The sequence below is a fragment of the Coloeus monedula genome, assembly GCF_965178545.1.
Source record: "Coloeus monedula genome assembly, chromosome: 5".
Lineage (NCBI taxonomy): Eukaryota > Metazoa > Chordata > Aves > Passeriformes > Corvidae > Coloeus > Coloeus monedula.
Window position 1 is genome coordinate 33,188,801 of NC_138785.1, and position 140,411 is coordinate 33,329,211.

General features: G+C 38.9%; 5 protein-coding genes across 5 annotated transcripts; 4 read left to right on the top strand and 1 right to left on the bottom strand.

Annotated features, from left to right (window-relative positions):
• Window positions 1-42,423: 42,423 nt before the first annotated feature.
• LOC309573183 (radial spoke head protein 4 homolog A-like) lies at window positions 42,424-48,871 on the top strand (the record flags this gene model as incomplete). Its single annotated transcript, XM_082281921.1, has 6 exons — window positions 42,424-42,641; window positions 43,110-43,344; window positions 44,983-45,735; window positions 46,933-47,077; window positions 47,903-48,020; window positions 48,649-48,871. The coding sequence occupies 6 exons, from the start codon at window positions 42,424-42,426 to the stop codon at window positions 48,869-48,871; spliced, it is 1,692 nt and encodes a 563-aa protein (XP_082138047.1).
• A 1,154-nt stretch (window positions 48,872-50,025) lies between these two features.
• Window positions 50,026-87,055, top strand: CENPE (centromere protein E; the record flags this gene model as incomplete). Its single annotated transcript, XM_082281314.1, has 45 exons — window positions 50,026-50,081; window positions 50,278-50,369; window positions 51,222-51,311; window positions 51,390-51,508; window positions 52,570-52,689; window positions 53,601-53,682; window positions 53,871-53,938; window positions 54,020-54,091; window positions 55,611-55,662; window positions 56,478-56,565; window positions 56,749-56,875; window positions 57,523-57,642; window positions 58,682-58,840; window positions 59,180-59,324; window positions 61,116-61,210; window positions 61,524-61,580; window positions 61,662-61,829; window positions 63,822-63,896; window positions 64,149-64,271; window positions 64,628-64,762; window positions 65,344-65,521; window positions 65,980-66,134; window positions 67,155-67,469; window positions 68,302-68,613; window positions 68,808-68,966; window positions 69,794-70,003; window positions 70,550-70,840; window positions 70,947-71,105; window positions 71,912-72,154; window positions 72,653-72,862; window positions 73,774-74,064; window positions 74,171-74,329; window positions 75,138-75,380; window positions 76,253-76,453; window positions 76,536-76,682; window positions 78,858-79,070; window positions 80,281-80,490; window positions 81,031-81,240; window positions 82,335-82,556; window positions 83,206-83,409; window positions 84,023-84,135; window positions 84,650-84,747; window positions 85,303-85,462; window positions 85,871-86,133; window positions 86,958-87,055. 45 exons carry the CDS (start codon window positions 50,026-50,028, stop codon window positions 87,053-87,055), a joined length of 7,107 nt encoding a protein of 2,368 aa, XP_082137440.1.
• A 2,687-nt stretch (window positions 87,056-89,742) lies between these two features.
• BDH2 (3-hydroxybutyrate dehydrogenase 2) lies at window positions 89,743-102,065 on the top strand. Its single transcript, XM_082281299.1, has 10 exons — window positions 89,743-89,799; window positions 91,271-91,351; window positions 92,864-92,942; window positions 94,914-95,010; window positions 95,549-95,657; window positions 96,802-96,862; window positions 97,502-97,615; window positions 98,114-98,172; window positions 99,387-99,479; window positions 100,743-102,065. Exons 2-10 carry the CDS (start codon window positions 91,280-91,282, stop codon window positions 100,794-100,796), a joined length of 738 nt encoding a protein of 245 aa, XP_082137425.1. The 5' UTR covers window positions 89,743-89,799; window positions 91,271-91,279; the 3' UTR covers window positions 100,797-102,065.
• Window positions 102,066-103,895: 1,830 nt separating this feature from the next.
• Window positions 103,896-120,982, top strand: LOC309573434 (sodium/hydrogen exchanger 9B2-like; the record flags this gene model as incomplete). Its single annotated transcript, XM_082282409.1, has 12 exons — window positions 103,896-103,940; window positions 106,479-106,578; window positions 107,776-107,959; window positions 109,234-109,404; window positions 112,108-112,250; window positions 113,997-114,124; window positions 115,029-115,204; window positions 115,738-115,844; window positions 116,919-117,068; window positions 119,377-119,485; window positions 119,642-119,778; window positions 120,743-120,982. The coding sequence occupies exons 2-12, from the start codon at window positions 106,489-106,491 to the stop codon at window positions 120,980-120,982; spliced, it is 1,635 nt and encodes a 544-aa protein (XP_082138535.1). The 5' UTR covers window positions 103,896-103,940; window positions 106,479-106,488.
• Window positions 120,983-127,233: 6,251 nt separating this feature from the next.
• Window positions 127,234-134,729, bottom strand: CISD2 (CDGSH iron sulfur domain 2). The gene is made up of 3 exons (XM_082282410.1): window positions 134,595-134,729; window positions 128,614-128,825; window positions 127,234-127,583 (listed from the first exon to the last, which is right to left on the bottom strand). Exons 1-3 carry the CDS (start codon window positions 134,695-134,697, stop codon window positions 127,494-127,496), a joined length of 405 nt encoding a protein of 134 aa, XP_082138536.1. The 5' UTR covers window positions 134,698-134,729; the 3' UTR covers window positions 127,234-127,493.
• Window positions 134,730-140,411: the final 5,682 nt, after the last annotated feature.

Consider the following 140,411-nt stretch of genomic DNA (forward strand, 5'->3'; position numbering starts at 1 on the left):
GAAAAAAGCACTTATAGTATCCAAACATTAAAGAGACCTTAGGTATTTCCACTAAGCTATTCAAATTATTTAATTTACTGAATGTAAGAGGAAACGCCTTTCCTGCTGTGCAACAGTGGGTGTTTGTAGAGAAATCTTACAATTATCAGAAATGTAAGAGCCAGAGTCTGTTCTCAGAACCCCATGACTTTTGAAAGCAAGATACACCGCAATGGTGAGATAAAATCCTTCCCTGTGGACACGGAGCACAGCCAACAGAGGCAACAAGTTGCACAGCAGTCTTTGGCTTCTGCTAGAAGAATTTTGTCTTTCATCCTAAGTCCCTTGGAACTACTAGCTTTTAATGATCTTGTTTACCTTATTGATAAAGAGTTTATGATCTGTCTCAAGTGACTTTTGCTCCACAACTGTCTGATATTTATCTTTCAGTTCTGAACTAATCCAACATGCATGGAAATCTTGACTGCAAGGCAACACAGCTACAGTCAATCTTTCAAAAGCACAAATCCTGCTTCCTAACTGCATAAAAGCAAGAACTTGTAATAGGCAAAATCACCTATAGAGACAAAATAATTTGAAAAGTTGAGTGTATTAAACAGCAAGAGTTGCTTTTCTATATATTCTAAAAGCTATTAATATGGGTTATTCTGCAATTGGTCTACCACATTCTGAGTTCAGGATGTCACTGATATCATCAAGAAAATACAGACCTTCCCAAAGTATCCATGGTACCACACCTGACATAGGAGGGCACTTTAGTGAGTTGAGTGATAGGGACTTACTACATCTGAATTTAATCAGAATTTCCCACTACTACAGTTGGAACTCATTATTCCCTCTTCAATTGAGAAGCCAAGGGCTGAAACAAAGGGTCTAAATCATCACACAGTGTTTCTTTTCTGTATTTGAGTCATTTAGTTCACTCCAAGCAAGGTCTTTTCACACTACAGAAGGGCATCTTTCTCTGAAGTCCTGACAAAGTCAAGGGAGATGCTTCTAAACTATTTCAGCATCTTGCCAAAGATGCTTGACACTGCACATACTAGATCTCTATGCTGTAAGTTGTGACATTATAAAGTGGAGATGAAAGAACACATTTCAGATCAATCTTTTTTGCAAATATGAAGCAAATGCACTGAAAACAAGCTATTACCTCAATGACAGCTATAGACTGGAAAGTCATAACTTAGTTGGTTTAGCCTCTGTGAAACAGGTTTCAGGTACATGTATCAAAAAATGGAATTCAGGGAACTGGTTGTCCTTTATTCTTATCCACACAATTGCTCCTCTGCAAAAGTATCTAAACAGAAATGGGCCTGACTGAAAGGTTCTTTTTAAATATTAAAGTATTAAAGTCTAAGAAGTGGCTTGCCTGAATTACTGTCATAAGTGGAACATTCTGTTCCAGGGGAAGAAAAAAACCTCCACAACACATGACAAAACCCCCAGCAGCACAGTAAGAAGCAAAGAGAAACAACTAATCTAATGCTACAAACTGATATATATATATATATATGTGTGTGTGTGTGCACGTGTATGTATTAAATTATGTGGGATGTAAGCATAGTGTAAACAATATAGAATAAAGGGTGGAGATTGTATTGGGCCTGAATATGATGGAGTTACTTTTCCCCACAGCTGCCCTCACAGTGCTATGATTTGAAATCATGGCTAGGAAGGTGTTGTTACCAGTGTGTGGGTACGAATTATGGAAACCATTATATCACATAAGACAAGGCAGAAAGCTACCATAATGTAAATATGAAACTTGTAAGCTGAACAGTGTAATGCACATTCTCTGAGCAACTCAGGTACTGAAATGGATTAATCACAGGCACAAAGGAAAAAAGCTAACAAAAGTTTCACTGAAAATTGTTCCTGGGCAGGTATCTTTAAAAATGCACACACCCCATCATTACAAGAATGTACAGCAATCACTCATGTCCCTTGAGTAGCAAGAACTATTAGTTGACACCTTCGTGTCTGGAACATACTTCTCTTTCTAGTAAGCATCACAGAAAACATATATTTAGCCTCAGCTATTCCCTTGCTACTGCTAGTGTTCACCATTGAAATCAGGGCATCATTTCACAACTAAATAAAAGCCAAAGAAGTCATCGTTAGAGAACATTATGGAGCAAAACACCTTACAACTACAATGCAGCTGAAAGAACATGAAAAAACCACAAGGATCAAATCACAAAACAGCTTAGAGGAGAAAAAAATATCTCCAAGGAATCAGAGACTTAAATTTTGTCATATTTTCAAGAGAGCTTCAACTCAACTACTAGCTAAATGTGTGTGCCTGTGTAGGTATTTGGGCACACAGCTGAGTTCCCTGAGACACAACCAAGTAGCTCAATACCTAACTAGAGTATCATTGTCCTTCTTCCCACTGCAACCAGAAGTTTTTAGTCTTGGTAAATTTGGAACAAATTTTAAGAATAATTTCTAGAAGTCAATCCCTTTCCCCTTAGAAATTAGTGAAACTTACTGAATCTTGAATTAAAATGACACACCTCAGGCATATGCAAAAGCTGCATAGACCTTCAGCCAGAAACTTCAGTGGCACCCATTAAAAGTTTTGTTTTAGCAAGTAAAGTACTTTCTCATAACATTTGATTAAAGCAGTACAGGGAACATCAAGCCTCAAAGTTTAAGTGTGCATTACTTTTACAGACATCTGAAAAGTTTAAGCATGCAAGATGAAAGACCAAAAAAATCTGACACCACAAAGCTTGTAGGTGAGATAGAATGCCATAAACCACTCTTCTCACCAACTTGTTCACTCTCTGCTCCTCATCAGTCCCCCTGCAAATTACTCTGTGGGAAAGACTACATTGGCAGGCTCCATAGGAAAAACAAGTACTGTAGTGTCATCTTCAATGCATTAAAGATGACCACCACTGGTTTTCTACCACAGAAATGTGCCTAAATTTTCCATCTGATAGCTTTCCTAGGGAAAAAAAAAGTTATTTCTTACAACTTGTGTTACAATATTTTTCCTACCATGCTTTAAAGAATTACAATTAACAGAAAAGAAACAGAAAAGACTGTTATTTGTTCTCTCATATGACACTTCTGAGGAAAGCACAGATCTTCCTTGGTTTTTGCAGTTGGTCTACTTCATTGCACCTCATATTTATATAGTCGCTTACAGGGGTTTACAGCAGTAGCCCTTTCTTCAAAAAAAGAAATCCAGTTTACAATAATGTATTATTTTCTCCTTCGTTAATGAACAGCTTTTCGTTTTCTTGGTTTTTAACTCCACTTTTTTCCTCATATTTGTAAAGATTCTTACTCTCTCTAGTTTCTTTGTCCATAGTAAATTATTATGTTTATGTTTGCTTGACTGTACCAAGTAAAAGAAAGTAGACAATAATGGAGCAGGAAGTAGTCTGTGCACTGATCTTCTGGGGCGTGACCTTCTGCTAGAGCTTAAGTCATAGCACAGTCTCTAAAACGCACTAGAATGGGTGACAAACACCATTGCAATAACATTGAGCAGTGCTCCTAAGACAGTGAGCCAAATGCTGCCCTCATGGTGCATTCAGTTTGCAGTGCTGTCAGTACAAAGTCTCATACACAAGTCTGTTGTTATACAGAGTCTTCTGGGTGAAATGAAGTTAAATGTTAAAGAACTTAAATGTTTAAGAACTTTTGTAGAATATAATGTAAGTTAGAATGTCCTGCAAACTTATTATACCAATTATTTAATTTTATTTCTAACAAATCTCTAAGTTTAATTTCAATTTCTTCAAAAAATGCACACACATGTGATTGGTTGTTTTCTAAAAGTAAAGAATGATGCTTCTGCAAATTGAGAAATAAACTGTGCCTACAGTGATGAGGCTGTCTTATAATCAAACGTGTCACAGATTATTAGATTTGTCATCAAGCAACAGGTGAAACAAACAGGAGTTAGATTTGGCAATGGTTTCCTCACTGGGATGTCTTTAATTGTTAAGGTGATAGATTTCAAACTCTCATTGATGGCTGCTAAAATATCATTCAGAAATCAGCACTGAACTTGGAAGTGCATTCTGCTGTTTAATTACCACTGTTGGAAAACTTCCCACCTTTAGATACCTACCTTAACATAAGCTCAACACAACTTGCAGCAACAGAAAGCTCTGCTTGAATCCCTAATCTCATTAATTCACAGGTTAAGGCTACAGCAAACACACACTATTGTAAAAAGCAGTAACAAAAATATCAGTGTCCAGGACAGTCACTTTATTGTGATAAAGAAACTTAGAATAAACAAACTGTTGGACCACACTGAGCAATGCAGAGGCCCAACTGTATCAAGCAGAGTGTGAAGCAAAAGAGTACTCCATGAGGATTCTAAAAGAAAATGGGAACACCCTTGAGAGTAAGAACTCTAGCTGAACTGTCCTTTCCCGTCAGTATGTATTCCCATTTTACTAGCAGTATTTGCTTTTCACCTAGTCAGTAGAGTGCCTCTCTTCAGACACTTGACAGATATAAAGAGACTGAACTTATCTTTACTATAAGCTAGACAGTGAAATAAGACATTTGGCACCCAAAGGCTTATTCAGAAGATCCCAGAAGGTATCTCATACAGTTCTCATCGATGGTGTGCACTTGCTCACTTCTTTAAAGCACCTTCCACTATCTACATTACTGAAGTCTACCCCATACTCACACCTGAGTGTCATAAAAAGACATTGATGGAAAGTTTACATGGTACTTGAGCTATGTGTAAAGTGGTATCTGTCCAGCAACTTCCATTGAATCCATATAGGAAGAATGCCACTTCTTCCTGCAGGAATTGAAATATTCTAAATGGGGAAAACACAATTAAGGCTTGTTGCCTATTTTTCATACCTAAGAGAGAAAGAGCAGTGTATGCTTTAAGTTTGCTTATCTTCCAGTTTTTCAAGAGGCTTTGTGTGTCACCCATTAAGCCTACCTAGACACATGAGAAAAAAAATGGTCAGGAAAAGGAAGAATAGGTAAAGATGTTGAAGCTAATGGTCTACGAGAGACAGGAAGGATTGGTGTGTACAGAAGGCAATTGTTCTTCTAAGTCAGATTTCTGAAGGCCATCACTCTGGTGTTTTCCATTAGCACTGTAAGTTGTCCTTATATTAACTTATTTAGGTAATGCGCTACAATCATCAAAGAACGAAACTAATACAATGTGAAGGTTCTTTAATGTTATTTTCATTATCCACTTCTGTTTCATGTGAACCAAAGCATACAAGAAAATTTATTTGAGTATAACAAGAAAATTCTTCCTTTCAAGTGAATTCAAGGTGTGTATATGTGAAGGAGAGCAGGAATTGAGTAGGAGTAGAATGACCAATTAGTTACAAACATAACAACATTGTAAAGAAGACAGAAGGGCAGGTCCCCGGTAGATACAGGAGCCAATTCTAGCTACTAATTCCACTACTAAGCTGATTCACTGTTGCAAAACAAGTTGCTCACTTCATAGGCAGTAAGAGAGATTTCAAGACAGCTTTGGTCAGATGCACTATAAAGGGAAAGAAATTGCACAGGTAAGGGCTCTTACCCCTACAAGGATCTGTCTGTATTTGCTCCTGCAGTCAAGCTACAAAAACTGTTCTTGTAGAAGCACACAATTCTGCTGAGTCAGGTGTTAAAGCACACCTTAACGTTACTCAATAAGGACACAAAAAATAAAGTGTTACATCTCACAGACTGAAACCGTCCTTTATGTCTACTCTCCAGGCTTACCCATGCCAATATTCAGCTTTGTGCTTAGTCATATATGCAACAAATGCACTTGGGAATCTTTCCACATGAAAATCATTGAACAGTTACATTGGAAAACAGGCAGATGTACATGAACATAAGCGCTACAGAAATCTTAGAAAAAATCAGCTACCTGCAGATTCCAAGACTACATTCTAATACTGAGGAAAATATCAGAAGCAGTTTTGGAGCAGAAATGAAAGAAGAAAGTCAAAATTTCTGACCTCATGTCAATGTTTTCTATGTATTAACTGGCTGCCTCTCTATTATAGAAATGTAATTCATTTATAAGAAAAAAGAAAGCTATTCATGTCTCATAGTTACTGGGGGTCGAAGTGGGGATATAAGTGGTCTTTCCAGCTACTGCAACAAATTCAATGCAGTTTACAGAGGATTTTTAGTATTTTTAAGGTTAATATGAAGATTTTCTGACCTTCTCCTTGCCTGGATGAATACAGAGCCCAGTTTGCAAAAGGAGATCAATTTTTTTCCCAAACAGGTTGTTAACAAGAACCTATTTACTCTTCCATATGCTTCTATTATCTAGCTTTCAGCTATTAGAACAAATGAAGAATATTTGTCAAATCATTCATTTAAAAATGGCAACTTATTATACTCTCAAAATCATAGAAAAAACAAGCATTAGCTAGTCCACAAAAATCTGAACACCAGAAAGTTCTAAACACAGGCAAAACACTAAGTTGTTTTGCATTTTTTTCTTCCCCTGCACTCACTGTTTTTGCTTAAATTTAAAGTGGATCTTGAGCCAGCAAGAAGATGATTCTTTCTCCACTGACTTTCTGTCAAAGCCACTAACCAACTAAAACATATTTTGGAAGTTTAATTTCATAAAGTTTCTTTTGCTATTCCAATCATATCAAGAAGCTCTATATGGCATTAAATGAAAAATACAAACAGAGCAGCTGTCTAGCATAATTTATATGACACATTCAATAGTAACAATAATTCTTTTACAAAACAAATTTATCATATTTCAAGTACTCTCTCTCACACTTTTGGAATTTTACTCAATTTTCCTCCCACATGTCAGAGATTCCATATCACTGCTCTAAAAGACCAAATTTTCTATCAGTTTCAACTTCTTGTTGATTCAAATACATGCCTATTGGCTTCTCTCCTTAGCTCTTTTACAGAGGGCACTGTCTACCTCATTATCAGGAAGTCAGAGTTCATCTTTCCTAGGAAAATGCTTTTCCGGAAAATGTTTTTCTTTTTTTCCAGTTCAAGAGGGGCCTTATGATTTCTTCCATGTTTCCCTTGTGCATCACAATGCTTTACATACATTTAATGCTCCAAACTATTCTTAAAATCTTCTTTGAACACCTCCCACTTCTGTCACAATGCCTACAAAGGGCAGGCAACTAAATATGTGATTACTTGTTTATACTCAATAAATATATCTGTACACCTTTCATACCTCACCTGCTCTTTTGTTTTCTTCAAAGTTCTGCAAATTCCTCCAGGTAGAATCTGCAGGGACAAGTGAATGCTCCCAAGCCAGGTTGAATGCACATGGGGTTTTTTTGCTTAGTTGATATAATTGCAGAGGGATATTCCACCCTGGCTTTAGGGCAGGACTTTACTAGAAATAGAAAAACACTCAAATTTCATGCAGCCAGGAGAGAGGTAACACATTTAGAGCTAAGTCAGCACATCTTCGCAAAGCAGTGGACTGCATTTTGTTGACATGTCTTCAGCTGTCTTTTATGCACTTCAGAGAGTGAAGTATTTATCTCTAGAACAAAACTTAACAGAGAAATCCGTTTTATTATTCTGCAATGCAAGCCTTTCCCAAGGAATCTGGGCTCATTAATCCCCATTCATTACCATCTCATCCCATTTTGTTAACAGACCTTCTCGTGACTATTCTTCCTTTATCTTTTCACTTGATTCTGGCCGACTTGCATCAAAAAAGCTTTACTGGACATCAAGGCAAGTCTGTCATTGCTACCATGTACCACCTTTAAATCTTTCCTATCAACTGTCTTGAATGTGACATCCTGCTACTGGTAAACAGATTGGTAGAACAGTAAGGAATTCAAAGTATCGCTGTGACAGTAGGAAAAGGTGAAAGGCTGATGTGAGAGCAGTATCTTGGCAGTTTTCACTCTGAATGTGGAGCAGATGTATGAAATGGGACCCAGAATAAATAATAACAGCAGTCACAACAGAGGAGAAATTCTGTAAAATCACAACTATGTTGAAGAGGGAGAAAACACCCTGACTTACAAAAAAGGAGGACCTGAGTCTTACTGAATGCATAGCATCCAAGATAAGAGAGGCTGTGAGGACACAAAGGAATTTCTATTTAATTCCTCAGCAGTGGAGCAATTTCACCATATATTTGTGGAAAAGTATTTCCCCATCTCCCCAGAGAATGTGTGTGCATGTGTCTCATCAAAACTTTACACAGTGGACAGTAATGATTCCTGGTTCCCATTTCCAGACCTGTGATACAGAATACTCTTATATGCTGACTGAAGATGATCCAAATGAAGAGGATGCAGTGGAATGTATCCTAGAAGATCTAGATAACGTTTTTCAAAGAAACCGAAAGAAAAGTATTGCCACAAAAATACTGCCACAGGAGTCACAGACAAACCTCTCTAGAAAGTAAATAAAAACACTTGAGAAGAGTTACAAGAAACCTACACAACAGTAGTAGCTACAGGACAGGAAATAAAAATGGTAACTCCCAATCAAGAAATAACTTATGTCATTCACACCATATGCTTGGCTTGCATTTAAGCTACCATATTGCCAAAAAAAAGGGGGTTCTGTCTCTAGATACTTTTGTTGCTGGCAGGAAGGTTTGTAAAGGTATCTTCCAAAACAGCAGTAGTGACACTTTACCGTGCCATAAATTGAGTCTCTCCTGATGGGAGAGAATTTGCTGAAAGTCCTTGCAAGGAGTTTAAAAGATAAAACGAGACATCTTCTGTAGTTTCAATGCTTCCAGATAGTTGTTTATTAAGTCTTATCAGAGGAACTGAGCCACTAGCGTGACCCAGGTACAGCATGGAAGGAGGAAAAGTAGGAGTGAGAGCAATTATCAATATTTACACAGCCTTTTAAAGATATTTTAACCAATAGTTACTAAAAATGTACATTATTTTCACTTTCCTACCAATTATTCAGTAACACGACTAGGAACTGCAGAATTTTCTATCCAATCATTCCATACTACTTTTACTGCAAAATATGGAGTGGTAGGAGAAGGAGAAGAAGGTTTAGAGAACAACAACAATCCTCCATTTTGGTATTTTTTACTCTTACCTATTTACTATGAAGAGAAGCCTAAAACCTCTAAATTTTTCACCCTGTGACAATCTTACATAGTAGTCTATAACCTAATTCACACCACTGTATTTTCTAGCTGTTGTCTGACTGTTGGTAATTTTTTTCCAAGGTTTAAAGCTATACCAGTGGTGTCCAGGGGGGTAAAAACCCTTAAAAATGGGCAGAGAAATATTCTTGGCACTCTGGATTCCTACAAGTATTAGAGAACTGATTATAATGGAAAATAACCAAAAAAGTAAAAAAACCCAAAAAACTAAAAACCCATAATCAATTCAGCAGGATTTATTCTCCAAAGAGAAGATTGAATCACCGTAGAAAGATTAGTTCCATTAATGAGCAGGTGAGGGAACAGAGATAAGAATAAAAGCCATGGAGCAGCACACACAGGTTTAAGACAGCTTAAGTAGCTCTGCTGTTCAAGGTCAAATTAACAGTTCCCAAGCCACTGTTCTTGTCAACCTGGAATAGCTGCTGTCTGAATCTTCTCATAGTTACATACTAAGTTCCATCAAATCCCAAGGATTTTCTTTCTCCAGACTTCTCCAAGTAAGAAACACATCTGTCAGATATGAGAGACAGAGAAAGTAATCTTTTATACCTAAATCTGATGTTTGCCATAGTCATTCAATTGAGTACACCTTTCTTTTCTGCAGGGTTATTAAAAATGTCCCCTCTGTGTATCTCTTGGAGCATCTTTAAACATGGATTTCTACTTCAGAGGTTACTTTCCTCTTGCTCAGTTTGGCAGGCTTTTATGCAATAACCAGTGAAAAAGACTACAAAGTAGAAAAGAATTCTGGTAAGTCACTTAGTTCACTGCATGAGTAGTAACCAGTGCTGTGTCATTCTCAGACTCACTGGCTACATGTTTATTCTTGATAACCTGATTGCTTTTGAAAACCAAAAGCTGGACTATTTTAAAAACCAGTTAATGTCTGCTAGAGAACCCTGTTGGCGTCAGCCCTGTTCATAACCCTGCATATGCACAGCCCCATCTGCTTTGTTCCTAGATCACTCAGGTCAGCATGTAGCCTCCATAGGGCTTACACCCCTCAAGAACATAGTATGAAGAAAAGATACCAGGTTTAGAGCACAGGCAGAACTACGGTGAGATCAAGAACTACCAACCAGGAGCTGGCAGTGCAGAAATGGGTAGAAGAGCTGGGGAAATGGGACTGGAATGGAGATCACTGGTGAATGGTACCAGTGAATGCACAGGCATATCAGAAATAACATCCTGGAAACTGCAGGAGGAGTCGGCAGAAACAGTTGGCAGTAGATGAGCACTGCCAGGACGCACAGGGCAAAAGTTCCTTGAGCTCTTGCTCATCAGTGCAAGATACAATTTGTGTTGCCAAGTACCGAGGCTTTGAAGTGCCTTGAGTTACTGTGGTAATCTGCTTCTGTCACCACGAACCACGCACGGAACACAGGTAGGGTTGCTCCCTTCTGGCATCAAACCAGGCTGGCACTGCAGCCCCCTATCAACACTGTGCTGATACTAGAGCGAAAAACAAAAACTGCAACTCACATGCTGCTTGGCTTCACAAATACTCCCCTGTTTACATTTCCTTGGAAAACAATTTGTAAGCTGGGGACACTCCTGTCTTCCTTTGAAGAAACCTGTTTTGATACATTTGAGCACTGAACTGGGCCTGTGCCCTTGTCTCAGGGCACCTTTTTCTCTACAAAATTTCGGTAACTACTTTACTAGGCCTGTTCCACATCATAGTACAATCTGCCTACATTTTTCTTGTCTGCTTCACATCTTAGTTTCTGGATTAGACTCCCTAGAGAACTAAACAAAAGTTCTCCTCCCTCCTGTGACCTGATAGAAATATTTACATTGCACACTTATGCATGCTCAAGGAATCTATATATTACCATTCTGAATGAATACAGACACTTATAGCAGAGACAGATGTTCAGCAACTTGTCTGGAAAAAGATTCTAAGAAAGAAAACCAGTAAAGAAATTACTTTATATATCGTCTGCATAATGCACAGGGAAAGGAATGTTATAAAGCATCTCCATGAAAATAAATAATTTCCATAACTTTTAAGTGACTTTTCAGGAAAAATACATTTTCATTGACAAAAAGAGTATCAAGTTCTGCTTTGCCCTTATTCCAGAAAGCCCCAGCACCAAAAAAATGGAACAAATGCATTACCTTGACAAAAATTACTCCAGGATATGCCATCTTCCGGCAGTAAAAAGGCAGAATTTAGTTGCAAAGCTTCTATAATTTAAATGATGAAGAAATCTGAACCTCCACTAGGCTGGTAAAAGAGATAAAGCTGGAAATATTTAAGTCAACATGAAATCAAAAATTAAGTCTGCTTTTAGGCTCATCAGAGCACAAGGGCTAAAGGATTGTCAAAAAATCTGCTGAGACAGAAACTGCACTAATAAAATTATTTTGTGTTTTCACCAGTTGCAAGTGTTTCAGACAAGGAAGCAGAGAGTAATTGCAAAAGTAAAAATCACAGAAACCTCTTCCTCTCAATGGACTACAGAAAAGATCCTGAATCTGATAAAATTTCACATGGAATTATTGAATATAGCAAAAACAATTTGTTGAAAATAAAGATGCATCTCATGTGAGGCGCCCCATAGTAGTATACTCCAGAGAGTGAGATTAGTTCCTGTCTGCATTCTGCAATATTAAAAAGTCCTTCTGTAAGTAATGCTCATCAAAATAGAAACCATCTTCAATTAACACAGACTCCTTGTTACTATAAAAATATCATAGCTTCACCCTCAGAAATAACAAAGCAGCTCTGTTTCACAGCTATTTCAGGATTCTGTGACTGTGCAATCTGGCTACAAAGAAAATGCACATGTCTAAAGTTTACAAGATGTTTGGTACAATAACAAACATAGTGCAACTTCTTATTTTTATACTGGACAATAGTGCACTATTCTCTAGCAAATTTCCACTTATAACCAAATCAATACAATGAAAATTCTCTTCTCACACACAGCAATGGATGGACTTCATGATCTTAGGGAACTTCTCCAACTTAAATTATTCTACAGTTCTATATCAATTTTTAATCAAAACCTCCTGATATTTCTATTCCATTGATTCTAAAGAGATGAAAAGTTTTCTATTTTACTATTTCCTACAAAATTATGTAATATAGTCTAAAATTAATAGATGCTTTGAAAACAGCCACTATCATCTCACTCTGTTATCCCTGGAAGCGAGTTCTGTGTAGACACAGTTTTATGTTAGCATTAAAGTGGGCAAGGAAAATTTGACTTAAATACATCATTGTTAAATAAAGAAGAAAACTACTGTGTCCTCTGGAGTATGAGCTCTTCTCCTTCTCAGGGGAGTTTTTAAGATTCCCACTAAATTAGATCAGTTGCTAACTGAGATACTTGAATTAAGATATTACCATTCTGCCTTCTTCCTGATTAATTCTGGTAAGATTTGAATTACTTTGTTTGAACAGCCATAATTTTCTTTGCACACATTGCCTTTGAAAATCATTCAGTACAGTTGCCTATGAACAATTTAATTCTAACCTCCAGTCTACTATTTTAATTTTATGATTTTAAGAAGTCTTACCATTAATCCTTATGATTGATTTACTGCTGAGTTTCATTATTCAAAAATATTTCTAGCTTTGATGAATTAGTGTCTAAATGCTAAATTGATATATTTATATTCAAAATATAAAAAAGCAGTCCAGAAAAAAACTTCTTATCCAACAACAGTAAAACTGTTGCTATTACACTATCCAAAATCTGTAGCCTGCCTCTTAGTTTTATGAAGTTTTTCTCTATTCCCACTTTTTTACTTGCTCAATCTTTCTTAGTTCTTACAGATGCAAATAGAAAAAAAAGCTGAAAATAAGAAGTGAACTCACTGCAATTTCTTGTGAAGGACTCCTTGCTGATGTTCATAAGGGTCTGCTGAGAAGTTACTGTGTTATCAGTGTACATTTCAACCAGTACACCATGTTCCCTTGTATGCTGAAGTAACCTGACAACTAAAATTAAAAGGCGAGGTGGGGATTAGAGCCAGTACTGCACACCTACAAGTGCAAGAACAGTTGAAGAAAAGGTTTTTTCTATTAAGCTACTTATTAACAAATAAATATTAATAATGATTAACACACAGTAAAAAAATTCTACTCAATGGATGTGAGCAGGCTCAGTATTTACTGTAAAAGTCTATAGACCATGTGCCTTCTGTTAGGACCCACATACAGGCACTAATCCAAACCTCTAGTTAAAAAGACAATTTATCTCCTAACCTCTCCTTGTATTTACACTCAGTTAAATGAATTCTTTTCACAGATTAAATTTATTGTCAGTGGGAAGCAATGCTGCCTGTACTACTAACAACTCTCCTGTTGCCCAGTTAGGCAACAACAATAAATCACATAACATAACCCTATACATAATTACTAAGCTTTACCAGGGAAAGTTCACAGACAAGGTAAAATTTGGTGCTGCTGTTGGTTTCAGCTAAGCCACCGTACTTTCTATGAGTCCGAGACCTGTCCTTACTCAGTGAAAAAGCTAGAAGAACAAGCAATAGCTCAGGGTGAAATCTGACAAACCAGCAAGTAGTCCTTAAGACAAAGCTTTATTTTAAATGGGCATTCATATTTCAGTACTAATGACCAGACTCCTGGCTTCTAAGGATTTGACTAACAGGGATGCAAACAATGGAACAATCATCAGCTTTTGTTTTCCAGCACCTGCTTCTTGTAGACCAGGTAACAAAAAAAAAAGGTCTATTCCTTCACAAGTATGTTGGACAAGGGTCAATTAGAAGATGACCCTGGATATCATCACCTGAACTGCCAAACTAAGAATGATTTACAATTGTACATTTGTCGTGAACTCAAGAATAGTGGAGTGTTCATAAGTCTCTCATTTAATGACTAACTTGAGCTCTTTTTTCATCATAAAAGGGATTCCCCTTGGCTTCATCTGGAGTGCTGCAAAGAAAGCACTCCTTAGGCATTTTGTAAACCTGCAATATGCTCAGTCCTGTACTGTCCTATAAGCTAGCAGTAACTAAGCAGTTCTACTGATACTAGAGGCTGACGTGCCACTGAGGCTGTAACTCAGCGCCTGCTATCTTGAAGCTGTTACTTAATAGTTGCAGATTCAGGCAGAGCATCACACCAGTGATTCACATCCTGAAGATTTATGCCTAATCACAAGGATCATACAGTTGTTTAAATAAAGACTACACTCATCACAAAATATCCACTTATGTACCATAAGATGTAATACTTCATTTAGCAATAATAATTTTGTCCTTTTTTTCCTTTCCCTAGAAAAATTTGCATTCAAGTACTCCATTACATCTTGAGTTGGAGTAGACAGTTGTTCCTCGTGCACAATAAAACTACGCTATTTTAAAAGTATGGCCATGATTTCAGCCCTCTTTCCAGCCTTCATGAAAGAAAAGCACCTCCATAGGCAGGCATGAAATTTTTCCGGAACACTATGTCACTCAAACTACCTAAAAGGAAAAAATGTATGCATACAATATCAATAACCATGAGAAGGAAAGAAACTTAACCTTTCTTAAGACAGCAGAAACAAAGAAAAAAGTTACTTGAGCATCATCCCTCACCCCACTCCCCAAACCCAAGTTCAGGGACTTCTAACCTCAATTACAAAAAAATGCACATTTCCCTTGCTTCCTTCAAAATAGTTCAAGTGCATTCTTTCAAGTTTTAATGCTGGGAGAATATAGTGCTAAAGCTTTTTCTTTAAGAGTAAAGACGAAATAATGGACAAAGATTCAGAAAGACAGACCAGCAGAGAACTAGCTGGCTATAATCAATGTCCTTACACATGATGCCATGCTGGGGCATTTAGTTAAGGATTTACATCAAGGCTGTCTTTATCCAGAACAAAGGAAAAATTCCAACCACGGAATGCTCAGGTGTGAGGAACTGTAGCATTTCTTTCATTTTAATTTTCTATTCTTCTAAATCACCCGCTTTTCATAAATGTTCTGCCTCAAACTGTCAGCAGCACATTGCAGCAATAATAAAGTGACTTACTGCTGACCTGTTATCTTCGAAGTTCCAGAATGTGAAAAAGGGCTGAAAAATGGATTTTATGACATCCATTTCCCTTCTGTGAGAACAGATCAGACTTCTGATTTTTTTTCTCTTTTTTCCTACCAACCAATCATCATCTAACTTACCTGTTCATAAATCAGTTCACAATTGTTTCACATTACTATCCATGCGTGAGAAAAGCCTATTAAGAGATAAGAAAAATAATTTAAAATGTGTATCACAGAAGTCACAAAACTGTTTAGCTGAAGTAAAGTAGAAATTGAGTAAGAATAGAATAACCTAAAGAAAAAGAACAACCCAGGACTTAGTTTATATATGCAAAACCCAGAAAAACAGATTTCAACTCCAAATCAAAATGACAAATCTGTGTTATTTCTATGTTGATATAAACTTTAGCTACTGAATCTTAGGTATTTAAATGGCAACTTTAACTTCAACCATAGCTTGTTGCTGCTGAGATTGAGCAGTTCCCTCTACACAGCAGCATAAGGAACAGCACACAGCTTGAGCTCACAAGGGTTTTTCAAGGTGACTAGTAACAATTTGTTGATCTTTTTGATAAGTAACCCTTTATAGGTTACATGTAGTACATTTGAGAAGTTAGATTATGTAGGTTCACATAGTTGAAAAACCTAGAGTTATAGAAGCAACAGGTCTAGCCTAAAACAATATTTTTTGTTTCAGTTTTCATATATACATTCATCTGATCAATTTTCCAAATGCTCCTTAAATAGCTCAAAGAAATTCCTCCTGTGCTTACTCTCAAAGTGTTTCAGGGCTTCAGTTGTGACAACCATTACTTTGCCAGCTTTGCATATAACAGCAAGGTTCCCTGCACGATCATATTTTCCAGGATTTTAGTTGCCTTCTTACCCAGATGGACCTTTTGGATAGTAGAATGTTACAGTTTGCCCAAAGTTTTAATTGCTCTGGTACTGTTAATTGAATTATTGAACCCCCAGGCATTCCACAAAGCCAGTCCATTTTCACCACTCCATTCTATCAATCTCTTTAACAATCTCCTCTATCTGGATTACTTTTTCCATTTTGCCATTTCCTCTGTTGTCTTACTTTACCCTCACATTACTGTAATTTTCACCCTATCATCAGTACTGGTAATACTACTGTCATTTATAAACATTACAGGAACAAAAACTGCTCCTCAGTCTCCCATTGAGGCTGCTGCTTATTTTCCAGTGTTAATCACCAAATCATGATATTTCAAAAAAATCTTATGAAGATGACAGTCATGATTAGGCCTTACCATATAAACAAGTTGTTTAGAAACTTATCACAACTTAATTTTACACTTTATAACCCCCTGAAATGGATAATTAGCTCATCATGCAAGGAAGCATGGTCAGCAGTGCTCAAGTGAAGGAAATGCCAAGAAAACAAACCTCAGCTGTCATCACAAACCATGAAACCTGACATTACACATTATGCTTTTAACTTTTCTAGTGCAGATTCCTTTTGTATACTATATACTATATATTGCCCTATTCCTAAACTAATGAATTTCTGCATTAATTGTCAGATTGCAATATCATGTTTCTGTCTTAAAACTAAAGCTCACACAGAGACACAGGTTTGAAGGAATGCTAAGTTTGCTGATGACACTAAATTGGGAAGAGCTGTTGACTGCCTTGAGGGAGGAGGGGCCCTACACAGAGACCCTTGACAAATTAGAGATATGGGCAATCAGCAAGTGTATGAAGTTTAAAATGGGCAAATGCTGGATTCTGCACCTGGGACAGGGCAACCCTGGTGGTGTGTATAGACTGAGGAACGAGAGGCTGGAAAGCAGCACTGTGAAAAGGGACCTGGGAGACCTGGTTGATGGCAAGGTGAACATGAGTCAGCAATGCCCTGGCAGCCAGGAGGGCCAAGCATATCCTGGGGGGCATCAGGCACAGCATCGCCAGCTGGGCAGGGGAGGGGATTGTCCTGCTCTGCTCTGCACTGGGGCAGCCTCACCTTGAGTGCTGGGGGCAGTTTTGAGCTCCAAGATATAATAAAAGATACTAAACTATTGGAGAGCCTCCAACAAAGGGCCACAAAGATGGTGAAGGGTCTGGAGGGGAAGCCTTATGTGGAGCAGCTGAGGTCACTTGGCTCGCTCAGCCTGGAGGAGACTGAGGGGAGATGACCTTGTGGTCTTCAACATCCTCACAAGGGGAAAAACAGGGACAGAAACTGACCTCTTCAGTTTTGTGAGCAGTGACAGGACCTGAGGGAATGGCCTGAAGCTGTGTCAGGGGAGTTTTATCAGGAAAAGGTCCTTCACCCAGAAGGTGGTCAGGGACTACAACAGGCTCCCCAGGGAAGTAGGCACAGCACAGCCTGTCCAAGTTTGGATAACACTCTCAGGGTCACGGTGTGACTCCTAGGGTGTCCTGTGCAGGACCAGGAGCTGGACTCAATGATCCTCATAGGTCCCTTCCAGTTTTGCATATTCTCTGTTTCTATGGTGATATGCATTGGAGTCGTCCACTTTCTTCTCCAGAGCAATGCTCATGCTAATTTTATATGCAAAAGCTATGTTCTGCCTTTTCTGCTAGAAAAAAAGCAATTGAAGAGAATGGCCTCTCCAGTAAGTAATATGCAATTAGCCCAAACACAGTCAATGTCTCTGTTAAAAGGATGGAGTAACATATGTCAGATATTGCTTCATTGCATTTCATTAGAACATTGCTTCCATCGAGGTATTTACTTATACTCAACATGTAGAAATAAACATAGGCCAAGCTTCTGGAACATATCATTGACAGAATGATTGCTTCAATCATTAGTTTAGTTCACAGACCCCATAGCTTCAGGCTAGAGTTCCTTCTCATTACACCTCTGTATTCATAATAATTCAGAAAACATTTACTGCTACACTTCCACAGGAAATATTAGTTTACACTACATAAACAAAATTTGTAGCATGTAAGTTTATTACCATAGACTCCAACTGGAATTAACAAATTGTCTTGCAACATTTCCCACAAAATAATATTCTACAATGCAGAAGAGAAGTGCTCTTTTGCCTTTAGTTCACGGAGTTGTTAACTGCTTTTTCTGTTGGCCTGTACAAGAAGCATAAACTATACACAGAAAGAATAGACAGAAAAGAAAATAAACCTCTTCGCTCAAAGTCACACAACATACCTGTCAGCATTCACAACACTGCAACACAGTTAGTGTGCAGCAGCAGCCCACCAAGCTTCAGAAGCTTTTCTGGTAACCACTTGACAATCTTTAAGGTACATAGACATGTTGGCAATCCAGAAATTGATGCATTTGAGCTTTCTCTCTATACACAGCTTTACATGGATTGACATCAATTACCTATTCCAGGAAATACAGGCTGAGACCACTGCAATGAATCTATCATCTGTCAGGTGTTTTTTCACACTGGCAAGCAACTGACAACACTTGGTATAAATCCAAGTTTATTATATACAGTGTGTTGGCCATTGAAGAAAAACCTGCACTGTGATTTAAGTTCCTCCTATACTTTCCAGCTGGACTCTTGACTATTCATCTTCAATTGCTGCTTCATATCCTGGCTGGTTTTCAACAGTTTTTCTCCTGGTATTTTGTGAGGCACATCTGTAGAGCTGGCAACACTAAATGCTGACGAAGCAGCAAGTCTTCCAGTCTAAGGCCAGACTCTGTGCTTTGTCTGTAGGATGATATATATGATTTTTAGCAAGAGAATTTGAAAAGTGACCATTGGCCTGCTACACAAAGGCTGGGGATAGATAGGGTTTCATTCCAAGACACAGGGCTTGTGGAAAACAATCTATCCCTTTATCTTTCCAACATATAGTCAAGAGGTTAAAGGGAAGTGGCAAAAAAGGATTAATTCTTCTTTTGCTTACTTAATGTCCTTCAGTCTACTGACTAGCTTTTTTATACTGTTCATGAAGAACTTGCATCTACTACAGGTTAAAAGAGACTAAAGACATATGAAGTGAGTACAAATCAGATCATTTCATTCAGAACTAACCAAACCAAGAGAAAAACAAAAAGTTTTAAAAGATTCTGATCATTACCTTAAACACTTTGCTTCAGTTTTCAGTAATTTGGTGGTCTCAGTATCAAGGCAGGCTGTGATGTACCCAGAAGCTAATGGGACCTTGAGAAAGAAAAGTGAATCCATTGGCTAGGTGGGACCCAAGTCCAAGCTTTAGACTTCTTCAGACTTCTTTTTTGCCTTTGAGCAAGTCATTTCAGATTTTACCCAGGATTCACTGAAATATTTAAAAGCAAAAATTCAAGCAGGAACTTGAAATGCTTCAGAGGACTAAAGAAAGCTGAGACTCTTCTCAGCCAGTGTCCAAAATGACAGTGTTCTATCTGCCATTTGTGAAGAGAGAAGCATTGAATTTGTCTACTCTGCAACTCAAGGTTTTTCCAGTAGCACATGGCTTGGTGCAACCTGTTCAGAGTACTGTTACTCTTATTTTCTGGTTAGATATGAGAAATTAATGACTGAGAAGTAAAAGACTCTGAATCTTATTCTGTGTTCCCTAATTGTACAGAAAGAAAGAACCTCATCCATAATTATTATAGGGAATATATATGTCTATATCCCCTGTACTTTATTACAAAATAATTTTTTCAAAAAAAAAAAGGGCAACAAAGTCAGCATTTCAGGAAAGAAGAGAAGTGACAGGTGCTATATATAAAATCATGACATCTTCCCTTCAAAGGTCTAAAATTCTACATTCATATATATGCAATTTGAGAAATGATGGTATTCAACATAACACATCAATCTAGGAAATGACCTCTTTAAATAAATGTTGCAGAAAAGGGATTGCTACAGCTATTTGGAGGAATAGCCATCTAAAGACCAAAATGTTCCTTTTGGACTCAGGAGATCTTGTTAGAACTCCCACATAAGTCAGAGACTCTCTGAAAACAGATACATAAAATTATTTAGATAATCAAAATTAATGGAATAAAGACATTTAAAAGAATCTCAGCTTCAGTGTCTCATTTTTTCAGCTCTTTGTCTGTAATCTAAGCATTCTGCTACCTCACCAGTGCTGGGAGGGAATAAATATATCAGGAAGTGAGAAGTATTCATATCATTGTGAATGCATTATTTTTATATATAATAATAGGCATTACATATAATTTGGAGTCTTATACATATTCCAGTGCAGAGGAAATAGCAATTAGAGCCTTACTAGGAAACACTAAGCAGACAAATAACAATACGGTTCTCTATTAAAGAATTCACAGTGCCAGATGCTGATCCTGCTATTATTTATGCACAGCCATAACTCTAAGAACATGAGTAGTCCATTGACTGATTTATGATTCCAAGGAGTGTTTCTGCAATCAAACCCAAACTATTTGATGACAAGCTATAAGTGCATTACCACCCAGACAGGGAAAAATAATTTCTGAATCATTCTGAGCTGAAGCACATTAATAAAATCCCCTTTAAAACATTTTCATTTTGATTTCCCAAGAGACTACAAAGTATCTATGCACCCAGACTTGGATTTAACAAGTTCCTACTAACTAGCAGTTTCCCAAATGCAATCATGGAATTCTCTAGCATAGAAACTAATTATCCAAAATACTGTTAATTGTGACTCTTATGCTATGCTAGTCAAAAAGAGTTCTAATTAATTCATATTTCCCTGGAACCTGTCTGCACACAAGCAATGAAGGAAGAAAGATGCCTTGTTGCACCAATGAGTATGAAAGGAGAACCACAGCATTCCCAGCTATTCATTCACAGACAAGCTCTACTCTTCAGGACACAATGCTTCATGTGGACTTGTCTGCTAACACTTTTTTGACACCAATATAACCTTTATGCTCCATAACTGATGTTCAGATGTCAAAGCCTATCAAAACCCATAATGAGGAAAGAGGCTAGGAGTTTCATTAATAAAACTATTGCTCTATTTATAGTCACCAAAAATTATGCAATCCCTAATTTTCAGAGCAAGCTTTTTCACTAAGACCATTTTAACACTAACATATGTTCGCATCATAAAAACTATGGTCAGTCATTTTTCATAACTTCTTAAATGCATAGATGCTTTAGCACTTATCTCAGGGAGCTGTATTAGGTATATTGGTTCTGTGTCTGATGATGTTTCAGAGACAACTCAAGAAATTCTACAATACACAGTTATCCAGCAGCATCCATGTGCAGATGCTTACTTCAGGTTAGTTTATGTCATCAAGCACAAGGTTTTGAATTTAAGTTAGTTCAAGTGGTCTTCCCCCAGGTTTTCATCATCAACCCCATACTCCTTACTTTCTCTACCTTTTCAAAATGCAGTTTACATGAAGCCCGAACTCAACCTGTCACATTCAGGCATTTCCTCGCTTTCCTTCCTGTCTTTCCAGTCAGCATTTTATCCTAATCCACTCAAAATACATTTTTTTTTTTTTTGTTCCAGTGAACACAAAAGAGCTACCCTAAAAATAAGGCTTCCAGACTTCCATCTTCCAGTGTGATACTTTTGAAATACAAGCTCAATCAACTTCTGTTGCAAGATGAAACCAGTTTGTGTATATGATGACCCACTGAAGATTTTTTTCATTTATATTTTTCATACTGTTGCTGCTTTTCATGTAGACCATTAGGCTGCTGTTTTTATAGAATTTACTTCCCAAATTACCTCTTTTCAATTAAAAAGTTGCTGAAATATAAGGAATCAGGGACAGAGAATCACCATACACCTGAATATACTATTTTAAGGGTGCATTTTTGGAAATAATGAGAGAATAGTTAAATGTAAACAGCTTACTTCAGAGTTGTTAAGTGCCTTGACAACACAAACACACCAGGTCTTCCTTTTCCTATGTTTTCCCTCTCCCTGTTTGGCAATTTTAATCTACAGACAGCTACAGAACCACATCAGTGTGCAGTGTGGTCACTGCAGTGGCTGCATAGGTCAGTAGAAATGACCCCAGAGCCAGGACTTCAGGACTCCGAGATGATTCAGGGCAAACCTCCCTGAAGTTCATTCTCGTGGCTTCTGCTGCACCATGATCTACAGCTCAGTGAATCCAGTCTATGCTTTACTGGGACACAATCCTGTGCTTACACAAACCTTGCTGGGATTGACATGTTTGCTCTCTTACTCACCTCAGACATAGGGCTGAGATCTTTGAGTGCCTGTGGCTAACAGCCCCCCAGATTCCTTAGCAGCATGCTTATGTGGAGGAAAACATTGCCATATGCAGAGCACTGAATTTTAGGGTGCTCAGCAGAGGAAATCTAGTTAGGAATTGGGTTCTACATCTCTAAAAGAAAGTTAGAGTGTGGAAAACTCTGCAGCTGAGTTAGGATCTGTTGATAAAAGACTAGAAAGTCATGAAGAGACCACTGCTTCTTCAACCTCAAGCTAAAAAAAAAAAAATCTTTTTGCATTTAAGTAGCAACAACTTATGCTATGTTGCTATGTTTTAATACGTTAAAATAATTACACCCCAAAGCATCAAAAGTATAGTCTCTTGATAAGACAGGAAGTTTACCACATCAAAAATATTCACAGTAGTTTTTTTCCAAAGAATATTCTTGAAAACATTATGAATTAAATATGTTTACAGATGAAAAGTGTCAGAAAGCAAAACAGAGCAGAAAGGTTATAAAATATTAGCAAAGTAAAGGTCTACCAAGTACAGCTAATGGAACATCATTATTTATCTCACAATTTTTATCAGATTTTTGAGCTTTCTAGTAGGGAAACAGAAACCACTATCAGATCTGGATGTTTCAGAGAGCTCCTTGTTTAGTTCAGAACGGATTTCTACTCCTTGCAATTATTCCATCCAAAAATCTCAATAACATGTACATTTTCTAGAAATACTGAGTTCTCAATATACCTCCCCCTCTTCCAGGCAGACAGAAAACCATGAGCTGCAGTAATTAGTTATCTGTAATGATCTTGCTGCATATAAAATTTACTCCTTGCAACTATCCCTACAATACCTTACATTCCAGTAAGATCAAACCATGCTCAGCTCCAGTGTGTCTGCTATCCAACCTCTCCCCTAGTGTGAACATCCAGAAACATTTAAAATTCCAACCTTTCTCAGAAACCAAGTGAGAAATAAATTATACAAGGCCACAAAAACTGTAGCTGAAAAGTAATCCGGTACTAACATTGCCAAATAATCACTTACAAAGACCAACACAACTTCCACCTTGGTTTATCCATGGACAAATACAAATAAACACACCAAATATACAGCATTCTAGCTGCCTGCTGGTACACCACCGTCGATAATATATCACTATGCACAACACTCAATACATACTCTGGAGCAATCAATGCCAAGTTCCACCCAAGTATTTGGCATAATCTGACTGCTGTGTTGATCAAGCTGAATTGAAGCTTAAAAATGTGACAGAAAAGCTTATCTGTTCGTTTTCAAACACTTCATTTTCCTTGCATATTTATTAAAGTCAAGATGTGTTAGGTAGTCACTCAAACGTGGAAATGAAATACACAAGAAAACCTGAGCAGCAGAGTAGGTGCACTCTGTTTTGACATGCCAAGAATCAAGTCACTGTCTTAGGAGGCATCTTAGGAGGAATACAGGTTGCTGTTATTTAGCTTGATAAGTCTTGATAAATAGGTGATGCAATTCCCATCTCTTACACAAAGTAAAACTACACTGGAAAAATCAGAAACCAAATTTGTGTATTAGCTTTATGTTCATGCTTCAAAGCATAATACAATCTGAAGCTGACAGTGCTTATCTGACATACCTTTAATGTGGCCAGAGGAGCACAGAAAAATACATCATCATATTCATTTTTCAAAATGTGTTTGACACCTGCTCACTTGGAATAACTTGGCTTCATGTGGCATTTTAGCTGCTGGGAAACAGTGTTCTGCTCTCCTCTCCCTTTGTACTGCAGGGAACTTCACAAAGACAACATGAAGGCAAAGGCTACTAACTTTTCATGAGCCAGGATCAAAGTTTATTAAACATTCACAATCTTCTGCTACAAACTCCATGGCAATATCTTTAGAAAGCCAAGAAACTGCAATAAAGCCATTTTCCCAAGTCAGTGTTAGTCAAGTACAACAGCAGTGGAGAAAAAGAAAACAGTAAATCACACTCTGTGTCTGAGAAGAAACCCCTGAGTTTAACACCACTTTAACACAACTACTGACATCTCTTATTCTTCGCTTTCAGTAGCATGCAACAAAGAACCAGAACCTGAGCCAGGGATGATGACAAAATGCTGTCATGCCTTGGCAGGAGATCTTCACACCTCTTTTCTTACCAACATAACCCAAATTCTTGGGACCCTTTCTCACAGGCTCTTTTATATTATACTTTTCAGTTTGCCCACTATTATTATAAAGAATGACCACAGCTATAAGCTCCAGTTAAAGGTCTCATTGAGATCTAGAGACTTTACACCACCCTTGGACATGAATTAATTAACAGCAGGGATGAGAAAGCAACTAGTATGTAATCACCAGTGCTAACTGTATCTCGCAACACTTCCATGTTCCAAGGCAAGATGACACCACTAATGACTTAGTAACACTTTTACCTTGTGTAGAGTCCAAAACCACACAGCTAGGAGAAAGCAGCAAAGCAACACAACATGGGGGTTTTTTTAAGCTACATGTATAGAGAAGAAAGTACTAACAAATTAAAAAGGCTCTAGTCTACAGGCAAAAAAAACAAAACCCTGTTGTGTCTGTATGTGTTCTTTTGATAAAAATGCATCTCTAAATTTGAAGATTTGATCAATTACCCTGACAGCTTTACACAAGATGATTTGGCAAGTACAGAGCCTGAAAGCTGACAGCAGATAAAAACATATCAGCATTATTTCCTATCTTACTGCTTTTCTGAGAAAATTCAGTTTGTATCTTCCTTGCCTGCAAACTACCAAAACCCATTAAATATCTTCAGGAGACTTTTCCTGGGAAACAAAACATGCTTTTACAGAGTACTAGGGTACTTTGAAGGTGGGGTAGGGAAGAAACTGGGTGATAGGTGTGTTATTATGAAGTTTTTTTATTCCTACGTAAGTTCTAGTCAAAATTAGGTTCCAATTTGCTAGCAATTAGGAAATTGAGGCTATCTTTTCCTTTCCTTCCTCCTTCCAAGGACACTATGTGGCTAGTTTTCTTCAAGCTTCCAAGTCCCCAGCTAGGTGGCTATGCTATGCCAGGTAAACTGCACACACACATTCTATGCAACTCAAAAGCAGTGAGGTGACCTATCTTCCCTATTCTGCAGTAAAAAAATTAAATACAATGTATACTGTATAGTGGATAACAAGTACAATTTCCCTCTCACTACAGCCTTTCCATCTCAACGTGAGAAACAAAAACAATGATCAAGGATGGAGCAAGACTCCTGGTAACATAGGAAATATGGGGCTTTATTTGGATAGGGAGACTAGCAACCAAGTATTGATTACATATTTACTTTCTCTGTCCTTTTGAAGGATAAGCTGTTTCAGCAAAAAGACTGGATTCTTAAAAAAGGGGAGGAAGGAGTAAAAGCTACACAAACAAAATGAGGCAGTCACTGGAGAACGACCTTATTGGGTCTAGTGTTCTTTATGACCACACTAGTGAAACACCCAAAACCTATATTCATGGTGGTACATTATCTGTTCATTGCAGCATGCTGCTTCAGTGGAATTATTTTCATGCCTAAATTTTAGTGAGGGGATGTCTGACTGATCTCTCACAAGCTGACATCCTACCTGCTCTCTGGACAGTTCTGCTTACATTCAGCCAATTGTGATATGTGCAGCTGTGTGGGTGCAGCTTTCAGCCACAGGCTGTGAATGAGGGTTGTTAGCTCAGGCTCAGAGCCACACTCATTGAAGGACAGTGTTTCGGAAAGCTTAAAGAGCTCATGGGGTGACATTTTATCTCCAGGCAAATGACACCATGGACAGAGTATTATGTTAGATTAAGACCAGAGATCCAATAGATCTAAATTCTAGTTTTCATGCATCTTGGCCCACAGGCAAAACTGTACATACATCCAGAGCTGATAGATGTAAAGCCTTCCTTAAAAACCTTGAACAGTTATCTGTCACTCCTAGGACAAAAGTCATGATGGTCTCAACTTTCTTACTGGAAGTACTAATTGTTGATTTGGCTGTAAATTGTATTTTTAAAATTGCATTATCCATCAATGTTTGTGGATGCTAAAAAGAAGGAGCAGAGGAATTTTCCAGCCGCTGAAGTATTTTGTGAAGTCTTCCTTTCTCATGCTTTAGCTGAGAAACAGTGAAAGACAGTTTTGTAAATTAACTCTCTATCTTGCACCTGCATGGTCTTGTTTTAGTTTACTGAAGAAAAGAAAATATTTTGAAATAGGCGTCGTAGCATTCAGCCAATCACTCTGGGAGGTGTTATCGTCAAGCAGCCAATAATGTCATTTCTCTATTGCAAACCAAGTTATATAAATGAGGTGATAATTAAATAATCCCATTTTATCCTGGGCTTGAATTCCGTGCGGTGATTATTGCTGTCCCTGGGGACAAGAGCAACAAATGTCCAGTGCTGCCCTGTACCATCAGAAACTGCTGCCATGCCTATGAGGAGCATTATAACAGAAATAGACATCAGTATGTATCTCATATTCAAGGACAGTAGCCAGAAGGGTGATAAGCTTATGAGCAGTTTGACTAAACAATCACCATGATCCAACACCACTAAAAAACTGCATATGTAGTTTAGGGCAAATTTGAACTTGGAAGGATCTATTACATCATTTTCTCTGAATTAAGAAGGAGACAACATAATGCATGCAAGCAAAGATTTGGGCATAAAAAGAAAAAAAGCACAATAAACAACAAGAGGTTTAATTTAGCAAACATTTTGAAATCATACAACAATTAATCTAAATAATTAAGGATCTGAAAGATTGCATTAGTGAATCTTGGGAAAATTTAAGAATTGGTTTCTTTCAGCTGGTATTCTAAGAAATCCAGTGTATTCACAAAGGAAGTCAGGATCCATAATATCAAAAGAACATATCTAAAAAAAGGGCTCAGAACTAGAATGTGCACAGAAAGAATTTAAACTATAGGTGAAAAAAGTCACAGCAGTCACCTAATGCTGCTAGTGCCATTTCTCAGTATGACTTTCAGGTTAAGGTCCCATACATGCAGAGAACTGAGCAAAGCAGTTCAAGATGTACCTTATACCAAGCCCAACCAATAACTGTGCTTTTTCCTGCCACTGAAGTCCTCTGTGAGGTCTCATGGGGAAAAGTATGAAAGAAAAAAGAAGATAAATTAAATAGGGGGTTTTTTTAATTATAGGGAGAGGGTGCTTTCTTCTATATTGATCTTCTGTCAGTGTTCTTTTATTCTACACCAATTTAGAATCAGTTCTTAGCCATGCCAGAGCTGACTGTAAAGGAAACATTAAATTCATTGCTGAGATTCATAGGCACAAATGGGGCCTGGCATTTTAAAAGCAAAACAAAAGTTAAGTGCCTTCAAGTGTAAAGGCTTCAGGACAAGCTTAGACTTCAGCCTACACGCCCCCAAACACCCACGGAAGAAAGATACAGCAAAACCTCCTCTCCTCCCTGGCAGAATTAGGGCTCTAAATTATGCTGAGAGACTATAACCAACATAGATAAGAACAGAAAATAACCACATCATTCAAACTCAAACCAATTGAAAATGTTAGAAGGCAGATATTACCTAACCAGAGGACAGCTGTGGACCAAAGAAAGGAAGACGAGGATGGAATCATCAAATGAATTTTCACATCATAATGGTACAAATAAATAACGTCTGGCCACCCACATCTCTTAATTTTTGTGGAAGAAAAACTTTGGAAAACATTTTCCTTCCCAATAGTCTCCCCAGAAAGAATACTGTTCATATCTCTTTTCATACTTCTTTTATGTTCTGGGACAGTATTCAGTATTTGTACAGACAAACTGAGGATCCTCAATATTGGATTAAGGGATTAAAAGCAGTGGGTTTTACAGCTTTTTTTCATTTTCTTGCTCCTATCATACCAGTATTTACTGAGCTGAAGTGGGCTGGAGGCAAGTTCAACTTCCATCTCTGCTCAGGGGAGTGATTAAATTTAGCTGATGCCGAGAAAAAGAAATTCTGTGGGATGAACATAGCAAGACTTAAGTGGTAAGCTTGTGAGACAGGATTAGTACCACAAGCAAAGTAGAGCTACCAAAACACCTGCAGAAAATAGGGGGCCTTACACTTACAAATGGGGGGGGGGGGGGGGGGGGAAGTGGAAGGAAATGAAAATTTCATCTCTCTCAAAAAATATCAGCCCAGAACTTAAGCACATTAAACTCAATTCTGTATTTCGATACCAAGGAGCATTCCAGTAAAATTTCATTTTCAAGAGAATTCCCCTTAATTTTGAGAGAGTTTGGAACATAATTTGAGATTTGCATTGTGTGGCTAATATGCATCTTTTAGCAGAACTGAAATGAAAACCTAAGCAAGTTCCACTAATGTTTGGAGCTGATTCAAATTTTACAGGATTTATTTATTCCTGGCAATAAGACATTAAGTGGCTGCCTCTGTTATGGAGAGCTATTCAAACATTTGCTTGCGGCAAACTGGAATAACTTTCCTATAAACTGAAACTTTCCCACCAACTGAAACAGCTTGCATCTCTTCCCTCAAGAAAATCAACGAACACTTCAAAATTAATCATTGCACAAAAAGAACAATTTGTACTCATACAGCCGATTGAACACCTTATTTTGGAGTTATGTATTAGTCCAATTCTTTTTTTTGTAATTTAATTAGATTCAACTGAGAGTACCACCTTGTCAAGGCTGGCAAAAAAAAAAAAATGTATTGATCCAGCACAATTTTGTATTCCAAAATTTTCACTATTTTTACTATTTAGAATGAGCATGGTGTCATCTCAAGAACATAATGTTATCCCTCTTGTCAGAATGAAGGACTAGAATGTGTTTTCCAAGACTGAATCAAACATATGAAAAGAAGGATTTTTTTTAAACCCTGTTTTTCCTCAAGAAAGAAAACACAAAGGTGTTTTGGGATTCTTTCGGCTTTTTTCTAAGAAAGCAAGCAGATCTTCTAGAATTAAGGCCTGTTAATGAGAGTAAAAGCTAAGGAATAAAACAGGTCCAAAATTATTTAATTCCATTTTCATTAACTGTTGATTTTGAAAGCCTTTTCGGTTTTGAATTAGGAAAAAATATAATGACAAAATAATAAATATTATATATACATAATTATATTTTCATCAAGCTGAACTATTCATAATTATGCCAGATCCAAGCATATCAATATCAACAAAATAACCCTGTTCATCACAAATTGCACAGAACCATTTCTATTTAAAAGCAGTTCAACTTGATAAATTACCATCCACAATATGTGTGGGTTCATGTGTGCTTTAAAGAATGCTCATGTCCACAACTCATTTACCAGTTTCCCAGTTTAAGTAATTTTACCAGTAAAACTATACTATTGCCTGGCCCACCTGCCTAAAGCAGTGTTATGTTCTGTCTTTTCATTTATTCTTTTTTGCAAATTCACTTGGTATGGGAAAAAAAAATTAGCAGAGAACAGAGTTCAGTTCAGCTGCCCCTCCCAGATGACTAATGTTAGTATCAGCACATTGATACCATCTCTTCTTCACATAAGACTCAAGAATTAGATTTGAAGATGCTTGAAACGTTAAGCATCAACTGATCATATATCAATTCTTGCTACCATTTTGAGAATCTTCCACTGCCAAGATTAAAGCCATTTCACCTGAAACTAACAGATGAGTGACAGACATATATAAAGTATCTTCTACAACAGACGCTCAGTTTATTAGACTATCTATGAGTCATATTAAAAGTCTTCCTGCCATAATTATACAGCCACAATGAAAGAAAATGCCCCTCAATAACACGAATGCCAGTTGTCACAGCAGCTGTTGCAAGAATGAATTCCTACCTTCTACAGGTAAGGTGTGGACTGGTGTTCCCATCTATGTGCACATTAGCACCAAAAAATAAAGCAAACACACCTGTAACCGCAAGACAAACTACTTAATGACAAAAGGATAAGAGCTCCTGGATTTTGCACACAGAGCCATCGGATAAATAATGTTTGTTCTTGTAGCTCTCCAAAAACTACAGAGTTTTCCTGACTGCCTTCTACATGAAGTTCAGAAGTACACCTCTAAAGAAATGTTTCTAATTTGTGCAATTCATCTTGTTGGAAAAGAATAAAATATTTAAATAGTGAATTCTTTAATTACAAACAGCATCACCACTCAGATATTTCTCTCCTAATTTTGTTTCTCAGCTGTGCCTCATCAGATGGCATATAGATTATATGCCATAAATATATGTCTCAAGTAATACAAGGAAATCTCTTCTACTTTTCCCAGGAGGCTGAGTGAACCGTCCACTGGTGAGGTTTTTTATAGCATAAACATTTGTGACATCAAACCAGACAGTGAGTAAATGCTGCCCTGGTATGCACTATTTACAAGTTGATGAAGGACAGAAAACATTCATTTAGTTTTAGATTTGCTTTCAAGTTACAAAACTCATTCAGCCACAGTAGAATCAGCCCACACTTTTAAATCTAGAACTATAGTTAATCCACTGCAGGGTTCACTCTGTTTAGGGATTCAAATCTCCCACGTAAATAAGGCACAAGATTTACTAATCCAGCTACTCCTTCACATTAAGCAAATGGGCAGTGCCCAATTTTAGAGAAATACAAACCAGTGATTACAATGAAGGCACAAGTAGACTGTAAGGGGCAAACATTCTAATTGGCTAAAAATCTAGACTAAATAAAAACAGTATATAAAAACTAAAATAAAGGCTCACATAAAATTCCTAAGAAGTGAACATTCTCACATATAGCTAATCCCTGTTATATTTACTCCTGTGTATATTAAATGAAGATTGGATACTTCCAAGAAGCTGACCTATGGGATTTGAGTTTTGGGAATCAAATAACTTATTTACTATGCATTTCTTAAAATATTTTCCACTCTTTCACTAAAAGGCATTAGCAGAAAAGTCTTTCAATATTTTCTTTTCAAAGGCCCTTCTTCATAGATGAGATGTAAAAGCTCCATCAGGACAAGTATTTGATACATAGAAACTAATGAACTATTATTTAACTTCATCCTAAGTGTCAGAAACCTAAAGCAACAATGCTTAATTAAGATGATGTGTGCCTCTAGTCTTCTCCCAGGAAACTGGTGAATCACAGCAGATTCCATCCATTGCCAAATATATTCACAGAATTATCTGAACACATCTGTCATAAATACATGTAATGGCATGAAGTCTCCTGCTGTTAATTCAGATTGATTACTTGTTAAACACATTTAATTGAGGCAGGAGGGAGCTTAACTGATGTTTACATAAATATACTTAAAATAATGGAGAAAAAGTAGTTGGGGCATTTAAAGAGAGATTGAAGGACTGTTTGAACATCAGATCTTGTATGTGTTCAGATGCAACACATAAAATAACCGTAAGAAAACGAATGTTTCCTTTTTATTTTTTACTCTTGTGTATCTACTGATTTAACATAATTCAAGGTTTGAATGATATAAGCCAGACACAGTAGACCGTTTATTGTTTCTGACAACAAGTAAATTATATTCCTCCTTCATTAAGCAAGGACTGCTTCTAAACCCTATTACTTCACTCTACTGGCTGTTTACAGAAACAAACAGATTACTAGACAAAACTCATGCTCCTGAAAGTACATTGCACTCAACGAGAGAAATGCTTCCTATAAATTTTCATTGTTCATTGTGAACATTGCCCTTCCACTGAATCTCGGAATCAGAAGGGATCTAGCCAGCTGAAACTGAAAAGACTCACTGAATGTTTGCAGAGTCAAAGCCAAACCAGGTCTTTTTCAATTTTTGTAAACTCACCCAGATTTTGCCTTGATCTTTCTGGGCTAGATCTTGGGAAACCTACCAGGAAAGTTTCAGCTTCTTCTCTGGTAGTTGTCGGTTATGCAGAAAGCTCTGATTCAAAAATCCATTTTAGGAATACAGCTATTGTCACTGCAACTCCAACCTCTTTCAAAAATGTCACCTCTACAAGTAAAATAACTATTACCCTTATTATCTGCTGAGTTTTAGGCATGGCATTTCAATGTCTTCTGGAATAGTATTAGTCAATTCTGCTTGCCTTTCCTGAGACTTAATCAACTTGTTGATAAGTAAAAAGGTCCATCGGCTTGACACTTTAATCTTATCTGCTCATCTCAGAACACTCTTGATCCTTCACTATGGAATTAAAATAGATGTAGAAAGTGGGAAGGGAGAAAGATAGCAAGGTACTATTAAGAACACCACAGATACCACAAGAGATTTTCACTTAACAAAGGGATGCAGTTTTATGGATTGCAATACAGCTGTTCTGATTCCAACTTGTTTAAAATAGCCTTATAGTTACAATTGTATCCACTTCGAAAGTATTATGACTACTTCTCTTCCTCTCACTATCTTTGTCCAAAATAAAATATAAAAATTAATTTCAATTTCAAATGGGGTTCATTTAATTACAATATCTTCAAAGAGTGGCACATTTAGTGCTTTTTTGCTAAAAAGTGCTCTTCTCTTTTCCCCATAATTCAGGCAGTAACTTCTGCAAAATTAAACTAGAATGAAAATGAGTAAGCTCTCTGAATGATTTTTCTGTTAACACTGGACCAAAAATCTCAAATCAGGGCAAAAGCTAATTTGTGACCTTACTGCACTTACTGCAAGAGGACATGAAAGAGAAGAAACTCCATAACCCAGTAACTGAGTTCTCCCTAGCAGGAAATTAAATAATAAACTTCCATTCCTCACCCCACACACCCCAGGTGAATGTGTTAATTCATACAGAGCTCATAGACCCTAAGTTATGAGCTCCCAGAGTCACTCAAGGGCAAGTTCCACAGTCAGGAGGAGGAGATGGAATGGAAGATGGTTGTAGCTAATTGAAATCTGTAGCAGGTGCTTAGAGCAAATGAACAGTGTATCAGCTGCAGATGGAAGATACACCTAGGTCAACAGAGGCAGATTTCAAAAAAATGCCTAGGACCACAACTGAAAAAGGGAGCAGGTAAGGCTTCCAAAGAAATACAGCTTCTGTAAGAGATCCAGAATTCCACAAATTACACTGTTTCCCAAAAATAAGATACATGGCAAGTTCTGCCATTACTGTGTCTTGATTCTTATTATATTTGGATTTCTATGTTTCTCATAATATAGCCAGAAAGCCTGTAGAAATGTTGAGGTTTAGAGATGTAGAATTCAAAGTACTAATACTTCTGTTTAGAAGTCTTCCCCCCCCCCCCCCTTTTTTTTTTTTACTTCAGTGTCAAGCAAATGAAGAGAAAGGCAATATGAACTATATAATTTAAAACTGGACCTGATTTTTTTTTGGAGAGCACAATGTCAAAATAACCCAGTTTTATTACTGCTTGACTATCAAAGGTTAGCTTTCTGATCACAAAATTATTTAATACAGAATGAAATGTTGATTAAGAATATGTGGCAAGAATTGCGCAATTAATAATTATACAGAGTTCAATACAAAATCTGTACCTCATTCAAATAAATTTCAAACTCTGGATTACATATTAAAAGAAGCTTTGAGTCTCTAAGATCTCAGACTGAAGAAGTGCCTCTTAAAACAGGTAGAGCATTCACAAACCAGGTAACAGAACCAACTGGATGCTATTTTAATCTCCATAGAAAGAAGAGTATTAATACACTGTGTTTTCAGGTGCTGGGTAAGCAAATTCAGAGTCAAACGGTGCATAATTAAACCTGTTAACTCAGAATTCCCCAGCCATAATATTCTTTTGAATACAAATAAACTGTCTCAACCTATTCACAAAGGTTTCAATGCTTGTTTCAAAGCAGCAGGTAAAGCAGTACCTCACAACACTCAGTAGTATTTATTAACAATAATCTCACCCTAAAGCACCAATTATCATGAGTTGTCAAGAAGAGTGGAAATGCAACACAGGTAGTAAGCATGTTAAGACGCTGAAAATTTTCCTGTTATGATTTATTCTCACCTGTAAATACACCACCTTATAAGTAGGAGGCTTGAGTTTTATTCTTTTAAACTTGAAGCATTATTCTTGTTGCTTCACACTTACTTATATCTCTGCAAAAAGTTGGGGTTTTTTTAATGCATGCACTTAGTACGTCCTCCTGTGAAACATCAAAAATGAAAAAAATGTAACGCAGATTCCTTTCAGATAAGGTTTTGAGACATAACTGTCTCAGTGAGGTAACTAATGAAATCATGGTCACTTCAGGAAGTAAACCATTATAGGACTAACAGATGGTGCTTGGACCTAAATTCCTTAAAGAGAATTATCAGCTCTATTATGAATTAATACCTGGACTTTTTGCTCCCCATGTTTTTTCCTTACAAGTATGACTGTATCCTGGAAAACTACAGTCAGCTGTAAAGTTTTAGCAATCATTGTTTTCATCTTTTTACTGACTGTACTGGAATCTCCTAAGAAATCACTCACGCCTGTGGTCCAAGGTCATGGTTTTGCTTTATCAAAGATGAAAAGAAAGACTTTGAATATTAAGCTATGAAAAGGATAGCAGAATTTTGTAGTTTACCCAAGCCCCTCAGACAGATTGTCATGGGGGGACTTTATGATGTGCTTCCCATATTGCTGCCCTATGCCCAGAAATTAATTCTTGTGCCTTTCTATGCCTTTAAACTGAGCCTGAGAGGAGGAAGGAAAAACTGAGCAAAACTTTTTCAAAACAGTTTGCAGCTTGTTCAAGGTCACACAGAGGTAGCAACTTTTTTTCCAGCCAGCTTTCAGCCAGTTTTTCAGTTCCTTTTTTCCAGAGAGAGACTGAGAGTTGAACTCTTTTTCTCCTTCCATGGAATTTCGGATTTTTTTCCCTTTTTCTGTGGATTGCTCCAATATCAGAACACATTGGGAGGACTTTCCACTCGGCACAGAGGGCCTGGCCCTGGGCCAAGCCCCAGCTCCGAGGAGACCAAAGGGAGGACTCGAACACTTTCCCAGTTTTCTTTCTTCACAGCAAAAGATTTTATTATTTAGCATTATTTTCCTTTCCTGTGTGTTTTTTTAATAAATAGTTTTTATCTCTTTCATTTTCCTTCAGGGAAAATTTATTTTTCCTGAACCTGGTGGGGGAGGGGTGGCTGTGCCTTCTCTCAGAGGATATATCTCTAAATTTGACCAAACCGGAACACAGATCCAGTTCCCTTATTCAGACAAAAGGAATATAGTTTGAGTCTTAGCCTGAAGGGAGTTAAATTCAGGTCTCTTCCCTAGCGAGATCTACCCAGGCAAGTATAAAGGGTGTGTCCTCCCAGCAGCTGTTCTTCAGAAAACAAGCCCTACTTATTTCTTTGGATAGTAAAAGGCAGGAAGTTGCCCTCTCCTTCAGTAGAGGATCAATAAACTTGGAGTCTGAAACAGATAATTGTGACCCCTTTCCATTAAAAGAAAGGTGACTAAAGCCTGAGGAGATGCATAATTGTAGCACATGATGGCAGAATTACGAGATGATTCACTTCAGCAATCCTTGCTCAATGCATGGATTATAATGTCTTTTTAAATTTCAAACATTCTACCTCATGCATATTAACTCTAAGAGTCAGAGTTCTCAATCTCACTCCAGACAGCTATAAGTGAAATGTTATAGCCCTGAAGTTTTACATACTTAAGGGCACCTTTCAAGATGCTCTTATACTTTCTTACATGGAAACAATATTTTTTCACATTTTCACAAAGGGATGCAAAAAATTTACAGTTTAATATGAATGCTTTGAACACTTATTAACACTGACAGCTAAAGTAGCTGTTTTCATCAACAAAGCATAGATGGAAGCAAGTTTCAAATGCAGGTGAGCAAGATACTGTTTAGAATGGTTCTATAAATATTTTGCAAGAAAACCACAGAATACTAGAATCTATTGTACTATCTAAATTCATAGCATATTTTCTACAGAAAGCTTATTTATATGTAAAACAGGATGGAAAGTCAAGATATTGCCAAGTTGTTGATCTAAAATAAGGAGAAACATATCTCTGAGACACTTCATAGGTACTCCTGTTTGCTTCCCCTAAATATAGTATTTTGAACACTGATGCAAATTTTTGCTTTGTTTATCTTGTGCTTTTCATAAAGGAGGAAAAAGGACATGACTAAACAACTAACTGAAAATAAAAGCTCTAGCCAACATAAAAAGAAGGAAAAGAAAGAAGAAAACAAAATCAGTTTTCAAGTGAGCATGTTTGTTACTAGGGAAAGATTGTTTACAGGAAGTTCTACATGTCTGGAAAAAAGAAAATGGGAAAATTGTCTGCAACAACTGATACTGAATATCAACATCAAATTTACAATGAAAGAGTGTTTGAACTTATAGAAATTATTTCCAGAGAAAATGATTGATCTAATGGCATTTCATGAAATCTCAAGGATAGAGATGGATTTTTCTTTATCGGAAATCAAAGTGAGCTTCATAGGCTTACTTCCCCATTACACTTCAAGTACAATTTCAAATTAAGAACACAGTTCCATTATTAACTCAGTGGATAAAATTTAAACACATTATTTTGAGTAGACTGCTATCCTCAAACATGTCCATTATTACATATTACACAGTCAAAGCACCATAATACAGGACAACTTGATTTGGTGTTGTTGAAAAAGAACACAGCCTGAGAAGTTGCATTTTTTTAAAGTCATATTCAGTAGCATGAATTTCCTGACAGGACTGCAATATAAAAAATGGATTTTTGAGTACAATTTCATATTCATGGAGTCTAACATAGCAAGCTCCTCCTGTACAGAATTAGGTTGAACTACTATGTATGACTAATGCTAGTGAAATACTTAAACCTCTTCTACATATCCTTAAGTTCCAGAAAGCCCCCCAGCCAATTCTAGTTTCTAATGGAAACAATTCCATCTACACTTCTGAAGGATTTTGGTTTTAGAATATTTATTATAAATATTTGATAAATAGCAAAGAATAGGCTTCTATCCTTCTCCTAACTACTTAAAAGGGGAAAGCGTCAGAACTGGTTCTCTATTTCCTTATGATTTAGATAGTTTTGGTAAAATACTGCTGAATCATTATACCCTGTTTTTCACCACTGCTGCAGACTAGAGAGCTTACCATAGTAGAGGGAAAAATGAAAGAATCCATTCTCTCTACAATGAAAGTGTTAGGACACACACAGCTAGAGAAAAGCAAAATAAGGACTGAAATTTTTAATCATCTTGAAGTAATTGCACTTGCTCAGCTTTGTGCAAGAACAAAACCTTTTCTAATAAATATAAAAGATCACTCTCAGAAATACAGCAAAAGTTCCAGATCTGCAAAGAAAAAAATGAACCTCCCTGTAATGACAATAAATCATTGCTCCATTTCAACTGTCATTTAATCGACTCTTCACTGAAACAAAATCCCCAAGAATTTCCACAATGAAAAAAACCTCCCCTCACCTAACCCAACCCGCACCCTCTTTGCCAGAAAATTCAGCTTTCTTCCCATAAGTATCAAAACCTACCACACTCTGATGGTACTGGCAGGTAAGAAATGGTATACCAACATCAGTGAAAATCATTATAAATTAGAGATACAGCACCCAGGAAGCACTAATTGTGCTGTCCAGTGTAATTTTTAGCCAGTGACCAAAGCCAAGGAAATACCATCACCTTCATTAATAGAAATCGCATACACAAAGACATTATATTCCAGAGTCAAAAAAATTATCAGCTCAAGTTTCCTGCACTTCTCCTAAGAAAAATCCTCACCATGTCACTATAATAACACAGTTTGAACAAAAGCTTAGTTTACAATAAAGCATTAGAACTCAGATTACCAGGTGATAAAAAAATTTTTACCCCCTTGAAACTTTACTGGTCTATGCCAATGCTGCTGCCACTGCACTATTACCTGTAAGTCATGGTGATTTTCTGAACTCAGGAAATGTAAAATACAGAATTCACACATCAGGATGCAAAGTCGCACTCGGCCTTAACCACAGAAACTCTCCACCATAAGTCAGAATTAAAATCAGTTTGTCTCCCAGCATATATCCTCACCTATGTCAAAACACGAAAACGAAATGACAAAGGACCTAATCTCACTCTCACAGAAGTCAGTAGCAAAGCTCCTGCTGACTTCAATACGAGCAAAAGCCAGCACTAGATTTCCAAAAATCATCATTACTTCCTTCAGAGCACCGTATGCATTTCCTATCAGCCCCCCACAGCAGGATGATGGTCTCTCAGCTTTCCAGTAATATTGCCTCATACAGAAAAGCATCACAGACTACCAGTGCTGATCTATTGTGTATGACCATCTGAGGAATACAGTTTGACTTCAGCATATAGCCCAAAGAAGAGGAAAGATTCAATCTCCCTATGGGAGAAGAAAGATGCATGCCTGCAGTATGACTCAGTGAAAACCTTGGCACCAACAGAAAAAAGACTGCCATATTTTAAGGAGAACTTGTATGAGTATCTATTCCTCTCTGCACAATAAACAGTTAAAATTCAGGGAATAATATTTACTTTTATATATACAAGAATTTCCATAGATATTTAGCAGGAAATTACTATCAAAAGTGACATACAAAGAAGAATTTTGATCAGAAGGAAAACTATATCCTGAAAGTGATGCAGAAATACATCTTGATCCTCTTTAGGTTAAAAAAAGGAATAAAAGAGGAAACTTTACACAATTAAACACACTTGCTGTACGTTTAACCAAGCATAGAAATTGCATGAGGGTTTTTTGGAACTGTGAGAGAAACAAATGTCACTAGCTTCTGAACTAAACATATTTACAAAAAAGAGATGGAAAAGTAGTTATGTAGTTAATAGTCTTTTAACAAGAATTAACAAAGGTAACAAGATAGAATCTGCACTTTCCAAGTACCTTTCCTCTTGAAATCATTTGAAAGTAGTCAGGGCAAGCGTAAATATTTAATCCATAAACATAGTGTAAAGGAAAACCTAGAGATCACCTTCTGACACTCAGGCACTTAAGTCTTGACCATGGCATGCAGTTTGAAACCTATGCCATAGGAAATCCAACAAGAACCTACTAACTATGCCCTCCTCTTAAGTGAGCTGCCAGCACACCTGCAACTACTTGATGGAACGAGCTCTGAACAGAAAGCAACAGCAGCTGCTTCCTATTGTATAGGCTGGAATTAAGTTAAATTTGCCTTGCCAGCTACACTGAATAGACCAGTTTCACCTCAGTAGTTACAGGTGCTACTTATTGGTCTCGACATGAAGGCTGTCTTCTAGGAAGACACACCTGGGGGGCCTGAATCTGGGCTTTCCAATTCAATACTTGTTTGCAAAGAAATCAACAGAGTATAGGATTATCAGCTGAAAAGAGAAGCTTTATTCACATTGCCTGTCACTCCCTTCCCAGTGCAAAATTCACATGCTCAAAATTTACTAATGAAACTCTATAGAAATGCAATAGATGTCCAGTTCTATGTGCAACATTTTGTATCATCTTTGGATCTCCATTTCAAAGTCAATAATAGGCAGGAGTTCAGTCTAAAAAAAAAGAAGGCTACTGAAAAGCAGAATTGATTCCACAGGACAAGAAACCATGGCTACCTGGCCACAGCAGAGACAATACAAACCATTAACGTACCTCCTTTGGAAGGGGAAAACATTAATATTTAATTTACTGTTCAGCTAATTAACCCATGCTACTGACAATGATCAGAGTATCATTATGCTGCAATATTGCACATATCCATTTCCTACTTTTCTGTATCAACAAAAGGCCATCATAGCGCCTTGCTGAAACCTCCTCCTGCACTGATGTATTCTCTGTCCTGAGCCCCTGCACATATTACATGTGTCCTAACTTAAACAACTGCAATATAAGTGCCCTTAGTTTTCTTTCTTTGCTGAATAAAATTGAAAAGACAAAGCACTTGCTCTTTCTTGAGCCGCTGCTTCACTCAACGCACAAACAGAAAGATAACTTAGTTCATACAGTTTTAATAGAAGTGAATTACTAAACAAGTTTTCCCTCCAAATATGAGCTATGGAAATCAAATAGAAAGGAATCCACACACAATTTGCAAGTACTGTATCGCCCTCTGCAGTCAATGTGTTAGTTCTGCAAAACGAACCTGAGCACGATCCTTGCAAAGATCAATAAAAAACTTCTACAAGTAGACACCCAGCAGAACTAACATTTTTTATGATAACGTCTTATTTGTTGGAATCATAGGAACACAATGCAGAAACTTTTTTATTCTTTATATAAATGCTCCACCTGTTAAGGATGTGGAGACATACATTTTGCTGCTCCCTCACAATGGGTCAGATTCCTCAATAATACTTCTAGAATTTACTCTCTTGGAACTTGACAGAAGTTTGCCATACCTATTTGATAATTTTTTTCTAGCTGCTTCTAATAAATATCCAAAATAAACTTTTTAAAACTTACATTAGCTGATCCATCAATGACAGAGAAGTATGTTTTACAGTTCAGGTATTGCACTATTTTATTTTAAAAAGCTTACAACTTTAATAAGGTATTTTGCTGAGATTTTTACAGCACTGTACTGGTTTCACCCTGGCTAGATGCCAGGTGCCTCCCAAAGTTGATTTTCTATCACTCCCTCTTTTAAACTGGAGGGGGGAGAAAAAACACAACAGGAAGATCATTCACCTATTACTGTCACAGGCAAAACAGACTCGACTTGGAGAAATAGACTGAATCCTTTACCAATGGAATCAGGGTAGGAGAATGGGAAATAACACCACATCTTTAAACAATTTAGTGTTTGAGTACTGTTGCAAAGGAAAGTTACTCACATTATGGCCACCTGTCTCCTTAATTCATCACTTTCTCGACCTGTGACAGGAATTGAGGAAAGAGCATGAAGTTGAGTCAGGGGAGGTTTAGGTCAGATATCAAGAAAAGGTTTTTCACCCAGAGGGTGGATGGGCACTGGAACAGGCTCTCCAGGACAGTGGTCACAGCACCAGCCTGTCTGAGTTCACAAAGCATTTGGATAATGCTCTCAGGCACAGGGTGTGACTCTTGGGGTGTTCTGTGCAGGGCCAAGAGTTGGACTTGATGATCCTCATGGGTCACTTCCAGCTCAGCAGATTCTGTAATTCTCTTATTAACACTGACAGCATTGCATGATAAAACTGCTTTCTACTCAAGCAGCTTCATTTCAACTTAACTTACATCTGCTTGGGTTTTTTTCCCCTTTCTGTTCTGTGAATAGAATATTTTTAAGCGAATTTCATATTGTACCGTATTTTTCTTCTCTTAAAAGAAAAAACTTTGTACTTTATGAACAGCCCCACTAAGATCAACATGAAAGCAATGAAGGCAAATTAAAGACCTTATAAAACATGATTAAACTTTTGAAGACCCACTCTTCTGCTCTCAGCAGATGTCTGAAAGACTCTCACACCACAAACGTTCAAGGAAAAGTATTAACAGCATTTCACGGTTTCACAGAACAGGACTGATTTGGGTTGGAAGGGACAGTAGACATCATCTACTTCTCACCTGGTGCCATGAGCAGGGACGCCCTTCGCGGGACCAGGCCGTTCAGGGCGCCGTCCAGTCCAGCCCCAAACACTTTCCTTTCACCGCCACCCCGTGGGTACCGCTGGAAATTGTAAAGAAGGGCTTAAAAGCCCCCCTGGCAAGGGGAGTGGCAGCTGGGGCGGGTCACTGGGGCTGCCGTGCCTCCCTGTCCGCGGCCGCGTTCCCCCGGCGACGCCCCGCCCGCCGCCGCCGTTGCTGCTGAGGGGCCTCGCGCTGACCCGGGCCGGGCCGGGCCGCACCCCGGGCACCGAGCGAGCCCCGCCGCAGGCCGGCCCGCGGGAAGGGCAGGAGCGAGCCCGCCTGTGGGCCGGACACAGGGCCCACGCTGCCCAGCGGGGCCCCGGGCAGCCGCCTTCGGAGACCCTCATCAGCCCCCGCCGTCGGAACCGGGACCGGCTCCTGGGAATACCAGGAGAGAAGGCGAGGGTCTGAGCACCCACGAGGACTGAGCAGAAGCATCTCTCAGCCGCACCCGGGCCCCCACCAAGCACAGGACCAAAGGGGAACTGTCGGCCAGACCGACCCGTGCAGCCGGACAAGCACCGTGTCAGGCACAGAGCCCAGTTCAACACCTCGGCCGCCCACGGCGAGCAGCGCAAGCCGCTGACCGGCTGCGGGTGCCGCAACTAAACATCAGCCAGAGACGCGCCGGGACAAGGCTCCCAAAGCACCTGGGGCAAGGCACAGCATGGACCAGTCACCGGGATTAGAGCCTTCACAGGAACCAAAAGATGCCTATGAACATGGGCATGGCCCTTATCAGCCACACGAACCAGGTTACGGTCTTGATCAGCCCGGATACAGCCCATATGAGGATCAGACACCCGACCCCCAAGCCCGGATGCTGGCAATCAAGAATGCAAAAGCCTATTTACTAAAGACTAGCACAAGATCTGGCCTGAATTTGTAAGTCTGAAAAAGGATCACAGTCAAAAAGGGTAGGAAATATGAGTGGAGGGAAAATTAGTAAAAGGACAAAGGGAAGTATAAATAGAATGGGATAATGTTATACATGCAATATTTCATCACTAGTGATACTTGCGTGTGTCCAACATCTTTCAGAACCAAAATTCCTAATGGAATTTTATAGAGAGTTCAAAAAGAAATTGATTTGATTAAGAGTAAGTTTAAATTCAGTTTCAGCTCATAGATAGATGGGGGTATATACTAGAAATGGAAGATGGGAATGCTACTAAGTATAATCAGACTAGTTTTAGCTCTAATTTCTCTTAATGCTCCATGGTCCCCTTTCTTCTAACTATTCCTATGATTTCTCCAAAGATACAGATGATTAGCCTTTACTTTTGTTACTAAAAGCATAATATTCTAAGACTTTTGTATAGTAAGCCAACAATATTTACATTTATATGACAGATATGATCATTTTGCTAACGTACTAACAAAGATCCTGGATGAACAGCCCGCAAATACAGTAGACATAATTGAGGATATCAGCAAGGATGTGAAGTGGGCTCAGTTTCGGAAAAAAATGGACACTCTTCGAGATGAACATCTGATTCTTCCAACATTTGAAGCTGCAGAAAAGTGTAAAGCTTTGTTCGTCAAGGAAGTTGGAGAAGAAGAGCATGAAGAACTAGACGAAGAGATAGTGAGTTATTATCGGAGTGAAACAGATACAAGATATACCAGGGAAGGGGTGGATGGATGGTGGGAAGGGAAAGGAGAAAGGGAGGAAGTTGTGGTCTCTTCTGTAGTGCTGCCTCTCTATGTTGTTATATAATTATATAAATAATTGCAGTCGCAGCACCGTGTACCCTCTTCACAGCTGAGCTGGTCCCATGTCTAGTTCTGAAGAAAAAACCCCATCTGGTTACTTAGTTGAGATTTTTTTCCTGTAGTAAATCTAATATCCTGAGCCTTTATTATCAGGGATGTTCTAGAGGTGATGAACAGAAAGTAAGGTTTATAACATCTCCCATATGACAGTTCAGCACGGAATATTGCATCCAAGTTTCTTTTCTTTATATAAAAGGGACATTTCTTTACCTAAAGTGACCATAGTTCCTGATACCAGTTAGACAATATTGTGCACAGCTGCTACTGTAAAATAGAGAATGCAGAATTTCGTGATCCTTTCTGCTCCAGCTGTGGTTCCAGTCTGTCCTTCTCCAACTGAAACAAAATATGGTTTTAATGAAGAACTAATACAATTGAAAAGCCACTTCTTAAAGCATGGGTTTTCATTATTCAGTTGCTTATATGCAGAAGCATTTGTACCCAAGGAAAAATTAGAATTCTTATAATGAGAATTATAATTTAAATGAGAATTATAATAACCAAGGGAAATCAATCAACAAGATGTTGATTTTCATATGAAGTTACCAGTATATATTCAAGTGTTACAATTGCAGAGTACAAATACCAACAACAGAAGAGATAATCCTTCATCTTTTCCACAGCCTATTATGCATCTTACAGTAACTGTATAGGATGGTGAAAATGGAAAATAAAGGTAGGGTATTTCAGAAAGGAATTACTAATTTTTCATACTCCTGTCAATCTTGCTTTGATACAAGAAACCTGTCAGATCCAAAGAAATTCCATATTAAACTAGTGCTAATTCTTCCAAATTCCCTACCCTGTCAAGTCCAACTTGTAATAACTCTGTCTGTGTTATATGATCACCTACTCCCCATTAAATGAGAGACGGGTGATAAAACAAATGGAAATACTTAATTATTGGCCTAGTTCTGCTTCCACTGAAGCCACATGGGGACTTACAATGGACTTCAGGAAGAGCAGGGGGCAGTATTTTAAAAACTGCAGGGAGTTGTATGCCAAGGTTTTCAAATGAACAGCATCCACCCTAGAGAAATGTTGCTGGTCTAGTGCCTAAGTATATAAAACCTGTATTATCTACAACAAGGCAATACAGTGTCACTGCAGGCATCAAGGCCTCTTAGCTGACATGCTCTAGCACTGAATCCTTTGTAGATCTTGTGTAAGAATGCTGACTTTCCTTATTTTGCAATAATTAGGAGTTTGAATTTTGAAATCCTGTGTTCTAAGAGCTGCAGTTCATCTGTGTTCTTTTCTTTCCTACTAAAAGACACTTAATTTTTCTAGACAACAGTAAGAAAAGTAGTGAATGAATGTCTGCAAAGCACTGAGATAATGAGTGGCACTACAGGAAAGTGAAGTATAATGTTCAGTAGATAACATGTTTAATTTTTGAAATAGATAATTATACTACTCTTTAGCTCTAACTCTGAATCTTCTTTCCTAGGGACAGCCCTCTCTACCAAATGTGATGGAAACAGCCTTTTATTTTGAGCAGGCTGGAATTGGCCTGGACAAAGACGAATCCTATTACATATTCCTTTCCCTTAAAAACCTAATTAATGTTCAGCCAATCCAGACCTGTCGCTTCTGGGGCAAAATTTTGGGCCTGGAAATGAACTATATTATAGCTGAAGTACAGTTACATGAAGGGGAAGGGGGAGAGGAGGAGAAAACTGGAGAGGAAGAAGAGGAAACTGTTGCGGAAGGAGAGAAAGAGATGGGTGAGGCTGAAGAAGAAGGTGAGGAGAAAGACAAGGAAGCTGAACCACCGAAGTCCACCTATAAACCCCCACCTGAGATCCCAAAAGAAGAAAATGGGACTGGGACTAATAAATATGTCTACTTTGTTTGTAATGAGCCAGGCAAACCCTGGGTGAAGTTGCCTCCAGTGACACCAGCCCAGATTGTCTGTGCCAGGAAAATCAAGAAGTTCTTCACTGGTCGGCTGGATGCTCCTGTTGTGAGCTTTCCTCCTTTTCCCGGAAATGAGGCCAATTACCTGCGTGCACAGATAGCTCGAATCTCAGCAGGAACCCATGTCTCTCCCACTGGATTTTACCAGTTTGCAAATGAGGATGAAGAAGAAGAAGAAGGAGATGAATATGAAGAAAACCCCGAGTTTGAGCCTCCCCCTGTGATTGAAATGGTGGAGTCCCTCGCCACGTGGGCACACCATGTAAAGGGCATTCTAAAGCAGGTGTGTGCCAGCATAGCTCACATGGGCCCTTGGAGAGCACTCCCGCTGCAGTGCTCGTAGGGTTACAGAATGTGAGTGGCACTCCTCACCTGCACATGCAAACTGCTCACCAGAAATGGTATTGCATTGGAAGATTTTTATACAGAAAATACGTCATATATAATACCCAAATATCTTACACATAAAACATACATTTTATATGGTATATAATATGTAAATACCTTGCACATATTTACGAATACCATGTATTTTTATGTGTGTGTGTATATATATAAATGTAAGTATATATATGTATAAATATGTATGCATGTATTTAGGAACCTTCTAGGTTTAGTACTTTTTCCAGTGATGTGTTCTTGAGATTGAAACCTATCTTTAAATAACAGTATGGAGTTAGGCCCTGATAGATAACAATCATTTTTTGCAGTCTTCTGTATTAGGTTTTCTGCTTTGAGATCCTGACTTGACAAAAATGTTTAAAATTCTCTTTTCTTGGGTAGGATGCTAAAAAGTAGATAGCTTATGGTTGTATGCTAAATGGAACTTACTTGGTGTTTTCTTCTGGGTAATTTTCTGTTATACACTTTCTGATATGAAATATGCAAATGAAAAAACTTTAAAACATGTTCTATCAGACTAGTGCTAGAAAGAGGTATTACTAGTTTGATTTTCATTGCTGGATGGTTTGATGGCCAGTCTACCAATTCAAGAATGCTAGTGTAAAATCACAGCAAATGGTAGGAAATTAAACTTACTACCAGCAAAACAATAGTTGTAAAAAATAAAATTTATATGCATTAGAATCTTAAGAACATTCTGTTATGTTCCTCTGACTGGTTAAATAACAAAGCAGATTTTAAAAGGAAGGGTAAAGTCCATAGTTTGCAGTAACTAGTAATCTAGCAAGGATATAAACCAAACTGGCCAGGAACTGAAGAATACAAAATGACAAAAAGCTGATGACAGAGGTATAAGGTTATTCTCAAATAGTAAGCAGGGATGAGGAAGGAATGAGGGGAACGTTCTGCCAAGAGGATACAATATTCTGTTAACAATATACTAGTTATGGAATATGTATTTTTCTTCTCCCTGTCCCTTAGCTGTGTGTGTGTCTGAGCCAATTGTTTTAACTAGTTTTAACTTGCATTCTTTCAATGATTGTTGCATGTATTTATTACTTTTCCACATCAATTATAGGGTCGCTGTGTTTGGATTAATCCTCAAAAATCAGAGGAAAATGAAGAAGAAGAAGATGAAGAGGAGGAAGAAAAAGAGGAGGAGGGAGAAGAGCAAGAGGAAGAAAGAGGACTACCCCTTCTTACTCTAATCTCTGAAGATGAAGGTATTCTTCATGGAATATGAAGTTTCTGATAGAGAGCCACTAGGAATGCTGCCATGTAGCAGTAAAAATTTGAAGTTGTAGAACTCTTGACACTTCCTGGAGCAATATAGTTTGCCTCTGTAGGGTAAACACATTATTTTACAAAATCATTCAAAAGCAAAATGGTTAACAGTATTGACATTAAAACTGAAATAATCAGGTTTATTAGGTAACCATCTTGTTGACATTAAAAGGAAAAAATAACTTAGACTTCTCAGGTTATTGCAAGTTCAGAACAGCTCACTACATGAAATACATTCAACTATTTTGTCTCGTCTTTTTAGGAAAAAAGAGAAGTGTGTAGGTGTAAATAAATGGAATAATTAATATGTAACACATGCACCGTTACACATTATTTTTATAAGAATTTAGATATTTTAGCATATCACTGCAGCAAATCATGGGAATAAGGGAGCCTGAATATTAGATTACATCAATATTAGATTATTTTCCTGCCCTCCATTCTTTAATCAAGGTGAAATATAGCTATACAATTTATCCATAAATAATAAAAAGTCCTTGAAAAAAGAACCAGGGCTCCTACTGAATTTTTTCTGTATGTGGGGAGTCTATCAGCATTCCTGTGCTACCTACCCACACATGCAAACCACCTGTTTGAAAACAGTGCCTACACTTACTGTTTCTGACTTCTGGCTCTTCTGTCACACAACTTAATATAAACCTTGCTTGAATTCTGTGCAACTCTTGTAGCTCAGTCTTAAAATATTTTGTAGAGGCTCGTTAAGTCCATTTATTCATAAATAGTGTGTGTTTGACTATCTCCAGGAATGAAAAACATCCCTGCTTGGACAGCTCAGGCTTCTACGAACCTGATCCCACAATATTCTGTTGCAATCCTGCAGTCTAACCGATGGCCTGGAGCTTATGCTTTTGCATCTGGCAGGTGAGAGTCCACCTGACATGGTTACAACACTGACTGTATGTGCTACACGCAGGTTCACTAATGCAGGCAGACTTGCTTTATTATTAATTCATTGACTGAATTCTAGCTATTCCAGAGACTGATGGAGAAGGCCACTTGAATGTGCACAGCAACAGTAAATATGTATTTAAGACTGAAAACAAACAATCATTGGAAAGGCTGGCATGAAGTTACTGGGTGTAAATGCCCAGTTAGTGTGTGAGCACGGTCCTTGATTTAAAATACATATTCTCATGTCTGTGGGACTTTTTACAAAACCAGCTACCTTCTGTGGTTCTGATGTTCGGTTTCCACTACACATGGTCATTTCCTCCACGTGCTTTTAGAAGGGCAGTGGCTGGCACATTGTTACCCTTGTGGAGTTGGAGTTGTATTGCAGTGCAGTGCAGTGACACTTCATCATTTTAAATAGAAGATGTGTTAATAACCATGAGAGCAGTTAAAAAGCGGTGCTGTCTTTAAAATTCTTCTGCTGTAGGGTATCTGCATCACAGTGACTTTTCGTGCAGCAGAGCAAGGATGCCCAACAGTGTCTCTGTTAATATTTTGTCAGGGGATGAATGTGTGATCTTTCACTTCTTGTTCTCAGGAAATTTGACAACATCTACTTTGGCTGGGGTCATAAATACAGTCCAGAAAGCCACACTCCCGCACTGCCCCCGCCAGCGCAAGCAGAGTACCCCAGCGGGCCAGGAATCACTGAGACAGTAGACCCCACTGTGGAAGAGGAAATTGCTTTCAGGGTTGCACAGGAAGAAGCATTAGCCGGAGAGGAAGAGGAAGAGGAAGAAGAGGAAGTGGAGGATGATTAAAATATGGAAGAAAACAGATTGTTTTAAAAGTTTGAATATGAACGGCATTTTCATAACATAGTCATTTATTTGCTGACCTCAAAAGAAATGCACTTGCAGCATGCCTTTGTTTTTTGATTTCTGAAGCCTTTTCTTTGCAGCTATCTTCCTCTCCTTCCCCACCCCTGAAACCTACTTGCACTGGCATGAAGCCTTTTTCTGTTTGTTTGAGTATGCAAACTGTCTGCTTCCTAAAATGATACTGCTTTGAACTAAGAACTACCATGCACCAGATGTTCACACTGTTTTTCTAGCCCTCACTTCAATACATTCATACATTTTACTTAAATAAATGGTTTTTAAACTCACAGGACAGTGTCCCTTGTATGTGTGAAAGCGTACTATTCAAATTCAGTCGGGAGCTTACTGAGGTACTGGCTGAGAGTACGGCAGTGATGCTGCTCGTCATTGGCACTAGGGGGCTGCACCTTCAATCCTGTGCTGTTTTGGGCCCCTCACTGCAAGAGACATGGAGATGCTGGAGCGCATCCAGAGAAGGACAATGGAGCTGGGGAAGGGTCTGGAGCTCAAGACGGAGCGGCTGAGGGAGCTGGGGGTGTTTAGCCTGGAGAAAAGGTGGCTCAGGGGGTCCTTATCGCTGTCTACAACTCCCTGACAAGAGGGTGTAGCCAGGTGGGAATTGGGTCTCTCCACAAGAGGAAACAGCCTCAAGTTGCACCAGGGGAGATTCACATTGGATATTAGGAAAAAAAATTTAATGGAAAGGGTTGTCAGCCTTGGAACGGCTGCCCGGGGAAGTGCTAGAGTCGCCATCCCTGGGGATGTTTAAAAGACCTGCAGATGCGGATGTGAGGACAGGGTTTAGCGGTTCCCTGGCCGGTGCCATCTGGGCGCTGCCGGCAGCCGTGGGGGGGAAAGGTGTCTCAGGAGAGCTCAGGGGCTGCTCAGCCATCCGTTCCAGACCATGCTTTCCTTGCCCACCTCCCCGCCAGCTCCTGCCGAGTGGTACGCTCCACGCACGGCGTGCGTCCCTCGCGGGCCAATAGGGAGCGGCTCCGCGCGCAGTTTAAACCAGCGGCGGTTGGGGCGAGTGTTCCGTGCTCCCGGCGCTCCCCGCTCCGCTCCCCGCTCCGCTCCCCCTGTCCCAGGGAGGCATGGCGGACGAGGGCGCCGTCACGGTGTGTGTGCGTGTGCGGCCGCTTATCGCCAGGTGAGCCGCCGGCCTGGCGGGAGAGGGAGGCTCCCTCCGCATCCCTGGGTGCCGCCGTGCCCCCGCACCTGGAGCAGGGAGGCGGACGGAGGGATGCGGAGCGAGTGGCCGGGGAAGAGGGGGTCGCGGTAAGGGGCCCGCGTTTTGGGAGCGGAGTCCTCGCTCAATAAAGATAACAGAGTGTCTCTTCTTTTAGAGAAAATGCCTCAGGAGATAAAGTGTCCCTGCACTGGAGAAGTGAGAATAATACTGTTTCCGACGTGAATGGTACCAAAATATTTAGTTACGGTAAGAATGTGAAAGCAATTGCTTTATTTTGATACTTATGCGGACCTTTGCTACTGAACTCTTGAACGTGTCGACTGTGGTGAATGCCCTGAGCTTCTTGCAATGTCCCCCAACCTCCCCAGTTAAGTAATTCCGAAGGAGTGCCATTGGGGCATACGGGATTTCTGGCTTAGGCAGTGCTGGGATGTGCTTTTGAAGTCAGCTTCCTGCTGGACGTTGCTTTCTCTGTTCAGATTCATCCTGTAGTGGCTTTGGAATATGTGACCTTTGGAACACATTTTTTTAATGTGAAATCCAGTTACAAATGGACTAAACAAGGGCTAGTCCAGAGCATTTAGGGGGAACCCAAACCCAAAAGTGACTAGCATGAATGTTAGATCCTCGTAACTCACTGGCTCCCTTTGAGTCCTTTCCTACTGATCAACTCTACTTGTTAATATGAATGTAGCTACTACCACGATTTCTCCCAAAATACAGATTCAGTAAAAGCATGCACTAGGCTAGGAGTTTAACAACTAACCTGTCAGATTTACAATCCTTGTAGATAAATTAGCCGTAACTTTTTAGGATTAAATGGGATGACTGTTTAACTATGTTCATTGTTCTTTCTACTTGCTATCATCACTGTGCATTGTGTCTTTCTTGATTTTGTGTTTAATGCTTATTTTAAAACAAAATTTTAAAAGCTTGCATTAGTAGCATTACAATGATATTTATCTTTGAACTACCCTACAAACAGTGATGCCCATTTATTGGATTTGAAGTCAGCAATACTGAATGACAGCTTGGTTTGGACTTGCAATAGAGTGGATTCACATGCTTTTTTTTTTTTTTTTTTTTTTTGGTTTTAAGATCGTGTTTTTCACTCAAGCGACAACACTCAGCAGTTGTATGATGGTGTAGCTGTTCCAATTATACAGTCAGCAGTGCAAGGCTATAATGGTAAGTTTTAAAACTGTGTTTAAATCCTTTTCATAATGTATTTCAGAGATAGTTGGTGAAATTTAACCATCTTTCTAGGCACAATTTTTGCTTACGGACAGACTGCTTCAGGGAAGACTTACACAATGATGGGAAATGAAGATTCCATGGGCATTATCCCTAAGGCAATTCAACATGTGTTCAAAATTATTTGTGAGGTGAGCACTTCTATTAAATTGAAATGACTGAAAGGACTAGTAGTATTTGTGATGGTTACATAAAAGTTAGTTTTAGTATCAAGGGGCTTATGAAGGAAATTCATTTATATTGGACTATATGTTGCAGTTTCTTTGCCAGCCTGGCAAAGATGAGGGTTTAAAATAAAAAGTTAATGGGACTCTATTAGTTGAAATCAAATCAGAACAAAAGTGAGGAGGGTTCTTAACCTTCCAAATATGTTAAACATTGATTACAAATATAAATAGGTACTCACTTGTTAGTGTGGTAGATAAGATAATGTGAACCTTTGTGTTTATTCTGCTATTTTAAAAGTCTAAAAAATTAACAACTAAAGACTTTTTTTTTAGTGGGAAGAATATGACAGTATATTTACTTATTTCAGGCTAACAAAAGAATTGCTAATTGCTCAATATTAATAAAAGTAAGGAGAAAGTGTATGTTAAAGCAGTGATTTCCAAAACATGATTTGCAGCGTGCTTGCTTCTGCCTTGAGGGTTTTGGGTAATTGTTACCAGTGAAGTGAAATAATCACTGCTCCTTTAAGGAGGTGCAGAGTACCCATATAGGTTTTATAGAAGTAACTAAAGGCAAGAAAACTTTCCTTGAGTCCATTGTGCAGCCTTTCCTCACCCCAACGTTCTCTACCAAGGAGGCAGGGGAATAAGCAGCAGCAAAGTAAATCCAAGCAAGCAAAGAGAGAAGACAAGGTATATAAGAGAGGAAAGAGCCTAAGCAAGAGGAAATGGGTTATGGAAACAGCATTTAAGTAGGAGAACTATTGTCATGCTTCTGTAGGGCAGTTATCTTAATTTTATAACCTATTAGAAGTGGTATACCATTAATGCAGCTGGAAAGAGGTGGGATAGAAGAAAAACTATTCTGTATCGGTAGATGCTAACGTACAGAAAGGATGAGGGGAAAGAAATCTGTGGAACAGTATCCAAACCTTTATCTCCAGTTTAAGAATACTTGCATTAAAAGATGTCCATGAGTTCGTCCGTTTTTGTTTGGTTGGTTTCTTGTTTCCTTTCAACACTAGATTCCGGATAGAGAATTCCTGCTAAGGGTTTCTTACATGGAAATCTACAATGAAACAATTACCGATTTGCTTTGCGATAGTAGGAAAAAGAAGCCTCTGGGAATTCGTGAGGATGTTAATGTAAGTGGATATTATGTGGTATAAGTATTGTATCAGCTTGGAGTAAAAGAAGTTGAAAAAAAAAAAAACACCTTCAGAAGGATCTAGTGGAAAACTTTTCTGGGACAAACTGTGTAATTGTATCTTCAGCATTAACAGAAGGACACTTGTAGTAGAATAAGACTGTGACTTTGGGCTTGCTATTGCTAGTTCATCTTTATAAAAGTAGACTTAATCTTCAAGTTTTCCAGGATGGTATAGTTTATCTAACTTTTGACAGTAAAGACTCAAGTTGTTTAGCTAATGACACTTGTACAAACATGATGTTAAGCTCCATGTGTTACAAGTTTCTGACATACACAGTTACTTTAACATCATCTTCATATCATCTCCCAAGTAGATACACTTTTCTTCTACTGTGATCAGAGAATAACCATGAGACTAGAACTATTCAGTAAGATGATCACTATAGAAGAACAAATCTATATTAACGCTATCCTCCGTTTGTTTATATTAAGTTTTGTAGCAAATAATAAAAATTGTTGGTTCGGTTTTTGGGATGTTTTTTCCCTTTGGTTGCCTTAAATAATCCTGGGTTTGGAACATAGGAAAAAGGGAAATCTACCAGTTGTATAACTCTCTCCTTATAAGATTTACTGAGAAATATATTCCTGGATTCCCTTAAAAAATGTCAAGAAGGATATTTCACTCAGCAGTTCTGTTTTTAGGAAACTTTCTAAATCTCTGTTGTTTGATTCTTGTACCCCTAGGCCACAATTTTGATCAAGGTCTAAACCTTACCCCATCCCTTGTGTTTGGAATAAAAAGACATTCAGCTGTTGAATAAATACCATAATAATTGCTGGTAATGTTAACTTTATGTATTGAAGTGGGTTTTGGAGTTCAGTAAAATTTATTACTTTATTCTATAGAGGAATACATATGTAGAAGACCTGATTGAAGAAGTGGTGGTTGCCCCAGAACAAGTTATGGAATGGATCAGGAAAGGAGAAAGTATGTATTTAAACAATGTCAGCTGATAGCTTAAAAAAATGTTGGTTAATCAGGTATATTTAGAATCCTTTTAGGTTTATATTCATAAACCAGAGGTTTTCAGAAAGTTTTAAAATTGTGGTCTTTGTCTGTTTAACTCCAGTTTATCAGATTATAAGCAGAAGTATTCTAATACTGTTTTTTGACAGGAAATCGCCATTATGGAGAAACAAAAATGAATGAACACAGCAGCCGTTCTCACACCATCTTCAGAATGGTAAAAACTGTTTCACTGCTGGGAGTGGTTTTATTGTTTTCAAAGTGACAAAAACTTTACTGCACTTTTTTGCATTTCTAGATCATTGAAAGTAGAGAACGAAGTGACCCTGCAAATGCAAACTGTGATGGAGCAGTCATGGTTTCCCACTTGGTAAATGTCTATTTAATACCTTCTTGGAGTACAGCTGAGGTAGAGAATTTACTGTTACTGCTTGTTTGAGAGAGTAATGGTACTTCATAATAACTTACAAAAATTCTTCATTGTTGATTCTGACAGATGTTTCTTAAGTATAGAGGGAGACTCCTGGGGCATTATCTAGAGCAGATCTTCCCACCAAAGGAAATTCTACATGAGAGTTATTCATGCCAGACTGGGGAGTGTTATGCCCTTCCAGGAGCATAAGAAACTATGTCAGAGTGCTCTTGCATTTTGTTAGGTGTATCTTCCCCTACAATTGTTTCTGACCACTGGCAAGCCCAGTGAAATAACTTGTAAAATGGGTAACCTTAAGACTTTGCTTATCATCAAATTTAGTTGTTAGTAAAAGAACATATACAGTGTTCTACATCTGCAATGGCCAAAAGATTCATTTTTTTCAGAAGTAACCCCACTTAGCATCTCTTCAATGGATTACTGGTATATGGAATACCATAATCTGGGGGGAATAGCACTGGACATCTCCAGGGAAATGTTACGGTTTCAGAAGCCTTCTCTACAGCCTTTTCTTGATTCTCAGAAAATGGTCTGAAACAACTGCGGGAATGGAAACAGTGTGAAACTATTTGAGCCTGCTGAAATCTGATGAGCATTCTTACTCAGAATTGGAAATAGCATCAGATTAATCACATGCATTGTGGAAAGAGCTTTCTGTTCTGGCTTCGTGTGAGAAAGCTCTGGTTCAAAACACTGCTCATGCAATATCTCGACAAACTAATACCTGCTTTTTGTGCTTACCACAACTTATGGTATCCACTCTTCCTACACCACCCCCTCTGCCCCATCTCTGTTCCAACTGACTTCAGAGTAACCATGAGTAACAGGGATGAGGGGAGAGGGATTTTGGCCCTCTTGGTCTGTTGCTGCTTGGTGGAGTTAGTACAGGATTTTACTCCTCTGAAGCAAAAACCAACTAAAGTGAGGGCTACTTGGTCAGGCAAATCATTATGGGATGCCATAATGTTCTAGCTGGCTTTGAACCAGATTCAGAGTGAGGCTTTTCCTCTGGTAGTTAATTTCTTTTCCTTATCTCCACAATGACAGGCAAGGAGAGACATACAGCCAGCTCAGGCCAGGACACTAGATAATCTCACCCAGGCTCTTTTCCATGAAAGATTCCTACAGCTGGAATTAGTAGTTAACACTTCTGTATTGAGAAACTGTGTTTATGTGACCAAGGGTAGAGGTTGTTGTGCTGAGAGTTTGAAACACTATTTGGGGTGGTATAACAGAGTTCCTACAAACTTACTCCATGTCCTTATGTTCCTTGGAAGTATTGGTTGTGTGTAGCAGCTGTGCATTACTTCCAGTAATGACAGACCCCTTGCTTTTTTTGTGCTTTTTTTTTTTTTTTAAGTTTAGTTTATGAAATTCTTAGCAGGTACTTAGAATTAGGAGGATTTAAAGTAAACTGCCTCAGAACTAATCTGTGAAATATTTAATGAATTTACAGAACCTGGTAGATCTGGCAGGCAGTGAAAGAGCTAGTCAAACAGGATCTGAAGGTGAGTGTTAAATGAGGCTTCTCTGACAACCACTTCTGTTAATTGACCCTTACGAGAAACTATGATAAAAATGAAATTGTTTGATCTATGTGCTATTGTTATTTATTGTTTATAAATAAGGCCCTTTCTGCTTGGTAGGGCATTATCTACTCAGGAAAATACTGTAAATGCTGTTAAGTGCAAACAATTAAGTAGTAATATGCCTTTTCTAGAATTGCAGGCCCAGCAACAGTCCTGCACTGAACTAACAGAATGGAGATGACTCCGTGAACATGTACCTGTAATAGCAAAATCATTAGAAGCTTTTTAGGGGCTTGTGTGTAAAGGTGAAGAGTGAATAGATGGCTCACTCTTTAGTTAAGAAGAAGCTTGTCTGTTAAGTGGCAGCATGAAGCTGCACAAAAGTGCCTTGATCAGAAAAAAGCGATCTGAGAAGGACACAAGTAATATTCTCTCTTACAAAGAATGCCTAACCTAAAACTTGTATCTAAGGCTGGTTTGTTGTATGTGTAAATGTGGGCATTTGCAAAATTTAAACAGGCAGCAAAATTGTAGTTCTTACGGGCCCAGCTGCTTACTATGTAAAGGTTCTAAATGTTTATTTTTGATTACTATTTTATTTCAATGCATTTTGGCTATCATAAAGGCTTGGGTACTGCCTGCTGGTGGGTCACAGCACATTGCGGCACTTGAGATTTAACTCTGGGACAATCCTTTTGAGCATAACATAGCACAAAAGCTTGACAGGTTGAAAATGCATCTAAATACTGTTTCAAATTTAAAATAATACTAATAATAGTATGTGTGGTACCTAGGTGTTCGACTGAAAGAAGGATGCAATATAAATCGGAGCTTGTTCATTCTGGGTCAAGTTATCAAAAAGCTTTGTGATGACCCCTCTGGGTAAGCAACTGTTTGTATGCCTGTTATAAGATAAGGCACTGCTAAACTAAGAAATTAAAGTCTCTTATTTATAATCTTATATAGGTAAATGTTTCAAATAACCTACTACCTCTAGAAAATATACTTACTGTATTTTTTCTGTGCAAAATATCTGAATTTTTTTTGTTGCTTCTTTTTTATTAGCTTCATAAATTACAGAGACAGCAAGCTGACTCGAATTCTGCAGAACTCCCTTGGAGGAAATGCTAAAACAGTTATTATTTGTACAATTACTCCTGTTTCTTTTGATGAGACACTCAGTACTCTTCAGGTAAAGCTTCTCACCTGTTCTCTAGTAACTCATTGTAGACAGGTTTGAGGAGTGGAAGATGTAATCTGCTGAATCTTTAATGACTTGGATCTTCTGAAGGGCTTCTGTAAACTCAGAACTTGAAATTTTTTTTTTGTACACAGCATCTTTTCCCAGTCATCTTGTGCTAGGTTGTCTAGCTAGAGCTTTTTGAAAGTTGGAACAAAGCTCCTTCTCTCATTTTGCAGGCAGGAGATAACTGCTCTTCTCTCATTTGCCTTTTCCAAACATAGTTAGAGAAGCCTTTGCTAGCACAAGATGTCAGGCACTACAGGAATTGAACTGTTAATGATCAGTATATATTCTTTAGGTAGGATTGTCTTCCTTTTTGATGATCTTTCAAGCTTTTTATTAAATAAAAAATAATATGGGATATTCTTACTTAAATGTTATGCTTCATGTTTTAGGTATTAGTGTCAAGCAAAGAAAACTTACCTTTTCAAAGCTTAGAATACATTTTAAAAACTAATTCAAATATTTGTGTCCTATTATATGCTGCTCTTTATCTAATAAACTCTCCCTTTAATTCTGTTGGGAAATATGGGACAGAGTAAGTCTTTTTGTATATTTGTTCTCGAACTATTGCCCATGAAAGAATGTTCTTCCAGTTTGCCAATACAGCCAAAGGAATGAAGAATACACCAAAAGTCAATGAAGTACTTGATGATGATGCCCTCCTGAAGAGATACCGCAAAGAAATTCTAGATTTGAAAAAGCAGCTGGAGGAAGTATGTAATAAAATAAATCTATCCTTAGTACTGATAGCTATTTGGAGACCACCTGTTTTAAACCAAAAGCAGTTAAATTTGGAGGGGTAGGTAAACTCTTTAAAGCAATATGTGCAATTTTTTTTAAGAGAATAGAAATTGAAAGGGTGATGTGTAGTCTGGAACAACTAGTGATAATCAACATCTGTGTGAAAGCTAAGACTGAATGATATCAACTAACAGAATTGTCAGTTGGTTACACCTAATCAGTAGGTTAACATCATTAAGAACAGAAATTTGTGATGCCTTACAGCACACTTTAACTGATCAAAAGAAACAATATAATTAAATAATGTAAGAAGTGATTGAATGTCTGTTAAAGACCCCAACTTCATATTATCTCCTCCCTTACTGATGTCTAACTTCAGTTTGAGTTGCAGGAAGTTGCAACTGCATGAATATCCCTGGAAAAACTTAGGTCATGTATAGGTGGAAGTTGCATTTAGAAAATGAACAATAGCAACTTCTCACCAAACAATGTAGTCTCTCATGTTTTCCTTGCTCTAAAAACCTGTGGAGCTGTGGAACAATCTTGCAAGTCTTGTTAGACCACAGATGATAAAACATAAAGCACAATTAAATAACAATGCTGAACATACTGTTCTAGTGCATTAAATAAAACTGTGCACACTTTTTTATTGCAAATTATAAGTATCCTTAGAGAGAACTTTTAGAAATTTTTTTTTTTTTAATGATAATGAATTTGCAGCATTCTGCAGGTAGTGAGTTACATTTGAAAGAATGCTTTTTTTTTTTTTTGTACCTAGAAAAATTTGAGGCTGTATTGTTTCTGGGAGTTTTGACCACTTTTAAATACGAAGTCTGCAGTAGAATTGTAGACTAAATTGTCAGTTTCATAATTAATGCTTAAAGATTGCTCTTCCAGACTTAAAAGAGTGTATGTGTAGAGTTGTTTTTAAATATCAGTAATTGTGTATCTTCTGTAGGAGTAGTTTCTGCTCTTAAAATGTCAGTTTGATTAATATTCTCTATATGGAAGGTGTCTTCAAAAACTCAGATTCATGCAATGGAAAAGGACCAATTGGCCCAACTGTTGGAAGAAAAAAATTCCCTTCAAAAAGTACAGGAAGACAGAATACGAAACTTAACTGAGATGCTGGTGACTTCTGCTTCCTTTGCCTCAAAACAGAATGTTAAAGTAAGCACCTGTTCTAGATTTTACTTGATAACTCTGAAATACTTTGCAAAAAGTAGTATTAAATACGTATGTTTATATTAATAATGAAAAGTAAGTATGATGGGCAATTTTCACATCTTTCATATTTTTAGAGGGCTAACTTTTAAATTAACTTCAGAGTATCAATTCAATGTTGCCTTGTGATAAACAGACTCCAGGGACTTTTTTGCTTTCCAAATAATTTTGGGGAAACTGCAAAATACTGTCTAGTTAACTGCTGATACAGAACTAGTCTGAGGCAACATTTACTCTTCCTGGTGGTTTGGTTTTATCACTTCTTCTGTAAATACTTTTTTAAAGGCCAAGAGAAGAAGAAGAGTTACTTGGGCTCCTGGTAAAATAAGCCAGGGAAATGTGGGCTTTATTGAAGACTTTGAAAATGCAATGCTGACTGAAACAAAAAAAATGAAGTTGTCTCTGCCAGCAGTACCAGATGTGGAGGATTGTAAGTAACTTTGGGGAAAAAATAAGGAAAGTCTGCAAATCACCTTTGAAATCACAAGTAATCCCTTTTTAATGAATCGAAGTTAAAAAGTAAATTAATTTGCTAACAATACAAAAACTAACTTTAGTTGGCACTATAATCAGATGATATTTCATGAACTCCGTTTTAAAAGCTGCCTGCAAGGAAGTCTCATTTGTCTGCCAGCAAAGAATGCTGCCTGGAAGGGAAGTGAGTTTAGCATGGTAATACCAGTAGTTCTTGTGCTGGAAATAAGGTTTTTCAAATAAAGAGGGAGAATAAGTCTTATTCTTCAGGTGAAATAATGTGTAGCATGGCCATCAGGTCAAGGGAGGTGATACTGCCCCTTTCTCTGCTCTGCTCTCCTGAGACCCCACCTGGAGTGCTGTGTCCAGCTCTGGAGTCCCCAGCACAGGAAGGACATGGACCTGTTGGAGCAAGTCCAGAGGAGGACCACAGAGACATCACTGGGCTGGGACACCTCTCCTATAGAAAAAGCTGAGAAAATGGGGATTGTTCAGCCTGAAGAACAAAAGGTTCTAGGGTGACTTAATTGCAGCCTTCCAGGACCTGAAAGGGGCATACTGGAAAGCTGGAAGGGACATGCAGAGATAGTGGGGGGAATGGTTTTAAACGGAGATAGTAGGTTTAGATTAGATATTGGGAAGAAATTCTTCACTGTGAGGGTGGTGAGGCACAGGTTGCCCAGAGCAGCTGTGGATGCCCCATCCCAGGAAGTGTTTAAGGCCAGGTTGGATGAGGCTTTGATGAACCTGGTCTGGTTGAAAGTGTCCCTGCCCATGGCAGAGGGGCTGGAACTAGATGGTCTTTGAGGTCCTTTCCAACCCAGACCATTCCATGATTCTGAAATTCCTGATAAATAACTTTGCCAGCATTGCATTACATTTCCCAAAGGGAATAAGTTGATTCTTTGATAGCACAAATTAACAAAACTCCAACTGTTCTTGTACATGCTTCTCAAGGAAATTGCTTCTACCACCCCACCTTCCCTGAATATTGAGCTTTTAATTTCTTAAAACCAAAGGTTAGAGTTGTGAGGTAAATGGCAGGGTCTACACAAACACTTCTTCTGTGCAGCCTACCCCAAGCCCCCAGTTTTTGTGGAAAGTGTTCTTTAACTCAGACTATCCATTCGACCCATGTTATCCCCACAACAAGGAGGAGAAAAAATGGAGAGGGGTCTGCGTGTAAAATTACAAAATCCTCAACAAGAAAAGGAAGTCATTACTCAAATATCAGATTGAGACAGAGAAATTCAAGGACTCATAAGAGGAGCAAACTGAAAATTGGAAAAAAATTTTCTAAGAAAATTGAACTGAAGACAAGAGGACAATTCAGCAATGTTGCTGCTGAATTACATCTTCTTGCATCCTTATTACCTACCCTTCAGTCAAACTTTTTTGCTTGTATGTGAATTTCCTGGGGCTTTTTTTCTTTGTCTTGCAGATTACTGTTGAGTGGTTCTTTCCTTGACAGTCAAACTTTTCCTAGTCTGTAGTTAAGTATATATTCTAGGTTTGGTTTAGACTTCATTAACTTGTGGTAAGATAGTTGGCATTAAGTATAGGGACTGGACTTCAGTGGTGGTCCCTTTCATAACAGAAAATTATGAGAGTCAGAAGTCCTACTCAGTGTGCTGTGTTTTTGCCATTGAACGATTGTTTCCAATGTGGTAGAACTATTTTATGAGAAAACTGTTGATGCTCTGTTTAAAACCTACTGGTACTTTTGTTAATACATCTTTCTTTTCAGCTACCTTAGAGAATTCGGAATATGACAGCCCTTCCCTGATGGTTCCTGATCAAATTTCAGAAGCAGAATGGATTGCTGGTCCTAGCATGAATTGGGTAACATCATAATCTGTTTTGACTTTCTAATACTATGCATATGCATAACATGCTTCTCAGTAAGATCAGCCTTACTCTTCTGTAGGACACCAGTATTCTGTGTCTGCAGAATTACTGAAACTGGTTAGAAAGTCTCTTGGACATGCCTGTGGAGCTGGGGTATGGTTCTGTGCTTCTGTGGGTTTGTGGCAGATGATCCAGTCAACTTTGGTCTTTAAACAGGACTAGCTGTGAAAAGACAAGCAACAAGGAACATAATGCTCAACTTGCTTGATCTTGTAGATCTGCTAACTGAGAGTGCTTCTTTTTCTAGACTCAGAAAGACTTTGAAGAATCTGTGCAACTCTGTGAAGCATTAGCACTAGAAAAGGTAGGTCTGTTCTGAATTTTCTAGAAATAAGGCTAACATTGCAGCAACAGCTTCTAAAAGTTTCTTGTGCTGCTTCTTCAGGATATTGCTGTAAATGAGGTCAACGTCCTGCAAGCTAACTTCAATAACCTTGTGCTGGAAAATGAGCAGTTGAAATCAGAAATAAATGAAATTAAAGAGAAACTGAAGGAAAAAACAGAAATAGATGAATTTGAAGCACTGGAAAAGCAAACACAAAAAGATCATGAGGTAAGGCATTGAAATAGAGATATGAATTGTCTATGCTCAAATACTTTCTAGAGTTTATTCAGTTTATTCAACATTCAGCCTTGGATGTTGATTCACAAACAGATGGTGTAATAAGCTCCATTCAGCAACAGAATAAATAAACCCAGGTCTTAAACTGGGTTTACTTGGAGTGTAGAATTCAGACAAATTTTTGGAGAGTTCCATACTGAAGCCTGGTTAAACATGTATTTGTGTGTATATATGTACCTATATGTTATTTTTATAAATGTGTGATCTAAATTTCAGTCTAGACTTCTGAGGCAGTTGGTTTGCTGCTTAAATACATTTTAGAACTGGTTTGAAGTTAAAATATGGTTGCTAAACCATATTTCCTATATTTCTTGTGTGAAATGTCTTGTCTTACAACCCAAGATAGTCCATGGATTACCAAAAGTCAGAGCTATGTGAGCATTAACTTTTAACATATTTTTTACCTTAGTCATAAAATTATTTTAAAATAATAGGAAAAACAGTAATGTCTGGAAAATCAAAACATTGTATTTTGTGCCAGGAAGTCACAAAAAAAAGTGAAGTTATCTACTGGATAACTTAGAATATAGGAAATGTTGACTTCTAGTTCTTTTCACCTCTTTGTGTGGTTACTGGAGATGTTCCTTGTTAGTCCAAATGCTTATGCTCCCATTCTGTAGTCTAAAATACTTACTACTTGTATTAGGTTCTACCTGCCTAAAGGCTAGACTGTGAAATAAATTATGGTTTAAAAAAACCCAAAAAAACAAAAGCAGCAACTTGAGGTATTGAAACATGGATGTATTATTCCATTTCTTTCCTGATACCTTTGCTGGACATTACTCGTGCACATTAGTCTGTGTAATATTCTCTGATCATGACACTAATGTTGAAGTTTGTTACATCCTTTTGCATTGCTATTTCAGGTTACAATTTAACAATATCACTGCTTGTTTGCATTGTGTTCCCTACAATGATTTATGGATCTTAAAGAAAATTGATCTATAAAATATTATCATTTAGCTTGTGTTTAAGATTCTTTTTGGAAGACGATTTGTATGCTAGACTGAATGTGCTATCTTCCATGTTTAACAAATCCTAAATTACAGTTTTCCCCTGCAAAGCTTTTGGGTATCTAATAACAGATGCAATGTCTGAAGTAGCTTCCATTGCAAGCATTGCTTTTTGAATTATTCGTTTTCAGATATCTGAAGACAGTCCATAAAATGTAAGCATTTATTGATATCCATGTAGCAGATTAATTACAGCAACACTGAAAGGTCACATACTTCACCAAATATTAGATGAAATATATCAGTTTACACAGGTAAACTACATTGGAATACTCACAGGAGAGTGCTTGTTTTAAAGCCTTTCACTGATCTTAAACTTGCAGATTGGATTTTCTTACCTTTGCTTGTGACTATACATAAGTACTTGTAGATGAGTGCTTATTGTAACACTTTTCTAACAAAGACCAAAAGAAAGAAATTGAAAAAGCTCCTATCTGGTCATCTACTTGTGACTTCTTTAAGAGAATGCCACTGAATGTGTTCATGGCTTGTTTCACTTCTCATTCCTGTTAGTGAATAGATTAAATCATAAATATCTGCACTGTGTCATAAAAAGCTGCTTAACATGACTAGAATTTGAAGTATCTTATCTGTACAATTTCTGCATTAATTGCTTTGATCACATTGCTCTTGCTTGTCAAACTATTGCAGATTAAATTGTACTTGAATCCTTTCTAATTACTGGGAAGCTAAACCAGAGCTTTGCATCTCATCTCTCCATTTTGAAAGGATACATAGCATCGTGCTTTGTAGCTGTTTAAGTAGATGTGTGAGTATGTACACGGTTTGCCCACTAATAAAAAAGAAAACAGAAGATAGACCTGGCTTGTTTTTATGGTGTTGGCAACTAAAACTACGGTGTGGGTGCTTTCTAACATCCTCTGCAATTTTGCTTTAATTTGCTCCACAGATTCAACTAATGCATGAAATTACCAACTTAAAGAATCTTGTTTCAAATGCTGAAGTGTACAATGAGGAACTTAAGGTGAGCCTCTCCGTGAATTTGCAGGTAGTAAGACTTGTATGAAATGTGCCTGGTCTGTTTAGCTCGAAATACCACATCTGCTGAGGACAAGCTGGACATCATTGGGCTCTGGTTAATCTGACCAGCTATAAGGAGGATATCTCTAAAAATCATGAATGCTTTCCATGTATGTTTTGATAAATTCTAACCTGAAAAACCAAACTGAGCACTAGAAGCTTCTTTCCCTGTTTTTTTTTCCTCCCCATCTTTTAGGCAGAAATAAATTCTAAACTGGAACAGCTGAAAGAGAAAGAGAACAAAATAAAAATACTACAGAATCGTGTAGAAGAATTACAAAAAGCAAGAGTGGAACAAAAGGAGACATCTTTCTCAGTGGTAAACTTGAGTTTTCTAGTGGATTGAGAGATCACTTTGGTTTTCCTGAGTTGAATTAAGTTTAGGTATAACCTGGGTATGATAAGCATCTGCTTCCCCAGAGATGTTAGGATATTTTGTTTCACAAAGCTTAAAATGCTAATTACTACATATCATACAGCAGTACTCTGGGGAAGTCAAGCTATGGGAAATGCTGCTCTTTATCCCATCTCTCAAACAGCCTGCTACTCTTCCTCTTAATGTAAACTTACTGAGTTTTCTAAGCCTGCATTTATGTTTTAACCACAGCAAAATGAACACGTTTGCTTTATGATAGCTATATAGTTTTTTACTTCTTTGAGTATTGTCTTTTTCAGGGAGATTCTGATAAACTAATTGAGGAAATTCAGCAGCTGAACAAATCCCTCTTAGACAGTGAAGCTGTAGCCTTGGATGCCAAAAAGGAATCTGCTTTTCTCAGAAGTGAAAATTTGGAGTTGAAGGAGAAGATGGCAAGTACTTGTTGAACTGCATTTATAGCTGTAGCAAATGCTTCCAGACTAGTGAAGAAGGCCACCAGTGTGGTGGAACACTAGTTAGTAGCTTTCTCCAAATACTTGAAGTAATAGTTTTATTATGCAATTTGTGGAAAATGGGTCTTCAGGAAAGAGATAAAAAGAAAGTAAAGGCTTTTTCCACAGGAGTGGGTGGTTAGTTTTAGGTTTGCCAGGAGAGAGAGCGAGCAAAAAAAGTCTTTAAGGCATTATTAGGACATAAGACTTCAGATCTAATTTTACCAGAGAACAAAGAAGAGTAAGAGAGGTGAACTCAGAAGTGGTATGGAGCTTACTTTGAGCTTTGAAAGAGTAAAGACAAAATACAGCAGCAGTTATGGCCCTGACCTCTAAGGTATGTTTTGTTACAGGATTCTGACAGGAATGCAGTTGTTAAATTCTGCCTTATTCTGCTATATTTATCAAGGTCAAAGCTGGTCAGAGTGACAACTGAAAATGTACCAGATGCATTATTTAAATGTCAAGCACAGAGACTTTTATTTTGTGTGTGACTTGCATGTTGTATTGTTTTCCTGAAGAATGAACTCTTAAATAACCACAATCAAATGCAAAAGGATGTTCAATTATACCAAAGCCAAATAGAAACGGGAAAAAGCAGTTACAGAAAAATGCAAGCTGACTTGCAGAGAGAGCTGCAGTCTTTATTTCAAGAAAACACAAGACTGACTTCGCTCATGGAGGGTAAAGTTCCAAAAGGTACTGTTCCATGTGGTGCCTTTTCCCTGGTCCCCCTCTCCTCCCTTTTCCCTGTAATGGTGGGAGGATAGGCAAGGCTTTGGCTCTTGTCTTCCTCAATACATGGAGGCTCTGTCAGTATAAATATACTGGGGTATCTGGTATTGTGGGCATGGAGTAACTACTTGAGCACTTCCTTGAACTTTTTGGAAGACTTCAGTTTACAGATGGGTTTGTATTTTGCACAGTCAGGTTAATGAAGGTTGTTGGAGAGAATCTAAAATAAACTGGATATCAACCAAACAAGTGCTGACAGAATTCAGACCAGGAGCTCAGTCTTTTAATTATTGGCCACAGTAAAATATACTTTTCTGGAATTATAACAGTATGACATCCATATGCATTATAAGTCTTCTGCTTAATTTAAAACATGCTTTTTTCTCTTGCATTTGCTAATTAGTCTAAACTTAATTCTCTAGATTTGCTCTCTCATGTGGAGCTGGAAAAAAAGGCTGCTGACTTAAAAGGAGAACTAGAAAATGCTTTGAAAGAGAATGCACTCCTACAAAAACAAGTAAATGAGCTATCAGAATTTCAGTCTCTACCAAATACTGTTGAGATGCAGAAGAAAGAGGTAAAACAAAATATAACCTTTTTTTTTGGTTTTGTATTGTACTTCACTGGTAATGTACTAATGGAGGCCTATTGGATATGAAGTTTTAAAGCCAGAAGTTGTCATAAGTCAACCTGAGATTTTACAGTTAAGTTTGTTAAATTGTTGCTTCTCAGATATTTCATATTTGTAGCTAGGAGTAAGTTTAAGATCATATTTTTAGTCACTGCCTACTATAATTGATCATGATTTTCTAGTCCAACCATTTGCATGTTTATTTGCTATGGTCACCATTGATACCTGAATGTATAGTCATAATGGTGTTTCATCCTGGGCACTATTCTAAAACTGGGGTTTTTTCTCTAATTGGGCAAAGAGAAAATGTCAAGATCTCTTAGCAAAAATTCTGCTTGAGAAGTGAGAGATTTACCTTGCAAATTCTGGAAAACTTGTTAGGAAACTTTTTTATTTCCTGGCAGGTAAGGGCTTAGTAGACTAAGTATGCTGTATATGTTTTAAAGGGCTTGTTTGCAAACACTTTCTAACTTTCTTTGTCCTAAGAATCCCTTGCTACTAAGCATGTGCAGGTGAAAATTATTCAGGGGAAGTAATCTACAAACTCATTAATGCTTTGCAAAAAGTTCCGAACCCTCAAGGGGTCTACTTCCACTAATCAGCAAAGCATAATTAGATGTTAACAACTTCATCTCTGTATCATGAAGAAAGTATTGATACATGTAAGTAATCTGTTTAGGAGTCCAATCTTAGCTCAAACATAGGAAATGGGAAGTATTGAAGAATATCTGAAGAGTTAGAAGAGACTTTTCAAGACTTGGGAAAGGGCTTGACTGTCTTCCTTGTCTTTCAAAGATCCTTTGCTAGACAGTTCCCTCCCAACAAAGTAAAACCCAATGTATTATTGTGTATGTTTGCTTGTACTTTATTTCCTGTATCTTCACATGTACCTGTTTTTTATTAGGTAGGTATGACAAATACTGATTTAGAAAACACTCTATATTAATATTGTCTTTCTGTTGGCAGATTCTTGAAAAATGTGAGGAGTTACGCTTATTAAAATTGGAAAATGAAAAGCTGCTTTCTGAAGTAGCTGATAATGAAATGAGACTTAAACACATGACTGAAGAAATTGAAAAATCAAAAGACAATCTAGCAGATGCACAACTGAAATATGTGAAGTCTGATCAGGAATATGTAGCACTTAAACAGCTCCATGAAGAAATAGAACAAAAATACATAGCTGCATCAGAAACTAATGAACAAATGAAGCTCCAAATAGAATGTCTGCTGACAGAAGCACAAGAGTCTAAAACAACTTTGGATGAAGTGAAATTAGAGGTCAGTGTCAGCTTGTTCCTTTTTACATATGGGACTTGAGGAATTAATTCATAGTGTTAAAAAAAACAAAAGAGGTTTTGGAGAATACTCTTAAAAGGTATAAATGACAATATCACTGACTTCCTCTGGCATGAGTGGATATTACTTATTCTGTGCCAGGGCTATAATGCTGAAGGATTATGCAGCTCTGTCCTCCACACAGTGCAATGGTCTCTTTTTGCAGGTAAAGAAATATATGTTGCTCCAGGTTCTCATTCTGTATTCAACCTTTTAATTCTTCTTTTCCTGTTCTTAAGAAATATCTTTATTACGTAATTTTTTTTTCCCCATCAATGCTGCTCACACCTACTCTATAAAGTCATAGAAACAAAGTTTCCTCATTAGGAACTGGAGACCTTTCAGAACAGAAGTTCATTCAAACTAAAGAGTATAGCCACAGAAATTTACCCTTAGAAAGGGAAAATAAATATTAAAATATTTAAGAAGAAAAGGAAGTTAAAGATACATATTTTTGACAAAGCTTTGGGCACTGCTATGGTTGTCATATTCCAGCTATGGTTTTGATAACTGCTAATCTATGCTACAGTTTCATGTTAATGCTGTGTTTTAGTAAGACTTTTGCTGCTAAGGAGCAATCACAGGACAGTTCCATAAACAAATGCTTATTTAATGTGGGCAAGAGTATAAGCAGTGACTTAAAGAGAAATTACAAACTTGCTAGCTAGCATCTCTTATCCTTTCTAAGCTCATAAAAGGATCTGTGAGAACACGTACACATAATGGGGTTCTGCATTACAATGAAGTGTCTGGTCTTTTCCTTTGCAACCTAAAGCTCTCCAGCAAAATGAAAGAACTGGAAGAAAAAACAGCAGAGCAAAAACAACTTCTTGAGCTAAGAGAAGATCTTATTCAAACTCAGCAGAAGTTAAATGAAATGGAGCAATTAAAAGAGCAAGAAAGGATTAGTGAATTGAGACTGGAGACCAAGGATTCAGAGGTCCAGGCAGTCTTGCAGCAGCTTGCTGAATGTCAGGAAGAAATAAAAACTCTAACCCAGCAAAGAGATGACCTGAAGCAAAAAGGGGAGTCTCTCCAAGCTGAGACAGAGCAACTCAGAGAGGATATAAAGGACACTGTTTCAATGGTAGGAATTTTGCATTTTTAGCAATAGATCATACATATTAAGAAGAAGCTTATTATTTTAATAAGGTATATTAAAATGTATAGGATTGGGAGTTTGTGTGGTTGTTTTTAATCAAGGAATGCTTACTAACATTACAAAATATTTGTTTTTTCTTTGTACATTTTCTTTGTACAATTTTCTCTCATATTCTTAAGAACATCTTGGCACAAGAAGATCTGAGAAATACACAAAATTCTCTGAAGGAATCTCAGAATACTGTCAAGAAGTTGGAAAAAAGTATTTCTGAAAAAGAATCTCAGATTCTGAGTGTTGAAGAGGCACGAGGGAAAACCATTAAAGAACTCCAAATACGGGTAAAACTTTATGCAATAATTACAAGAAGCCCAGTTAATCTTCTTGTAGTCTCTTCTGCATGTCTTTCTAGGCTCTTGGTAGCAAGTGGGCAAGAAAATAGTACTGCCTAATCCAAGTCTTTACCAGCTGCTGCTGTTTCTGGAGAGCTTCAAGATGTAATGTGCACTCTAATAAACCTCTGCTTAACCTAGTGTGCCCCATGGTTATGGATTTGAGTGGTGGCATTGGATGGGGAAATGGAAGAGGAGATAAGGGTTACTTAAGTGTAGAAATGAGGCTAATGATTTGTAACAGTCCTAATGAGAAGTGCAACACGTGATTGTCAATGGCAGCTCACATCCCAACATACAGAAGGCTGCTGAAATGGTTTCTGTGCCTATTTATTCAATAATTGGCAAAGAAGGGTGCTGAGAATATTGTCTGGTGCTCCCCTGGCACAGTTAATCTGGTGGGAGAATCCACAGTACAGGAGATGGGATTTTTGTTGAAGGGTGTTAGCTACCAGTAAGTCAATGGTGGTGGATTCAGAATTTGCATGCTTTGGAACAGACGTATAAAACATAATCCACTAGGTTGTTTCTTTGGCTTCTTCCTTTCAGACATTTTCTAGATAAAAATATGGCAAATATTACAGAAGATACTACCAAACAGAATTAAAAAAAAAACATGTAGCAAAGGCCTAAGACTTGGTTTTGGAGCTCTTCTACTTTGGTTAAAGTGGTTTGATGTTAAAAATACTGGAGGAGAGTGAATCAGACAAAGCTCTGGCATTTAATTTTGTTTTGAATTGATGGAAATGCTGTCCTTCATATATTTTTTTAAACAGATCTCAGAAATGACTGAAGAAATGAAAATCATCACATCAGAGAGAGATCAGCTTGCTGAGGAAAAATCACAAAGTAACAGCTGTAGAGAGAGCGATCAGCTTCAGGTGCAAAAGGAACAAATCATTTTCCTTACCCAAGAGAACTGTTCATTGCAGGAGAAGCTGGAGATTTTACTTTTGAAAAAAGAAGAGTTTGGGGAAGGAACTCTGGTAATGATGCAAAAGCTGTAATGGAAAGCTTGCTTATTTAAACTCTCACTTAAGTGAAATAATTGCAAAAGACACTGCAGGAAAGGGCATGATACTTGACTGTACCTCATTAAGTTTATTATGTACCTCCAATTTAATTGTGGTTTACCTGAGATACCCCAGCCATATTGGTTTATATATATATATAGACATCTAGTAGGAGAATGACTGACTGTAAATAGAATATTAACTTGATAGAGGATAGTAATGATCTGTACTGATCTGCACAAGAATGTTCTATAATTAAGTAGCTGAAGGTAAACATTACTCATCTAGAAAGGGTGGTTCTGCTTTTTTAAAGCATAGGAAGAATTGACTTTTTTCCTGGAAGTAAAAGGGACATCACAACCAACACTTCATGTAACTGGATGTGCTGATTACACCTCTGTGTGTGTGTTTACAGCAGTGCCCCCTTTTGTAGTACATAATCAACCTGTCAAAAGTGTCAGATAAGCTTCTCCTAAAGCTACTTCCTGAATGTGTTGACTTGCATCTCTTACAAAATAGATACCACAGATGCAAGGACAATCCATGGAGCAAGAGTTGTTTCTTCTGAGAGAAGAGCTGAGCCAGGCACAAAGGAAATTGCGTGAAATGGAGGAAGCAAAGGCCAATGACTATCAAGGAGAATCTGAAAAAATGGAGAGAACAGATGTTATTCCAAAACCACATGACTATGAGGAAGTGAGCACCCAGACAGAGGGAGATGATGTTGATGATGGTTTTAAAAAGCAACTGGAGAATCTCCAGAATGAGAGAGACCAGCTAAGAGAAACTATACAGGAGACAATTAGCAAGGTAATAAAAGCAGTCCTCTTCCTGGAGGAGGACAGCTTTAGTGGATTTCTGCCTTAGATTTTGGAAGTGTTGCTCAGGTGTTAATGTACTTTAATTGTGTCCAAAGAACTCACAGATGCAGGAGGAGTTGAGATGTACTCGTGAATCTCTTGGACAACACCAGGAGACTATTGTGGAGCTGAAAGGAAGCATTTCAGAGAAAGAAAATCAGCTCTCGAAGGCACAAGAGGCATTGAAGGAAAAAACTGATGAACTGCAGCAGAAGGTCAGAAGCAGTTTTGTCAAGGACAGCAGGCGTTCAGTCGGGTTTGGCAGCCCATGTCTTCTGCAAACTTCAGTTTGTAGGGCTCCAGTAAATGTGATAAAGAAACCTATGCTTTACAACTAAGTATGTCTTGTTGCTGAATGACTGAATGTTGTTTGGAATCAACAATGCACTTTGACCTCTGTGTGTTTTTCCAGTCTTGAACTTTTTTCCTTCTAATAATGTAACTGTAATGTAATAATGTAGCTGTGCCATTCTAAAGATCCTTGAGCAACTTTAAGCCAGCTTAGCTCATTTTTTAATTTGTTGCACTACTATAAATTTGTTCTCTACTTACTATTTTCATGTCTGAAGCCAGTGTGGATTTTAGGCTTCATTTTAGCAAACAGTAATGTCTCCTATCTACTGTGGATACAGCAATTGAGGCATTTTTATGGATTTAGAATGCCTTGCATGTTTTTCCACGTTTACTCTGACCTACCACTGAGGCAGAAGCACTGACATTTGATTGGTTTTTAGGCAAAGTCGTTACATCTCTTTTTAATTACTATACCAGGAAACCATTGGGGATGTCTTCCTCAAAACAATCCATTTACAACAACCCATGTGTACAGACAGTGCTTCTGAGTGATGATCCAATAACACTCTTCAACACAAATCTGATTGCTGGGACAAGAAAATTTAGGAACTCTAGAATGTTACTGGGTTTTTTCTCCAAAGCATCAAATTCTTTTTGCCCATGCAAGAGGTGATTACAAATATCAATACTGGTTTTGATTTGTTCTTTCCTTTGTTCTTTCCTTCAGCTCACTGAAGTCACTGAAAACCTGACTCGTGTCTCAGCTGAGTATGGCAAGCTACTGGCAGAAAAGGAACAAACTGAAAGAGCAGTGAATGAGCAAGTGTGTCAGCAGCTGGAGAGAATCACTTCACTTAACAAGGAGAAAGATGAGCTACAGCACATGGTAGAGACTTATAGAGAAAGGGAAGAACATTTGCTAAAGGTTCAGAGGCGGTCACAGATTTTGGAGGACAGCCTAACAAGCAAGGTGAGGGCTTTTGGTGTTTAGTCACTATTTTGTATTCTGATGTTTTATTCCCAATGTGCCAAACTTCTGCTCAACACAAATCTTACTTAATTTTTAATTCTCAGCACATCACTTCTATGGTTGGTAAATGAACACGGACGAAGGATTTTGTTTAAGTTTCTTTATTGATGTTTATTAATAGCACCCTCAAAGTGTCTCAGCTTTGTAATGAATGTCACTTTTTCAGATGAGTGCAGGTTTCATGTAATAATCAGTACTTGAACTTGGATTCCAGCTTTATATTAAGGCACTCTGTAGACAGCATGAACTTAACTGTGTTTTGAATCCTTGATGCTTTTCACACTTTCTGAATAACAGGTTTGGATTGGAAGCTTTTCTACTTTGGTTAAAGTAGTTGGATGTTAGAACACTGTAGGAGGGTGAATTAGACAAAACTTTGGCATTTAATTTTGTTTTGAATTGATGGAAATGCTGTCTTTCACATATTTTTTTAAACAGATCTCAGAAATGACTGAAGAAATGAAAATCATCACATCAGAGAGAGATCGGCTTGTTGAGGAAAAATTGGAAAGTAACAGCTGTAGAGAGAGCGATCAGCTTCAGGTGCAAAAGGAACAAATCATTTTCCTTACCCAAGAGAACCGTTCATTGCAGGAGAAGCTGGAGATTTTACTTTTGAAAAAAGAAGAGTTTGGGGAAGGAACTCTGGTAATGATGCAAAAGCTGTAATGGAAAGCTTGCTTATTTAAACTCTCACTTAAGTGAAATAATTGCAAAAGACACTGCAGGAAAGTTGTGTTACTTGACTGTTGACCATTAAACAGCAGATTTATTGTGTACTTGAGATATAGGCCACCCATATTGTTCCATAAGGATATCTAGTATCAGGATATGACAAATGTTCTTCTGTAAGGAAAACATTGATGTGATAGAGGATGGTGATGTTCTGCAGTGATCTGTACCTGAATGTGGTTTTTATAATTAAGTAGCTGAAGGTAAACATTGCTCATCTGGAAAGGGTAATTCTGCTTTTTTAAAGTATATAAAGAACTGACTTTTTTCCTGGCAGTGAAAGGGAAATTGCAAGCAACACCTTCTGTAAAAGCGTGTGCTGATTGCACTTGTGTGTGTGTGTGTGTATATATAAAGATATGTACATATACACTTCAAAAGAAAAGTAAAGCATGTGCATCTATTTTAATATTGAAGGGGCAGTAAAGAAATTTCAAGTAAATAACTGTCTCGGCCTACATAGCATTATGTACTGCTGATACTAGAAATACAGATAAGGTCTCTAGTTTTGAGATGGGAGGGGTTTGTTTTGTTGTTGGGCTTTTTTGTTGTTCTTGTTCCCCTCCATGCTTAAGCTATGACAGTGAAATTCCGGTTCTGTAACTTCTAAAAGAAGTTCTTGCTTCAAGTTTTATTTTTACACGTCTTTTATTTCAAGAAACTTGAATTGTATGTGGAATTTGGTCAAATTTTAATGGTCTAAAAGTTGCAAATTTCTCTAAAGCAGTGGCCTGTTTGTTGTACATAATAAGCCTATCAAAAGTGTCAGATAAACTTCTCCTAAAGCTACTTCCTGAATGTGTTGACTTGCATCTCTTACAAAATAGATACCACAGATGCAAGGACAATCCATGGAGCAAGAGTTGTTTCTTCTGAGAGAAGAGCTGAGCCAGGCACAAAGGAAATTGCGTGAAATGGAGGAAGCAAAGGCCAATGACTATCAAGGAGAATCTGAAAAAATGGAGAGAACAGATGTTATTCCAAAACCACATGACTATGAGGAAGTGAGCACCCAGACAGAGGGAGATGATGTTGATGATGGTTTTAAAAAGCAACTGGAGAATCTCCAGAATGAGAGAGACCAGCTAAGAGAAACTATACAGGAGACAATTAGCAAGGTAATAAAAGCAGTCCTCTTCCTGGAGGAGGACAGCTTTAGTGGATTTCTGCCTTAGATTTTGGAAGTGTTGCTCAGGTGTTAATGTACTTTAATTGTGTCCAAAGAACTCACAGATGCAGGAGGAGTTGAGATGTGCTCGTGAATCTCTTGGACAACACCAGGAGACTATTGTGGAGCTGAAAGGAAGCATTTCAGAGAAAGAAAATCAGCTCTTGAAGGCACAAGAGGCATTGAAGGAAAAAACTGATGAACTGCAGCAGAAGGTCAGAAGCAGTTTTGTCAAGGACAGCAGGCGTTCAGTCGGGTTTGGCAGCCCATGTCTTCTGCAAACTTCAGTTTGTAGGGCTCCAGTAAATGTGATAAAGAAACCTATGCTTTACAACTAAGTATGTCTTGTTGCTGAATGACTGAATGTTGTTTGGAATCAACAATGCACTTTGACCTCTGTGTGTTTTTTCCAGTCTTGAACTTTTTTCCTTCTAATAATGTAACTGTAATGTAATAATGTAGCTGTGCCATTCTAAAGATCCTTGAGCAACTTTAAGCCAGTTTAGCTCATTTTTTAATTTGTTGCACTACTATAAATTTGTTCTCTACTTACTATTTTCATGTCTGAAGCCAGTGTGGATTTTAGGCTTCATTTTAGCAAACAGTAATGTCTCCTATCTACTGTGGATACAGCAATTGAGGCATTTTTATGGATTTAGAATGCCTTGCATGTTTTTCCACGTTTACTCTGACCTACCACTGAGGCAGAAGCACTGACATTTGATTGGTTTTTAGGCAAAGTCGTTACATCTCTTTTTAATTACTATACCAGGAAACCATTGGGGATGTCTTCCTCAAAACAATCCATTTACAACAACCCATGTGTACAGACAGTGCTTCTGAGTGATGATCCAATAACACTCTTCAACACAAACCTGATTGCTGGGACAAGAAAACTTAGGAACTCTAGAATGTTACTGGTTTTTTTTCTCCAAAGCATCAAATTCTTTTTGCCCATGCAAGAGGTGATTACAAATATCAATACTGGTTTTGATTTGTTCTTTCCTTTGTTCTTTCCTTCAGCTCACTGAAGTCACTGAAAACCTGACTCGTGTCTCAGCTGAGTATGGCAAGCTACTGGCAGAAAAGGAACAAACTGAAAGAGCAGTGAATGAGCAAGTGTGTCAGCAGCTGGAGAGAATCACTTCACTTAACAAGGAGAAAGATGAGCTACAGCACATGGTAGAGACTTACAAAGAAAGGGAAGAACATTTGCTAAAGGTTCAGAGGCGGTCACAGATTTTGGAGGACAGCCTAACAAGCAAGGTGAGGGCTTTTGGTGTTTAGTCACTATTTTGTATTCTGATGTTTTATTCCTAATGTGCCAAACTTCTGCTCAACACAAATCTTACTTAATTTTTAATTCTCAGCACATCACTTCTATGGTTGGTAAATGAACACGGACGAAGGATTTTGTTTAAGTTTCTTTATTGATGTTTATTAATAGCACCCTCAAAGTGTCTCAGCTTTGTAATGAATGTCACTTTTTCAGATGAGTGCAGGTTTCATGTAATGTAATAATCAGCAACTGTACCTGTATTCTGACCTTAACTGGCACTGTGTAGACAGTGTGAATTGAAGTGGGTTTTGAATCCTTGGTGCTTTGCACACTCTCTGTATCATAGACGTTGTTAGGAAGTCTTAAGTCTTGCACTTAGCTCTTGCCAACTCATTATTTTTGTAGTCTTTGGTTTTGAGCTTTTCACCTGCCAAATTCTTGCTTTGTAGATCAACGAGTATAATTGTGGATTACTTCAGTTTAGCAGGTATTACTCTTCAGTAAAGGAAATATAAAGATCTTGTCCCTTTTTTATGCTCATCTTCTATTTATTTCAATTTTCTTGTGATACAGACAGAGGTTGATTGCCTTTTCCTTTGATTCCTCTTGCTTTACAGAAGACGAAAGCTGACTAAAGTAGACTTTTTTGGTTGTCATGCTATTCCTCTTCCTTGTAAATTCTTTTTCTGAGTTTCTAGAACACCAAAATTACTTTTAAACTTTTCTTGCTGGTAGCGTGAATTTTAGTATTAAAAATTATGATTTTTGTATTTGACACAACTGATTTGAGTACTTCATAGAGTATAAAGATCACAATCACCAAATTGTGATTTGTGTTTTTCTCCACTATTCTCTGTAGATTCAACAGTTAACTGAGACACTAAATAGCGTATCATGTGAGAAGGACCAGTTATTAGCTGAAAGAACTAGTCACTCTTTCCAACTTAAAGAACAAATCTCATCAGTTAATCAAGAAAAAGATGAGCTACAAAAACTTCTTCAGGATGTCAGGTCTGAGCGGGACCAGCTCAAGACAGAATTGCAAAGAAATGCTGAGATGGTGAGTATTGCAGTTTGCATACCTGAGTTCCTCATAACTTCTTGTCTTGAATGGCACTTAAATATGCATGCCTTTATTTTAGTGTACTGAAACAAAGGCAAAACTGGAACGTGCTTTAGAACAACTAAAGCAGAGAAACCTGAATAATATGTCTGTTCCGGGAAACCCGGTGGATATTGCAGAGCAGGTGGCTGATGATAGCTTGAAAGAAAAAACCTTGAAAATTAAGGTAAGTTTATTTTTCTCCTTGTTTTAAGGATCCATATAAGAACTTACTGAGACTTGCCATGGAGCATAAGTCTTTTATGCATTATGTATAAAATGGTTTGCATATCTTGATAAGATACTGCATACCCATGGGATCAGTTGATTTGCTGTTGCTGTTCAGTGATTGCACATCTTGTGTCAACTGCGTTCAGTTTAATGTTCACAGAACATCTCACTTGCTTTCATTACTGTCCAGCCACCCCAATGAAAATAACTAGTCGTGTAGGATCATAGAATCATTTAGGTTGGAAAAGACCTCTTAGGTTATAGATTTCAACCCTTAAACCAGCACTGCCATTATCACTGCTAAACCATGTCCCTAAGTGCCAGATGTACACATCTTTTAAGTAGCTCCAGGGATAGTGATTCCACCACTTCCCTGGTGGTCTCAGCCTATTCCAATACTTGACAGCCTTTTCAACTGAGAAATTTTTCCTAATAACCAGTCTAAACCTCACCCAATGCAGCTTATCACTTGTTACTGGAGAGAAGAGGCCAACCCCCACCTGGCTACACCCTCCCTTCAGGCAGTTGTAGAGAGCAATAAAGTCTTCTCACAGTCTCCCTTTCTCCAGGCTAAACAACCCCAGCACCCTCAGCCACTCCTCACAGGACCTGTGCTCCAGACCCTTCTCCAGCTCCATTTTCCCTCTCTGGACACTCCATCACCTCAATGTCTTGTAGTGAGGGGCCCAAAACTGAACACAGGATTTGAGGTGTGGCCTTGCTAGTGCCAATCCCTTTCCTAGTCCTGCTGGCTGCATTATTCCTGACACAAGCCAGGATGCCATTGTCCTTCTTGGTCACCCAGGCACATGCTGTCTCACGTTCTGCCAGCTGTTGACCAGCACCCCCAGGTTCTTTCCTGCTGGGAAGCTTTCCAGACGCTATTCCCTGAACCTGTAGCACGGCATGGGCAGTTGTGACCCAGCAGTTCACTTTGCTGAACCTCAAACAGAAGCACTTTGCCACTCTGGTTTTGTAAAATCTCCCCAAATCCTCCCTTCCATTATTCCCCATTAAATAATAAATTGGTGTCAAATAAATTAATTCCATTAAAGCGCTTCTGCCCTCAAAGCAGGAATTCCTCAGACCTTTTGCTAGTTAACTATCCTGAGTATATTTTCACAGAGATGAGAAGTGCTTTTGTAACCTACCGAAAACCAGAATAAACCAGGATTTATGAATGTGTACGACACGCTTTAAAGCTCACTATCATTGTACTGCAGTCTACAGATGAAATCTGCAGGTGCAGCAGATTTAGATATCACTCTACATGGGGCAAAGAAGCCCAGAGTGCTTCTTCAGTTAATACCAAAGTGGTAAAGAACCAAACTGCAAAAATCAGTCACTTGTAGCTTTCTCCATTCTTGCTGTATTTCTATCCTACATCAGCAGCAGGGAGATTATAATGAGGGAAGTTAACATCAGCTGATCCCTTTTAAGAGCACTCTCCCCTTCTGACTTCTGTAATAGGTGGGATCTTGTCTGCCTCTTCCCAATGTTCCAATGTTTTTACTGTGAGGTGAAGAGTTAAGAAAACTGGTGAATCTTGGTTCTTTCAACTAAGAACTAACAATGGAGGGAGTATGCCAAGGGAGTGTTATACTTAGATTAAAATGTGTAATATAGACATGACTAAAGGTAATACTGGGTCTTCAAGCCTGTAGCACTACTGAGCCTGCTCACTGCTTGTTCACACCTTCCTTTCCATGGCACAGTGCTAGGATCCACTTCATGAGCCCTTTCCTTCAAGAAAGGAAAAGTAGATAAACTTGGGAGTCCATCCTGAAGAAGGCTAGTTGGCAAACTTGTGAACAGGCAATAATTTATTTTAATGCCTGATCTACAAGTCTTGAGGTGGCCAGGCAATCTAAACCACAAAGACAATTTGAGCTTGTGAAATGACTTGCTGGAAAACTAAGAAAATACCTGGTTTTGTTCCTAGATTAGTGTTCTTGTCATATCCCTATGGCAAGTCAAAACTGAAGTCTTAATCCTAATACTTCCTGTTGTAAAACCAATACATACTGTAGGAGTTAGTCCTGGAGTCGGGTCATTTATTTTACATTTCTGTTTATAGCTAATCACACTTTTCCTTATTGTGATCAAATTTATTTGTTTCTCTTGTGTTTAGGAGCTTCTTGAGAAATTCCCAAATATGGGGAAGAGATATGAATGTCTCTCTACAATGTCTCTTAAGCTGAAGAGTGAACTGAATAGTCAGAAAGCACTGATGGATGTGATACTGCCTCAGCTTCCATTGGAGCAGAGAAAACAAGTCAAAACACTTCAAACTAGAAATGAGGAAGTGAACAGTCGTCTCCAGAAGTTATTGACCAAATTGAAGGTACCAACTTAAAATGCTGGATATGTGGATGCTTCATATCGCTTGGGTTTGGGTTTTGGGGGCTTTTTTAATAAGCTCTCAATGGTAACAGCTAGGATTTTATATATTCAAGCTTTGGTTATTAAGAATCCATACATTGGAGAAAATAAGTTGATAGTAATTGCTTTACAATCTTAGATAACTGGAACTACTTAGTTATGTAAATCAAACTTAGTTTTTAATTGTAGTTCAGCTGCTTTGCACAGTATTATTTCATTATTATTCCATTTTAATTGGGAAATAAAGTTTTCTTTCTGCACTCTATAAATCAAATTATAGATGACTAAGTATGTATTTCTTTGTGGGAGAAAGAGACATGCAAGCTTGCTTGGAGATGCATGCTTGCTCTGCAAGACTACCCAAGTAGTTTGATGATTCTACAGCCTTGCAGATCTTCCCCAATTTGGAATCAGTTTCTCCATTGGACTAAAATTATCAGCAAAAAGGTTAAGGGTAGTTGGGAAAGAATTCCTGTAAACACCATGCAGAAGTACAGTAAATGATAAAGTTTTTTTCTGTTTCTTTATTTACCATGAGCTATTAAGGGATGGGGTTTTTTTTTTGGTTGGAGCAGTGGGGGGAAACATGCACAGGCCTGGAGAGAGGCGGTGAGGTTCTTGAGAGTCAGTCATGTCTATAAATATCCATTAACTTACACATTGACCTAATATTCCAAAGAGCCTCATTTTATAACCTAACTTAGCCATGTTAGGTTTATTTTTTTCCATAGATGGCTTTTAACTTTCATGGTTAAAGATGTTCAAGATTCAACTAGTGATCTCTGCTAGAATAAAGTCTTAAATCTGCACAGTGATATTATTCTTGTAGATCATCTCCACCTTTCACAACTCATAAGAGAAAATAAATATAACAAAGAATACTTTGCTTTTCAAAGTCTAGATTTGTGGAAGGCTGTCTAGAGCCTTTTAGACTTTTTGGCTATTTTTGAAGCTTAAAAAAAATAAGTGTACTGGAAAAGTACTGTCTCAGCTAAAAGGCTTATATGCCATTGCTATAATGCACATGTGAAATTAATTTTCTTAGTCGTGTTAGTTATCTGGGACATTTATAATTCCATCTATTTACTCTGAGCCTGTAAAATACAGTTTTAGCTGGATGCAGGGCACCATTTAAAGCATGCACACTGATACATCCTGTGCTTCTGCAACAGGTTCTGTTCAGTGCTGTTTGCTCAAAGAAAAGAGAATATCACGCTACTGTTCACAAGTATGAAACGGATTTGCTTAAGGAAAAGAGAAAACAAGATCACCTACAATCCCAGATTCAATGTCTCAGGAAGATTTATTTGAAGCAGAATGAAGTGTCATCTCAAGAGTTAAACAGCAGTGAAGGGCTGCAGAGTTTTCACTTGGAGGCAGAGGTAATATTTGGGGGGAAAAAAAAAATCGACATGAAGACTCATTTCAAGGCATGGGGTCATGTGGTGGTGGGAATCTAATGGCATTTTAACAGATAATGGGCCTATCTGTTAAAACTTAAGGGGGTGAAGGAATAGAGCTATTTTTTATGCTACTAGCTCTATAATATGAGGATTTTGCTTTGTAAAGGGGCTGAAAGTAAAATTAATAGGTTAGAAAATAGTGGGAATGTTATTTACTTATTTGCCCTATAAAATACATACTTGCCAATACCAAGAGGACTTGTTCTAAAACAATGAAATAAATTTTTGCTAAAAATCACTTTTTTTTTTTCCCCTTCCAACCTGCTCCAGAGTGTAGATTGTCTTCTTGCTTTCCCAACAGGGTGTAATTTTAAGTATAGCAAATCTTCTTTTATATGATAATTAGATGCTAAAACAGACTTCTTGCTATACTGATAGCTGAGAGGACAGAAAGTATATTTAGACAATGTGATAATCAAACCAGTACTTAAATTTTAATTCCCTTTTTTTTTTTTTAAGAGCATTCTCAAAGATGTATCAGAAATGGAATGTGAACTTCTCTGCATAGAAGCTGAGTTGCAGCAGGAAGAAAGTGCTAGAAAAGAAACAATACAGTTCTGGGAAGCTTGTTCAGGAACTCACTGGGATGCAGAGGAACTGAAAGAAGAACTAGAGAAAGATAATGAAAGGCTTTTGCAAGTCTTTAAATTCTGGAGTCCTAAAGTAAAGGTAAAATTAAATGTTATAGAATCAGATATGTATTTTGTGTATGCACTCTGCAAATGCCTGTGATTGAAAACAAAACACAAAAAAGGCTCTTAAATGATCATTCATTTATTATCAGCACTTATTCATACTTCAACTGTAAGATGTAGGAATACTTAAAAGACTTTTAAAGATTCCTCGAGCATCTGAACTTGGAAACTTGCTTTCTGAAAGACTTTCTAGGTAATAAATGGGAGGGGATGTGGAACTGTTTATTTGGGGTTTTATTAGTCTGAATTCTGGAAAATGTTGCTTTTCTTGCTAAACTTTATCAAAACTACCTTAGCCAGTTTTAAAACTCAGCTGAAATTTATATTCACACGCCTTTCTTTTATCTGCTTATCTCTTGCCTCTTTTGGAAACCTGGGTAGCATTTTTCAGGGTTTAGTGAATCATGAACAGGATTTCACAAAATTTCATCTTTCTGATTAAATCTTAAGTTTACCCTATTTTAAGAAGTTTCTTTTATAGAGTCAATAGCCAGTCTTGACTACTTTGGGATTTTGCAGTGTTGGCAAGGTCTTTGGAGGAACTTCCTGACCCTAATATTATGTGGGTCAAAGCTTTTAGCAAACAAACCAAAATCTAGTAAACATGGTCATTTCCTGACGATTGTGAAGTTTTTATTTAACTGACATGTTAAACATGTGGGTTTCTAGAATAGCCCAATGTGTAGGTTTAGTTTCCTTTAGTCACTGAATACATTCTAGTTAAAAAATCTGTGAATAATTATGGTTTTCTGTTACTGACATTCAAGAAGTCTTTCCAATATACTTCCTTTGTTTCTCTAATATACTTGTTCATGCAGAAATACTGGTAAACCTGCAATACACTATCATCTTCTCTTGTGCCCCTTCCTGCCTCCCTCTCTCTCAGAAATGAAACAGTTCTTTTGAGTGTTACTGATACCATTTCTGACAGAAGGCATTTTCAAATGGGGCACTGAAACAAGAATGTGAAAATAATACAGAAAATACTTCCTGTTTCTTCACTTGCCTTATTTCTAGCAAATTAAAAAATTATTTTAAATTATTCTGTGTGATGCTACTGATTTTCAGATACTCCTTGAACTTGCTTCAGAGCTGGATGCCAGAACTGCAGATTATAGTAAAAATGCTGATGTTGAATTAAAACAGAGAAAAGAGAAAAATGAAGAGTTGCTTCAGGATCTAAACACTCTAAAAGAAAAACTGGCCCCCGGTGGCTCTGCCAGCCTGGCGTTAGAAGAAGAAAATTATAGGCTTCATAATAAATTAAAGGTTGCAGAACAAGATAAGAAGGTACCAATTCTTGTTTCTAAGGAATACTTCTTTGATGCTTGCTTTCTAAGTGAGATTAGTCCAAACTGAAAATAAGGATTGATAGCAACTGTAAATCTATGCCACCACAATACAAATAGCGTGCACTTTATTTTAGTAGCTCTTTTATTTCCAAAGTGGAACTTTGAGCTCTTGCCTGTAATGTGATTATTTTAATTGCCTGATTTCTGTACACAAAGAGATAGATGTTCAGTTTAGAAATTCATATGAAGTGTTTTCGTTTGCTTTTGAAGTATTGACTTTAATAGGGTGATACTCTTGATGCTTCCTGTAAGTATATGGTATTCACTCTGTCAGACATGAAGCTGGAGAAGAATTCTCTATTTAATCACAGGAATTGAGGACTTGTTTTCTCCCTCCTATTTTTTATGTCACAGTTACCCTTCTCCAAAGCACTTTTTCTTTTCTTAGACTTGAGTGTTCTAGACTATTAAAAGGTGACACAAAACGGTGACCTGGACATGAAGAATTGCCATAGAGCCTGTAGTGTTGGATTTTTTGTATGGTTTGGGTTTTTCCTTGTTTTTGCTAAGAATATGACCATGTGCTGTTACTGTTACTATCTGTTGACATAACTGCTCATAACTGATTGATTGATATATCTCAATAGGTTATGGAAGTAAAAATTCAGAAGTTAGAAAATGTAGTTAATGAAGTAGGAAAAAGTGTCAAAGAGAAAGATGACAGGATAAACAAGTTACAAGCACAGTTAAAAATAAGAACAGAGACGAGCGAGCTCACCCAACTGCAAGCCAAACTGAATGAGATGGATAATTGCCTCAGGACTGCCTTAACAGAGAAGCAGAGTCTTCAGGTATGAGCAAAATACTTCACTCTTCTCTCTCCCGCTGATGAAAGACACAAAGTATGCTTGACAACAGTTTTAGGTGAAATGTAGCTCTGTATAGTCAATGTATTTGTTGTGTATGGCATTCCCAGAGTAAAACACTCTGCCTGGCTGTTTAACATTCTACCTGTCAGTTTCACATTCCACCAGTGCAACCTTCAGTGACAACATTTAGAACCCATATTACAATACTAGAAACTAAATGTGTCACTTGTATGTGATGCATTTCTGAAACATGTTAAACATTTTAAAACATGTTAAATGGAAGCATGAACTGTTTATTCCATGTGATATATTTGCACGCTACTTTAAAATTTCCAGATTTTTATCTGCATGGAAGTCAGCAAAACTTGCTAAAATATGACTGCATGTATACACCAGAGTAAGATACCAACTGCTACTATAGTGCTAGTTGGTAAGGTGAGCCACCTTAGTGAAAAATAACTTCCCACTCCTAGTCTTGTCCTGCAAAATCTAGCAGTCTAGATCATAGTAAAGATACAAGGTAAACAACCCTTACTTTCATTGTTAAGTAACAAGCCCTTATTTGTACTTGTATTTGAAAATATTTTATTTTCAGGCAAAATTAGATAAAGGTGGTGAGCTGTACAAAGAAGAAATAGACCATCTCAAAACACAGTTGGTAAAATGTGATCTGGAAAGAATGAAACAATCCAACTCCTTTGAAGTGAAGTAAGTTCAAATTTTACCTGCTTACAATTCTCAACTACTTTATTCTTAGCTTCTACTTCCCTCTTTATTTTTCCCACATAATAAGAAGTAAGCATTCAGCTTGAGGTGCTGTAAGATTTTATTGTCATTAGAGAAAGTAAAATCTGTGTGCACCTTGGGTTGCTTCCAAAACTCCTTCCCTATACACCCACCAAAATTTCTCAGCTACCCATGTCCAGCCATAAATGAAATAACTGTTCTGACAAAAGTCAAGGGGAAAGCAATAATTGAAAGCACTCTCCACTGGAGAGAAGGGGTACACCAAAAATAATTAGTCCAACTTTTGGGTGCCCTTTACCTAAAATCTTTGTGCACTTTACATAAAATATAACTGACAATCAGGTTTATGTAGTTTTTCTTGTATAACTTGGGTGTGTCTTGTATTTGATAGCTCATTGGAATTCAACTGAAACTGTAATAACTATTAAACTAAGGTTTTCTGGATCTTTTTTTCCTCCCTTCCTGCCTCATATAGACTTGCTAATTATAAAGCCCTTGCAGAACACCAAGAACAACAGCTAACAAAGCTAAAAGAAGAACTGAGAAGAGCACACCAAGAGCAAGATGTTACTGGTAAATTCAAGATAAATATAAGGGACTCTTTCATGTTAAACCTTTGAGGTTAAATGGTTAAAGACCAGATCGAGATGCAGCCTTGTACCTCAAATGGTATGAGGAGAATTGGGTGTGTTGGAAGTTGAGATGGAAAGCAGACTACATTAGCTGCACATAAACTGCATTAGAATCACAGCAGTTCTTGAGTTTTTCTCAAGCCATGTTTGCCCTTGTGGAGGGATAAGCTTGCAGTGGTGGTAGCTCATGCTGCCACTTTTTCCTTGACATATGAATACCTAGTTCTAATCAAAGCTATGACATACCTGAAACAATAACTATTTCACCTCTAAGTGGCCCAGTGAAGAATCTTTTATGTTTCTTAGTATCACCCTGGCAGTGTGAGTACTTGCAGGTGTGTTTTGTGTAGAAAAAGAGCAACTGTTGTAATGACACTTGTAACCCAGTGAGGTTTCACATGTAAGACCAAAAGAAGGAATAGGCTAAAAAATGCATTGGTTAGTTTTAAGCACTCTCCAAATAATGCACACACATATGTATAAATCTGTTTTCTAGTGCTGAAAGAAGCAGATCCTCAGCAATCCCAAATACCCCTTACATGTGGTGGTGGCAGTGGTATTGTGCAGAGCACAAAAATACTTGTTCTAAAAGCTGAACAAGCTAAGCTACAGAAAGAGAACTTGCACCTGAAGAAACAAAATGACCTTCTACTAAAGTAAGTTGAAAGCTGACTAGCAACATGTCAAATCATTTGTTGTATTTAACTATGTACATCATTAGTGTTTCTTTCTGGGAGACCTATAGAAGTGAGTAACCATTAATTTTAGATTTCACATCATAAAGTTTTACTCAAAGCTAGTGTTTTATGGCTTATAAAGGCCTTTTGAACTTTAATTGATTACTTTCCTAAGAATCTGTTAGATGCTGGAAGATACACTTGAACTGTATGTTGGAAGAAATTTTAGCTTAAAAAAAATTCCCCTGAAACCAAGATACACAGCTACTGTATTGCCATGTCTGTGATGTGTCATCTGAAAATATAGAAATTGCCTGTTCTCCAGGAATTTTTCCTTAGAGTAAACTAACTTTTTCTTACTTAAATGCTGGCTTTTTTTCTTTGCAGTGGTGAACTTCAACTGAAAGAGGAACTTAAGAAATGGAAAGAGAGAGCAATAAAATGGAGAGAACGATCCTTAAGAGAAACTACTCGAGAGACAACACCAAAGTCTCCTAAGAAGACAGTGTCATATTTCTTTAAAGAGCAAATGCCTTCACCCTCCAAGGAAACTGTTTCTCAGGAAATAGTGACTCAGGACCTATCAAAGCCTCTGCCTCTGACTTGTCCAACAAATTTCTTCGATAATTCCAACTTGGGTATGCTAACAGGTAACACAGTGTCCTATAAAGTTCTGAAGATGCAAACTGTAGAGGATGGCCTGAGTTGAGAGTAAATGCTGTACTTACATATTAAGACCCAAAATGTGAATAAGTTTTCCTGCATGGTTTTTCATCTGACTGTTGAAAAACTGACCATCTGAGCTGTGAAGCTTCTGTATGCTCTACAGAATCAAAATACCAAAATGAATTCTTCAGCCCCTGAAGGATATGCAATTTTTTCCTTTTCTGCAGTGGAAGTGTTGATGAGTGACTTTTTAAAGTGAATCAGCAAAATATTGTTATTAGATAGATGGTGGTCTAAAATGTTCCGCTTTTTAACTGTACATCGGTTAAGCACAGACTTCTGGTAAAAGTATATAAAATTAACTGCTGGTTAACTTCTTTCTGAAGTTTTTCAATGGTAAGCTTTAGTCTTTGATGTTCCATCTGCTACTCTGCCTGGCTCCAGCTGCCATAATAGCTGTTTTGATGAGAACTCCTGTTTCTCAGCCCCACTTCAAATTTCTTATATCTGGCCTGCTGACTTTTGGTGACCTACTGCCCTCATGCTTCTCACAGCTCTCAGAAGGCCCCAGCAGACAAGCTGAAGAGTTAGCCAGTTTTTGAGGTATTAATAGCAGACTTCCAGAAAGAACATGACTCGTTGCTGGTTTTGTGATGGCCCACTTGGTAATAGGACAGCTTTCCTCAAAACACAAAGCTCCTCAGAGGGAAGCTTTGATAGCTAATATATAAAACACTAGTCTTGTATCACTGTATTCCTGCTGCTTGTCTAACTGAGAAAGGCTTCAATATTCTTGTCTTCTGTACAGATACACGACCTGCGGGCACAGAGTCCACAGAAGAACATCTTAAGCACTGGTTTGGGACTTCAGACAAAGATACAGCCCCTGATTGCAGCACCCAGTAAAGATGCTCTGTTTTAAGCTGCCTTTGCAGTGGCTACAGCCAGGATCTGCATATACAGAAGAAAACTGCTGCAGGTTAAAAGCCATCAGCCTCTTCCATCTTTGCTGTCTTGGGAGTTGCTACTTCCCACAACTGGGAAAGCTAGAATGTGAGGACAAAAATGGAAAACCAGACCTGTTGCCCCACAACCTGCTGCTCTGCTGATGTTCTACTTTCATGTTTTCATGTGGATTTTTTTTGTTGGCAAAGAGAAGCTAATGTATTGAAGAAAAAAATGGGAAAAGGAATGGATCACAAACTAATCTACTGTGAAACTCCTCAGTCTCACACTTGTCATTCTCTCATTCCTAAAACAGCCATTTTCTGGGGTGTTGATATTTGTATCTTCAGAGTGCTGTTGCTTGGTAAGAAATATTATTTTTGTTTCTTAGCATGTGGTTTTTGGCTTAAAAAAAGCATGGCACAACAGAAACTGCATTTTCACCACAATCTTGACCTCTTTAGACACTGCACCCGAAGTTACTGATCTTCTGTTTGTAGAGCAAACAATCAAGGGTTCCTCTTAAACTCCTTTAAAGTTTCTGCAGCTCAGGTGGTTATGGTACCATGAGTAACTTTGAATTTTGCATCATTTTTCAATATACCTGTCAGGAGTTGTGTATTGGAGTTTTTTAAATAATAAGTAGTGGACTTAACACTCTTCTGCTTCTCTAGTGAATGGAAAACAAACCAGAACATTGGGGCAAGATGGACTCCCTTATTAACCTACTTAGCTGTATTCTGAGACCTACATCTTGTATGTTTTATGTAAGAAATTTTAATTTGACAATAAATTCTTGTGTTAAATGTGTAAAAATGTTTTTGCTGTTCACTTGTGCTATGATCCAAGGATGTTGATTACAACATTCAGTGTCTAAATGTTACCAAATTACTATCTTTAATACTGATTTCATCACTTCCATCATTATTATGCTTCTTGTCTCTGTGCCCTATAACCTTCCACAGCAATTACTTGTGCAAAGTTTACTGTTACACAAGTCTGTTGTCAGAGTTTTACTTAATTTTTTGAGTCTGTCAGAAAATGGCTGAAGTGTAAAACATATATCCTCCTCCGTTTCCTCTCCCCCATGCCCTCCATTGATAACCAAACAGGAACTGGGCACTCGGAACCTGAAATCAACTCCATTAAGGATGAAATTGTCATCATGAGATGAGAAAGTCATACCTAAGAAAGTTACCTACATCAAAAGCATCATCCTAATTTTAGAGGAATAAAGCTTTCAGGGATGCTAGGTCCTGTTTGGGTCACCCAAAATGACAAGCAAATGGCTACACTGACATATTCCTGAGCATTCAGCAGTTACTGGAATTGGGAGTCACAGGAGGATTATTTACCTGATAGAGGTACTTCTTTAGTAAAAAAACCAACCTTCTATTTACCTTGAATAGCTGCAAACTGCCAACTACTCTACCTACTAAGAAGTTGCAAGCATTTATCTCAATCTCTGACCTGGAATGTGTTTTGGGAAGCTTTTAAAAGGCATGATGAGCCAAGAGCCAGAAATATACAAGTTTTAAATACTGTTACAGAGTTGAGCACTGTCTTCTTTCTGATCAGAGCCATAGGTATTTATTTTCTGACAGGGATAAATGCGAAGTGCTGGTGTATTTGTGGTGGCTTCTTTTTTGAGATTGGTTGGAAGATTTGTGGGTTTGTTTTGGGTTGGTTTTTGGTTTGGTTTGTTACTTTTTTAGTTTCCCACTATCATGAAAGGGATTTCCTTTGGCTACCAGCATTTTGGTGTTCTAATAAATTAATTAGACTGACTTTTCTTTCAGAAGGGGGGGAAAGGAGGTGTATATACAGATCTACCTCTTTCATATACAATATCCAGTGGTTTTTTTGTTAATTATTGCTGGCTTGGAACATTTCTAGATTTGGTGATTTTTCTGGTGGTTGAACTAAAAAAGCAAAAACTTACTGCAACAGGTCTGTATCTGAATTTGAGTGGCAAAAGCTTAGGGTCAGAAGGATAAATGCTTTTAGCAAATTAAGTCATTAAAGACTTTGTTAACTGGGGAGCTGATGTAGAAAGCCTTAAAGGCTATCACAGTTTAGCAGAATGACAGGATAAACTGAACTTTTGTGTATGTGTGTCCACAGAAGTGTTTTTTCTGAGGACAAACTAGCCGAAGTTTAGGACACCAAATTCCTTAATAATCCTATCAAGTAGCTTTCAGTCTAGTTTGAGCTTATAGCTAAATTCGTTTGTCCTAGAATTTTTCAGTCTCATGCTATTAATTCTGCTTTAAGCTATGCAAGTTAAACCACTAGAAACAAAAGATACATTGGTAAATCACCAGTTTAACAACAACAAAAAATAATCCTGTAAGTATTGTCCTGGTTTGGAATTTGATAGTTTATATTGCAAAAAGACATTGCTTGGAAAAGATGTTTGTGGCCTTTTTTTGGTGGGAATCCTACTGATGTCTTGAATTCCCATAGCTAATGCTAGTGATCCTTTTGTGTCCTTGCCTGTGCAGCAGAAAAATAACAATTTTTTAAAATCCCGAGTTTCACTAGATGGCAGCATCTCAGTGTTTTAACAGGAAATTACGTTCGTATAGAGAAACTCAGCATTTGGACTACAACTCCCAACAAGCATAGTAAAAAAAACCACAACCCTCTAGCACTTCCTTTGTACAAGGGTCAGTAAATATAACAAAGCTGTTTGAGATCTCTTGGTGAGTGACTGTATTAATAATTATTTGTAAATGCTTCATAGAATCGGTATGGCAAATGTTTATAAAACCTGATGGTTAGATTGAAAAATGTATTTATAATGCATTTTGCTTCCCACATGTTAAGGTGATTTGGGGAAGCACTTGAACTGATCCAGGTGGCTTTTGGAAAGGAAAGAATTTTTCCATTAACTGCTTCAGAAGTCTGATTTGTTGAATCTGTAACCTTCAGGAAAATAGTTTTGCTGCAATTTTTGTCAGGAAAAACACCTAACAAAACAGAATTTCTGATCAAAATAAGAGAAATTAGTAATTTATTCAAAATGTAGGGCACTAAATTCGATTTACTAATCTGAGTCACAGCATGGATTTGAGCATCTCCAGAGGACAGCATTGGCTGTTAACATAGGGAAGATTATGGCACCTTTATCTTAATTTCCCAGTGAAGTACTTGGTGTGTTGGACTTATGTGTATATTTAAAGTCTTTGTGTTCTTATGACACCTTTCCACATCCGTATCTACACAGATGAAGTTGCTCAGAGGATTGTGTAAATGCAGGAGTTCTGCTTATGGGGAACTTGGTTAACAAACTCCAGATACTGCACTGTGACTGGAACACAGTGACTTCACTTTTTAGGAAGCTCTTTGGAGCATCCTATTAAGTAATTTTCTCCTTAAATAACCAAAAATCTACAGGAGTGAGAGGATGGTGTTTGTTTTTACTTGTTTGCCTGCGTTTTTGTATGCTGTACTTCATTAAACCTAGCACAGCCCTTGAACTTGTGTGCTGGGGCAGAACAGGGCTGTATTTTGCCTTTCAGCTGCTCCATACAGACTCAGGTAGCAGCTCCTAAAGGTTCCCAACTGCCCTAGGTATGCTCAGTGTTCCCTGACAACAAGGAACAAGAGGCAAGACTGGCAGCTTCACCCCCCCACAGTCTCTTGCTTCATTAAGGCTGGGAATCTGCTGTGCTGGAAGATTCCTAAGACAACTGAGAGCAGATACCAAAGCCCAGGGTATTGTGTGGAATTTATTGACGTCCAGGAAGTTGAAGAGTTTGGAGTTCAAGAGAAACAGAAGACAGGCCTGCTTTCTAAGAACACCATGGAAACATCTACTGGAAACAGTAGAGCACGAATTATTGCTGTTTCATCCTGGCTTTTTCTTTTGCCTGTTTAAAAAAATATAAAATCCAGTTTCTGTTATAACGAAGCTTAACTTCTGAGCTCAAATGCCTTTTGATTTCTTGAGGTCCTTACATAGAACAACAAAAAAAAAGGTTGGGGCAGCCCTGCCCCTCAGAACCCTGGATCACTAAGGGTCACACTGTAGCCAAACAGGACAGTTGTGATGGCAGAGGTAGACCCTGGATTGATGATGTCTAGTTTTGGGAACGCGTTTGCATCTGATTCCTGAGGGTGGCGTTGGTTTATGTTTTTGTTAAATTTCTGTGCCATCCCGTGCCTACACAGGTGAGCACCATGGGGCGGCTGGATGGGAAGATCATCCTGTTGTCTGCAGCAGCACAGGGCATTGGCCGAGCAGCTGCTATTGTAAGTTGGAAAATGCTTGTTCTGCTGTGCCTTTGCAAGGTCTCTCATTCTAGCTTGTCCAATGACACCTGCACCAGTTCTTGAATGAATAAACCATAGATGAAGCCAGAACTATGCAGTGAAGAAATCAGGGAATAATGTAGCCACTCTGCTGTATCATGGAGGCTTCGTGCTGTTTGAATTTATGAAGATCTTCAACTCTGAGTGGAGATGTTAGATAATGATAAGAGCAAGATTTGAGGACAGCTGCAACTGCTTTTCTAACAATATATGGTTGGTACTGTCTCTACCTTTTATCCAATATCGCTGTTGCTTTGTTCTGGGAGAAAATAGAGATGACATAGAGGGAGTATTTCCTGCTCTAAGGCTGGATACTGTGAGGATCCCCTACAGTAAAGCCAAGATATTTTACCTATATTCATGATTGACATAACCAAGTCTACATGATACTAACAACACAGCATTGTTCACAATGAGCAACTGTAAGAAACCCTTTACAAAGTAAGTTTGACTACTGTTAAACAAAATTCAAGGTATGTATTAACTTTCCAGTTAGCCTGTAACTCCTTTTGACCAGTTCTTCTCCTGCTACTTCCCTTTTCCATGACAAATAAAAACCCCAGTAGAGTTATCTTGTTCTCTCTGTAATGTAATCAACAACTCAGGAAAAGCTCCTGTAGGATTTTTGCCAGACTAGTTGGTTTCTCACACATGTGGTTAAGAACACAGAAGACTGGTGATCTTTATGTAAGAGAAGACTCTTACATAAATCACTCAGTCTGAGGAGCAGATAATCTTCCTGATGGTTTCACTTTGTAAATACCCAGCAAGCCATGGAAGGCTGGTACATTTAATGTCACTGTCCTCTTAAGCTGCCCTTGAGACACTTATGCTGAAGATGAGGGGCTACAGTCCAAGATGTCAGAATACTTTTGAGAGAGTTCACTTTCTTAGCTGTTGATTTATCAGTAATTGCAATACAAAGAAAGAGGTTTTTGAGGAGACCATCAAGAATGAACCAATGTCTCTGGTTAAATATCAGAAGTCATGCTGCTTTTAACATTGTTCTATGCCAATGATTTGGATATAAAGGATTTTGTTAAAAATAAAAAATTCCTGGTTTATGACTTCTGCCTTTGCCTGTCAAATATCCTAACTTCATTTGAATCTAACAATACACACAATTCTAGCCCTATATTTATAATGTGCTTACTAGTGCAGCTAATAAGGACAATAATAATATCTATTATCTTAGTCTAGTTACTGTTCTTTATTTATGGATTTTACTTTAGGAAAAACACCTTAAATCTGTCTTATCATGCAAAGTTACATAGTTATAACTATATCACAGGATGTGTGCAACTCCCTGATATGCCCAGAATGAAAACAAGAGAGCAGCTGCCTTCAGCCACCTTCTATTTCAAGCCAAAAAGGACCTGAGAAGAAAACAGATTTTATTTCTGGTACGATCTGGAATATCTAAATATAAACTGCTTCTCTTGTATTGTCCAGGCTTTTGCTAAAGAAGGAGCCAAAGTCATTGCTACTGACATCAATGAGTCTAAACTGCAGGAACTGGGAGAATATCCAGGTAAATGGCCCTATAGCAGGCATTGGTTCAGCTCTTACAAGTTTTGTGTAAGCTGGCTGAGATACATATTGAGGACAGGAAACTTCAAAAAGCCAGAAAAAAGGAAAATATCCAGACTAATTCTTTAGATGTTGGCATGGCTTTATTCTGGTGTGAAGTAGCAGAGATTTAGCATGTAAAATATTGCAACATCAGTGTATCAGACAGACCACTATTCCAAGCATGTGGAATAACTGATTTTCTTGTGCCACAGAAGAAGTTGGTATTTGTTTGCCAGAACAGCACCCATTTCAGTTACCTTTTGGCATCACTAGGCTAATTGTCAAGTGCATAACTCTGGAAGGCATGGAATGCTTTTCTCTGATCAGGAGAACACCCCACATACAGGAAGGTAGACCTAGTGTCTTGTATTTCTATGGTCCATATTTAACTATCCTTCTACTACATTCCTTACTGACTTGTAGGATCATATATCTTCAGAAATTTAATTCTAGCAACACTGGATACACCTATTCTGTTTGTACAAATGTTCAGACGTGAAAGGTGCTTTTCTACTGGCACCACAGGAACATGCTTCAAGGAGCAGGTTTTGCACAGATGTTTCTAATTTTAAGTGACACAAGTGGGGCACTACATTTAAAAGTATTTTTTCAATATTGAAATAAAAAATAAGACTTGGATATATTTTACAGCTGAAAATGCTTCTAACTTGATTTGAGAGAAGAAAGTGGATTTAATGAATTCCTACTACAGGGTGACAGTAAAATACATAAAACCACAGCTGGCACAGCTTTTAGCCTGACTATCAGTCTTTGCCAACTGGAGTTCACCACAAGAAATCCCTTTGTAATTCTCTGGGAACTTCAGGGCTTTTCAGGTTCCTTCTGAGGGTGTTTGGGAACATGTTACATTTTTTCCCTCTGCTAGTACGATCACAAGGAAAGAAATAATTTTCCATATACTCAGCGCCATTTCCATCCTTTAGACGTAAGATTAGTCAACCTGTAGTTCATCAAGAATTGGCATGTTGTGGTCTTTGAATTTTATCCAGGAGAGGTAATTCCAATGTGATTTTAATCACTAGTCTTCAGTTTGATTGAATACACAAATCTCTTCTAAAGTGTCTGTATCATTTAACTAAGGCATAGAAAGCCTATTCATGGACTTGTCACTTTGGCTTCAAAAAAACCAGGTTTTTATCCATTTCAAATCAAATTCTCCTTTAATTTAGACAACACTCAGATGCTTTACAGACAGTTTTACAGTACTTCATAGAATCATATATTCTGGGTGAGACTTCTGGAGGCCATGTAGTCCCATCTACTGCTCAAAGTGGCACAGGTTAGAGCAGGTTGCTCAGGGCTGTGTTTAATCAAGTTCTGAACATCTCTAAGGACGGAATTTCCTCAATAACCTCTGCAGGATCCTGTTCCAGTGTGCCTGCCCTCATGATTTTAATAATTTATGCAAAATAATTTTTCCTCATGAATTAAGTTAGATAAAACTCATTGATGATATCATCAACCACACATGAGAATGTGGCATGTCATGTTACTGTAAGACACGTGCAACTAGTGTCTTACAGTAATTCCAAGTAATTGTTATTCTATGATAATGAGCATGAAAGTTTATCATGATTATATCAGTTCTGTAATTCTTCCATGTGAGAGTATAGTGGAATTCCAGTTTATTTGGAATGTTTTTATGGTGAATTACACTAGCTCATCTGCTTGTGTCACACTGTATAACAATTAAAAACAGTTGATCATTTTAATTCTCTCCTGAAATTTTAAATAGCATGACATGCTGTCCCAGTTTAACCACTGCACTAACTTAATGATTAAGTGTAGCTCTCACTGAATTGAATCCTCACTGAATAGCTCTCACTGAAGTGCAATCCTCAGCACATCAGAAAAATAATCAGCTTATTCTTAGTCAAATACATTGAAACAAATACCATGTGTTTTCCAGGCATTCAAATACGGGTTCTGGATGTCACCAAAAAGGAGCAGATAGAAAATCTGGCCAAGGAGATTGAAAAGATTGATGTCCTCTGTAACATTGCAGGGTAACCAGGCTCTCTTTGCTACTACTATTTTTCTGGTTTTCCCTGTCCTCCAGAGCTACTTTCTATTACTTCAATGCATTTTATTTCTTATGTTTTAATGTATTTTATACCCTTAATACAAAATTTCATGTGTTTTCATCAAAACTGACCTTTTGAGCACAGCCACATAACCCAGGCCAAGATAGAACAGCTCTGGAATTTATGTTTTCCCTACTCTGTGGGTACCCTGTACTGATGGCTTCAGCCCTCCTTAGCACAACAGTAAACAAAGATGACAGTCTGCTAGTGCTCCAGTTTGGTTTTTTTAATTCTTCTATTGCCAATCATTTTGTTGCACATATTGAGTCTGCATTGTGTCCTTGATACTTATCAGAAGAAATACACTGCTACTTGGCATTCTTCAAAAGAGCTGTTACCCCTCCCCCCTTTTCAAGGTTGGAAAAGTTAACCTCTACAAAATAGTAGTGGGGAAAGGGCCATAAAAAGCCATAGAAATGTAAATTACAGGCTGTAGTCCGCTTCATGCATTCATTTCTAGGTTTGTTCATCATGGAACCATTCTGGAGTGTGAGGAGCAAGACTGGGACTTCACGATGAACCTCAATGTTCGCAGCATGTATCTAATGATCAAGACGTTCCTTCCAAAGGCAAGGCTTGGCTGCCCAAGACTTTTAGTCTCTGCTCCATTGTTTAAAGTGTGAGAAATCAGAGTTGTTGCCCCTGTGACAGTATACAAAATACAAGTGTGGAGCTTTGGATAGGGGAGCCCTTAGATTAAAGTGGTCCCACTGTGAAACATTCTCTGCACTGCATAATATTTCGAGTAGACAATTTATCTAAAGGATATGGCAGAGAATATTTATCTGGGGAGTTGACCTATGTAAACTAGCTAAAATACTTCAGACTTTATGCAGAGCAGTGAGGGAGCCATTGCAATACAGTGCTAATGTATTATACTACAGCACACATCTGCACAATACTACTGCTACAAAATATTTTAAAATAATGTATATTAACATGAATTTTATACAGCTCTGGAGACTGCCATGTGAAGAAATTCAGGGACGCTGATGCTAACATGCTGATTAGAGCAGAACAATTCAATGACTGTAGCACCTCAAGGATGCTTCTTTGGTTTTTCATAATCACTAGGTTTGGGTCTGCAAAAACTGGTGGACTGAATAAGGTGTTTGCATTCCTGTAAATGCAAAGGCCAAGTTTGAAAGCTGTGACCATGACTGGATGACAACTACTCTATTCAGTATTGTTCCAGATCGTTTTGCTTGGTTGATTTGGTTTTTCATTTGTTTGGGGGTAGGTTTTTTTCTTAATTTTCAAAGTTTGGGGTTTTTTAACAACTTCAGGTGTATCCGGTTTTAGGATGCCTAAAAAGGTCATAACTTAAAAGAAAATTAGCTGCAATTCACAGAGTGTTGTGCTTTAGTCTTCTCCAAAACAAGAAGAGTTTGAGTGGGATCAATGAGTTGCTGCATTAGTAGATGGTATGAGCAGATGTCTGTGTAGGGTAACTTACTGTGGTGACAAGAGAGCAATGATGTAGAGGTGGTGACCTAAGAAAAAATCCTTTCCTGGCGTAGTTTTCAATCCTGACATGGCTCAGGGGAACTGAGTGAGAATTTCAGACTTTGCACCTACCCATGCCAATTAAGCTTTGTTACCCTGAGTATCAGGTGCATGTAGGGCTGCTCTGTGAATTGCTGTGGGCTATTTTGCTGAACCCGAAGATGACAAAATAGTTTGCATTCAAGTGACGTAAGTACTCTTTTGCAGATGCTTAAAGAGAAATCTGGAAATATTATAAATATGTCTTCTGTGGCATCCAGCATCAAAGGTCAGTAGCTTGCTAGAGGTCATTAAATAAATCTTTAAGATGATGGATATGCAAAATAAATATTGCACAACGATATTTCTAAATCCTGCGGAGGGATGCAGTAAGAAAAAGTGAACACATTCAACTCAAACATAAATGCAAGGACACAGATGGAAAATTGCAGAAACTCCAAGATCCTTACCTCCAAGCTTTTTCAATGTTTTGTTGCATCCTCTTTACCAGTTTTTATTAGCTAAAAAGGAATTCCTTCCAGTGGTATCTTGCTACATGTGTTCTTCAGAGACAAAATGAAGAAATGACAATTACGTAAGTGCTGTAACTATGTTTTCAAAGGAAGCCTGATCATGACTAACAGATGGGTTTCTGCTGTTCTTCAATCTTTGCTGCTTGCTACATTTTCTAGACTACTTCCCAGACTTACACTATTGAAAGATTGTGTGCTTTCCTCTGGTGTATACCTGAGTAGAATTCCAGCAGTCAGCATTCTAGCTAGCCTGCCTTTACAGAGAGGCTACAGTTGCTACAGGAAATGCTGGAGTCCAGAAGCAGGTGCATATTGAACAAAGTTGGCTCTTCCTTTTTTCTTTTTTTCCTTTTTAACTATGTTCCTGTGCTGCCTTAACACGGATCTTCTGTTAGGGGTTGTGAGCAGGTGTGTCTATAGTACTTCAAAGGCAGCAGTTATTGGGCTCACAAAGGCTGTGGCTGCTGATTTCATTGAACAAGGCATCAGATGCAACTGCATATGTCCTGGTAAGTGTTCTGACATTATTCTGTAAACTAGGAGCAGATGCTAGAGGGCCAGGTTTAGTTTGGCTTTTTTAACAAAGAATAGACTTGCAAGTGGCAACTGAAGTTAGCAGCAGTCTAAAAGAACAGAGCATGGTTGAAAGGCTTAATATAGAAAAGTTGTTATTCTGTATGTTTAGTCTGATTAACCTGGTTTTTGCACTTTATAGATACATTACACAGTATTTGAATGGTTGTTTTCAAAGATCCAGTCTAGGAAGTTAGAAGCGGGCAAGAGCTTGCTAACAGTCTGACCGTTGTTTAACCATCCAAAAAGTATTGAATCTAATTCTCCAAACTCTTGCCTTCTACTGAAATTTAAAATTCTGTGCTGTATTGGTAGCTTTGCAGTCTTTCTCCTGAATTATATTATGAAGTTACACCTAGAAATAGAACAAATAAACTTTTGTCATGATTGCTGTTGCAGTTGAGTTTTAACACTGAACTTAAAATTTTGCTTAGGAACTGTTGACACACCGTCTTTACAGGAAAGAATCCAAGCCCGGCCTAACCCAGAACAGGTGAGAAAGCAATTTATTAGCTTGGTCACGTGTGTATATATGTTTAACTCTCTTTTAAAAAAAAAAATTTAGCTGCACTTCTGTCTATATTCTAAAATGTCCTCAATTTCAGAGAACTGTGGATAACTTAACATTACTGTCTCCTTTGAAAGCGTGGTCAGCTTGTACTTGCAACAGAAGCCTTAAGGCCAGACAGAACTGAAGCCTCAGAAGGATAATATTGCTTAGTGAATGCAGAGGGTCTCTCGTCCATGAAAGCAACTCCAAGTGTAGGTTACAGTATCCAGTGCAAAACCAGAGGACTTTTTCTATTGTGGCATGTGTCAGCCACAAGGTAGTGCAAAAACATGACAGAGCATTCTGGCTTATGCATTTCAACATTATTTGGGATGCTTAGTAGGTAGTTGCAAGTTCTCATTTGAAGGACATGTATGGAAGAGGGTTTCGGTGGATCGGTGCCGCGTTTGGCCCTACTGGGTCCCTCGTGGAGACGCTCAGGCAGCGGCACTCTGCCAGCACCTACACGTGCACACAATCTCACCTTCGCAAGCAGCCGCGAGCAGCCGCTCACACCCACAGTTTATGCATGAACCAGAGATGAAGAGGCGAGAGGGGTTCTCTGCATGCGATTCCGAGGCGTTTAATCACAACACACCCGAAGGGGGCAGAGGCGAGAAGAACCCAGAACTGAAAGCCCGTGCAGGTTTTATCCCGAGAGCTCCCAAAGGTGGGCAGAGCATCCAAAACCAATAGTCTGAGGGCTAGGGGACAGAGGCAAGGTTGAGTGACATAACAGGGCCAATGGGAAAAGGGATGGGAGGGGGGAGAGGGCCAGTGACCAGCAGAATCTAGACAAAGAACCTTCTAGCACAGCGTTGTAGGGAGAGATCACTTTTAGGGTAACTTGGGGTGTGTAAAGTGGACTTAGCCACCGCAACAGACATGGGAATATCTACCACCAAAGGAAGGAGGATTTTTTGTTGGCTTTATTCTGGAACCAGAGATTTAGGTGCTGTCTAAAAGCCTCCTACTTTTTTTCAGCCTGAAATTAACACTGCTGTTGATTTTATATTTTTTCTAGCATTACATCCCTACTTGGTGCACTAAAGAAAGTTATGATTAGAGGCCTGTTTCCAATATTGCTTTGTATGTGTCAATAGATTAAAATAATTGCTTTTTTATTTTTGATATACCAAATGCTTTTGTACATCCAGGCACTGAAAGACTTTCTGGCTAGACAAAAGACTGGCAGGATGGCTACTGCTGAAGAAGTGGCCCATCTCTTTGTCTACTTGGCCTCTGATGAAGTAAGTACAGACAATAAAATGTCCTGTCACAGAATCCCATGCTACTTTGCTGCCTCACAATAGAGAGGGTATTTGTTTCAGGATGATTTATATTGTCTTTGAGCTGGATTTTCACAAAAATAAAAAATTATGTTCTTCTACTGAGTTCAACCTGCGATACAAAAAGTACTCTGAATGTTGATGTTGATTGCAAGGCATTGGGTGTTCGGTAGGGTAGCCTGGTGGTTTCATGTCACCTGAGGAAATTGACTGACCCCAATCATCCTGAATGGTAGGAGAAATGAGCTTGTCAACTTTACTAAGCTTGCACCATGGCTAGATCATGTTTTAAGGAGGTAGAATTAGAAGTCATCCCCTACCTTTGCTACTCAAGGGCAAGTAATTGTGTAGAGCTGCTGGAGATTTTAGCTAATGCTCAGGGTGAATCTGCCATTCCAGCATAAGGAAAACAACAGACCCACTGTGGTTGTCACACACGAGACTCTTGATGACCGCTGCAAACAGCACCAACACTAATGAGCACACACCAACGTTATTTCAGCTGCTATAAATTTATTGAGACTAAAAAACTGGACTGGATTTGTCTGGATGTGTCCAGCAGTCCTAATGTCCGTGTCAAAATACTTCAATGGATTTAGTTCAGTATTAATGTTGCTATCTATCAGTAATCTGTTTCTCAACTTCATCTTGGTTTTAGTATTTCCATAACACTAATAATTTTTTCCAGTCTGCTGCTTCCTGTCTGCTCACAGAGTTTTCAACCATGTGTAAAAAGAAGTCCATTTTTTCAATATATTCAGTGTGTTTCAGCACTAACATAGGGAAGAATCTCAACAGCTCAGTTGCTTACCCCACTACCTGTATAGTCCAAGTTTTCAATTAGGTCCCATTATAATTATTGGCTGACCTGGTCAGACACTGCTGAGCTGGACGGAGCTTATAATAGCATAGTGTGAGGTATTTTTTCCTGCAGGTAAGATACCTGAAGTCTAGCTTTTGTAAATTTCTATTCTCAGGATGCATTCTCATCTTAATGCCTCTAATACTATTTTTGCCACACTTCCTTGAATTAAATAAAAGGCTTCAATTTCCATGTTTGTTTATATTTAGATCTTATATTACTTATTCAGGTATTTCTGTAAAACAAAAAATAAGGTGTGTAAAAAGAAAGCAGATTTTTTAATTTAAAGAAAAAGTGTTTCCCTATAATTAATAGCCATGAAAAAATTACTTCAAATCATTGTTTATTTTATGTAATTTCAGTCTGCCTATGTGACTGGTAATGAACTAATCATCGATGGAGGATGGAGCTTGTGATTGACTCTACCTACAAATGGAAATTCATACTATGATGGGCAAAAAATGAGGACGGTGTTTCTTGCAAAGACTGAGATCATGCATGTGATGTCTTTCCAAACAAATTTGCTGCAAGCTCTTTCTAGATTGATCTTACTCATTAACTTTTCCTTAAATAGAGAAACACTGGAGTAAAATACACTTCATGTGGCTTCAATTTATGGCAACTCCAAAAACATGAAAGAACAGCAGTTTAATGTTTAAGAGTTCAGGGGGCTAAAAATATTATTCAAGGTACAAAATCTGAGTTGTGTTTTAAGCAAATCTGAGTGAAAGGAATTAAGTATTATCTTTATTCTCATCTTACAAGGTATTTGGAAATTAAATACTCACAATTAGATTTTCATGTACAGGAACCACTATGCAAGGCCATTATTCTAGCAGGCATGGATGGGGGGTATATGTGAGAAAAGTATTCTTAAATACATAGTTTGATCTTCATGAATATGCTTGACTTGCAGCACAAAAGCAAAAGGAGTGGATTTCACCATTCTAGAGAGTCAATATATTCCTCTCCAAAATGATGTACTGATAGTGGACAAATTCTGTAAAATCTGTTGCTAGGTGCTACACTTTGGTGCTCTATGCCTTAGTCTCAAGTACCAATACAGCTCACTCTAAAGCACAAGGCAAAATTTCTCTGAAAAGGGCTGTTTCTACAAGAGTATGTACTGACGTTTTTATTGTGATAGCACATGGTAGCTTTGATTCATGAAATAGAAACCTATTATTGTCAAGTTTCACACTCTGGGGAAAAACATAGGTCCTGACCCAGAGATCTAAGACAATGAATACCCTGAATTCATAAAGCATTTGTTCTGCTAACATACTGCTTAAAACCAACATGAATGAGATGGTCCAACTGCCTGTAAATATGGTCATCTTTAACAATTGCACATAGCTCCATTTATCTACTTCATAAATGAAACTCTGTGTAATTTCATACATATATTCATATAGATTATATATATGTGAGGCAGGAATTACAGAAGAAATGCTACTGAGTATGATTCATCAGTAATCAAAGCACAGGAAAAATGTACAATATTGTGTGTGTGTGTTTCTGTAACAACAGCTGCCATGTTTATAAAATTATTATTAAGCTTTTCAATATCAGCTGAAGCATTAATATAAATTGTTTTGTTTCAAAGATAATGAAGCATCTAGCTAAAATCTGGCCTCTTATTTTAAAATAACTGTATGTAAATGTAAATTTTACAAATGAGAAAAGTATTGTGGATGTTGACTTCCTTGGGCTCATTATGGGTTTAACGTTTACCTTTAATCATGGCTGGAGCATTCTGACCTTGTGTGGTTCGTTTATGGGGTTTTAGAGAATCTAGTATTTCAATCAAGTGACCCTGGCAGCCATGCAGGATCAAATTAGGGCACAAATCCAAAGTTATCCAAAATGGTTCCACAAATGTTCACTGACATAAATTCAAACATTGAAAGTTAAAGCTGGCAGGACACAGTTTCAATGGTTTCAGAGTTTAATACGAAGGCCAAAGTCCTTCTTTTGCAGCAGGTGCAGAAGGCTTACCTTGAAAAGGGAAAACATCCCCACTGCAGTAACACAGGGAGCTTGTACTGTGTATTCTGAAAATATAATTAAGAATCTGAGACAAAATTCATTATATGTACTGCATACTAGACATCATTACTTAACATTTCTAAGCTCACTTAGATGTGACTGTAGGTGATTGTAGTATACAGAGGCTGGTCCAAAATGGCTGCTGCTGTTGTTGTCAAAGCACTTGTGCAAGAGAATAAGTACCACCTGCCTTTAAATTGCACTAAAGGCACAAAGGGCTTTTTTAGTGGTAGGCCAAGAATCTGATGCACCAGAAGAATAAAAATCAGCAGAGCTTGCTGCCTCTGGCCTTATTAGCAGTGCTTTTCATGGAGGTGTTAACAGTTGCAACCCTAAAATGTATTCTAATGTCATGAGGTTTTTCAGCAGACTTGCTGGCATTATTAAAGGAAAATGCTTCTTAATGCTCTCATGACCTCATAATTCCCTGGTCTGTTTTCAATGGAACTGGTAATTCTCTTTGTTTTTCTTCCACCTCACTGATAATATAAAAAGGCTTTTTGACGTTTCAGATTCTAGGTCAAAATTTTCTCTTGGGGGGGGGGGAGGAATAGACTTCCCTGATTCAGAGTCCTTCTGGAAAATTTAATTTGATCAAAAAACCCTTTTGGATTTATAGGCAGGTTAGTTCTGTGCGATGATACCAGGAGCAAAGTAGCAACATGAAGCACTTGACTCTGCTTTCAGATGCACTCAGTGCAGCTTGCATATTTAGGGTTGAGAAAAAGAGAGGGTGTGTCTCATTCCCTCATGTGCACTTACAAATGAGGTAGATGAATTTGCTTTATCTTTAAGAAGTCGAAATGCCGTGATGGTAACAATATATATATGCAAGCTGGTTTTGTTTGGGGTGGTTTTGGGGGTTGGTTTGTTGGTTGGGGTTTTTTTTAATTCTCTTGCCTGCTCCTGAATTTCTTCTGCGTGCACGCAGAGCAGAATCAGCAAGAGCTCCTTACCATTTCCTTGCACCAAACCTCCAACTCCTCCAGTGCTGTAGTCTGGGTTAAAGGATAGCATGTAGCTTCCCCGTGCGTCTTCCACAGCCATGGGAAAGGCAGCACAGAAAGCCTTTTTCATGTGTACAGGATGCAGTGAATGTCATGGAGGACTGGCTATGAAGGATATAAAAAACTTCCTCTTGGGCGCCCCGATACGTATCCAAAGCCGTGGACGGGCTCACTCTGGCCCATCGCTCACACCGACCTGACAGCTCGGATCATGGCCAGTCTCCTGCCGCCTTTCCCGCGGTGCCTCATTCAACAAAGCATCCGAGAAGCCCTTTGGGGCATCCCCAGCTCCAGCTGCTGGCCCGGGGAAGCTGTGACTGTGGAGGAGGGCCTGTTGCAGCAGCAGCAGCGAGCGGCGGCGGGAGGAGCCGGAGCCGTTCCAGCGGCGCCGCTGCTGCGCGCGCCGGGAGCGGGTTGTCCCCTCCCGGTCCCCGCGCTCGGCGTCGCGCCGGGAGAGGCTGCGCAGGGAGCGGGTCCCTCGCTCTGGTCCCCGCTGTGCCCCAGGTGAGTTTTCTGTCCCTCTGTCTCGTTACATCCCCATCCCCTGCAGCAGGAGGGGTGACGGTGGGGAACCGATAGCAGGCTTGGCAGGCAGGAGGCTGCGCTCGGGTTTATTTAGCGCCTTTTTGTGGATAATGATGGTTTGGGTGCTTTAATTATTATTTATTCTGAGTGCCAGTTGCTCCGATGGTGTTTGTGGTATTTCATTTGCATTCCTTTCTGTACCTTCTCTGTGCAAAGCAGAATGCTGGGAGTCTCCGAGGCGGCAGAGCTCATGCCATAGGCACGCATGTGCTGTCCCTGTCAGTCAGCTCTCCCTCACTACCCATTAGAAATAACTAAAATGAGAGGATCTAATAAAAGCCTTTCTCCTTTCAAAACAAGGAAATTGTATTTTACAGGGATGTGCTAAAATAGGTCTGTTACTGGCTGGTTTCCATGGGACAGGCCTTAACCCTGAGGTATAAATTCCGCTCAGTGATTTCTCAGTCACTGATTTTGTTTGCATTGAAGGTGAAATTTAAAAACTAAAACAAGCCCCCCTCCCAAAAAAAAAACCCAAACCTGTTAACTTCCAGAAGACCCGCACTGACTTAAGTACACTAACTACTCACTTTGGTCCCATTGATCCAAAAGGATGGTTCTTGAAAGTAGATTCTCAATCCTGCTAACATGGTGAAGACCTGCCACAAAACAGATAAGGACAGCACTATTAGACTCCTCATTTACTCCTTGAAACCATTCCTGTTAAACAAAACATTCAATATCCCTGCTTAGTCAATCTTTCCTGTCCCACACACTGCCATGTACGGCGCTTTCAGGAGCTGAAACTGTGGCGAGGTGGACTTGCCTTTGTCAGAAGTCTTAATGTATTTTGTGTCAACAGCTACGTGACTCCCAAGATCTGGGATGGTGCCCATGCAAAGCTGGATGGAGAACAATATCCTTTTGTCCTTTACTCACACGCAAGCCAAGTGCAAAATTAAGTACATAAATCCACCCTGGGAAAGTGATCAGTGAAGGGAGGGAGGGAGGCACTGGTAGGTTGCTGATACTTTCTATTCCAGTTGGGAGGACTGGCATTTGTGGATTCCCAGCCCCAATGAAAGGATGAAAAAAACTGAACCAAAAGTATCACTGATGTCATTAAAAAAACCCCTAAGAACACAACTATTTGGTTCCGCAAGTACTAATTAAAAATACAGAAAAGTACTGGAATTTGAATAAATAGACACTTTACCTTTAAAAAGGAAAACTATTAACTTAGAACACACTGAAGGTGTTTGCCTATGGCTCTGTATTCTTCTTCTATGCCTTGGCCATGCCTCAGGCCAGTTTCGTATCAGAACAGCTCAAACATAACCTCATAGGTGTTAGAGCAGCCCTTGGCTTTGTTTATGGCACCAGTCATTCCCAAGTATCAAATACTTCATTTTAAACTTGAGGCTTGATAATTGTGAGAATTACCTCTGACTTAATTCCAACAATCTAGCAGGGAAGGAATTTCTTGGCTCAAAAGTTCTGGCTTAACTTCACTGGTGTTTTATATGGCCAGAGCAATGTAAAAGACTTGAAGAAACTGAGCTGATGTAGAATATATGCCAACCTCTGCTGTAACAGAGAACACTATCAAGCCTTGTCTCCAGCTCTCACACTTGTGAAACTACAGTAAGTAGGTGCACCAAGAAAATATCTGACATACAAAACAGTGCACTGCAATATCTTGTGTTAGAATCTACAGGACAAAATGTGGACTAGTTAAGAGTGAGCAAAACCAGTGATAATTACCCACAAATGACTTGGATCTTATTTCCCACTCTGAGAAGTATCTCCATGGGATATAATCAGTAAAAAAGAGCCATATTTAATCAGACTGCAAGCTGTGAAAAGTCTTAATCTTTATTCAAACAGGCATCTTCACTTCCTTAGATACTCCGTCAATGTGTTTGTAGCTAGTGGCATCTAACAGAAACAAGTTCTTAAAATTCCTCTGCAAATCAACCTGGATCAGTCAGGCTTAAGTTAGGAGAAAAATGTCCCCTCCTGAAGCTTTAGAAACCTAAAAATTAGAGGTTTAGAAACTACAATTGTTCTAACTTTATTAAATGGTTGCTTTCACTGCCATGTACACAGGGCCTTGTGACACTTTCAGAACTAATGGTCCTGCTAAGTGGTGCTGACAGCAGATAACCTTTATTATGTGCTAAAAGAAGGCACAAATAGATAAAGATGTATTACAACTATACTTTAAAGGAGGAATGAAGAAGTTAGCACAGATTATTGTGATTCTAAAACTCAGATTTTTTTAAAAATTATTTTAGTGCTTGAATTCGTAAGCTTAATACTCTTCTTCTGTTAGTTTCTGTCTCTTGTTCTTATGTACAGCATAGGCACACAAAACCCATTAAATTTGTAATTGGGCTGTGAGGATATTTTCACCTGATCAGTGGGGAAAAGACAACATCATTGAGAAGTCATCCATTTGGAAAACTGTGATTATTTTCTTCTCTTTAACTTTTCCACTTTTATTTCTTTCTTTAGGTTTGCAGCAATGATAAAGGAAGATGTAAATGACCATGAAGATTCTGAACCATCAGTATGTGAGAGAAATGGCATGATTCCCATGCATGAGCTAAGTGAGGTAATTAAGTAGAATCTCAAAGAATTGTTCTAGTCAGAGAGAACCCTCCTTTTCCTTTCCTTTTTCATTCGTTAAGAATAAACTTCTTAACGTAAAAGGCACTTAAAAGTAAGCATATAGTATTGAGTGTATCTCATATAGATGTCTCTATGGCACATCTTGATGCACACGGTGATCACAGAATCATGGGGTGAACAAGTAACTCCATGCTGAAAGCTCACAAGATTTGTGTTCCAATCATGACTCTTGAGTAAGGAATATATATATGGAGAGAGAGAGGGAAGAGAGAAAAATAATCAGAAATGTGGAACTATTACTGGAGAAGGGCCAAACCACGTTATTGGCAGAATTCCATGTCTACAGTATGACAATATGCTGGCATGATTAATCATATGGGAAGGTAGATGATTAACTTGTCAAAAATAATGCTAAAATGAAGTGAGACACCTGTCCAAAAATGGTCAAAAAGTGCTTTGGCTATGAATATGGATAAGTAGGTGTACCACTATAAGAGAATAGCTTCAAGGAACTTCATGGAAATAACTCCCAGGGTAGCATTTCTCCATCTCTACTTTGACTTACTAACTTGAGCCTTCCAGCAATGGATCGTGTGAGTAAAGCTTGTACTGGCCAGTTGTGTTGTTTCTTTCATCTTTGTTTTGTTATTTTGGTTCAAGGCTTTACAACAGAAGTTATTAAGTTATTAGTTTAATGTAAGTATCTGTTATTTAATAGAACAGATAGTTGTATTAAAATCGCTATCTCACTGGAATGATGCTAATCATTAACTATATTGTGAAATCCAGTCTGGTAGCAGAACCTTATCAAATTGTAGAAAATATTAATAAATGCTTAGGTTTGTACACAAGACAAGCTGAGCCTGGCCTATTATTGTTCCTTCATCAAATATGCAAATATTGGTACTGCACAGGTGCTATATCTCTTGGGACAGGAGCCTTGTCAGTTGCAGATAAAAAGGCAAATGTCATGCAGTTCTTTGTGCCATGCAAAAAACAAACACAGAGCCAAAAATGCCAAAAATACGTCAAAGCTGGACATTCCTAGAATGGTTGTTTAGTTAACACAGTCATCTGTAGCCTGTGGGAATGCAGTGCATCTCAGCTGACTTCAGGTCTTGCACACTACTTCAGATACATACCGTGCCACTTCTGAGGGAGTCTCCATGTTTTCATTCAGCAGGGACCAACAGCAGATGCCAAAGGTACTGATGGGAATATACAAACAGAAGAAACTGCTCTCTTGAACCACTGCGTTCAGCAACCTCCAGAACCAACAGCAGGGTCTTCAATACCTGCAAGAACATGGAGGCAAATATTTGCTTGTCCTCCTCAGGGTTTACTTGCCCAAACAGTGACAAATGGTAGGTAAGGGACACAGCTAATTAAAATGAGAAATGGCAAATGAAGTACTTGTTTCTCTAAATGGGATGATACCTGTCCATTGTCCTTGAAAATAATGAATGGAAACAGCTGTGTTTTAGTTATCCATTGTTTGAAAGTTTTAACCAGAGGATAAAAAAAAGATGAAACAAAGATTTGAATGTACAGTTTTTGTTTCTCCAGTCTCTCTTTTGTGTTTACTATGGTAGGTATGTTTTTGCACTGCACACTGTTTTCATCAGAAGAAAGACCTCCTAATTTTTGCCTTGATAGTTTACCCTTAATACCCCAGGCTTGCAAAGCCAAGAGTCCTCACTACAAGGCAAACTGACCCATTTTGTTTAGAATTTGTCCTAAACTGAAAGCTCACAAAAGAGACGCCTGGCTAACTAGTTATTTAAGATTTTTCCTAACAAAAGACACTTCATGTGTCTTTGACTGCTTCCACAGCTACTTGGAATTCTTAGGCTTTTATGTTTGGAAATATTCTGGTCTTCCCTTTGCCACCTGTCACCCTCAAGTAAGATTAATAAAAATCCAATCTGAAAATGCAATACATTTCCTCTCCTTTAGTCTTCTTTTATATGTAAGCATGCCTGTTCTCGTTGGACAACTGTAGGAACAGATTTGTGAACCTTGAAAGAGCATAATGTTTTTATATATTTTATAATACTTTCACACACTGTTCTCATAATACTTTTCAGGATGTTTTCCCCCTCTGTATTATCCTGCTTTGATTCTTGTATCAAGGGAAGTATCTGTACTCCAAATGTCTAGAGACATGACCATCTTCAGAATTTTTTCCCCAGGGATAACAATGTATTGCACAAACACATTCAGCCAAAAAATTACGCTTCAATTATTTTAAAAATTAGACTGGAGCTGCAGTCATCAATTTGAAGATATGCCAGACTGTTCAGCAGCAGGTTTTACTGGGGTTCTGAAGTAGCTGAAGGAAGATAATCAAATGCAAGATAAGTTAGTGAAAGTCTTTGCTTTAAGTTTGAAACCTGTGAAGTGTTTTTCACAGCGGACCAAGGCTCACTAAATTCATTTTGATATTTAAAGTATTTTAGCATCAGTTTAGGGATCGTCAAAGATTAATTGCATTATTATGATTAAACTAATTTTTAAGGTAAGTAATTCTATTTCTAAAAGTCATGGTTAACTGCTTAATAGAAAAACAAATGTGATCTAACAGCAAAGTTGTTTCTGAGAGATGATTAAATACTATTTATTTTTTGTTTTGTTCCAGTTGCATTCGTGGTCCTGGTTTGGGCTGTGGTTTGGTCCATAACTGGGGCTGAGTGTCTCCCAGGTGGAAATCTGTTTGGAATTCTGTTTCTTTATTTCTTTGCTGTCATTGGAGGTAAAATTTTTGGATTCATTAAAATACGAACACTGCCCCCTCTCCCTGCTCTTCTGGGTAAGATATCCTTCCTTCTTTTCCTCCTGTATATTTTGTGTTGTTGAAACCATCCAGTAGGACCTGTATGGTAGACATGTTTGGATTGGGAACAAATAAACTGTGTCACATTCAAAATCTGTAGCTTTTCCAAGTGACTTTTTCTGGTCTTCTCTGAAAAGGTGCAAAACTCCCCAGACTGGCTCGGTGAAATTCTAACTAAGGCTCTCTTCTTAATTCTTCATGAGTCAGAGAACTGTATGATTACAGACTCAAAGTTTATTGTCCTTCAGACCCTTCTGTCACAGTTACTTAAAATTTGGGTTTAATAACACCAAACAGCAATCCTAACCCAGACATCATCTTACAGTACAGTAGTAATCTCTTTGCAAAATTATTGCTGAGCTGTTTCTTGGTATCTCACACAATGAAAATGTTTTCCAAACAAAACATTACAGGAATTCCCTACTGCTGGTAGTCGAAAGGATTTCTTTCTTCTCCTTCCTTTATCTCAAGATAATTGAAACCTGAGAAAGTAAATTCACAACAAGGAATAATTCTTCTGCAGAGTTGTTCTGATTCAATCATAACATTTTTTTTTCACATCAGCATCCTATTTTATTTTACATAGAAATGCAAAATAGAAATGGGAGATGAAAATAATGTTAATTCTGACATCTTCAGAACCTTTTCGGGTTTCTTTCCTAGAGGAGTTTTTATATTTGCTTAGATCAGTACAATATTGTGATGTGCTGTGATGTCAGTGAAGTTGGAAATGAAGCTCCAGGTTCTTCTCACCAGCTGTATCCTGTCCCCTTGCTAAGTTCACTGCATAAATGAGTAAAGCTGTTGACAGGCAGTGAAACTCCATGGCAGAGTGGGCCTGCAGTGCAAAGGTGTGATGCTGTAGCCTGCATAGCTGGTGTTGTGCCTCACACAGGAGCTCCACACACGGCCCTGTCCAGGCAGCGTGTGCGTTCTTGCACTGCTCAGTTTCACCAGAGAGAAAAAATTCAAATGAGAGGGAGGAAGGTTTTGCATATGGCATGCATGCCTGCAACAATATGAACACAGAATGTCACATGCAGGGAGTCTGCCCTTTCTAGGTAAACACCCCTTTTAAACAAATAAAAGTATTTCTGACCATTTGGATTCTGTTTGTTTGGGAGATTTTAATTACATCTGTATCTAAAAGTTATGAGTTGAGCTTGAAACTGCTTGTCAGACAGGTAATACTGGACAACAGAAACTTCAGCATGACACCACATGTCTGTTGAGTTGTCTAGGACAGAGTTCATTGTTCTGATCCCTAGTCTTTGAGGAAAATTGGAGAAATCTATGACTCAGAAGATGAGATAAACAATGTCTGTGAATATTCTCTTTTTACATTAAATATACAAACCTTGTACTCTTACATGCCTTTAACCTATTCTTGCTAGGTCCAGTAGAGTGTAAGGTGGCTGGCTGAACACTTAAGCACCTTATTTTGAGCCTCTGTCTCAAGAAAAAATGAGTGAAATTGGTACTGAAACAACCACCTAATATATTTTAGGTGCACATTGCAGTGAGGTTTCTGCAGCAGGAAGCATGGAGCAGATCAGTGAAGATATCCCTTGAGCTGGACATTTTTGCTTTGTTAAGTAGATTCCTGGATCATGGTAGTTCCAGTGACTTGGACCTCATGCAAACGTTGCAAAGAGCATGTGGTCACATTGCCAGCCTGCTATAATTGTCATGAGGTACCACAGATTAATTATGACACTGTTTTTCTCTGAGAGGTGGTGGAAAGAACAATGTCTGAAAGTTTAGAGTGTCCCAGGACAAATCAAGTTCACAGTCAAGGCTCACACTGAGTACAGTGATTTGTTTACTTTTTGTCTTTTTTTTTGTTTTTGTTTCCTGTTTCTAAACATGACTAATATAAAATTAATGCCACAAAAATGTATCTTTGAATCATCAGGACTCACAATGGAAAGTTTAAAGTCAACTTTTCCTGTACTTTTCCATATCCTTCCAGAGCTATGGCTTCAATAGCTTTGCAGGAAGTCTCTGATTTGACAGTTTTACTAATATTTGCAAAAGGTTGTATCACGCAGGTAACTCAAATAGAGGATAAGACAGAGTTTCTGACTTCCCATCCCCTTTTTGTGCCCTCTTTGTATAAGTCTCATTGCCAGAGCACTTTAAAATGTCTCAGTTAGTCCACGATGAGCTGGTTTAGATTATACTTCCCAAATGAAAGCAGCATTCTGGTTCATGCGATACCTGCATTTCTTACACCTAAGAGGATTTTTAATAATTCCGAGCTTCTGAGATAAATACACAATATTAGATGATCTTCCTATTTTTGTGTTAAAACAAGCTAACAAGAAAAAAATCTTTAAGAATGCAGAGATGTCTTTGCTTATGGTAAGTATGACCTGCATGTGGTGAACAAAGCCAAATTCTTTTGACTCAGACTAAAGCTGTGTATCAGCATCCTGCTGATTTATTCATTGGTGACCTGCTGTGGTTTTAGGCCACTTTTACTGCTTTAAATGTGTTTATCTCTTTTCATGCCTCAGTCCCATCGTTAAAACATGGCTAATAATTCAGAATACAAATTGTTTCCTTTTCTCTCATAAAAACGTGGTATGATGTCTGTTTTTAAGAGTGCTATGCAAGCTTTCCTTGTGCAATAAAAAAAAAATTCATTTGACAGGAGCATATTTGTTTTGACTTAAGGGATGCTGCTTGCTGGTTTCCTAATCCAAAATACTCCATTCATCAGTGACTTTGTCCAGATAAACCTACGCTGGTCTGCAGCACTGAGGAATATTGCTCTTTCCATTATCTTGACCCGAGCAGGACTTGGCCTGGATCCAAAGGTATGGCACCAGCCGTTTGTGTGAGGCAGAGTATACAACAGCTATCAAAAAAATTTGAATAATTGGTTGCATTAAAAATACTGAACTGCTCAGTCTTGGAGCATCTGCAAATTCGATCATTACAGAAGCATAATTTTTGTTGTATAATTATGTGTATGTTAATACTGGTGGTTGGATTTGTACAGTAGGTAAGCAATCCAAAAAATACCTGACAAAAACTGATTTTATGATTATTTTCATTTCCTGAATTTTGTGAGCAGAACAAATTGAGGATGTGTGCAGCATCATGGTCTGTCAGGAAGAGTTTACACTCCCTGACAAACTCCCTGTTAGTTTATGCTGAAAAACCAAAGTAATGGAAGGGATCCCCAGTCCTTGAAAGAGAATGTTTTTGTGTGGACAGAAATCCAAAAAACCCAATCAACCACAAAAGTGTAAACCCTGTGTGACTTTTTTTACTGTTTTTTTTAATCATTGCCATTTTATTGCAAATATGTTAATTGCAAAGATGAATCCTGCTGCACTACTGAAACAATGATTCACATCACAATGAAGTCCATAACAGTCCTGTGAACACAAAAGAGTTTCTGCACCCTAAGAAATATGATATTTCATAAATTGATGAAGGCAAGGTTTTGCTTATTCAAAACGAGCTGGCTGATGTAAAGCAGTACCATATTGGCCCCTACCTGTTTAAGCAACCACTTAGAGTTTATAAAACTTAGGTAAAGTATGGGTAGTTTAGAACATCTAAATTGATTTTTCTTTAACAAGAAGAAGTAGAGTTGCCAATGCTTCTGTTATTTAGGAAACTATGGTGTTGCCAATATTGAAAAATGTCTGTTTTCCTAAATTATCATCATCTTATTTTCCAAGATAATACTGAAGCTTGTATGAGCATAAACTGTGTGTTGTTAAGACACAGCTTGGATGCCCAGTTCTGTGAGATTGCGTTTCTTTCTATTTCATGACAACTTTTTTTGCTGAGGGAACTCATTTATGGCTCATTTTAATTCCATGTGGTAATGAAAGTGTCATTTGGACTCTGTGTGTGGCAAATGCTTTGATGCAGTTAAAATTGTTCCTCATGTAATTGAAACTGTAAACACAAAAAAGTCAGCTTCTCTGCTCAGCCCTGATTATGCTGGGATAAACTGGACTGGTAAAAAGTGGAACTCACTGTTTGGGTTTTTTTATTCCATGTCAAAATTAGGGACCTGTCCTAGCAGACTCATGTTTATGACTAACTATTAAAGACAGCTGTTACAAGCAAATTCGCCAGTTTAGAAAAAAATTTTTTAAGTTGCTGAGCCAAAAGGAGCTTAAGCTGTGAATGTCAAGTGAGAGACAGCTGAAAGATGCTTGGCTCCTTGTGCCAAGTTTATGTAGTTCTACAACTTTTCATGATTTGTTCATAGATTTTGGGATAATTTTTGGGGGTGCTCATGCAACTTCTGGGATTATAGCAAAATCTTTTTGTGGATGTAGCAAATGACAAGAAGCCAAACAGAATTTTCTGTCACTCCTTCCGGTGACATTCAGGAGCCTTGTCAAGCCTGGATTCACTGCCACACTTGAAAATTTTATATCCAAACCATTTGGTCTTGGGCCTATCTCTAGTTTAGGCCATGTCATGTCCTATAGGGCAGCTCAGACACAATTCTTTAATAAGCCATATCAGATTGTAATGTTTTTCCTCTCTGTCAAGCCAAGGGTACTGACACTATTGTGCCCGTATGGTTGCAGGCTCTTCAGAAGCTCAAAGCCGTCTGTTTACGGCTTGCTTTCGGACCGTGCCTCTCAGAAACATGCACAGCTGCTGTCCTTGCCTACTTGTTCCTGCATTTGCCATGGCAGTGGGGATTTATATTAGGGTAACGTACTGCCTTTTCTCCTGTATGACAAAAGTGCCTGTTTTCGGCCTGCAGCTAAATGATCCAAGTGTGGTTAATTCTCTGTGCCAAGCAGAGACCTCAGTTCAGTTCAGTTGGGAAGCTGTGCTTAGCCCCTGTGGTCTTTAGCTTCCCATTTATGTCTGGCTCTGTGGCTAATTTAAAGGTCATATTTTCAGGCTGCGGAGGAGTACTTGCATCATTACTCTTCTGTGTTTGTGACCTGAGCACTTGAAGAAGGAAGAAGGATGGTGCAATCCCTGAGTCTTGAACCACAATACAGGGGGCTTTTAGGGACAGAAAATTATACCACAATTTGGAGAATTTTCATACTGGAATTCAGAACTTCCACACAGAGAGATGCACATAGGATAGCCTTCCTGTCACAGCTCAAGGATAAGGATAAGGCATGGTATATTCTAGAGTAACATCCTTGAAGAGAAGACTTTTTCCATCTAGTTCTATCTAAATTGGTGGACTTGGTCCAGACCCATACACTAGAACAAGATGGGTGAACTCCTTCTCTGACACATGCTGAATTTTATGAGAAGGAACTGGGCTACTGAGTCATAAGCATGTCTAGACCAGGTTTCTAAATGGGACAATCAAGGTGTCTGTCAGGGAGCACAACTGGCCTGCAGTGGAGACTCCAGTTTTAATATGTGGAGCCCTTTACTTTTAATGTTACTGAGTTGGGCAGAAAGTAAGAGCTGATTGCAGATCTGCGTAGAAATATCCCTGCTTGTAATTAGAAGGGAAAGGTTAGGAAAATACCTTACATAAAGGTCTGCTTATTTATACTTCAAAAGAATTAAGGTCAGAACATTCTGAAGTTTTTTTAGTTCAGTGCTTTCTTTTTGATATGCTGAACCCTGTGTGTTTTCAGTTTTGTTCTAGGTGCAGTCTCCCCTGCTGTGGTGGTTCCCTCCATGCTGATTTTACAAGCTGGGGGATACGGGGTGGAGAAAGGTGTCCCAACTTTGCTAATGGCAGCTGGCAGCATTGATGACATTCTGGCTATCACAGGCTTCAACACTTGCCTTGGGATGGCTTTCTCCTCTGGTATGCTGGTTAATCTGTACATGAGGAAATGCAGAATGCTGATATTTTGAAGAATGTGTGCTCTGTTATGGCTGACTGGTTTGTAATTTAATGGCACCTCCTTATAAAATTCATGTATAGCCTTAAATACGGAGATTGAAATTGCCCATGTTCAAAAGTTAGTGTAACATTGTCAGCTCTGAGTTGTGGGTCACAGCAACTTTCAGAGAACATTTTTCCCTGACTGCTTCCTTAGCTGCCAAGTCTGGTCCCTGCATGCCCAACATAATGCTTTGAAATTTCATTGGGTTTGGCAATGTTCTTACAGTGGCTCTTTCTCTGACTTCTCTCGCACACTTTCTTGGCATGAGCTTTCAGAGAAAGAAAGTTGCACCATCCAGTCCCTTCAGGCCCATAGGTTCCCTCCTGACCTCCTTTGCCCCAAGTAATTTAGAGCAGACACTGTCCTGGAATCACCCTCACAGGTCTAGAGTGTGGTTTGACTGAAGGGTCTGTGTATGGCTTACTGAACATGTTTTTCTTTTGCTAAATAGGTTCTACTCTGTACAATGTGCTCCGTGGAGTCCTGGAGGTTGCTGTTGGCATAGCAGCTGGGGGAATTCTGGGAATGTTTATTCGATATTTCCCAAGCCATGATCAGGTGAAAACCCAGTAAAAAAAAAAAAATTATAATAAATAGATTCTTTCCTAAGGGATTATTTTGTTTACCTATTAATTTCCAAGCCTCCTGTGAAGCTGGTTTGGGGGAAGGCTTTTTACAGTGCTAGCAGCTTCCAGATTGCAAAACCTATCAAGTGAGGATGTGTTTTAAAGGTGATTATTTATTTACTGCACCAATATGTAAAGGGGGAAGGGTCTGATACCCATGGCAGACAGTAAAATAATAATTTATTAGATTGATGCAGGACACATTTACTTCTTTAAGATGTATCCAGTAGGCCTAAAATTAAAAATTAATAAAGCAGATGTATTGGAGGTTTTAAGTGATTTGATCATATCATTAGTATTAATTAGAATGTGTTCCTTTCTGTTAAAATTACATGTACAGAAAGTGGTAGATGAATTTTCTATTGAGGGGTAATTAAACGTACAGAAAATTGTGGAAGAATGTAGATATGCTCTGGACTACCGAAGTCAGTATTCAGAGCATCTATTGCCCTCAGTGGCACCAAATTTTCTTATTAAATAATGTAAGAAGTGTGATACCAGAGCTAAACAGATAGAAATGAGGAACAATGGTAGATAACTGTCTGCTGTGAGACTGAATGAAATAAAACTAGATTGTTCCTGGCAAATGTTTGAGTTGCCCTTAAAAACATCTGGTGGCCAAGATTTCACCTTTCCTTGGATTAACTGTTGTAGTACTTGACTGCACAGGTAGAAAATCCTGCTATCGCAGAGTTGAGGCAGAGCTGCTGGAAGAGAGCATCATGTTCCTTGTGATAAAAATAGCCTATTGGCAGTAAGATTTTGGATGAGCAGAGGAAAAAAAATATTACCTTTTCCAAATTTGTATTCTTAGGAATTGATGTCCAAAAAAAATCCTTAATCCAACTGAGCAGTTCAAGTCTCACTTGAAAGCTTTGATTCCTTCAAAATTATTAATTTGTATTTTTCTTTTCAAGTTCTTATTTTCAAAATTAACAGGAGTAACTTTTTTCCTCCATTTCTGAAAGGAATTTACTTTTTTGTTTCTCTCTTTCCTTGGCTGCAGGCATCTTTGGCATGGAAGAGATCATATTTTGTACTTGGACTGTCCATGTTTGCTGTTTTTGGCAGCATCTACTTTGGCTTCCCTGGATCAGGAGGGCTCTGCACATTAGTCTTGGCTTTTGTTGCAGGTGTGGGATGGTCTGATGAAAAGGTGAATGTTTACATAAGAAGGATACCATATCCAAAGCCTGGTGAATGTACAGCCTGACAGGAGCTTGAATTTCTGTCAGGAGTGGTAATGCTGTATTTGTGAAGTGTTAGGGGGTGTACAGATATAAAAAACAAACAAACAAGCAAAAAAAACCCCACCAAACCAAGCAGAACATTCTACACTTATTTTGGAAGTCTTTAGCATTTCCCTTGCCAGAAAGTTACCATGTATGTTGGTAGAGCAATATGTATGCCAGTACAGAGCCTGGCATACTGACTGAGAAAAGCTCAGCTTTTCTTAGACATTTTAAGCTGTATGAAGGAGACTTAGTTGTGAAGACACTTGACAGTAGCAATCCAAACTTTTAATTCCCAGCTCTGTGAGTGTATGTACACAGTCACTTTATGGTAAAACTTACAAATGGGTGTCCAAGATACAGCTGTGGACATGGCCTGAATACCCTGAGGGTTCATTCCCTGTGATTTGGAGGGGGTGAAATGAAAAGTAGTGATTAACTATCCTCTCTCATCTTTCCCAAATCCCAGCCAGTGTAATTTGGGTAACTTAGAGAGCAGGGTGCACACAATAAATGGTGACATAAGGCCATACAAAAACCATAAAAAGACTGCTTTTTAGTCACGTTCTTTGAGGTACTAAGCATACTTCCTCTTACTGCAGCTGTCCCACTGCATTTCTGTACCTTGCTATGTCTTACTGCCTCTTTTGCTTGATACCATCTACATTTAATGTTTTGAGGGGATCTTTCTCTCCGCAGCTGTAGGAAAAGGGGAAGGCTCAGATATAGCAGAGTCCATGTTACTATCCCCATCTAGACCCTGACTTCACTAAGATCTCAAGGTTTGTTATAACAGTGAAAAGAAACTATGATTGCCCAACTTTAAATGATGAAAAACTCTTCTTGGGACTTAACTAGTTAAAGACATTACAACTGATCAAGCTCTCTAATGAAAAGCTTTTAAACCATTTCAGGAGGAAGGACCTTAAAAGAGTATATGTAGTCTATGAAGGCTTAGTTTAAATTCTTTTGATCTGTGCATTTAGCTTCTTGGCCTTAAATATACTGATGTCAAATGCCTTAGCTCGTTTTTCTCAGATGGAGCCAGAGATATCTGCATACTGTGTACTCAGTACATTACCAAGGTTTTCCTGCTGAGCATCTCAAAGGCCACACTCTCCCACTGTCTGTGGTGGAAGGCACTTGACCAACACTGTCTACAGAAAACAATGAACATTGAACCTATTAAATGGGCAGTAAACAGACTGAAATCTGCAAAGAGGGGACTTCTGGGGGCTTGGTTTGGTTTGGTTTGGTTCTGTTTTATTTTGCCAGAACTGAAAAGGGTGAAATAACAAGGAGAAATGAGGCAAAAAATGTTTATATATATTTACATATTTCCACCTCATTCTCTTTAACGTTACAGAAGTTTTTGTATTACTGTAACCTACCATTCCATTGACTGAAGAGCAAGAGGTGTGGCAGGATCAGTCCTAAAGAGAATACCAAGGACGGGACATGTCTAAGGCCCTGGATTGATTATTAAGTGACAGAGCACTGCACTTATATTTTCCACACGCTCCAGCCTGAAGGTTCATTTGCTAGTGTAGAACCCACTTAATTAAAAGACAAGTGCTATTTCATATGCTGTCTGTACCTTTTCATATAAGTGGAAGATTCTTGTTTATCCTGGCCACAGTCGTTTTAGGAAAATTGTGTAAAGTTCAAACATGAGAAGAAGAGATGGTTTTGCCTTTATACACTATAGCTCAGTGGAAAGTTCTGCACTTGTTCCTGGTATGTGATTTCAGACTTGCTCAGACTAACTTTGCTCCTGCCGACATGGAGAGAGGCCTCTGACTGAGTGCAGCATGAGCAGAGTCTGACTCTGCTCAGCTACAAATGGAAGAACATGTTGAAGCATGCCGTTCCCAAAGGCTGAGAAACTTCATCGCAAAGCTGTTGAAATTACATCTTTCTAAGTACTGAAAATCAACAGTGCTTTATTTTCTTCCTCTTGTCTGCAAACTGCTCTGTTACTGTTCAAACACGAGTGCTTTTTATTTCTCCTTTCAAGACATCAAACATTTCTTTACTAGGAGAGCTAGACACAGTCTGACCTTCAAAAGGTGTGTAACTGATTTTGAATCTTCTAGTATTAGCTCAAAGAAGGAGGAGCAATTCTGGACAATCTTTATGAAACATTTTCATTTTGTCCTATGATTACTTAACTGTCGTGTCTACTTGGCCATCTTTTCGTGAACTTACAGATTATTTTTGTTCTTATTGCAGAGGGAAATAGAAAAAATTGTGGCAGTTGCATGGAATATCTTTCAACCTTTTCTTTTTGGTTTAATTGGAGCAGAAGTATCTGTTACATCTCTTAGGCCTGAAACCGTTGGTAAGATCATTCACAAATTACCCAGCTTTCATTACTGGATTTGAAAGAATCTCTGTAAAGAAATCTAAAACAAAGCAAACTATGGCTGACCCCAAAAACTCAAAAAAACAGAAGCACCTATGCCCAAAAGTACTGAGAAGTGTTTGTCTGTTGCAGGGCTCTGTGTTGCTATATTAGGCATTGCCCTAGTTGTGCGAATCATAGCAACGTTCCTGATGGTGTCTTTCGCTGGGTTTAATTTCAAGGAGAAGGTATTTGTCTCACTGGCATGGATTCCCAAAGCCACTGTCCAGGTAAACAGTCCAACATCACTTTCATTCCAGGCTAAATCTATTTTCCTTAGTAAAGCTCCCTCTAACTAGCACACCAGTAAGCAGGGAAAGGTTCAGGCTCAATGACAGCAGAGTGACAGTTCTTATTCTAAAACACTCTAAATCTGCTTGAAAAATGGGTGGAGAACATTTTATGTGCAGGTGTTTTGCTTGCATCCTGGATTTGCTCTTGATAATGACAGTGAATTTTACATACACCACAGGAAGTTTAACAGTTTCTCAGCCATTGCTGATTATTGTGCCTTCACATACAGATTCTGAGAATTCTCAAAACAAAGGTAAAAGCATTTCCCTCTTACACATGAAGTGTCTGCAAGGACAGTCACATGAGACTCAAAGTGGGTTTCAGTTTGTGATTATTTTGGTAAGGAGTAGTCTGAGAGCCATATTAATAGAGATGCCTCAGGCTGGCTACATTCCTGCTCCTTTATTTCACTGATTGTCAAGTCATTTAGACATTGCCTCAATAGCATGATTACTTGCAAACAAAAGTTAATAGAACAGGCAAGGCTTATTACATTAGTGAATTAAATTTTCAGAAGCTGCTACTAGTTGACTATTGTCAGGATACATTCTCAAAGTGTGGTATTTTAACAGCTGCAATACACAATATACTGGCCCATTTCATTGATCACACATTCTCCAGAAATGTGGATAAAATGGCAGCTAAGCAATGTTCTTCACAGGAGGAAACCACCCAGATAAAGTCATTAGCTTAGGAAATTCCAAGCGTAGCCAAGTGAAAATGGTTCTCATAGGTGTAATACAATGCTTACTTTGCTATGTGCGGCCTAGAAATGAATGGGTTGAATGTACTAAAAATGTCAAATTTATGTGAACTGTTGACTGATGATAGGTCCCTTTTTCCCCTCATTCAGTGCTAAAGATTACTTGCTCCATCTCAGCAATGTTTTCTTCCCTGCAGGCTGCAATAGGTTCTCTTGCCCTGGATACAGCAAGACAACATCAAGATGTGCAACTGGAAAAGTATGGAATGGATGTACTGACAGTAGCTTTCTTGGCTATCTTGATCACTGCTCCAATTGGAGCCCTGGTTATTGGCTTGGCAGGGCCCAGACTTTTGCAGAAGGCTCAGACAAATAGCAAGGAGGATGAGGAAGGTGCTGAGGTTGGAGAAGAGGCAGAGGCCTGTGAACCTTCCTAAGACAACTACAGCAGTCTGGTCCTTCAGCCCTGACACTTTTGTTGAGTAAAGATGGCGTGTCTCTAATCTTGCTGGAGGAAACTAAAACTATTCAGTCACCCCTGCTATTTTTAAATAAGCCCTGGTGGAGTTCTATAAAATATTTTTATGTGATGATGGTGCCTTGAGATGAAATAGCTGAACATACAGTGAATAAGATGACTGGGCAGTGAGTCACTGAGAAGTTAGAAGTCAACAGTTACTTGAAATGTGTGGGTGGTGAGGCCAGGGAGAGGGTCAGAATTTTTCAGGCATGGAATGGAGTCATGAGGTGGAATATAAACAGAAGAAAATGGAGACTAATGTGAAAAACTGGGCTGTGAGATGACAAGTTCTACAACTCAAAGAAAGCAACTTCCAAGTAAGAGACTGCTGACACATAGTGAACAAGTCCTGCTGTGGGTTGGTGATTCCCTCTCCTTTGTCATTTGTGTTCCACAGCTTGCCTTTCCCTATTGCTGTTCTTCCTCACAGCTGATGCACTCCTTTGTGCCTTCAAGGGACTGTCAGCTCTGGTCATAGCAAGGAACAGCAAGTGGTACTTACATGCTCAAAGGGACAGCTGGGGGCCATCATGGACTGTGGTAATACAGATGTTGGTGCTGGCAGAAAAAAGGACAGAGCTTGAAAATGGGATGATGGTTGTGGGATGCCTATAAGGACTGGGAGAGGGCTGTATGGATTGTATATGCTGCTGCTTCACCTGTGTACCTCGGCCTTCACACAACATGATGTCGAGGGAGAGATGCTGTCCTACAGCCAGGAGTAACCTCTGTTGATCAAAATCCTGCTCTTGCCTTTTAGGTTTGGTACCATGTGACAAATACCACCAAATCTGTCTTCCTCTGCTACATTTTGTACAACTAACTAGCTCCAAGTAAGCTGTTAGTAACTCCATTCTGAGGCATGGGATTCGCACAGCATCCCTCAGAAACTGGAAGTTACTTTGTTTTTTTTTTTAAGGCTATTGGATTGTGCCTGTAACTGAGGTGGACAACACCCTCCTGGCAGATTTCTACACTACAGTTCACTGAACTCGTTTTACAGGACATTGTGTAGAATACATTTGATGTGTCTAGATTTTGGCGTTAGTAAGAACCAATCGCTTCTTTTTTAGCTTCTAAATTTTTAATATGCAAAACAAAAAATCTACAAAAATACTTTTAACTACTTAAATACTTCTAATGTTGACACTGTACTACTTGCAGAGTGTCATATGCCTCTGTATACAGATGAGCTGTACACAGCTCAGTATGCATGCCTTTGTATAAGCCCTCCTCTCCATGCAAAAAGCAAGCTTCCTGAGAAGTACTTAAATTTCATAGCCTGCAGTTCCAGCACAATGATAAAAATACCAGGAAATTCTGTGGTAAGTTTTCCCCTAACAGTTGTCAAGTACATTTTATTTTTCTAACTGTGCACACTGCTGTTCTCTCTGCTTCCTCGGGAATGTACCATCTTCAGTTCAATCCCTCTTTAGTTTCAGTCTCCTGACCTCAAAGGAAGATGCTTTCAAACTGCACCCGATGGGTTTGAACCTGGAGCAATGGTTAAGGGTGCTGTGCTTGGTCATTATTGTGTCATCCCTGGACTTCTGTGCCTGTTCTGTCTACTTCACATGCACTCCTGGTGTCCTCCAGGCCCAGTCCTGTTCGGTATCTTTACTGATGATCTGGATGAGGGAATTGAGTCTACCCTCAGTAAATTCATGGACAACACCAAGTTGGGTGGCACTGTTGATGTGCTGGAAGATAGGAAGGCTCTGCAGGGGATCTGGACAGGCTGGATCAATGGGCTGAGACCAACGGAATGAGGTTCAACAAGGCTGAGGGCCAAGTCCTGTCCTTGGGTCACAGCAACCCCAGGCAGTGCCACAGGCTGGGGACAGAGTGGCTGGGAAGCTGCCCGATGGAAAAGGACCTGAGGTGCTGGTCAGCAGTGGTTGAACATGAGCCAGTGTGTGCCCAGGTGGCCAAGAAGGCCAATGGCTTCCTGGCCTGGATCAGCAGTAGTGTGGCCAGCAGGATCAGGGCAGTGATTGTCCCCCTGTACTCAACACTGATGAGGCCACACCTCAAGAGCTCTGTCCAGTTCTGGGCCACTCACTACAGGAAGGACATGGAGGTACTGGAGAGAGTCCAGAGAAGGACAACACAGCCAGGGAAGGGTCTGGAGCACAAGTCCTATGAGGAGCAGCTGAGGGAGCTGGGGGTGTTCAGCCTGGAGAAGAGGAGGCTCAGGGGGCACCTTACTGCTCTACAACTCCCTGATAGGAGGGTGTAACCAGGTGGGGGTCGGCCTCTTCTCCCAGACAGCCAGTGAGTGACAGGATGAGAGGACAGAGTCTTAAGCTTTACCAGGGGAGGTTTAAGTTGGACATTACCAGGAATTTCTTCACAGAAGGCGTTGCTAAACAGTGGCATGGACTGCCCAGGAAGGTGGTGGAATCATCTTCCCTGAAGGTGTTTAAGGAAAGACTAGACATGGCACTTAGAGCCGTGGTCTAGTTGACATGGTGGTCATAGGTTGGACTCGATGATCTCAGAGGTCTTTTCCAACCTCATTGATTCTACAATTCTGTGAAATAGGTGTAGTTTTAACAGGAGGTTAAGTATTTGGAAATTGTAATGTTGGTAAACCTAACTGACAAGATGAGGGAATACAGTGTTCAGTTCATCAGTGACTGTCTATAAAATAGTTCTACTTAAGTAAAAGGAGTTCATTTTTCTGTAAAGTTTTATAAAAAGTAGAATCCTCCCACAGGGATCACTATGCCAAATTTGGAATGTGTTGAATAACAGAAGTGTGATGTTGTAAGAATTACAGCCCTTTAAATTTGGACACAAACTTAAGTATGAAAGCAAACCTCTGATAAAGAGCTCTTGTTCGTGATAGTCTCTTAATACTTCCTCACCAGCATAACAGCATCTCATAAATGGGATTTACCATGTTCCCTTAACCTCAGTGCACTCTCAATTACACATTAGATCACTTCCACCATTCTGAGTGCCTGAATAAGCTATACCAATGAAACCTGTTGTCTTTTTTGCTTATCTAAATAAGATTTAATCAATTTTTCTTTCCCTGCCATTTTATGCGGGTATTTCTCACGAGACCCCTTTCCCCCAGCTTTTAATAAATCTCCAAAAAGAATCAGGTTGAACCTATTACATAGACCTGCAGATCTAAAATTAAAAGCTTTAATGCTTTATAATGTTCCTCTCCTTGTCTTCCAGAAAGGAAGAAAACACTTCCATCTTTTCATTAAAGGATATATTCTATCAGGAATATACTAGGAACCTAAGAGACTGGGTTTTTTTAGTAAGTATCATGACAATTCCAGCTGCTTTTAAATAGCAGCTAACTTTGAAAGGTTTGATTTCACTTTTTATCACAGCTAGTGCGGATGAATCATGACATTGAAGACCACCTCCCTTTCAACAAAATGCCATGGAAATCGTTACTGAATAAGGCATAAATTCAGGCCAATAAAATCATTACAGCATGGTAGTCTCTTATTTGCAGAAAATAAAATTAGAGCACAATGTGTTGTAACTGATAACCAGAGAGTCCCGCTGTCAAGCAGGCATAATCACAGGCGTAGTGTGGGGGAACTCCGAGCATGCTGTTCCAGAAGGTTCACAAGAACCTCTGCAGCAGAAAGATCTGACAGCAGAAAGTGTTCCCAGCATCCAGCAGTTACAGCAGGCAGCATATGGGAAAAGACAGAAATTGGCCATCTGGAAGCAGGGAGTCGCACAGGCCAGGGGATGTGATGATAATGTGATTATAATCACTGCTTACTCTCCCTTTTTCAGCCAAATGGAGCTTTTTATGGAATTTAAACTGAAGTCTAAAATTAACTGTGAAAGTCATGGTGTAATACAGCCACGAAACAGATGATAGTTTCTGCATCTTGCTTTTTAAATAAAGAGTGTAGGAGATCAAATTTTTGGTCAATTGCACTTCAATTACATTTACTTTGTCTAGTAGTTGCCCCAAGCCAGACACCTTTCTTTAAACCTGTTTTACAAGTTTATTTGTAGTTCATTATAACTCTGTTCAAATAAATAATGAAAAGACAGGTAAACATTGCCATTCTTGTAAATAGGTATCACAACATGCTGATTTCAGTTTCCCCAGATTTTGCATCAAGACTGAAGACCTGGTCCTACTACCTCAGTTCTGGTCTTTATTAGTATTTAGGGCAAATTTATTCCTTTGTGTGGAACTTCCCAATTAGATTAGAAAAGTCAGGTAATTGGTTCAACTTGCTCAGTTGCTGGTGAGATACAGAGCTGTACAGGCACTTCCACTTTAGCTATCTATCTCTGTAGACTTCAGATAGAATGCATTAGTAAATTCTTTGAGATTTTCTTTCTATAGAAAGTTCCGTGGACATGAGACAGCATTACCTTGACAGATTTTGAAATGTAAGGAAATAATGATTTATCTTGCTTGTGGTTCTCATTATATTATTATCTTGTGGAAATTACTAAAATGTCCTTTGAACAAGGGAACTGTGACTTGCTCTTGCAACACTACAAATCTGTTCCATTCCCTTACAGACGTAACCACAAACAAAAAAACTGTCCCTGTTTATCCTATAGCCATGTTTGTAGATTGCTGTTGAACTATCTCATCTAATAGCAAGTAGGGAGAAAAATAAATTATATTATCAAGCTGTGTTAAAGATGGAGTCAAGAGGTTAAACCTTACACTGTCCTTCTCTTCAAGGAGCTTTTTGGGAGAAACAAAACCACGTTGCTGTACTACTCACTTTAACAAGGGTTGTCTTAATTTAACAGGTTTGGTTTTGATTTCAGAGGAAACTAAACTATTTGAATACAAAAGTATCCTGATAAAAGCTGGAAGCACATACAGGCCTGTGTCTACTAAGTCTGCTACAGTAGACTCTGGATTTTAAAGCCTGAAAAAAAATGTCAAAGACAGGGCTTTACGTGTCATGGTAATTTCTTCACCAAACCCAAGAACTGGGCCTTGGTATTCTATATATATCTGTAAGTGAACACTGAGTATGAGACACTCACTTTTATATTTTTTTTCTATTATAAATGTTATATCCTAATATGGTTTGCTCATCCATTAAGGTAAGACCACCATGAAGCATTTAAACAATAAACACTATACCATGGTTCTATTACACACTTTGTAAAAGCAGGTATTTAACACACAGTCACATCCTAACCTGCCATCTTCTGCTGCAAGGCAAGAGGTTTTGGTACCTAGAACTACAGCTGTCACAAATGGTGGAGGAATGACTACCTTAATTCTGCTGCTGCTGCAAGAGCCCTTAGGTGAGAACAGCTTTCTGACTTGCTTTCTGTTTCAGCACTGTGGTGATCAGCTTTGGCAACGGCTCTAGGGCTTCCCACCTAACAATGGGTCAAATGAAATGCTGTTAAGGAATGGGTGCAATCTGTCTTCATACCATTGTCTAAAACTGTAGCATGGATCAAATTTTTATTTTTAAACTGATGGATACAGTATTTCGTGGGAGAATTAAGCACTTTAGAATAATTAATTAGGAATCTAGCAGTTAGGTAAGCAGTAATTATCTGCATCTGAAATTAAGCCTCACCACAGTAACGTTCTGACTTGCCTAAATAATAATTCTGAATGGGTAACAAGCCAAGAGAACAGCTCGGCTCTGCATCCTCAGTTGTCGTTTAACCCATTCATCCCTTGAAAATTCCTGTTACGAAAAGTAGTGACTGTAGTGCAAGTGACCTTCCAGGAGGCAAAATTTTGTTTCCTTACCATCAACAGAGGGCCCAAAATAAAGGGCTAACATTGATGGCTGACCAGCTCAATAATTTAGTTTACATATGGCCTGGAACTGCCAGCACTCCACCTGGGATGCTGTATGAAACTTTCCAGTGGTGTGGGTTTTGTCTGAGCTGGGCTGCTTTGTGTAAGACCAACAAATTGTCCACTTGGGCACCAGGCAGGCCACACCTTCAGCGTGCATGACCTAATACTGATCTGCTGCCTGCCTGAATATATATTCACAAAGGAGGAATTTGGTACCTTTTTCTCCCCCACTTAAGTACAGTTAAATTTGTTCCTGAAAAACAAAATAAAACATGATTTCTCTGCAGAACAAAAATCAACAGAAAAGTGCACTTACATCACTTGAAATAGTGACAGTTTTATAATTGTATGTTCATACAAAAAAGGCTTAGTTGTAGAAAGTCAATTTATTCTTGAAATAAACGACTTATTTACAGAGATAGGTACTTTACAGTTTTCCAAAGCAGACAAAATTCTTCTCAGAATAAGGTACCAAAACAGTGACAAATTCATCACTGTCTAAATGCAGTTTATTCCAAAAAGAAATCTACAGCAATCATGAAACTAAATCATACTAATCACATAATAAAACGCTGTCCCTTGCAACTACAACGGTATAAAAGACTTTTTATCAGTAATGATCTAGATTAGACATCTGCTATACTTCTTTCTTCTTGAGTATTAGTGGACCTACATTATCTCCTGTTAATTCATTGTGCTTGTTGTGGGAGCCGTCACAGACAGGGAACTGAAAGAAAACATACACGGGGAATTAGCGTAACTTTGTACAGTAACTGCATGGTGATTTCTGTATTTCCTCCTATGGCCTGAGCACTTTGATAATGTTGCTAATTCCTCCTGTGATGTCCTGCTTCAACGTCAAACTCCTTGCCTCCTATCAGACACAGGACACATGACACTAAGGAAAACAAACACTGTTAATGGGTAACTAAGTTTGTGAGATCCTAAAATAGCTGTTCTTAGACACAAAGTCAGGGACAAAGCCTTTTCCATGAAAGAACAGCAAACAAAGTAGCCATCACAGCTACAAATGCATTAAGATTTATTGTGGAACTAGTAAGAGTGCTCAATAGATTTAGTCATTTGCAACCAGAAAGTACTTTTTTAAGAAAAGCTGAAAGACTTGGCTGAAGTGATTAGTCCAAAGTGATAACAGCTGAGTGATGAGCTTCTTCAGTTCAGGGCAGACTTTATTTTAAATTAAAAAAGGAAAGCATTCAGTCCAGAGAGAACAAAACCAGACTGTGGTTAGGACATTCAAAACTGAATCAGGAAATTAAAATTGAGGCTAGATGAAATATATTCATTTACATCTAGTTGATTTGGGGGATATGGACTATCCAAACCAGTCATCTCACTGCTCTGGACAAGATGGGAATCTCCCTCATCAACAGAGGCCCAGCCTTATTTTCATTGTAATATGAACAACTTTCTAAGCATTGTCTTTTTGTGAAATAAGAGTAGTTATCTTTTACTTAGTTGCAATGTATTTTCAAACAGTAAAACAAGTTTGCTTGGTTTTATTCTACTCACACGTGGTCACTCTCTAAACATTTCTAGAAAAACCCTACTCTGTCTCTTTGGAGCTTCTACAGTTGCTTTCTGCATGTAGAGAGGTCTGTGCCATTCTACAAAATTCAGGAACATGTTCCACCTTCAGACAAAAGCAACAGCTCAGCACAGAGCAATCCACACCAAAGCAGTGATAAAAACAGGCAAGTTTCAATCTCTAATCCTACAGCAGCACAATGTCTTACCGTCTTTGAACGCCAACACCTGCAGTAAGCTTTAGTGAGGCACAGATCTTCAATGTTTATCTCGTTCACTACTTTTGGATTTTCCTTCTGGATCTTGAGGTTAATCAAGCTATCCTTCTGCTGTTTCTTCTTGGGGAGGAAGGGACGAACAGCAAGGTAACCGAGCAAGGCCAGCACGCCCAGGAAAGGCAGTAACCGCAGCCATTCTGAAACTAAAGATAAGGTGAGGTTTAGGGTGGCTTTGACACCACTCCAGGATGGTGCAGCATCAGCTACTTTCAGATGGCTTAGGCTGAGGGTATGGAATGGGGCTGCTCAGTCAGCAGGGCCCTCAGGGGAAACAAAATTCCACTGGTAAGTCTCAAGGGGAAAAAAAAAAAAGACACAGATTAAGTCTTGGGATTTACTGTAGCCAAAGTAAAGTTCCGACTCCTAGAATTTTTTCTGAAATTGAATTTTATCACTCTGCAAGATGATTCAACAGAAGATAATAAATACAAAACAAATAAAATATTTTTAAATTGGGCAACCCTAAGGCACTGGCAAAACCTTCACCAATCATCTTTGTTTATTTTTCAGACCTGTGTTTGCTCAGGGATCTGCAACAAGTTTTTGCAATATAGAGAAAGAAAGAGACCTAAGATCAGTAGGTCAAGTCACAGAAAACTGCTTTTTACCAAGGTAAGGAACTTCTTTCAAGTACAGGTAAAAGATAAAAGTATGCACTGCAGATCTGGCTGCCCTGCTACATCATTATAAATCTTCGAGGCATACTGGTGAGAGAAGACTTACTGGACTTTTCAAGAAATGCATCAATAATTGGCCTTTATACATATATATATATATAAAAATATATAGATAGAAGATATTTATATATATATATATATATATATATATATATAAGGTGAATCCACTTTTCTAGCAAAATATGCTGTGACAATACTCCACTCCAGTTTGAATACCATGGTGCACTAAAGGTTGAGAACGTTTTTCTAAATTTCTGGAGAATATATTAAATCTAAATACTCACATAGAAGGGAGTTTAAAAATACTTTAGAAGAGAAAGAAAAAAGTTGAAAGAAAAATAATGAGCTGGAGCACAAATAGCTGCACAAGCACTTTTTAAGACAAGTCACTGTAATCAAGTTACTCTTCTAAATTATTTAGGATAAGAACATAGAAAAATTTTGTTCTACAATTTGTTTTTTGAAATGAAGATGTACAAGAAAGAAAACACAGAGCAGGTGGGTTGTAGCTCTCAGAAAATACATCATTCTGTATAGATTGATTTTTTTTGTATTAGTAAAACACACGTTTATACTAATACTTTTCCAGTTAGTATGCAGTGGATTTTTCTTAAGGATTTGAGTTTTCTGGAACTAGACCATGTAATGAAAATAATTTGTGGGACTAATTTTTTGTTCTTTGTTGCCTTTCCTGTGACAGCCACATTTAGTGCATTTATCTGGAAACGCATCACACCTGCATAAATGCTAAAGGCACTGCAAGAAGCCTCAGTATTCATTTCCCAACTGCACTTGCAGCAGTCCCTACACACCACAGTTCACAACATTCACTAAGTCACTGTAATACATTAATCTCTGGTGCTCTTTTCTTAGTTCCTCCAACAAGCTGCAAGCCCTAAATATTAATTAACACTGAGATACTCAAATGTTTTCAGCTACAGAATCCTGAGCTTCCTGGACAGCAGTGCCTGCTTGCCTTTTCTATCATTACTTTTCCAGAATGTTCCATCAATTCCATCAGGAATCCAAATGCACTTTCTGACCTGAAGGACTGACTTGGAATGTATTTCAAAAGAGAGGAAAAATATTTGGTCACTGAAAAAAAATGTGTACTTAACCTGACTGTTGGCAAAAATGTGGATCTCTACAAAGCTACTCCTCTGAACTCCAAGACTGAACAGACATTCCAGGAGGCACACCAGGACCAGGGCATCTATCAAGTGTGTGATGAATATAACTGGGCTAAGATTGACACACAAAAAGGACATGTCTCACACTCTGATACAGCATCGAAATCAGAACAGTAGTCATGTCTATGGATGACTCACAGCCAGCTGGGTTCATTCAAGTGAAAGAGGAACATGACAGCTGTAACCTCTGAGAAAGGAAGTTAGATATAAACATGAATAGGATGCACAAGGCTATTATTTAGGATGGTTATTCTTTAATAATTGTATCAAGCTAACTGCTGATAAGTAGTTTTGTCCTCACTAGCCAGTACATTCTGTACTTACGTCTGATCTGGGAGTCTCTAGAAAGCCCCCAATTACATTCATGTGTACACTAATCATAAACTGCCTGGTTATTGCCAAAGACTGCCTGAAGCTCCTATGTTTAAACTGAAAAATCAACGTGATCATGTTCTAAGGCAAAAGATACAAGACACTGTCAGAGAACTTTAGGCAGGGTGAGCAGGGATGGGAAAAACTCTTCACCCAAACTAATGCAATGATGTCTTCCCACAAGTGTAGACTGCTCTGGTTTTGAAGCCATTCATACCTTTCTGAAGCAGATGTAGGGCAATTCACAAGACTGTTTATTTTCACAGCTGACAACTCAGAATTCAGCCATTACATTGATTCTGGAGATTCCTTATCAGTTCTGCTGCATGGGGAGAGGCAGACTTTGGAGCCAGAAATGAAGAGTAGTGTATCAAACAGGCTAGTCTTCAGACTTGTGTTAGATAGAGACCAATCCCAAAGACAAATCCTGGAAAGTATCAGAAACCAGAGAATTCCAAGAAGCTGAGGCCATGGATATTTTCAAGGAGAGGCTGCCCTAATTTTTAGTCCAACAGTAACCCATCCAAAAACAAAAGAAACACATACACTGTGAACAAAGGTACAGACCAGCCTGAGAGTAAAATCAAAGCAGGTGTTCCCTGCTTGTCTTCCATTAGCTACTCCTTTGTCATCTTTGACTTACGCTTCAGCTAGTTTTTGTGGAAATAACCCTATGCAGACCCAAAAGCAGCTTCTTACAGTAACAGCTCAACTGCAAAACAAAATTTTAACAAGTATTAACTACGAGTCAAAAGGAATGTTTGAACTGTGCTTGTATATTCTCTGAACTGATGATGTTCTTCATGCAAATTGAAAGTACTTAGTAATTACATTCTTTTCAGAACTAATAAGCAGATCTATCCTGACTGGTTTTGGTTGTTTGCTGTGTGAAAGTCTATGGCCATTTTAGTGACATCTTCCAGGACAAAAAGCAATGCTGGCATGAGACAACACTGTCCATTTCACTGAACTTGAGACGTGAAGGCTAAAGCAGCTATGACAAGGCACTGAAAGAGGCTTCTGAGCAGCACAGCATGATAATTTAGATATCCACTTTCAAACCTAAGGTCAAACATTCTTTCCTTTCTCCCTCACTGCTTTTACCCTCAGGAGTGCTTTTACCTGCACTGGATGATAACAGTCTTTTTCTTCAAACTAGCAGTTTTTCATTCTGGTTTGGTAAGGTCACAACAAACAACACGTAGCCAGATCTTTAATCAGCACACTATATATAACATCCTATAAAAAAACCAAGGTGCTCCATATACTTTTGGTCTGTTGTTTCTACAACTGATGCACTACAGGAACTGAAGTTGCATCTGCCTGCAAGCTAATGAGAGTTTACAGAAGCAATGAAAGAGTTAAGAAAAGACTGCAGTGTTCCAAATCTGGATTCTGGCCTGCATTTGCAAACAAGGTCTATGCTAGCGAGTGTTTCAAAGTGCTGGTCTCTGAATAAGTTCAATAGATGCCACCAAAGAGCAAATATTAATGCGCTTTAAATGTTTTTAGATCAATTCTCACTTTCCAAAAAGAAGCAAAGTATGCCATTTTCCAAAGAATATACTCTGTAATTTGTAACAGTAGCAAACACAAAATGGAAAATTAATCTAATTTTCTCTATTGTCTAATAGTCTTCCCCTAATGGTAATTCACTGCAAAAATAACCCCAGGATTGGGAATCCCCTGCTCCTAGAGGATTGTAACTTTAGGACAGGACAAAGACCACAACAGAGGAGATGCAGCACTTGCTCAAGCAATCATTTTCTCCGATGAAACTTAAGACTGACAGCAGCTCTGCATGCAAGTAAGCACACGACTCTTCAATGGGCAATGATGTTTCAATGACTTTCAGTAACCTTTAGGCACTAAGAGATAATAATGTTTTAATTTAGGTGCCTAGGATGCAGTGTCCTACAGTATCTTTCTCAAAAGTCTCACTGGGTTGCATTTACCCTATGCCATAACTTGAAGCACGCCGTACTGTTTTGCTTTTGTCCCCTCCATTTTCATTCATATTCACCCTGAGAAGATGTATAAGCATGGCAGCAGATACTAGTCTAGCTTACTATTGAAAAAAAAAGTTTTAAACTGTAAAAGTGTTCTCTCTGTAGCCATGTATTTTTAAATATACCTTTGTCTCCCATTTTTAGAGTCCAATCAAAAAAAATCACTAAGAACTAGAGGCAGTGGATTTTTCAGGTATGCTCATTAAGTACTACCAGTTCTCAAAGCAGTTTCTGACTCAGCTCCTTTTGTTTAATATTTAGGGGCTGACATTTCACATGTTTGGTCTACACTTAAGAAATCAGTTGTTTGCTTCTTGCCCTCCCTCCAAATTCAAGGAAGTACCTGAAAGTCAATGGGGTAAACAATGTGAAAACAAAACAATTCTCCCTCACTGATCACACTATGTAAAAACCCCAAAGTCCTGATTCTGGTCTCCAGACCAAACCTTTCAGAGGTTTTCAGAATAAATTGTATTACTACTTGTGGTGGTTTTTACACGTTGTGAATGCAAAGACTGCACAAATAATCCTGTTACAGAAAAACATGTAAGCAATAAGTCACTAAAATATTACTAAGCTTAACAAATTTTAAGTCAACTTGTGGTTACAAGGGCAATGACTTCATTACGAAACTGCCAAATACTACAAACAGAAGAAGCTGCATTGTTCTATAGTTTGTTTTATCCCCTAACTCACAACTTTATAGCAGCTGAATTTCTCCATTTGGTAAATGTAATTAACAGCTTTTTCATATAGGAGAGTAGTTGTGGAAGACAACCGTTAATTTAAAAGAGGTTTGATAACGGGACTTGCAGTTCACGAGCAGCATAAACATGCTGGAAAGAAAGAAGTACTCAAACCCCACTTTAAATAAACTGTGCCTGTTCTAAATGTAACGATTTTCCAACACTATTACAGTCACAGTGTTAGTGCTGCAAGATATAAGGTTGATTCTACACTTTGAGTCGAACTTTTTCTAGTTCTGCTTTCTGTGGAGCGTATTCCTTCTTTCTTATCACCGAACTAATCCTGTCACTTGACACTGCTTGAGGGCCTGCCTGTGTTATCACAGCCGAGCCTGGGCACCCCGAGCCTCAGTGTGCAAAGCACTGAGCACCCACAGAATTCGCCACTACTCGCTTTTCTTTCTTGCTCACTCTGTGACAGGGCTACAATCAACGAACTGGCATTTTTACTCCCTAACCCAGAAAATACTTACAAAAATTACGAAATTAAATCAATACCCTAACATTATGTATGCGACGGCCTCCCAGAAAGAGATTTTTTTTGTTTTAACTCGGTAGAGATGCTGTCTTTGACCTGTGAGGAAGAGGAAGAGGCCGTGCTTTATGCCTCTGGGTAAATCCCAATCCATCTCCGCGCACGGCCTCTGGCTCGCCGGCGCTGGTTCCCAGAGGAATTTCAGACGCGAATGTTTTACTCTGTCCCTGCACTTCATCCTGACAGCTCCCCCTGCCCCACACGGCACCTACACCTCCCGTAGGATCACCGTCCTGCTGCAACCGTTTAGGGTTTGGGGTTCCCCGTTGTGTGACGCGGCCGGGAGACAGCGAGTGATGCCTGGAGCGAAGGCTGGGAGCCGGATCCCAGGCAGGACCGACGGCGCCGCCGGGCGGGAAGGGGATCCCGCTCCCCCCGCCTACCTGTGAGGCGGATGAAGCCGCCGACGCTCTCGGGCAGGGGCAGGCGCTTGAGGTACGCGGGCAGCTGGACCTTGACGATGCGGGCCAGAGTCTCCAGCACCATTGCCACACTGTCCCGCCGTCCCCCCGCGCGCCGACCCGGGATGCTCCCGCCGCGCACGCGCTGCGGGGCGGGGCCGCGCACGCGCCCCGGCAGCCGGGCCCGTCCCTCCCGCGCGCGCCGCTCGGGCCGCGCTTCCCACCGGCGCCGCCAGGGGGCGCTGCCGCCGGCGCGGGGCGTCGGGAGTGCTCCCGCCGCCAGGGGGCGCGCGGGCGGGGAAGGGAAGAGGAAGGGAGGGACTGGGAACTGGGAACTGGGAACTGGGCACTGGGAACTGGGCACTGGGCACTGGGCACTGGGAACTGGGCACTGGGAACTGGGAACTGGGCACTGGGAACTGGGAACTGGGCACTGGGAACTGGGCACTGGGGACTGGGCACTGGGCACTGGGCACTGGGAACTGGGCACTGGGAACTGGGCACTGGGAACTGGGAACTGGGAACTGGGAACTGGGAACTGGGCACTGGGCACTGGGCACTGGGAACTGGGCACTGGGAACTGGGAACTGGGAACTGGGCACTGGGCACTGGGAACTGGGCACTGGGCACTGGGGACTGGGAACTGGGGACTGGGAACTGGGAACTGGGGACTGGGAACTGGGCACTGGGAACTGGGAACTGGGCACTGGGGACTGGGAACTGGGAACTGGGGACTGGGAACTGGGCACTGGGAACTGGGCACTGGGAACTGGGAACTGGGCACTGGGGACTGGGAACTGGGAACTGGGGACTGGGAACTGGGAACTGGGGACTGGGAACTGGGGACTGGGAACTGGGAACTGGGAACTGGGGACTGGGAACTGGGAACTGGGAACTGGGGACTGGGAACTGGGGACTGGGAACTGGGAACTGGGGACTGGGAACTGGGCACTGGGCACTGGGAACTGGGGACTGGGAAGGACTGGGGACTGGGGACTGGGGACTGGGAACTGGGAACTGGGGACTGGGCACTGGGGACTGGGAACTGGGGACTGGGAACTGGGGACTGGGCACTGGGGACTGGGCACTGGGGACTGGGAACTGGGGACTGGGGACTGGGAACTGGGCACTGGGCACTGGGAACTGGGCACTGGGGACTGGGAACTGGGGACTGGGCACTGGGCACTGGGAACTGGGGACTGGGCACTGGGCACTGGGCACTGGGAACTGGGCACTGGGAACTGGGAACTGGGGACTGGGAACTGGGGACTGGGAACTGGGCACTGGGAACTGGGGACTGGGGACTGGGGACTGGGAACTGGGCACTGGGGACTGGGCACTGGGAACTGGGCACTGGGAACTGGGCACTGGGCACTGGGCACTGGGAACTGGGGACTGGGGACTGGGAACTGGGGACTGGGAACTGGGGACTGGGCACTGGGCACTGGGAACTGGGCACTGGGGACTGGGGACTGGGAACTGGGAACTGGGCACTGGGCACTGGGGACTGGGAACTGGGCACTGGGGACTGGGGACTGGGAACTGGGCACTGGGAACTGGGAACTGGGGACTGGGGACTGGGAACTGGGAACTGGGCACTGGGGACTGGGGACTGGGCACTGGGCACTGGGGACTGGGTACTGGGGACTGGGCACTGGGCACTGGGGACTGGGTACTGGGGACTGGGCACTGGGCACTGGGGACTGGGTACTGGGGACTGGGCACTGGGGACTGGGGACTGGGGACTGGGAACTGGGAACTGGGCACTGGGGACTGGGGACTGGGCACTGGGCACTGGGGACTGGGCACTGGGGACTGGGCACTGGGCACTGGGGACTGGGTACTGGGGACTGGGCACTGGGGACTGGGGACTGGGTACTGGGGACTGGGCACTGGGGACTGGGTACTGGGGACTGGGCACTGGGGACTGGGCACTGGGGACTGGGGACTGGGTACTGGGGAGGTGAGGGAGCGTGGCTTTAGTAATAATGTGGCTTATGCTTTACAGGTTGTATATGATTACCTGTCATCACCCTGCTGCATTCAAGTTGTATTCTGTGCTGATGGTCTTATAAATATGGAAGCAAAAAGATTGAAAGTTTTTCTTCATGTGAATAAGGTAGGGTAACATGGGTGCTGAGAGGTTTAATGTTACAGGGAGAGGCCCATCCACCTCGTGTTTGGCAGTAATTTGCACAGAACCAGACCCATCACATGTGTCTTTTTTTTTTTTTTTTCATTTTATTTTATTTTTATGTCTAGGAGACTGGTCACTTTTTGGCATAGAAAATCCTCCCTGTATAGGCAAATGAAAAAGTGGGAAGCATGCAGCCATTCTGGGTCAATTTAGACAATCCATCCAGACCTGGAGACTCTAACATTAATCCCTTGGTCATGACAACACCTTTTGGTTCAAGGTGCTTTGCTACCATGCAAGAATCTATCAAGTGCTAGTAGCATATAGCACAGAGCATGAGCAAGAAAGCTGAAGCAGCACAATCCTACAAGACCTATGTCCTTCCTTACATGATCCTGACTGAAGCACAGTTCTCTCTCCTCCCTCAGCGTACTGAAATCCCACCGTATGTGCCCAAATCAACTGTGCACTTTTCCTGCTGGAAAATACTGGAAGCTAAGTTTAAGATAAATCCAACTTATTTGTGCTTCTGGCCTATTACTTTTCTACCTGTGACCCTACATTAACATTTCCTGATGAATCATCACCTTTAGCTAGTGGGAAAATTCCTGTGATCTCAGAGTGTCTAAGTTCCTTACCTCACCTAAATTTATCCATGTAATGACTGTGTAGGATGTCCTAAGATGATTCCTTCTTGTCTAGGCAGATGCTGTCTCTTAGACGAGATAATGAAAGAGTAAAACTCTTGGTTATTCCTGTAAAGATTATACATCAGATGTTGTGATGTAACCTCCTTTGTGAGACTTTCCGAGGCAAGAATACACAAGGTAAATCCTCCAGTCCTCAATCAAACAACTCCACAGTGAAGTTGAGACCCTCTGTCCTACCCTCCTCCTCCTCACATTCTTCTGCTCTTCCGGCCTTCTCTGGATGCTGGCTGTGGTACTGGGAGCACAGCTGACATTTCAGGGAAGCTCTCCAGCCCCACCATGCTGCCTTTGATCAGTGCTGCACTCAGCACACTGCGAGTCCACCTGCACACGTTGCAGAGAGGAATTGCTCTCCCTGTGCCCTGCCTGTTGCGTAGGGATCAGCTGACATGAGTCATGGATGGGTTTGGGATATCAAAGTCTGAAAGTCATAGATTGCGGCAAACCTATAAAGAAAATGAAACCTGAACGAGATTCTTAACCGAAGTGGAAGTGAAAAGTGGTCTTTAGAAATCCTGTTTGAACCAGAGCCCAGGAGATGCATGTTCACCCTGCAATTTGACTGCAGACTTCTTGTTTGCTTTAAGGTGAAAAATGTAAGCTTCAGGCTTGCTCAGTCCTGCAGGAAAGAACAGTGTTTTATACAGTAATCCATCTTCAGGGACCACATTATGGGGTCAGAACTTAAGATTAGTCAACATCAGGAGGTTTAGCAGGCAGGTGTGACATCTTCCTTCTGTTACACATGTTTAACACCCTATGCAGACATTCTTATTCCAGAGGCAGATTGCTTCTTCAGGATTTTATCAGCATATTTTTCAACTCAAGTATCAATATTGTTTGGTAGGAAAATTTTCTCGCTTTTTTGTGGGGAGAGTAGCATGCAACAATGCATTCTTGTATATTTAGTTTCAGTTTGTGAACTGTTAAAAAGTAGAGATTGCCTCTGCTTGTGTGTTTCATGCTAAATTTGGCCACAGAAACTCTGGTGTTGGGAGGATATATAGAAGTTGCTGTAATAAAAGAGCAGCACAAAAAGCCCAAACATAAATACTTGAACAGAACCTAGGTCACCTGTATGGAAAGATGATTATTGCTTTCAGCACTAGGTATCCTCTATCACTGGGATTTTTCATCTAGCAAGAACTTTACAGATAAAATGGAGCATGGAACCCACAGGAAGAGATCTCCATCGTTAGGGCTAGCTCAGGTCTTTGACGTGGGACTCCCCAGACATCGCCCAAATGAGAACCAGCCCATGCTTTGATAAGAATGGTAGAAAAGTTAGAGGTGCAGATGATGTTTGGCAGAATTTGTTCTTGTTAGTACAACATAGCTTCATTGGTCCAGCTCACAGCAGAAATAAGAGCTGCCTTCAGCATCCACAGGCTGGTTAGTCCTGGTCCAACATACTGAGGATAGATTAAAATAATCTGTTTGTGTTCCTCCTTATGTTACCCTTTGAAAATTGCTCCATTTCCCTCTGCCCTTAATTCAGCTGTAAAATGAGATAATATTTACTGGTCTGTCTAGAACACGTGAGATTTGCAAAGGAGAAGAACATTTATAAATTACATAATTTTTTTTTTACCAAGTACACAACAGTAAGGATAAAAACCAAAAGGTTCTGAGGCAGCAGGCATACAGTTCTTACATCTATAAAACAAGCCTAAGTAGCACAGTAATTTGCTCAGTACTCTTTCATGATAATGAGCTTTTCTATCAAGAGGATGTCTGGTGTTGTTTGAACCATTTTCTTGGAATTGATATTGCCATTTTCCAAACTGACCACCTGGAATAATCTCTGCAGCAGGCTAAAGTACTACTGCCAACTATAACTACATTGCCACTGAAGGACTGGCTTCTGAGATCAGCAAACACAAGTCTCCAGTCCAGGAGGAAGCTAGATCTTTCCCAATGGGGTGTGATTAGCTGCTGTTCCTGCTGTATGCAAAGATCTCTCTCTCTTCCACTTCCCCAAAAGCAAGCAAAATCATTACACCCCAGAAAAGCTGTAGGAACTGTGATTCATTTCATGCAATGTCTCCATCAGCTAGTTATGCAGCACTGTCAACATCCAACTATTAAATAATCAAATCTCGAAAACTAAGCAGACTGGCAGCTTTAAATTGGATATAGGACCATGTATATACAGTTGCTTTCCTGTATTTTATGCTTAAGAACATTGCAAGCAAGTTGCAATTGCACTGCATGCAGGTTAGGTTTTTATTTCATATTTTTACATCCAGAGATTGAGTTGCCTAGAGAAGAAAGCTGAGAGTGTTGTGCTTTCTTACATGACTCTGAGACCTGGCACCTTAAGTGGCTTCTGCTCGTGTTTATTGAAAATATCTACCTGTCCATGGTGGGCAAAATGTTCAAGAGAAAAAGAAATTAAGGAAACAAATCACATTTATAACAAAATCAGTGAGGTAGTCTTGTGATAGCATAATGTTCATATTACAAAATTACTACTAAATGAGCATGGTATTACTTTCTAATCGAGCTAATGTCCAAGAATTTTACAATGTAACCATTTTGAAACCAGGTACCATTTTGAAACCAATAACTGTTTTGAAAGCAGGTGCAATCGTAATTGCCTAAGTAACTGCAGTGTCCTACTAACAGCATGTATTATTGTTGAATTTTAAAATTCCCTGCAGCTTAGAATGGCACTTATTGTTGGAGATTGTAGGGAATTAATTTTGAAAAGAATGAAAACAAGAATGTAAAGAAAAATGGCAAGATTTCTAAGGATTGCAGCAGGTTCCAACGTGGCAACTTTGTGCATGAGAGGACAGAACAGTAGACACTGTTTTTATTTATTCAAGAAAAATGCCATGCTTTGATCTCTCAGCCATGGGTTTAACACTTTAATTCCTTTCTCTGATTGCTACTGCTGGGGAGTGGGAAATGTTACCCATGAGTTGTGTATAAAACAAAGTTGAACAA

Excerpts from the sequence above, each read along its gene's own strand:
- BDH2 (XM_082281299.1), top strand. The coding sequence starts at position 91,280 with ATGGGGCGGCTGGATGGGAAGATCATCCTGTTGTCTGCAGCAGCACAG. Across the intron at positions 95,011-95,548 it reads GTCCTCTGTAACATTGCAGG|GTTTGTTCATCATGGAACCA; the intron begins GTAACCAGGCTC and ends ATTCATTTCTAG. Across the intron at positions 98,173-99,386 it reads CCCGGCCTAACCCAGAACAG|GCACTGAAAGACTTTCTGGC; the intron begins GTGAGAAAGCAA and ends TTGTACATCCAG.
- CISD2 (XM_082282410.1), bottom strand. The coding sequence starts at position 134,697 with ATGGTGCTGGAGACTCTGGCCCGCATCGTCAAGGTCCAGCTGCCCGCG. Across the intron at positions 128,826-134,594 it reads CGGCTTCATCCGCCTCACAG|TTTCAGAATGGCTGCGGTTA; the intron begins GTAGGCGGGGGG and ends CCTTATCTTTAG. Across the intron at positions 127,584-128,613 it reads GGTGTTGGCGTTCAAAGACG|TTCCCTGTCTGTGACGGCTC; the intron begins GTAAGACATTGT and ends GTTTTCTTTCAG.